This window comes from Diadema antillarum, unplaced genomic scaffold, assembly GCF_040938485.1.
Source record: "Diadema antillarum isolate AM-2024a unplaced genomic scaffold, OU_Dant_1.0 seq00000014_RagTag, whole genome shotgun sequence".
NCBI lineage: Eukaryota > Metazoa > Echinodermata > Echinoidea > Diadematoida > Diadematidae > Diadema > Diadema antillarum.
Window position 1 is genome coordinate 9,413 of NW_027271134.1, and position 144,179 is coordinate 153,591.

Genomic DNA, 144,179 nt, shown 5'->3' on the forward strand with positions numbered 1-144,179 from the left:
TGCAATACCATATGTTTTTCATATTACAAATCATTCTCCATAAAAAAGCTTAATTCTGTAGACTTAAAGTTTATTTTTCTCCCTGTTCATTTTGTCTGTCTGTCTGTGATAGTCTATCAGTCAATAAATTAACGCCATCTATATTGACTCCGAAAGTAAAAACGGTCTTTTCCTCCCCTCCCCCTCTATCTCTCTCTTTGTCTATCTATCTATCTACCTATCTCTCCCTCTCTTTGTATTCTTTTATTAGTGAATGAGTGAAAAGTGTATAACCTTTTAATGAAAGTTAGATTTCGGAAGTTGGTCCAGTGAATTTAGCAGCAGTCACAGGAAACTATCGGAACTGCTCTGAGTGATGCGCGGAAGCTCGCCGCGATTAAAGTGATACGGAACTCTCTTACATGCGCCGGGAACGATGATTAAGCCTTAGATTCCCAGACAGATACTGGCTGCAAGTCGAACAGTACACGCTGGGGGATAGCTCTCGGGAGCTGAGCGGTTAAGAATGTGCCCCGAATGTGTTGTACAAAACGGCGTGTGATATACCTGAATATAACCTGTGCAACGCAGTAATTAATAGCAAGCCTGTTTTATTGTTTCCACGATTCGACCTGTGCACTGGAACGTACAGGATACAATGCGCTTTTCCATAGAGTACACTCTGCAAAGACGTGGAAACGACTTGCTTTTAAGACGGGCAGAAAGAGGCATTGCAGTGCTGAACTAGTCTACTGGGTTTGGGGCGATAGAGCTACGCATTTAGTCCTATTCAAGTCAACAGCCAGCCAGATATAGTTCACAAGGTGAGGCATATCGAAAACAACGCATGATTTTATTCATTGTTCTTTTTCTAATAAACACTTCGATGCGTGATCATATATCTGTTCTATACATTATACTGTAAAAAGTTGTTATGGTTTATGTACAAGACAGTGATATTTAAAGCATTTTACGCTGACGACCTAAATATGATTCGTAGCCATCGATAATTGATTTTCTCAAACTTTCTGCGAGGAAAGCATCCGCAGGGGGAGACACGTAAAATTGCTGCATTCATGTGTTTTGTATTTTACGTCCAAGAGACAGAAATATGAATGGCAGATTATCGCAAGCACTGTTGTAAGAAAGTGATTTCTCATCTTTTCCTATGTCGTTAACCTTCATTGGTCTGCATTGTAACATTCCCCCTGTAGCGGTATTGCACTGATATCTGCATTCTGCGATTTGCCAAGAAAGCGAAACCACACATCAACAACTAAGAAAAATAATGATTGGCTGAATCACAGTATCCGTGTGTTTGTGTTTGTGTGTGTGTGTGTGTGTGTGTGTGTGTGTGTGTGCGTGTGATACTTCTGTTTGATAAACGTTAAAATAAGGGTTGGCACATTAATAAGTTATTACACACACGCACGTATATATACACACACAAACACACACATTTATTATGTATAATGGGTAATATCTAATGATAACATCAAATATAATAAGTATCGTAATGCGCTGCAATGATACTCGATCTTTGAATTTTTTTTTCTCTTGATGATACAGACTAGAGAGTTTGTTGCATACTGAGTATATGTCACAGGGCTCTGTTCATTTTAAGAGATGTAATTTTACTTTAACTTGATGGAGTTATATATCTATATGCCCATGCAACGCAGCACAATTTTGCGCCTAGTTTATATAGGCCTATAGATTGATGAAATCGAATGTAACTGAGTGACTGAAAAGTAACTTTTGATAGATGCCAATAATTGATCTGCTATCATATGAGATTCAAAGTCGACGTATTTTGTCAAGGGCTGCTCAAATAATAGTGTACTGAACTCAGTCTCATGTGTATATCTGTGTGCCCAATTTGTGCTGGTATGATCGCCGAAATGGCCGCTTTGCGTGTATATTATATAATGCGAATATGTCGTAATTACGGCATCCCCCAACCATTTGATATATATTGTCAAAAAATATTGTGTTTTCGTGAGACAATTATCGTAGCTTACTGATTTGCTCAATACACTTCATGTCGCAATGTTACAGAGCGTATATTGTCCACCGCTCTTGCCGACTACTATGTTTCATACACGCTGTATTTTTGGGATTCATCGGTGTTGAAAAGTTCTGGACTAAGAAAGATTTCAGGAAAGATGGGAGACACGTAAAAATATTTGCTCCTAGAAAAGTGATTGCGTTATCATGTAGAAAAGTGGAAGCTTCTTCTTTTCCTTTTTATGGAAAGTTGTGCCTCATTCCTGATTATACGCACTGAGTGCGAGTGCAAGTATGAGCACCATAGTGTGTGCACTGCCTGCCAGAAGGATTTCATTAAATAAATGAAAACAAGTGTACATCATTATTATGTACAAATCAGTGAAATCAGTGATTGGTCAAAAATTGAATCTAACAAAAGGAGAAAGTGCCAGCTCATCAGATCTGGGGAAATAACCAGCGCAACTGAATATTTTACGTAAGCACTCCATGAAATCACCGAGTACAGACGACTCCCGTTATGACAAAGTTCTCGGACAGGCAGTTATTTTTGTTATATCGAAATTTCGTTATAGCCGAACAAATAAACAATAAAAAAAATGTAGTGCTGAAAATGTCGAGGCCTGAATTTTCACTTTGTTATAATCTGAATTTCCTTCTAACCGTGTTCGTCATAACGGGAGTGCACTGTATTATATACGCAAGTTGGTACATGATAAGGCACAGTCGTAATAATAATAATAATAATAGTGATAATAATAATGATAATGATGATAATAATAATAACAACAATAATAATAATAATGACAATAAACATTGCTAATGCGCACTTTCTGACAATATGTCACAGTGTTGACGAATAGTGAAAATCCCCTCTATTTTCAACTTGACTTTGATGATTCGAGTAAGAAATAGATACAACTGTGCAAGTTTACAATCGTGTCAATAAACGAAAAAAAAAAAGGTGAGGGAGTACTTTTAAAGTTCACACATTATCCAAAATCGATAATATCCGACACACTCACATGAATTAAATGAGATGATGTCAAGACTCCGCATGTCTCCCATGCAGCAGTCGTTTGAACTCAAATGTTCACGACAAATGTTTTGACACGAAATATAAAAGGAATGAAACACACATTTTTATTGTCCGACTAAAATGTGACAAGTAAGCTATGTTAAGGGGAGTCGATCACAATAGATTGCTTAATTATTGAAAAGTCGAATGAGCAAAGAATCATTAGATGTTCATATCAATGGGAAAGTTGTTAACAACTTTGCTTCATAAATCTTTTTATATGATTGTGACCGATATTGCTGTTTCGCGATGTGTTTAACTTTGAGCTGCATAACATTGACATGATTGATATTAATGAAACTTTAATTGTTCAGTCTGCCTGCGAGATGAGCTATACATGCTTGACACAGAGTGGCATTTTCCTCTTAAAAACAAACGGAAGAAAACCAAAAGGCATTCTTTAACCTGCGTTACTAGGTACGTCAACTGTAAGGACGCCCTCATAGAATTGTCTTTCGTGACCTAGATAGCGTCAACACCGGATAAATTTGTGCAAGACGCTTCCTCTCCAAAAGAGGGAATCGAAACGAGGTGAGACACTGTTATCATTGCACCATAGCTAGTGTAGGCCCGTAACTAGGATATTTACAGGGAGGTTTTTTTTTTCGGGAGGGGGGTAAGAATTTTATATGCAATCTTCAGGAAATACACGAAATCAAGGGAACGATTATCGGGTGGCTGGTCGGGGGATCTTGTGTGTGTGTGTGTGGGGGGGGGGGGGGAGGGTCCCTTACTATCGGGACACGATGGAGTTCTGCATGTTAGAATTGAAATTCAACAATTTGGTGCTCAGTTTTGATCGACTAAAATGGAAAACATTAAGTGTAAAAAAAACAAACAGAAAACCCAAACAGAACTAAATTCTCTAATCATTGCTCGATTTTATAATTATTTTGATCGTATTACTTGAAAACTTGATATCTAAGCGAAGCCACCGAGAAAGAGGGGGGGGGGGGGTAATCCTGTCCCATACGAGGGAGCTTCTTTTTTTTTTTTTAGAATTGAACGACCTGGTCACATTTTGATGGGAATATTGAGAAAGTTTTCAATCATTCATTCATTCATTTAGATTAAGATTACAAAAAAAAAACCTGCTCACTGTAAGTCTTACTTGATACTGATGGTCTAATCATCCGACTTGTCACACCGAAAATATTGAGGCGTGGCGTTCAAATAATAAAATACCACGGCAATAATTTTGTTACGATCGAAATATACAATTTTACTTTTCTACTCTTGTACATAAAAATAATTTATTGAACATTTTTGGGCAGCTTAATGGAAGAAACATGAGGCCGTGACATGATCATCTCTATTTTATTTGGGACTCTTCGTATCATTTCGTGACACATTCGTAACTTCAAATATCTTTACTTTTTTAGTCAAAATTTCATATGTGATTTTGATGAAACGCTTGCCACTCTGTGCGTTGGATTTTACTCAATAAAGCTGAATGCAAATGACCAGCCAAAAACAAAATAAGTCTATGTATGGCTTGTGAGTAGTTTTTTTTTTTCCTAAGGATTAGTATCGTTAAAATAATAACCATTCCTGAAGATAAGTTTCAAATGTTTGGAAGCATAAGTGGAACTTGTAAAGTCTTGGATTGTAGACTAAAAAACGTCGTTGTCACACACAGCGATAACAGACCTCTGCTGTACATGGTGCGGTATGAATATGACAGGTGTGTGTGTATATGTGAGTAAGATCAGGCGCCAAGACAAAATGACTCGGCTTGATAGTCTCAACCGTGCCAAATTGACAACCGTAATGTGCCTGACTTACCCTTCCGATGCGATTGTTCAACCGCAGATTTTGCAATAAGCAAAGTGTAGATAATCATTCTTAAGTAAAGTCCTCGGCCACAAGAGCGATGGAACTGAGACTGAAGTCTGAAGTAACTTATTTCTACGTCTTGATTATATTGGCATTAATGTTAACTCTAGATGGTCCTTACCAGGGCATTTTTATATCATTATCATTATTATTATTCAAGTGTGTGTGTGTGAGTGGGTAGGGCTGGCTGCGGGCCGGGGTCAATGGTACCCCCCCCCCCCCCCCCGCCCCCCGTTTTGACGGGATGGATCTCCAGATTTCGGTTTTGTTTTGTTGGTGTTTTTTTAAAGAGTCAAAAGTGTGTGTGGGGGCGGTTGAAGAAGAGAAGATCATGAGAGTCGTATTCCTCTTATAGCAGTAGTGGGTACTCTGCGATAGACACGAAACATAGCAAGGCGATCGATGTTCTAACGAGAAACTGAGCAGGCTGCTTACCGATTTGGATGCTGGCACATCGGTAGGCGTGGCATGGTCCTGAGCGGGACGCGGGCCCGGCAGCTAGCGGGCCCACAGTGCTAGAGAATGTAGGCAGAAGTGTTGACCAATCTGCAGGGATACGCCTACCAGTTACAAACAATGCTGAATCATTTACTTGTTATATACTTTTTAGAAGGATATTAAAGCGACACAAAGTATACACAATATCATGCTGTCATGAATGCTATAATGCTTAAGTTTCCTGTGTCCCTTCATAATGACTTTAGGTAAAGTCGAGCGTTTTTGTCTTATTGTGTAACAAAATAAGATGCATCTTCTCTGACTGTAAAGTTAAAACATTTCCCGTTGATGTTTATACTCGAACATGAGATGACGCCTTTCTAGAATGTCACTGACAGAGACTAAAGGGTGTAATCAATACAACTCAGCTTTAATAATTTACAATAATCATTAGAATCTAGCAAGCCAATAATCGTGCGACTCCTCGAGCTCATTTAAACACAATATACCAGAACGTGATCTCAAAATATGCTCTGTGATAAGCTGCTTAATGTAAATGACTGCATTGAATTATGCTCATAACATTGCCTCAGTGTATGCAACAGATTATATAGGAGGCATTATTTTTGTTATGGTCTACCCAGCTCAACTAAAGATTGTGTCTGCTCATACACGAAAAGATCTGGAGGGAGGATGACCTAAACACAGTTTCTGACTTGGCTGAGACTAACCCAAGCAGACAGGAAGAAAAGGTCGACGTCTGGATCTTTTCCACCAGGCACCTGTCAGTCTTTACCCCTTCTCCCACGGCGACAGGTAACGAGCACAAAACGAAAGAAAACAAAACCCCTCCTCCTCAAAAATAACAACATTTTGGCTTTGCTCCCCTTTCTCACCTAATAAGCAGTGGGGTTGCCTGGAACCAGGAAGGTGATGATAATTCTTTGTTTGGCGGGAAAGTCAAGAAGGCGAGATTCGAGATCTCGTCTTCTCGATTTGTCGGGTCGAGTCAGGAAAAGACGAAATCGTCATATCTCGTCATCTCGGACCCGACCCTAGAAATCGAGAAAACGAGATCATGATTATGCAGGGATAAGATGTATTACTCACACGCTGTGTGTAAGAGCATAAACATAATATTGGCATTACTGATGTTGATTATTTTTTCTCTTTCTTTATTTTTGTTCACAGTGGTTCGACGTCTTACTACATGAGTGTCTCATTGAAATTTGCCCCTTGCTCAAGAATTGAAATGCGGTTACAAGGATCAACTCTGTCGAGCTAGAGTGAAATGATCAGCGGGGTCCAAGGAATCCACGCGGCTTTATGTTCATGGTACGTTCCAGAAAAGGTAAACATCGTATCGTGAGATGCCATGTCACACGTAGTGCCGGTCATGTAGTCATTTTTCACTTTCATTTTATACTGAAGTGCTCCTTACAACGCTTATATCGTGATTTTGAGGAGATGTTAGGATATACGATCAGCATATCATATACGTCATGTACTGTATACGTGTGTCACAGCCCAGCTTATGGTCTGTCTGACTGTGGCTCCAGTGAATCAACAGTCTACCACAGGTGTCGTGCTGTGATTGAAGCTAATCTCTGGGCTCGCTATCAGTTGTTTAGGTTGGCTGTGCTTTGCTGTGGACACTTTATGACAAGTGCTCTGTTATTTCATGTCTAATCAAATCTGTTCATATCCTTCCGTTTGTGCCTTTCTGTTGCAGAGTATCACTCGCCCGGAAGTGTCCATATCATGATCACTATCGACCCTGTGCACTTAGCTGAACGTCCCTCAATGCAACGTGAAACAATGAATGCATGCTTGCCATGACTGCAGGTTTATTCTACGCACAGAAAGAGAGGAAAAGTTAGAGTTATACTTGCGTGTATCTCCTAGCAACTGCCACGGAGGCATCACGGCATCACACTTAGTAGAGAGGCTTTTAGTGAGTTCGTAGAGGTTAGATTCACGTAGAATCGTCTAGCAGCCGCCAATCTTTCGTAGACGCCTGTCTGAGGAATGCAAGGTTGATCCTACACAAGCCCCCCGATGTGTTCTGGACAACCGGACCCAAGCAGGCCGGATGATGCGTGTCTCGTCTGACGGAAAACACACACGGCTAGCAACACGTACAGCACAAGTACGTGACGGGTCGTCTGCGAGGTGCCGCCTATTGTTTTAGCGGTCATTTCATGTCGGAAACCCCATAAATGTCGCACTGCCGAACTTGAGGTTTACTTCGAATCCTTGATGTATGATTGTTAACCAGCCAGAGCACGCTTTGGGATAAATTTACTGGAAATATGTTACTTGGACTCATGAACTGGTGTCTTTTAGCCATTTTATACAATCGAAGGCAGCCGCTGAGCACTCTGGCTATCTGCCTAACCTACAGTGCTGTCTGGCATCCGGATCAACGCTGTCATCGAGTTCTGGCCGCCCCATCATTGGGGGAGCTGTGGCGTAGCGACAGAGGTGCTGGTGGTGGTGATTATGGAGATGGAGTTCCGCAAATCCAAAGGGGTGTTCCGCTTTCCTACAATTCACGAGAGGTAAATTGTGTTTTGTTTTCTCACCACCAACAACTGCAACAATAACAATAATGAAAACAATAGTTCTATCTGAATTTTGTTTGGAAAACAAAACATAAACAATGAAATTCTTGCTTACTTACGTTACCCAGCAGAATAAAGATATAACATGAAAACATCCCAAAACTGCTGCAGAATGTTACACGGCTACACTTTGCCCACTACTCTCAAACACATGAAAATTATTGTTTTCATGCACCCTGTAGTTGATCGCCATATTTCCCGATCCCGTAATCTGCAGTCTGGATTCATGGAAGGCAAGGACCCCACGTGAGGTGCAAGAATGATAAAGGTTGAAGCGATGTGACCCAGGATTGACAGTAGACATGTTGTTAGATTCGTGTCTCATCTAAAGAGCCAGCAAAGTCGAGAGAATACCCAGCAGTCAAGCCTTAAAAAAAAACAGTTTATAATTTTGGTCTTTTCACCGTTATGACAGACACTTTTCAAGAGAAAAGATTGTCGAGTATTGATTTACTGTCTGTCCAATAAAACTTTTAAAATCAACTAGGAGTGTACTGGAAAGTGTGAATAAGCTAAATAGTTCGCAGAGTAGTGGCAAGTATAAATGAATATAATGAATCATGTTTACTATTATATAATGGGAAGGAAACAAAACTAACAATGTCTAATGAAACTGATCATAACATGGCTTTACACCACACACGCTCGCACACATACACAATGTATGGAAACGCACACGTCCACGTGTGTATGTTCTGTGTGAAATTTTAGTTTTGTTCACTCCGCTCGTATGATGGATTTATCTTTTATTGTGATTACGAAGAGATCGCCAGCACAATGTCGGAAAGGAAAGAATGACGTTACGTGAGAGACATTCGAGTAAAGCAGCGGGATGAATGAATCAGCTGTTGTTTAGCGGTAAAAGAAATTACATTGTAGTTTTTACTCACGAATGAATATCACTTCCCTGCTTTATCATGGTGACCAGTGTCACGTGAGCCACGCGACCGGAGTTGATTCTCAATGGGAATGATTTCAGGTAAGGGGTGTGTGGGGGGGGGGGGGGGGGAGGGGGTGCGACGAAACCACCGAATGCGAATGATTTACCCTCGCAAGCGATCAAGTCCCCCTTCCACACCAGATAACTTTTGCATATTTAGAAGAGAAATTCAATGATCTGGTGCACGATTTGGAAATGTTTCAATCATTTTAGGGACAATGTGAACGTGGTATCTGTCTTCACTGAGTGCACTGAAAATACATGGTCCGAAGGGGAGGGTATGAGAGAGGGTATTCCACTCGAGGAAATTTTTGTAAATAGTATGAGAAATAAAATTCAGCGATCTTCAATGCACACTTTCTTTTGAATATTTTGGAAATTTTCCAATCAAAAAATATAAGATATGAATATCCAGGGACAAAGTTGATAGCTAAATCCTGGCATCTGCCACATCTGTTCCGCATGTGCGTCTTTTACACAGTTTTCCAGTGAACTGAGTCTATTCAATGAAGATGGACCGAATATTTCCCATCACATTTTACCTTTTGAACAGGTTCGCTGATTCTAGATCCATCACAATGTTCACAAAATAGAAAAAACACGAATATTACAGTAGGTTTCTCATTGAGCTGCGGACTGCTTGGCGACCTGTTGGCGACTCCAGTCTCCATAGTCGCGGAGATGTATCTGCGACGTCTCCGCGACGTCTCCGCGACGTCTCCGCGACGTCTCCACGACGTCGAGAATGTAGCCGATTCTCCGAAGAGAATCGAATATGTTCGATTTTTTTTTTCGGAGACGCTTTCCACTCTCTAGCTGGTCGCGCACACGCATTGGCGACCTACTGGAAACGTCGCGGACACGTCTCCGTGACTGAGAGGACGTCTCGGAGACGTCGCGGCGACGACTCCGCGACTTCTGGACAAATTAATTATCAGCTGATTTGGAGACACTCTGAAGTCGCCGTGGATTCACCTTCTTGGTGCATGAGAGCGCAAGCGACTTTTTGATCTTTCAAGTCGTGGTGATAATGTCTCCTCCAGTTAGATACTCGCTTGAGCTTTGAAAATCGTGGGGAACGCCCCTCCTCCTCCCCCTCCCCCTCTCCCGCAATCGGGGGGGGGGGGGGGAGGGCAAGTAAATATTATATGATATGTGGCATAAGGCTTTCTCTGTTGAAATCTTCTCTGCCGCAGTGGTCTGATTATCAACATCGGCTTGCATATTGGAGACATGCCTGAGTTGAAGTCTTCAACGATTGTTTCATTACCATTGTTATGATTATTAATAAGATTATCTATGTAGGACATACATACAAAATATTTACGGACTATATGATAGATAGATAGGTTAGGTTCATTTCAATGTAGTAACTCCTTCATTAATAACGAATTATCAGAATTTTTGTGGCTAAATGATCAGCAGATCAAAACACTGATCAATGGTTAGATAGAACACAAATATAATAGGGCTACATGTATGATAGTGTGCATCGTCACGTTATTCACCGCAGTTTCGGTCCTCCTCTTATGTGTTTTCCTTCAATTTCCTTATCCTGACTTTCCTGAATTGCGCTGAATGCTTGCATCGATTTCTAGTAAATTTCCTCACACATACACTCACACTCACACACAAACACACACAAAAACACACAAACACACACAAACACACTCACAAACACACAAAATGATTGTTTTTATCATAATCATGACGGGAGTTGTCCTATACAGCGAGATGGAATACCTATAGACTTGTGTCATCGTGGTCTGTTCACAAGAAGTACAAAGTGACGTTTTCCTTCCCAAACTCACCATATGATTATCATAATGACAATAATATCTTATCCGCCATTTGTGTCCTCTGCAATATTCAACTGACAATAGCACTGTTTCCCCTGAGGGATCTGAACACTACCAGACCGTACTCAATTCTTACACCTGTCTGTCAATAAGGATTATGTGAGTAAAACTTCCTGTCCGTCCAAGGGATGTAGTTAGGGAGTATAGGGTAGAATCTAAATCCATATCAATGTTACAATCAATATTATAAATAATTTTGTTCTATGGAGGGTCATTCTAGATGCTTATGACATGACATGAATACACTAAAATAATTTAAAAAAAAGTAGTTGCTGTATTTTTATCCCCGTGAGCTTGCATGTGCTTACACAACTACATTTGACGAAGGTGTAGGCCTACATGTCAGAAATCAATTTGTTATGGGCTTGAATTAGTTCTATTCGTTGCAGATAACGAGAGGATGGCCTTTCCGTTTTTGTTTATTATTAGGTCTACTAACCGTATTCTTTCATTCCTTTTTTTTTTAGTTTATGCAATGGGATTGGATTTTTCATCTGAGAAAAAAAAAATCTGCGAGAAAAAAGGCAACAAGAACAAAAACGAACCAATGTATCTTCAGTGAACTGCAGCGTGATGTTCTTACTCTTAAAGCATGCAATGTCCCAAGCAATCGATCATGGCGTGGGTACTGTATACGGACATCCTGTATTATCTGCGAAGTGTGTTGATATGTGGCCACGTATTTCCTTCGCACTATGATAAAATATCTGGCGGACAAGACATTTTATAGATAAGTGTTATGCTGTGATGCGACGTGATTGTGTTGTTAGAGATCGAGGCACTGTGAGAAAAGGACTGGAGCAAGGCATGTCTCATGCGGGGTTCATGGCCTCATGCTTCCGTTGTTTCTCTATGTACTCGTCTCTTTACCAGATTGTTTCTATCACCACACTCCCGTTCCCTACAACTGTAGCACGAAGACGTTATGGAATGAACGTTAAGCTAATAGCTCCATGGTAATACGGATACAACCATCAGCTCTCTTGTATTTCGTACTACTGAAGGAAGATGTAGAATGCACGAAATGGGAGTCCAATAATCGTCTTCATAAACCAGGTATAAGAGACTCAAGAGTCCCTATCATATAGTTTCCCGTAAGATCCCACTAGTATCGACCCAGGAATAGCATTTGAATGAGGTGGACTAACACAGAAGTTGGTCTTTTTACCAATGAATAGGCCTAATCCAATCGTTATGAATCCATTATTCGAGTGTTCAATGAAATTAGATTAATCAATTTTCCATTAATCGTGTAAAAAAAAAGACTGATGAAAATTAAATGTTCTGCTATTAAAGTGTTAAAAAATAATGTTATCAATGGTTGAATAACTTTATGATCAGTTGAAACTGGGGTATGATTACTTTTTAAAGTTTAAACGCAATTATGCGCTTGAACGACGGGGATTTTATGTACAAACTATAATGGCAAGTTGTGAGGTGATGACATCATCAGTTCACCCATTTGCATATTCATATCGACTGCTCAAGAAGTCATTGTGAAAATAAGCGAGAATTCACAATTTCATAATTTCCCTAATCTTTATTCGATTTTGATCAAATTTTCGTCGTTATCACGTATGAAATTTCACTCATTCTTATAAGACTCAAGTGTTTGTTAATCCGAAAATGAAATTAGGTTCGGAATTGATCCGAAAACGACACAAGGTTATTCAGAATTTTCGGTAATCCGAAAGTGAAATAAGGTTTGTTATTCCGTCTTATATACGCTTTTAGAAAGGACGTTAGTATTGACTGTAGTTTTAACTGTATTGCAACAACGAAGATTTAGTGATTATTAAAGTTAGATGATTAGGTGGATTTTATTGTGTGACATGAACAGTGCATGTAAATTGCAGAATATAGAGCAATTCCACTCCATGGCTCTGATAAATAGACATAATAGAAAATGTATATCATATTACGTAAAACCGTTGATGAAGTGATTTGCATATTGGGCAAAACGCTATGGAGTTTCAAGTTCACGTTTACTAAATTTAGTGATAAATGTATGATTTTTTCATTGTTTATTGAACAGAATCACACGTGATTAATAACCCGGTACATAAATCATGACGTGTTACACAAGGCGGCGATATGAAATGTAAAAAGAAATAATGATAACCTTTTTAAGCATCAAATTCGAATCTCCACTTTCAAAAATATTTGTTTATTTAGCTCTCTTCTAGGCTGAATAGAAATCTAGATTCTTGTTAGGCTTTAGCTGAGATTTGAAGCCAATAACAACATAAATTTTGCTTCAAAGTTAGAAGTTGCAAATATAGATGTGATATTTCAATAGCAGAAATACGTAAACTGAAAAATTGTAGACGATGATGAAAATGCAATAGACGATGATGGCTGGCTATATACTTGTGTAGTTCCTCATATACCTCTGTAATGACTGTCTCAATTCTGTTTGTTGTGATGTTCGTTCATTCAACAACCACTTGTGGCGAAATAACACCATTTCTGTAGGCAGTCTTGCTTTTAATACATAACTCTTAATGACGTGGAGTTTACTTTGCAATCCTGATGTGGAGATACACGCAATACAAAGTTGACATGAAAGGATTGAAACGCATTCAGCGAAGAGAATCACGACCATTTTCTTGTCCATTGAGAGATTAGGCGGAAATACGGAGGGTGATGGAACCATGGACCTACTAGGTCCATGATGGAACACATGCGGAGACGGTTATGAACCTCCCACGTAGAAAATATTGGAAAGACAAACGTCAACAAACATCGTCTCGTACATTTTGCACTTTTGTCATTTTAGTTGAAGCCTGTGTCTGTAGCCTCATTTCAGAATCTTGACTTACACAAACTCTTATACGGTCGTGATGGTATTCCTCAAGCAAAAACGTTGGAAATTTACGTATACTGAAGGTCTGAGAGCAGAATGAAACTTTTCGAACTTTTTTTTTTGGAATTTTACATCATTGGTCAAAATTGATAACTCGAATGTATTACTATTCTCTGAGTCTGAGCGATGCTGACGGAGTCCTCTTTTTTTCTAGTTTTTGTTTCTAAATGCTCTTTAACGAGTAGGGGTAAAAATATAAAGTCTTTGAATAAGACTATTGTCGTCCTTGAGTGATGGCTGTGTGAGGACATCGTCGGGTGACGTCAATTACGTTTTACGAAGAGTGACACGTTGCTATCAAAAGGGAATGTCTCCTTGCTTGTGGAAGTAGTCTCATTTGTCAGACGTCCATTTCGCACGAAAAACGATGTTTATGTCACACACACACACACACACACACACACACATACATATCTATATAGGCCTATATCATATAAGTTCGGAGGTCAGATCACGGAGATGTATTGTAAAATATGCCACAAAGCAACGTATGCATTGTCACTACGTCAATGACAACGACAAAATAGCAATTCAGTTCAAGAAATTTAGTATAGTATCTCTAAAGCTGACAATGTGATAGTGGTAAAAAATCAGTATAGTCATGATAATTGGAGTGCTGCTAATGATTATGATAATATTGATAATACATCACATGATATTTGTATACATGATGCACGACTTCAATAATGCTCAAAGGGGGATCCCGACCACTTACACAGTAAGTGTTGTCTGAATAGAAAGAGTAAATTTTTACCAGCATAACCGGACTAAAAGTGAGGAACTTGTGAAATTTTAAAGATTCGCTAGTTTTTGCAGAACAATTGTCGAACATTTGATATGAATATGCAAATGAAATAGGTGATGAAGTCATCACCTTATAAATGTACAATTTTCCACCCATCGTGTACCAAAAGCGATTCAGTGGAATATAGAGACTGTGCATTTGGTACAAAATGTATGTCTCTGGTTTGGGTTCATTTTCTCACTAAAAGCATGGAGCTACAACTTACATAGTTGAGATGGGGATTCATATTTTAACTTTAGATAATTAGAAACCACTTATGAAATATGAAAGGACATACAATTCTAAGAAGAATTCAAAGTTCATTTTGTGAAAATCGGTTTTGAAGTGGCTGAGGAAACAAAGTAAAATAAACTGGTCCTAATGATAGGTAGGTCCCACGTTATATTACTATAAGAACCTCATTGTTTTTGGATATCTCATTCATTTCAAAACCAATTTTCATCAAATAGGATCTAAACTTTGAATTCCTCGTAGAAATGTATGCTCTTTCATAATGTCATAAGAGGTTCTCATTATCTCAAAAAAAAATTAAGTTGGAAACTTGAAGCCCCATCTCAACCAAAACCATACCGTTCCTTTTAAAGGGATGGTATTTTGGGCTTCATTCAAATACACGATACGACTCACTCTCTCTAAAGAAGGGCAAAAAGGTGAAGCTGTTACGTGGGAGAGCAAAAAGGACGCTAGAAATGCGTCGACGAAGGGCAAAGAGCTTCCTAATTAACCCTGCGTGAACTGCCACGCCTCTCCCTTTCTCTCTGTTCTTAGTACCTAAACGCGATGGATCCTAAAGCGGCACAAATAGCACACCTACAGATTGAGGCTTATGAAAACATCTCCTTGGCAATAACGTAAAGTCATGGTGTGTAATGTTTTAAAGGCTGCTGTAACAAAACAATCTTACTTAATATGACGTCATTGGTAATGACGTCATTCCTTCCGAACAATTGTCCAAGGCTTGATAAAAACAAGGAAAAAATGACGAAGTTCAGCGGAGTGTTTCGATACTTGTTCTTGGCCCATTCATCGATTCAGAATAGAATAGAGAGAAATCACTCACGGTCGAAGGAAAGAAGTCATTGAACTTTGACTAAAAATTGCATTTCGCCTGACGCTGCATGTCTATATATATAGGTCCACTCTGTTGGAACTTGATGTGTTGGAACGGGTGCACAAAATATATAATTATACAATTGTTTACAAAAAAAGAAGAAGAAGTGAATATGGTGCAAGGTCATGGTCTTAAATTACCAGTGACCACTTCTGTTAGCCATCAGATGGAACATGATATGTTGGAACGGGTGCACAAAATATATAATTATACAATTATTTACACACAAAAAAGTGAATATGGTGCAAGGTCAAGGTCTTAAATTTCCAGTGACCACTTCAGTCAGCCATGTACAATGTACAAATTATAATTGGTAGGTTAGAATTGAACGGAATTACTTGTATGAAAATGATGGTGGTGATATGTCGATGGACAAAGGTAAATTGTACTTTGGTTAAAAATTTCATCGCCATAACTTCAGCTGGTAATGTCCAATGGTGATATCATTAAAAAAATAAACCACTAGTAACTTGAAATAACAGGCGGTCAAGAATTCAAGGTCAAAAGTAATCAAATGTTACAGTTCTAAATCTATATTTCTAGCCATAACTTCCCCTGGAAAGTCCAGCGATAATGAATTTTGGTGTCATGGCTACAAATTATTTTAGAAATATAAACCCTTTGGCTATGCACAATCGTTTAAACGAAATCCTAGAGGTCAGTAATTGACTTTATATGAGCTTTACCAGAATGTACATAAGGCACATATTGTAAGCCTACTTTTTGGAGAATAAGGATGCGTGAGAAAACAAACGCAATATTTACAGTCGATGGCGCGCTGCAATCATTATGCTCAAATTTAAAAGTAAACGCATCTTGATCTTTGGCCGTTACAAAGGAACAGAATATGTCAGGATTATTAAAAACTCTTTGATTGGTCAAAAACAGGGGTGAAACAGATAACCATTTTGGCATATTTAGTAATAAATCGAAATAGTGAAGAAGTGAACCAAGGCAGTTTTCGATGTCGTAGTGTTACATCATTATCTATCCTCCGAAGATCATGCATTTGTCGTCAGACCGCTCACTGTCCTGGATGGAGAGATAAAAGTGTAGCTACTATCTTTTCATCGTGGTTGAACCCGATGCTTAGAATGAGGGTATGACTTCGTGAAATGCCAGTAAGTAATATAACCTGCATTCACATCATATGTGAGCACACTGTAATTGTTTTTTTTTCCATAGAGAGCCAGTGAGATTTAATTTCGTCATTGTGTGGAAAAGCCTTAGGTGACACTCAATCAAGTTCCATCTCATTTAGGATTGTACTTTATCTCTATCGGGTAATATGCAACGAAATGTTCAAGAAGCAAGATGTTACGTCAAGCGATAGCAATAATTGAAGTGATTTTTTTTTTGTGGTTGATCACGTCTTGTTTTTTCTTCACTTTGTCCTACTCATTTACAAATCATGTTTTCACTGCCGTTCTTGAATTTGTTGGTGAGTAGGTCATGGCTGATTAAGATCAAAAACTGCAAAGCATATATTAAGCGGTCAGGCAACAATGACCGACATATTATAGGTCTACGCCATGCATTGGAGATAACCCCTTGTTGTACAGGCCAACCATGTCTCATAGAATGTAAAAGCAATAATTTGAGGACAATATTTATATCAGGAGAGGCCAATGCACATTTCAGTCTTCTTGTGACAGTATAAGAATATAAAGGCCAACAATATATTAGAAGAAGTTCGCTCTTATGTGAGTATATGGCATGCCTGCCAATGTATACCGTCACACGACTTTGTAGTTGTCAGAAGAAAAATGTGCTGTGAAGCTAATGAAGTCATTGATACTAATGAAATTACTGGAATGCTAAATATTTTCAGTAGTAATGAGATCACTTCAGTTGAAAATTCTTACCGTCTATTATGCTAAGAATTTCCTGAATTGAAAGACTATTATTTTCATAGGGAAATTGAAGGGTCATTATAACGTTTGAAGTCGAAAGTGAATTTCCTTTTCAGTCTTTAAGTTAACTGTGATAAATGGGGTAAGATCAAACAAAATATAATGGTATCTTATTCATTCATCAAAATATGACATGCCATGATTTGAGTACATGCATGTCACATGGAGGCTTGTGAGATGATAATCATCTCTTCTAGTTTACAAAATTCGATAATGATGGATGAGACCGACCCAAACTATTCGGGAACATCTGAAACTTGAATATCGCGCGTCTTTCTTATTCTTTGTACACTTCTTCAGAAGCTCATGTTCGTTTGATTTCATTCCATTCTGTGCGTAGATGAGATGATATGCACTTAGGCCCCAAATCATTGTGTAACTGCTATCAAGTTCGGGGGGGGGGGCATTTCATGAAGCGTTTTGGTCGGATATTTTTCTGACAAACTGTTACAAGCTATCGAAATCCTTGCATCTGATTGGCTGAGAGCAAATTTGTCCGACAACTTTGTCGGACAAAATGCTCCACGAAATGACCCCCTGAAAATCGCCCGAAACCGAGAGCCCACACAAACGTGACAAACGTGGACATCACTTTCACGCACACTATACGCACTCACACACACGCACTCACACACTATATGCCACACATTGATACCATACACTTGCTTGATCTTGTCTGTTCGATGTGGAATGTAGCAGAGAATTTTGAAGCATTTATTGTACGCTTCAAAGGTCACAAAGAGGAGTGGTTTACCTGGAAAGGTTCAGATAGAAATTTCCTACGTTCAAAACTACAGGAAATTGCTATTTATGTGCATAATAATTATTGGTTAGATTACTAACTTATAATTTGAAGGTTCAATATGTGGGTTTTCCATGTGTAGATGGGGTTAGTAAGCTACAATCGAACATTTGTACTGCGCATCTCACTATTAATTAAAATGTAAACATGCCTGGAGTTTACTCCGCCATGTGATTAGTGGAAATTATTTTCTTAACATGACAATTTACCTAGAAAATTTAACGGCTGTATGTGTTATCTTTCCCTGTGGATTTTCTCCTTACTGAATATTGTCGTTACTATTGGTGAAGATTTAGAAAGAGTGGTTCAAGAAGATTATTTGTATACTAGTGTACAGAATTAAAAGAAAAAAACACCTGCAAATTATTTTGATTAAAACAATTTTCATCATCTTTGCACATGTCCTACTTTATGAAATAACGTGTCTCTTATGACTTAATTTTGAAAGCCACATTGTGAAAACGAAGGTCTGTGTGAGGTCATGCCTGTATGTAGGTAAAAAGCAGTGAGAAAGAAAGGTATAGTTAAGCAGTATTTCCGGGAAAGGACAAATAATGATTGGTAGTAGAAGAACGCATGAATCCTGTATGATCCTACCGATTTCAACCTTATTCCCTTACTTGAAATCGAGACTCCATCCACTTGACTATCTCTATAACTATTGAAGGAGTGCGCACCTGCGAAATCCATCTACGGTAGACGCACAGGTCTACGCAGTATACGGTATAGCGGGCGTGAAGTCGGCAGATTCCCCCTTGTCAGCCGCTCCGCGTCTTGTTGACGTATATGGACGATGTGTCGCTTCCGCTGGACGCTGGTTCACCCACAAAAAAAAAGTGCAGTTGCTTTTTGATAATATGACTTTCGCCCGTTCGTATCCCAAACTTGATCGCAGGCCAGAAAGAAGAAAAAAAGGAAGAAAAGGGAAAGTATTTTTAATACAGGGGGAAATGTGTCAAACGGACAAAGAGTTCACAATATAAAGTATGTAGGCCTATGTATTAAATGGGCATGTGATCAATATGATTCGACTATACCTGGTAACTCCGGTATAGGAGTTCTGTGCTGTTTACCACCTACCATTATTTTGTATCAAGTTTCCAATACTCATTTCTTCACGAAATTCTGCTATTCTTTCGTATACTAGAAGTTCCAAAAACAATATGCGTAGTTTGAATGGTAGCATAAACTTGCTGATACATTTTTGTAATTTACCAATGCAACAACAGTTGAGTGTCAGCTCGTTCTGATGTTGCTGGTTGGCGGAAAGCATCCACCAAACATGTTAACGCTTCTCTCTTTCACCTCCCTGGCGATATCAAAATGTTCAATCCAATGCAACAAGAATTGGGTTGCGGTCAGTCAAAATGGCATATTTGTGTAATAGCTTAAGTGACGAATATTCTGAGTCATTTACATACTGGAAAAAATAAAGGAGAAAGGGATAACTAGAAACTGAGGACTAATGGGTGATTGAAATACAGCAATATTGGACAAACTTGAAACAATGTGAAATGCAAGCCATTCCATGTCTAGGATGATCCTTACGAAAATAGTGTAAAATAAAGCGAATAGACGGGAGATAGGACACTCGTGGGATAGCTGAGTTGGAATGTTGATGTTTCAAAGACGTTCATGAAACAATGGTATCCTTAACAAACACATGAAGATGAACTGAAACAATAATGTCATCTCATTGATTTGTACGTTGGTTCTTAATTGTTCAGTTTGTCGATAGTTTGGCAACTGTAACCGTCTCCTTAATAATCATCATCGATGAGTTATTGCAACGCTAAATACTTTTGTGAGAAGGGCGTCGCTTTCACTCTGTGTTGTTTCTTTTCCAACGAGGCAATTTATCGAAAGGTTTGTATGCTGATCAGTGAGAGAATTACGCGATGACGGCATAGAGCTTTTGTGATTTATGTATTTGTATGCGATGATCACCAATGATGTCATAGCCATTCATCGCCATAGAAACTGGTTCTAAACAAACTTACCTATCTTAGTGTTTATGCGCTTACCTCGTTCCAACACAAGCCATAACAAAAGACTGTGACATCATCACTTTTGTTCTTTTGTCATAGTAACAAAACTGTGACGGCCTGTGCGAAGTAATCCTCTGTCTGGTATATAATAATGTCACGAATATAATTTGCACGCTAAACATACATTTCTATACATATCTTTCCTCATGTGTTCTTAACTTCTGACCAGCGGATCCGAAGCTCTTTTCGTATTTGCATATACCTCGCAGGCCCTGAGCGGATCCACTAATTCCGTAAGGGGGAGGGCACCTTTACAAAATTAAGGGGGGTGGGCACGCCCCTTCCCCCAATTTTCTTTTTATTAGCTCACCTGAGCCGAAGGCTCAAGGTGAGCTATTGCGATCGCTCTTCGTCCGGCGTCCGTCGTGCCGTCGTGCGTCGTCCGTCGTGGCGTCGTCCGTCGTGCGTCGTCCGTCGTCGTCGTCGTCGTGCGTAAACTTTTACATTTTCATCTTCTTCTTGAAAACCCAGCGACCGATTTTCACCGAACTTGGCAGGTAGCATCCCTAGGGGGTTGGGGATCTCAGTTTGTTAAAATGGGCACCATGCCCCACCTAGGGGACCCCCCAAAATTAAGGAATCTTTAAAAGTCTTCTTCTATAGAACCAGAAGTTATATAGCTAAGTTAATACTATGAGTTAGTACATTAATGACTGTAGTTCCAAGTTTGTTCATGGCAGATCCAGGGGTGCCCCCTTGGGGCGGGGGGGGGGGAGGGGGATGGGGAGGTCAAAATGGGGCCTTAATTGTACATTTTCATCTTCTTCTTGAAAACCTCTCGATGGATTTTCACCAAACTTGGCAGGTAGCATCCCTATGAGGTTAGGATCTCAATTTGTTAAAATGGGCACTATGTCCCACCCAGGAGGCCCCCAGGGGCCCCCCCAAATTAAGGTATCTTTTAAAATCTTCTTCTCTAGAACCAGAACTGGTAGAGCTAAGTTAATACTATGAGTTAGTAGCCTACATTAATGACTGTAGTTTCAAGTTTGTTCATGGAGGAATCAGGGGTGCCCCCCTTGGGACACAGGGGAGGAGGGTGGGGAGGGGTCCTAATGGGGCCTAAACTGTACATTTTCATCTTTTTCCTGAACCCCATGACCCATTTTCACCAAACTTGGCAGGTAGCATCCCTAGGGGTGTAGGATCTCAATTTGTTCAAATGGGCACCGTGTCCCACCTGGAGGGCCCCGGGGGACCCAAACCTCCCAATATTAAGGAATCTTTAAAAATCTTCCCTAGAATCAGAAGTGATCGAGCTAAGTTAATACTATGAGTTAGTACATTAATGACTAGTTTCAAGTTTGTTTGATAGCAGATCCAGGGGTGCCCCCCTTTGCGGGCAGGGAGGAGGGGTGGGGAGGTCCAAATTGGGGCCTAAATCGTACATTTTCATCTTCTTCTTGAAAACGTCATGATGGATGTTCACCAAACTTGGCAGGTAGCATCCCTTGGGGTTAGGATGTCAATTTCTTAAAATGGGCACCGTGCTCCTGCCCCCCCCCCCCATCCCCCCAAATTAAGGAATCTTTTTAAAAGTGTTCTTCTCTAGAATTAGAAGTGATAAAGCTAAAATTGATATTATGAGGGGGGGTCCGAATTTGGGCCCTACGTGTACATGTTCATCTTCTACTTGAGAATGCCTGGTCAAATTTTGGTAGAGCTGTGTGTGATTTAGATTAGTGACTGCGTGAAAGGTGAACTTGCGATACTCAGGTGAGCGCTAGACTCACGGGTCTCTTGTTTCAGAATCTTTTGTTTTGAAAAATACAAATATAAGGGAGGCGCGCCCGGTGCGCTCCCCCCTGGATCCGCCACTGCCTCGCGTTGGTTTTCGATATACCCAGCAAATTCGATAAGTAATGTCGTTATGTTCGTAACCGACATTCCAGTGAATGATGCAGGGCGTGATCTGTGATCTTTTTTCCCCCGCTGATAAATATCGTTTAAAGTGTGCGTCGGATATCCTAAGAACAGCAATGTTTAGGCAAGAAGAATGTTCATTATTTCCTGGAGGAGCTCTAAATCCTCTGTGACTGTTTTCTTTTGTGCGTGGTCGGATGCCATAGGACCTTCACCAATGAGGTGTTTCCGTCATTTCACTCCCACAAGTTTTCTTTTTGCAAGGGACAAAAATTTTGTGTATATGCCTGTTGTCATGACGACGCCTAGGTTGCTTCACAAGGCTCTATATGATATAAATCACTCACTGCAAAATTCTGTTTGTTTATTATTATTGTCATTCTCTGTAATGATGTCAGCTGGACACCCTTGGTGATATGGTAGTTGATGTTGTGTCAGGTTGGCATTGGAGAATTTTCTTCAAGAGTCACACATTTCAGTACACAATACTTCTACATACATGATTGTGACCGACCTTGTGCAGTATCTAACGAAGATTTGTGTAGTACATTTTAAAGAGCTTACTCATATTATTGATACTGCTAATCATAATGAGAGATATTGTGCTCAAAGCAGCTTCGTTGTCGTGCAACCAGCGATGTATAGCCTCTTTGAAATGTATCACAATCATCAACACACTGTGACACCAACGTTGAAGCATTACTAGGAGACATAATGGCAGAGGGCGTTACGTACCAGTGACGAAAAACAACAAACAAAAGCAAAGAAAAAAGAACATGTAAGGAGGGATGAAAATGACTAACAGCAGGGATGGGAAAGGGGGCTTCGAAAACATTGACAAATGCTCTTATTGCACTTTATAATCATTCACTTCCCCACAAAGAAGCACTTTAGTAGTTTCTTCGTGACCATGACATTGTGAGGCAGCTTCCAATCTCATATTATTCACCCCTCGACCATGGCTTCTGGTCGGCGCACACAGTGATCTCTCTCTCTCTCTCGAAAAAAAAAAACAAAAACCCAGACTAACAAAAAACAGACCGCCAATCTGAAAACACATTGGAATATAACGTTTTCTGCTTGTGACATGAGTAAGTTTTAGGAGTGCGGACGTAAACTATAATATACGACCGTATACACCTCGTGAATGGAAACATTTAGCTTTGTTTTGTCTCATATCAAAATTCTCTGCAAGTCCCATCTTTGGTGAACCCGAGTGTCGAAAGCACATCAATACCATACAGGGTATCCCTTTCTATGTCACTTCCTTTGACACGATCTCCTTTGTAGTTACAACAGAAGTTCCATCACGTATAGGTTATTGTAGCGCGTTACTGAAACTCATTCGAGAAACAGGGAGATCGGCTGCGTAGAAACTCGAAACATTTAAATTTTTTCTTTGATCAAGTGGCTTCGTTGTCTGCAAATATCATCTTAGCCAGTACGATGTGTAGAAGCATGGGTACAATCATAGACCTCAAAAAGTGTCAAGAATGGTCCTTGATATAATTATTGACGGGCTATATTTTTTGACCGTGTATTGGGGTATTGTTGCTCTAGCCAAGAGTGAAATGAAGAGAAGCTTTCGCAGCAGTTAATGGTTTGTTCTCATATAGTTGGGGATCTTTTTTGTTCTCACATAATTTGATATTCATTTTTATATGAACATCACTCAAAATGCATTACAATGTACTTATCAACCTTTCACTGCACTTTCACTTTCTTTTATGCATCGCAATACCCTCGACGCGTATCATCATACACAACAACCAATGTCACCATCAAACAATCCCCGCCATTATACCCTTATTTCGACTACCTACATACATACTATTGCCCTCGCTCTATCATCATCCCCAAAACGCGCCATCTTCACAACAATCAAACTTTATGACACTACTCCAATTCCACAACCGCAATCCGCCATTACACCAACCAACACCAATTCCTCAATCACCAACTTTCACACCCATCACAACCGTCCCCCTCCATCGACGTCACGGATACCATCATCGCAATGATCTGGTCGTCGCTGCCTCTCGTTACTGTCACCACCTGCTGATGTCGTCTTGTGACCGCCGCCATCTTCTCGGCTAATCGTGCACATCGTTTTCCCAGCCAGTACCTCAGGGTATCTTCCATTGGAGCGAGTACAGGGCGTGGTCGCCATGCACTGCCACATGTGGGACTGGGGTGGAAGGAAGACGGCGTGTTTGTCGTGACGAAAGGTAAGCCTCGTGAACCGTCTTTGAATGCAGTTTCCACAGCCAGAAGTCAGTGATCATGCAGGTAGTGGTCTTCTTAGCCAGAGAAGGGTAATCTTCCAATCCCACTATGAGTTGTCTATAGGAGTATCGGATACAAATTCGTTGTGAACTTTCTAAACCCCATTGTAAACTTTCGGGGTCTCCTTTCATAGATGATGATTTTGTTTCCATCAGCTGTATGGGCTGAATAATACTATAAATGAGGAAGAGAGCCCAAACGAACTACTTTGTACCATCTCTTCGCAATATTGTAAGACCATATATGTTTGTATGTATGTATATATGTATGTATATGCATGTATGTCAAGTTTAAGTTCAAGTTCATTTTTATTTTTATTTTTCTCCATCTCAACATAATAAAATGGACAATGTACATGTCTGTGTCTAGTGTGTGTATGGGCTGAATAATACTATAAATGAGGAAGAGAACCCAAACGAACTACTTTGTACCATCTCTTCGCAATATTGTAAGACCATATATGTTTGTATGTATGTATATATGTATGTATATGCATGTATGTCAAGTTTAAGTTCAAGTTCATTTTTATTTTTATTTTTCTCCATCTCAACATAATAAAATGGACAATGTACATGTCTGTATCTAGTGTGTGCTATCGTTCGGAATCAGTTCCTACTATCGTTAATGGTATCCATCCCTGGCAAGTTAACGTTGCAAATGTTTTCATGAAAAGGCTGTGAAATTTCGATCACGTATTAAGGTCCAAAACATATTGATGTTGGTCGATATAGTGACAGTTTCCCAGTAATAATAGCTTTTACTGTTGCAGAGGATATGAAGTTAGTGCGGATCTATGCCAAGGACGACCACAAGAATACAGGCTTTGTCGCATACAGGTGAGAAGTTAGGAGCCATGACGGGTGCACGTCACGAGTTTGACACCTAAATATCATACAGCCCACGAGTTATACAGCCCACGAGTCATACAGCCCATGAGTTGGGCGAAGCAAACAAGGCCCATGAGACCGACTTATTTATTAGGCGCCATGTTGTAAATGCTGATGAACTCGTGGGCTGTTTTTACCTAGTTTCGACCTCATGGGCCTTAGTTCGCCTGGTGTCGAACTCGTGGGCTGTGTGACTCGTGAACCTTTTTTTTTTTCAATGTCGAACCAATGGGCTGTATGACTCGTGGTGTCGGTCTCGTGGAATGACCCCGCCGTGACGCGTCTCGCTCACTTCACGTGAGCATCATGTGATATGAGATAAAGCATTGGATGAAACTCGTTGCGTCATTATGCTAGCACTTGGATTCCCTTAAACCTGCTATGCCCCTATTTTTTCAGACATTTGGTTTAAGCAGTTCAGAAAACTTCTCAAAATTTGTTTCCTGCTTGATATGGGGAGGGCCGCGAAATGTTTTGTGTGTGTGTGTGTGTGTGTGTGTGTGTGTGTGTGTGTGGTGTATGGGGGTGGTATTTGCTCGTGTTTGGGTGGGTAAAGGGAGAATGTTCCCTCCCTCCCTCCCCCACCCCCGCACCCCTTTCGATTGGAAGTCATGTGTTCGTGTGTTTATGGGATGGGGGGGGGGGGGGGGCTGCGATCACTATGGATCAGTATCTTGTCTCAGTTCGTGTCATCACGGGGTGATACCTGATATTTATCTGTCATCCTTTAAACGCTGCTCTTTAACATCTGTGTGTTTAGGCGCAACTTTAAACATTAGTCATTCTCTATCACTGTTGGTTTTCTGCTTATTCTGACGATCATGACCAATCTGTGTATAAGAGTTCATGGTCACCTCCCGTATGTTCCAACTACCAAGGGACGTTAAAATCATTCCTCCAATCCCGGGGTACATAGACACGTTGTTGGCGTCTACTTGTCGATATATCCGCCTTTGTATGAGGCAGTGTGGAGTAATCGAACAGCATCACTAGAAGTCAAGACCTGGGCACGTGCTCGCTCTGACAGTGTTTATAGAGCTGCTTGATATGTGCCTTTCTTTAAACACACTCAAACGCACACACACACACACACACACACTGGCAAAAAAAACAACAACAACCCCAAACTACAGCAAACAAGCACATACAGTCATGCGTCTTGCTCATAAGTTGAAGCGTCATAACTTGAAATTGTATGGAATTATCATGGTTTCTGCTAAGAACATCAGAGTAAAGAAGTTAGAAATGATAATTATGTCGCAAAAAGCTGATGATGATAGTATTTTCCAGTGACCTATTCAGATATTTCTTTGCAAGCTCTTATTACACCTGGTGAAATGAACACTCGTCCAGAAAAATTAGATTCAATAACGTGCTAATACAACCATGGCCCAAAGTGTGTTTTGCGCCATAATTGTACAAGTCATATTTTCCAGTAAAGCGAAATTTTCAATTCCCTTGTCATGTAGCTGCCTGTAGAAGAGCTACGGCTTTACCATCATGTACATTATTGCACTTGTGACTTTCACGTTTGTGGACATTCAACATAGGCAACCTATACATATTTCTGTGCTTCTCTGTTCTGTTACTGACATCTCAGAATTGTCCATATTCGACTGCCTTTGGATATCGTGCCTCTAGATGTCAAGAAATCGCACCACCGGGCCACACGTGGAGACCGTACTATCCTTCAGAACGTGAGTTCACCTATACGTAGGATTTACAATAATACAAAAGTCATGTCATTCTGATGATTTGAATGTTACCACATGATGTCTTTGGAGAAAAACGATATTAGAATCAAAAGGATTTGTGTGTGTGTGTGTGTGTGTGTGTGTGTGTGTGTGTGTGTGTGTGTGTGGAGTTAAATTTAGTTTGGCTCGTTTATTTAATCACTGTACAAAAAAAAAAGAAGAGTTATGCTGTCAGGGTAAGCTGTTTTCCTGCAAGACCGTAAAATGATAACGTAATTAACAAAAATACAACACAGAAATCATTCAATTAAGAGGATATAACTTCGAACATGTAAATAATCAATACAAACGAAAACGAAAACAGCGAAAGAAAAAAAAAGTTGGCCTATGCCTTTAAGTACTGCCGATAGATAAAAGTGCCAAACAACATAAGGGACACCTGACATGGCTGAGAGACGGTAATTACTGACAGTGTGGAATGAAAATTTGATGTTTGATTATAATCAGGTCGAATGATTTAAAAAGGAAATGTGCAAACTAGCTTTTTAGAATGCGCTAGGTAATGTTATCTTATTTCACTGGCAAGCCAAGAGGCAGAAGATGATCAGTTATTTTACACTCAATGTGATGTGACATCGGGAAGAACTGTGCGGAGAGAAATTTTTGTTTTCCGCTTTGTTGTGTCAACTTTCGTCTACATTTTTAGAGCTTTCCTATATTTAGGCCTACGAAAATGTAGAAAACGTGATCAATGAGATCTGTGCATGCCTCCCAGTTTAGGAAACCTATTTCCCCGAACTTTTGCAGGAGAAGGCTACGGGCCATGTACTTTGGCGTGCTACAACGAGGCTAATCGGGGCGAGGTGCGGGTGATGGAACATGATGTGCCGCTGGGAACCCGCTGTGTCAGGTTCAACATGGGCGTTCCGGAAACGGGGGTCTGTATCAATGGCGCGTGTTGGGTGAGTTATGTATTTGCATTTACTCAACTTCTCATTAGCGTAATGAAACGTTTTCAGATGTTCTACGCTAGTAATGTGTCGTAAAAGCATTCACATTAACAAGACCCGCAGTAAAACGGAAACAAGCAAACAAACGATAAACAGATGTACATGGGCTGTCCATGACAACCCTAAAAACTTTGCCTAAGGTTTACAAGATAGAACCACCACCCAGCAGCAATTAATCCGAGTGACGAACAAATTTCACAGATTGAGTCAGACTTAAAAGAGGTTGATGAAATGTTGTCTCATCACAAAGTATAGCTTGGTCAAGCATATCTTTGTTCTTTTGACCTACTCTGACCACAGAAGACAATTACCCATGACTGCGCCCGAAGTAGTTGGCATGCGCTGTCAGATGATAGAAAACCCACAGAGCTCCCTTGAATACATGAATTGTATAAACAGACATCACGTAATAGGTTGTACCATAAAACAATGGCCTCCGTCCTTGACAGTCTCGTAAGAGATAAGATACAAGAAAAACGTTATGTATTTCTAAATTTGTAACCTATCAATACAAATTTAGGAAGACTCTGCACCTCAACACATGCCAAAGCACTTTTATCATATGCAGTTTGTAGATTAGTTCAACGTACAATAGTACATTACGCAAACCTCATATCTCATGCATAAATTAGTAAGTTTATCACATTCATCCGTCTGTTGAGTAAAACACATTTTGTCAAGAAAGATTGTGCTCGATCTTTCAAATTTGCCTTGAGTCTTCCTGTGCAGTGTGTATAAAACTGTAAGTAATGTGATAGACGTTTTCAGGGAAGCTTGTATAATCTTTCTTCGAATATGAAAATGAAAATCGAAATGTATACATTTTCATCGTCTATCAAACTTATGCGAAACCAAGTTTTGTGAGTCTTGTAATTATTGTACATGTAGGCCTATATAATATTTGAAAGTGTACGGCGATATTATCTCTCATAACTCCAATCAGCATTACTTACATCATTACTGTAGAGCTAGGTTTGCATTTCGGTGATATTACTAGCTTTGCTGTTGAGTATAAGCTAGTATTCACAGATATAAGACATGTTATAATGAAATGATATAACTGCATTTCTCCCTTGATAGATTTATTAATATATTCATTTTACCATCTCATACTTTGTGGTTGTCTTTATAAACCAGAGCATTGGGTGCGATGGTTACCTCAACTCGACCAAGTCCACGGATGGGTGTGGTGTCTGCGGAGGAGACGGGACCACCTGTTCTCGGCTCTTTGATCAAATCATCGTGGAGAATCTACAAGTAGGTAAGCCTTTCCTACTTGTCTATTGAAAAGCAAACTTTTGATAGATCTATTCTCTACCAGACGCCTTACCTCTCTACTTCGGTGCCACACTGTGGCACACTGTGGAGAAAATGTGTCTACGGCCTTCATTTCAGAGACTTTGCTATACTTCGGGAATTTAAAAGGACTTTTGTTCGTGATAACATTGAAAGAATATAAGTTTTACACTGGAATGGGATAGTTTAGATCTTTGAGCTTATTCGATGAACAAAGAAAAATATAAACGAACACCTTTGGTACAGAGGCAAATACGAGTATGACAAGTTTTATATCGATCTTGGGTTATACTCGCGCAATGATACTGAATGTGATGTTTTCGTGAGCTATTTTCGTTATGGATTTACTGGTCATTAACAGTGTGCTCAAGGCGCACAGTATGACTCTAATGTTGTTCAATTGGATGTTATATACGTGTATATACAATTGTTTATCATAATAGTGTATTGGTCACATGATCATATTCTGGGTTTGCCTTTATGAGTTGAGGAGGTAATACACAAGGTTTTTAGGCAGAAATAGTCATGTGAGTGCGAGGACAGACAAACTTTGGATATTCCTAATATTTACGACGATATCTTCGACGTTAGGAAGGAAATAGCCAAGAGTGCACAGAGAAGACATGACCTTGGAACATGAAATGTCACGTGAGACAGAGGAAACGGGTCATGATCTCCACTGTCTGGTATACCACATCATGAGTGTCTCTTCAGAGTAAAGATGCCCACCCATCCAAGGCGTGTTCGTACCCTTCAGACATTAGTTAGGTATCCAAGACTGAAACGATTTATTGTCATTATACATGATGTATGTTGTACTGTACAGTGATTGACATCCTTTCTGAGAGTCTATATCTGTTTATTCCTACAGGCTACACAGATGTACTGCAGATACCCCCAGGAGCCACGAATATTGCCATATCTGAAACGTACAGTATCCGGAATTATCTAGGTTCGTTCTTCCAAAGCTCGAGTAGTGTGCACTTACATATCAATTACACATTAATATCACATATCGTGTCATGAATGACTAGTTATGGTGGTATTTTATGTTATCATTTAAAATGATTGTGAATTTTCTGATTTCCATGTGGCTTATGACATCTGTCTTTGGGCTGTATGTGAAAGCGAATTCCACATTAATCGTAATTAAGTACCGTGCATAATCGAGTAAATCCTTGCCAGTACCCTTTGAGTGGTGGAAAATAAGCACGCAAATGACGCTTTGATGATATAGTGTATGTGACTTGACTATAATGATAATGATAAGGCCTTCTTTACCCAGGGTAGCCTCTTCAGTGTTGGCAATGCTCTATATCCAGAGCGCCCTGCCATTATTATTACCGTAGAGTTGCCAGGTATCTATTTGTACACCTGAGTCGAGAGGGACGGGGTGGGTAAAAACATCTTGTCCAAGGAAGTAAGCACCGGGCGGGAATCTAACTCGGGTCCTCCGATTGTGAGTCGGGAATCTTAGCCACTATGCCAAAGCACCCCACTATATAGAAAGAAACTGAATATGCAATCTGGAGTTAATCGATGTACTCGATCTGACGTGAATGGAACAAACTTTACAGACACATGCGGGCGCCACAATTTGGTAAACCGCTTTCTATCCTGTGAGGCGATGCCACGTCTTGATGATATAACCCCTGTCGTGGGGATTCCTACCGCAACGCGTAGTCAACGACACTATTACCTGAATGTGGTCGGTGTCGGTCCCAAGATTGTGGCTCCCACTTGATCTTCAATTTGACGCATGATGAGCTAGGGATATATAGTTGAGGTCAGAAGATCTGGGTGCTATCTTCACCTGGCAAGTCACGTTGCTGGCCATGCTTACTGGTGATACATTTTATAAGGCCATGGACACGGTTACACTTCCCCAAGCGACAAAGTGCTTATCTTCTTGAATTAACTAAAATTTTGATGTCTTGCGTTCGACTATGACTGTCATCACCATACAGTTTCGTATATGAGTGATTAAATATAAGTAAAGGCAGTGTTCGTTTTATGAATGCAGAGGAGTGAGAGCAGATGTTAAAGCTTTGCATTAAAGCCAAACTTACACGTGCAGATGACATCTAATGAAATGTTATCACAAAATGGGTGTTTGTTTATTTGTTCTTTTAGTATCAATATCCTTTTCTTTTACGCGTCGAGTTTTGTATAATATTATTTCCAAGATGTTTGGTATGAGATCAGTCTGGGTATGTCAGCAGTTTACTTTTTAATGTTCTTTAAAGTATTCTTTAAGATTGTTTTTAATGCCAAAATGAAGCCTCATCTCCTGTTGTATCCTGTTTGGCGTAGCACTCTCCACTTTGAATGGGGAATACTTGCTCAATGGGCACTGGACCGTACACAGCGAAGTTCCGTACAGTTTTTGGGCGCTGGGTTCGCGGATTCGCTACCACCGCCAGACTCTTTTCAACGCTCAGCGGCAGCAGTGGGATGACGTAGAAACCATTAGTTTGAAAGGACCAACGAATGACACACTCCTTGTACAGGTGAGTGCTGACCGGGGTGCTGACACGTATTAAAATCAGTTCTTCCCTGGCAGGGTCCTACCAATACGTGATCTGGATGTGCATCTCCTTAGCCTTCGGAGCGGAACACATAAAAGGAACAACTAATACAAATGTCTATTGGCTGATCTTACCCGGAACTGGTATCATACCTGTAGCTCTCTTTGTACGCGAAAGTCGTTTAAATCTCATGTGATTGCGATTGTATAGCATCAGTATGATTGATTGGTCGTACAACTGTTATTTTCATTTCGAATTCCTTTCCATCTCACTTCCATCATTTCTTTAATTCGGAGCTCTTACTGTACACATTATAAATCAAATGTTCACCAAAGCACGAGCGTATGTTTGATCATTTTGTATAAGTATGGCAATGTAAGCTATGTTACAGCACTGAGCTAAAACTTGGAATTAGTTTTGAAACATAAAGCAAGCACCGATTTAAATGCACAAGGAACTAACTTGCATAGTTCGTAACACTTTTTATTTATTTAACTTTTCGTTCCACTTTCAGATTCTAAACTTCGTATACGATGCCAATACCACAGTACGATACGAGTATGTCATTCCTTTGGAGGTATCGACGGCAGCCCCGGGCCCTGTTTCTCGAGAACCAACATTCAATCACCCAACTGTGAGTGAGTTGTTATTTTCTACTGAAAATCCTGTGGAATCATTAGACGAACAGGGAAACGTGGAAACTCGGAAACAGCACACAAGTAATATAACCTACGCAAGTCTAAAAGGAGATAGATTTTCAGGGACCAATAAGATGGACCACAGACCAGATGTTATGGATGAACCGCTGACGTGGCACGTGCAAGATTCAATTCAAAATAGGACACAGTATTCGATGAGAAATGCATCGAATAGTCTTGGTGATGAAAGCGATCACTCAAGAATCCCTGCCAGTGCAGGTCTTCTTGAGGCAGTGAACGCCTCGCGGGGCGTGGATGAACACTCCTCACAGAATGAAGATAGGACACACACACTACACCGGGACGAAGGGAACTCTCGAGGCTTTGACTACGACAAGTATAGTGCGCGCAGACCAAACAACAGTCGAGACGCTAATAGCACAAGTAACAACAGAGTACCAGATCAGGTCTGGGGTAATTCCCCGGGAATGCAAGGTGGAGGATGGCCAATGGGATGGGCAGAGGTAGCCGCCTTGGAGACCACAGGTAACGATCGTATCTTCGAGGAGGAGGACCTTGATCTGTCGTCCCTGACTCACCCTGTCGGGAGGGATGAAGCTACAGATAGACGGAGCGAGGAACGAGTTGGTAAACACGGTGGCACACTTTATTTGACACTTCTCAGATATTCTCCTTATGAGAATGAGAAGGACGTAACTTATTAGCGTCATATTATTGTCATATAGAGGCACGGCAGACAATTTGACTGAAGATAGATCAGTTATAATCACTACATTTGTTCTAAACTCTTTTGGACGGAAAATATTTCCAAAAAGATTCTCAAATCCTTTCTTATGACGAGGTGTGTTAAAATGTTCTTTTCTTCAAGTTGTAATGGCAATTGTATGGCACAATCTTTAGATTGGGTAATGTTTTACACTTCAGATGGCTTTACCCATTACCCATACCCAATTAATTGTATTGTTTTGATATGAGATCTCAACTGTGGTTCAAATCATGGTAGGACATAATTTCTCCTTCATTCCCAAATTATATCAGGAACTGCCGAAGTAGAAGGTCTTCAGTATGGTCCGCCGTATCGGACGGACGGCTCCCGGCGGCAATCCGATACGGACCGAACCGTGATCGAAGTAACGACCCTCCAGACGTCCACAGAGGAGCTAGACATATACTTGGGCGACATTGACGATCCCATCGTAAATCCACACGAAGGCGACAACAAGATTGATTTCGAATCGGAGGGTCCTGATGACATCGACGATGATTCTGAATCAGACTACGAAAGAGATTTTTACTCGTCCGAAATCGATAATGAAGTGAGATACACCACGAAGCCTCAGTCTGGTCGCCGCGTCACTGAGCGAGTCCGCATAACGACGTCTACCACCACCACCACCACCACGGAGCTCATGACCACCATGATCACCGCCAGTGAGACTGCCGTGATGACATCATTAGCACCTACAACAACAGCTGACGTCACCAGTGAAATGATGACGACAGCGATGACGACAGAAATGACGACTGAGATGGCGACGACGACAACACCCCCTCCAGAGTTCTTTTGGAGGATCACCGACACTATGCCGTGTAGTGCCACCTGCACAAGAGGTAGGTATCATCCGCCAGATCTAGAAAGTAATCGCACATCCTCATCTTCTCCTCGGATTAGTTCAATACCATGAAAAGTAGGACACCATGAATGGTACGACACCAAAAAGAGTGAATACCACTGGTAGTGCGACACCATGGATAGTGCACGCAGACTTGTAGGAAGGCTCACGGGAAGGTGTATAGTTGGCTTTGCGGTAATGTCTTGTAGATCTAATAATAATTGTTTTGTTTTATGTAGCTTTTAAAGTTGCAATATCAACAGATGTCCATGTATTCCGCGTTCACATCCTACATGCTTACGTCAAAATCAGAAATTTTGACTACAGAGCATGGTCAAATTGGAAGTTTCAATAGATGAACAAACATCTAAAGTACAAAAAATCTACTAAGGATCAGATTCTCTTCTTCGGTCTGGATTGGCTTTCATTTTTTTTATTTTATGGTTAATCAATATAGTATTCATGAGGCATTTATCAGCCCCATTAAAGAACTCCTGAAAGCGCCTGTCAGCAAGTTGATTTTGCTGGTAGGATTACCAAAAGTGCTTACATAGATACCCTCGTTGTGAATAACTCAAAGGGGAATTTAGAGGAAGGGCATTGTCAATAATTTAAGAGTGATTAATGATTTATAGTACTTTACCATTCCTTGCTGACCGTAGATACATGATGAAAACGGCAGTCACGAATTCTATTTCAATTGTTGAACAGGTATCATCAGGAACTACGCGTACTGTGTTGACGTGGATGAAGAACAGGTCGTAGATACAATGTGTGATCCAGACACTAAACCTGACGTTATTGCCAAAGAGTGCTCTGGGCGACCGTGTGAACCAAGGTGAGGAGGCCAAAGGTCACGTGCCATGTTTTAAGCTTGATCTCTAACATTCGGCGGAACATCTGCCAACTTTAAGTTGACCCTGCCATAATAGAGATAACCACAGGTGTTGACCGATCTGTACCACTTCTTTATCTTTGCTGTGTCTTAGATGGGAGGTTGGTACGTGGAGTAATTGTGTAGGGGACTGTAAAGCCAGTTTCCGCTTCCGGACAGTGCACTGCTGGCTGATGATGGGACAGGGTCTGGACACATCAGTGCCCAATGAGCGTTGTAACCAGACGAACAAACCCAACGTCACCACGCCTTGTGACGAACAGATCTGCGGCCCTCAATGGGTCGTCTCCGACTGGTCACAGGTATCAAAATCTTTATCAGAATGATTTCTATCAGTAGCTTGTCATCATACAGAAATTGTGTCCAGATTTTGATGAATAAAGAGCTTCATATCATGTTTACCCAAATTTAAAGAATATTGAGGGAATTACTAAGTTCGGATGGATTGTATATCGTGACAAAGTCTTTATTCTCTCATACTCTATACACGATCTGAAATATGCAGCTGTTGAAATGTGCTCTGTGGGAAACTGGAAATTCATCGTAGATTTTAGAATAACGTTTTAGATTAATGACGCATTTGAAATAGTCTTGAGAGTAATTAAATATGCCTTCTCCATCATGAACTATGTTTCAGTGTTCGACACCCTGCGGTCAAGGGCAGGAAACCCGACAAGTTACATGTTCTGAAACAAGTGGCTGTGACATGTCCCAGCGACCAGCTCGATCGAGAACGTGCAACAAAGGAGAGTGTTCGTGGTCCATGTCGTCATGGAGTCGGGTAAGCACTGTAGTCACGACGTCGACAAATATTAAGTGTGTCTGCACTCAATAATAACGCATATGCCTTCTACTTATAGTAAAAGAAGTACACTGCATGAGAAAGAACAGTAATGACCATGTATAAATCAGTGTTATGGTGTGTGTGAAATAATGGGTAGATATTTGTAGATTTGATAGCTGCAAAATACAGGCTGGTATTCAACTCATGGGACAATTTTTTCAACATTTTCCTTTATACAACTGTATTTAAATTGATTGAATACATTTTATATTGATTAAAACTAAACGGTGAGCTATCATTATGTTTCGTAGCTTTATTTGCAAGTTTAATTATTCATTACTTTATTCTTTTCAACAGTAGAGATCACTGAAGAAGTTTGCTTGCTCGTCTTCAGTTATGAATACAGAAATTTGCAAATACTAGTAGGCATGCACTGGGGAGCACATGCATCCGCGGAGACAGCTCATTTGTTCCATGTGGTCATTCAACTAATGAAATCCATCGGAATAATTTATTGATCAAGACAGACGGTTTCCGAATGACCATCAGAAACCAGTCACTATTGGTCCCATGGCCCATTTCTGACTTTTCATAAAGATTTTGTTCCAATCGGTTTCCATGTGTATGTACGATGTTAAAAAACAAACAACAAACAAATCAAAAACAGAGGAACAAAAATGTAACAGTAACAAATGCCGGCAAAAGTCTAGAGTCCTTAAAGAGGTAATAGTAACCATGTGCGATTATCCCATGAGTTCTACGGCATTCTCGGTCACTTCAGAAAACAAGTAAACCTAAATACTAGTACTGTATATGGCGTCAGCCCAAATACTATTTCGAAGATCTGGTGATCCAAGTAAGAAACACATGCGTGAATCCCGACTGTGTTTCTTAGCTCATTTCCGACATTTCCTGTAGTCCTTTATGTCGCCTAAATCCTTCTTCAAATGTGACATAAATTTATAATAGACAGACCATCAAACCAACAATTTTATGCCTACAACCCAAGCTTTATTGGTGACGTTAACAATTAGAGATGATACTACTTTCATGAGCTTGACTTTAACAAAAATGACATGATAAAATACATAATGAATGTGTAATGAGTGTATGTCATCACAAATACTGCAGCGAGGAATGTCAGAGGAATGAACAAGGCAAAGTCAGAGCAAAATAGGAAGAGGAAGAAGTCTTTTTCTCCTTTCAGTCAAGACAAGTAAAAGTAATAGCCTTTTACTTGCTGAGTGGGATTAAATCATTACAACTTGTACTCTTTTCATGTTACGATCGAGTCCAATCTTTCTATGTAAAACGCTCTACAGATTATGTTCCTTCTGTGACCATTGATATGCCATACGTTATAAAGGAAACTGAAACGGAAAAATTCGATCATAATCAGACATTCCAATGGGTCATAGTAACTGTTGTCGCATACCTCCATTATTCTTTAGTGTCCTAGGGCATGCGGCATACAAGCTCGCAGTGTACTCTGTGTGGCCGAGAGTACCAACGCAGTCATGGAGGACCGGGACTGCAGGATAAGCGACAAGCCACTGACTCGTCAGCTGTGCGGTGGGAATTCTTGCCAACCTCACTGGGTGCCGCAGGCGTGGCAGCAGGTGAGACAACCAGTTGACGTTTTGACCTTTTAATTGGTTACACGTAGCCATCCCACTATAATTACTGGTTCACATTCTTCTGGTAACTCATTGACATCCCTCTGCTTACCCTCTGACATTCTTCAGGTTACCCTTCCACATCCCTCTCGTTACCATTTGACATTATTCTCGTTACCTTTTAACTTTCTTCTTGTTACCTTGGACAGCCCTCTGGTCACCCGACAACATTGCTGTGGTCACCCCTTGACATTCCTCTGGTTACCCTTTGACATCCCTGTGGTTACCCCTTGACATCCCTCTTGTTACCCTTCGACATTTCTCTGGTTACCCTTCGACATCCTCTTTCAACCCTTCGACAGCCCTCTCATTACCCTTGACGTCCCTCTCGCTACCATCTGACAAAGTCCGTCTCGTTACCCTCTAATATTTCTATTGTTCCATTTGACATCCCTCGGGTTACCCTTTGATTTCCCTTTGGTAAAACGTTGGCATCTCTCTGGTTACCCTACAACATCCCTCTGGGAACCCTTCAGCATTGCTCTGTTTACCCCTTGATGTTCCTGTTGTTACCCTTTGATTTCCCTTTGGTAAATGTTGACATCCGTGGCCCTCTGGTCAATCTACAACATCCCCCTGTTCACCCTTCAACATCGCTCTGGTTGCCCTTTGACATTCCTCTTGTTACCCTTTGACATCCCTCTGGTTACCCTTTGACCTTTTTCTAATAACCATTTGCTATATCTCTGGTTTCAAATGATACGCGTTATTAAAGAATTCGTAAAGAAGGCTTATTGAACTGCGGAATCAATCACTGTTCCAAATCACTGCGTCGTTTGTAATTAATGATAAAACGATTCATTCTACTTATCATTGTCTGATGTAAGTTCGTTTTTACATGTGGCATAATTTGAATAGAATGTTAATGATATCGGTCAAAGTCGGTGCAGTTCAAATTCGTCTATATTTTGTATTTGATGGATGTAGGATTCAAAATGTGTTATTCTGGTATCGATAGTTACATCAACGTATTGTAAGAAAGTCTAATAACAGTGTTATCCAACCCGCATGGTACCTTGCAGTGCGAGGGAGACTGTCGCAGTGCCTTTCGACGAAGAGACATCATCTGCGCAGGTATCAACGGTGATAATCGGATGACAGTCTACCCGAACTCGCACTGCGTCCACAAGCCGCAGCCCGTGACTCAGGCCAGGTGTATGAAGGCTAGCTGCCCACAGCGCAGGGCACCCGATTGGGTGTCGTACAGTTGGAAACCTGTAAGTCCTCGTTTCTCCTTGGAAGCATGCCAGTGCCGTACAGGCAAGATGCCTTCTCTATACAGGATCCCACTGGTGCAAACTTAGGGGTGTACAGTGGCATGTAATGGTAGTGTTGACCCTGGGAATGAAATTGGAGGTTGATTTTTTTTTTTCTGGAAATTTAACGATGCTTCCATGAAATGTATCAACGATTATTTCCAGAGCTACCAAGTCTCACGCATTGTGAGTGAGACTCAAGCATTTAGGGTCTGTCTCACGATCTCACGCATGACACCCATTTTTCTCACGCATTGGGAGCATAGTTTAAATGATTAAAGTGAGAGTTGCAATTGAAGGCATATTTCCCTCTTGTCTTTCAAAATAAGTAAAAATAAGTCACTTAAGTATGCACCAGCTTGTGAAAAGCTCCCTACCATGGGAGGGCGGACACACCCTCCCCTCGCTCAGTCGCTTCGCTCCCTCGCTCACTCACATGCGTGCGCACCGAGATGCTGAGTCATGAAAATCTCACTCATAAAAAATTTTTGAACTTGACATCTATGTTATTTCTCATGTTACTGGTAATTGTTGTTTTATCAGTATGAAACGTAGCCCGTCTGTAAGTAGAACACTTGAAATTCTTATATGTGTAAACTCGCAATGCCATTCAGCTTTCTTATACAACAGCGCTGTTGTAATAACCTATCCAGACCATAAACATCAGAACACTTTTGCCCACTGCAACTTGCAATGATACCTATGAGTCTGAACGTGAGCGACGTGTAATTAAATGTGTCCTGACTGCTGCGTTATATGTTAAACATTAGTCACCAATGACATATTTTGTCCCTGTTTTCTACTCCATGATTGCTTGCCTGATGAGATTGTTACTATTCATAATGTTGGACACAGGGACATCCATGTTATTTAACCCTTTCTGTGTCAGTGAATCAAATGTGCACAAATTTTACACACTATTATCTATAGACAAGTAATGAGTGTGGTGCACAGAGGGTTAAAACGGGTCATTGATGAACAGACGGTTGACAGTCCTCTGACATCTCAACCCATTCTTCTCCAGTTTCATTAAAGAACACCATGGACTGTCATGGAATACAAGACATAGTGGCTTTGGAATTTTCTCATGACATCATTAATACTTGTCGTTATTTGACCTCTTTACTAAAATACTCTATGTATTTGTTGCAAAATTAGCATCGTTCAACATTTTAGCAGTCCATTTCTTTTGTTAAACTAAATTATTATTCAGCAAATGGGAAGATTATATTTTATCTGTATTCAAAAGTCAATCAAAACATTAAATCACCGATAGGAAGTGAAGTAAAGGATCATGAAACAATTGTACAAAAACTATTGAGTTTTTAAAAAGTCCCTAAGAATACATACAACTTATTACTGGGATCGCACACTCCTGACAAAAGATATGCCTACTGGGATGATTGTTTATTGATACCGGTGACCATTAATTGGGAAAAAGTTCATAGAACAATTTTTTTTTATACCGTTGGTACTAAATTGAGATCATTGTATTTTAAGATTTTTCATAAAGCTATTGCACTAAATGATTTCCTTTTTAAGATTAAATCTAAGGATTCACCTAATTGTGTTTTTTTGAGATAAAAGTTAGGAAACAATGGTCCACTTATTTTGTGAGTGTGAAAAGGTTATTCCTATTTGTCTAGCCCTCCTTTCCAAAATTTTCCAAAATGATGTTCAAATAAATGTCACTAATTGTGAAAAAAACATGTTTGGAATTTAAACTGATAAATTCATTTCATATCTGTTTTTACTTTTGAAGTATCATATTTATATTTGTAAATTTAAGAATAATTTCCCAAGTTATGCTTTATTTAAAGTTTTTGTGAAAAAACAACAGGACCTAAAATATTTGATAGCCAAGAAAAGTTACCTGCACACTTGAAAAAATGGCGATTTGATATATAATTTTTTCCCTTACTGTCAACATATCATAAGATCATTAAAATATAATTGTTTTATTTTATGATTCAAATAAAATAATTCGTTCAAAAAAGAGAAGTAAAGGAAAATCAGAAATGGTGTGATGCATTTGATATATCTTTGTCAAATGATATAGTGTTCTGTGACCTGTGGAACGGGCTTACAAAGCCGGACAGTGCAGTGCCTGGTCAGTGGACGGCTCAGTGACCGCTGTGACCTTCGCACTAGACCCCCGTCACAGAGAGAATGCAGCAGACCAGCCTGTACGTCCCAGGGCATTACTAATCTCGGTGAGTTTGGATTGGTACTGGACTACTAGAAATTTCGCCCATTTATTTAAAGCAGATAAGGGTATATGATAGAATGTGGAGGTGGGGGAATCAGTGCCATCGACTAATATGATTTTGCTGGTAATCATTAAAAATACACAACTTATCTTCAATCGTGGTGCATTCTGAGCTGAAATATACAGCGCACTTATTGTCGCGGTCTCTTGTTATCCTTCTAAAACAAAGAAATTACTTTGCTAAAAGAGCCATTCTCAACAAGTTCGATCATTCAAGTTCCTTCTTCATTTTAAACCCACCATTTTGAATATGTTTAATCTTCATTGCGATAGCTCCCAATCATTTGGTTGGTCCCAGTCCTTTCTATACAATATTCAAATCATTTGCCAGAGGGTGGCTGCAATGCGTTAAGCCAGAATATTTGCAGTTAAGCCATTTGATTTTTATTATTTAGCAGATGGCAAGTGTGTGTTTGTGTTTGTGACAGGAGTACTGGCACAATAAGTATTAGGTTTGACATTCCCATGGGCCTACCCATGATCAACTCACTTCACTCTCATTTTTTGTAAACAGAACAAAGAAAAAGGAACAATGTAAACATAAACTTATTAAGACTGAAAGAGTAATAAAACAATCGACTTAACAAGGACATTATTATCTCGGAGTATTGATATTCGGTTGTAATGCTATAATACACTGTAAGTTAATCTGTGCCAATCAGGAAATTCCAATTTCACGTCAGACAAACAATTTTTAGCGTCATAGTTTTGTTTGTTAGTGATGCTCCTCTCGTGTAATATCTTGACTGCAGTTAAGATAACATCGTGTAACTCAAAAACCTCCCATTATTATCAATTCCCGTCACCACGCCTCATTGATAAAGTTGGAGTGGAGACGAGAAAATGCGAAGAAGTTATTATTGGTTCAAAAATAGAACGGGTCATTATATACCACCCGTTCTAATCTTAAAACAAAGTCTATTTTACAATCCAAAACTGTTTGAAATGTTATAAAGCATATTATTCCCTCTGTGTTTAAGATTGATCTTTTATATTTTCTACAGGAATTATAATACTGCACGCTTTTCTATGACATGGCAACTTCAAAGTCTGTATTTTCAAAACTGTTATGACAGTGCACACAACATGACATGAAATGATTGTGACGTAGACCATAAGTACTCCATGCAATCCTCGTACGACCAACCTCTCTTGTCTTATCCTCTTATTAGGTCCTTCTAACCAAAGTTGCCAAGACAACAGGACGGCTGACTGTAATCTTATCGTACAGGCGGACTTGTGCCGCTTTTCGAGGTACAGTCAGACTTGTTGCAGATCGTGTCGGAACATCGCCGGCCGATCGGGAGCGAGGGGTCGAAAATGATGGTCGCCGTCGTCCTTATGAAATTCGCTCTTTTTGAGAAAGATCTAGAAGCTGACAATGAACACATGGCTTGGCTGAAAATTTGCTATACCTATACCGTCAAACTCGATTTATCAGTCGTTAACGTTTTTCTGCATATATTATGTGCCGAAGGAGTTAAGTATGCATTTAGGGGAATGACATTTTATCTACGAAGTAACCGTGTGATGACCGCAGAAGATGATTATTTTAATTCTACATTTCCGTAATCAGTATGACGTCTCCGTCAAAAAGCAAATGAAGCATACCTAGTGTGCACCCAAAGCTCTAGTTGCGGGTGTGATGCTATGTGTATGGAAATGCATGAGGAATGAATTGAATGTCCCACCTGAACCGAAAGAGAAGGCCGTGACCCACACGGCTCATCTGATGTCACTACCCATGAGAGACAAACATCCATCACTGTGAGTCTCCATGTTAGCGCTAGACCCAGTCATACCTCCATTGAACTCCGACAGTCATTTAAGTGATGGCGCCATTTCACATAACTCTCTTCGTCTGACGTGCCTCCGTGTCTCGCCATGTAATTCAGCCATGCTGTTGGTTGCTTCCAAATAACAACAGACTTAGCAGTATTTACAACTTGATAGCATTTTATGTCCGCGTCAAGTCGTATTGTAATTTCTAAGAAACCTGCCAAATTCGCATGTGGGTCTGTATTACATGCTCATGTTCAGTAGCTGGACTCTTTGTATATAAAGAACTGGCGAAGGTAATGTCATGGAGATGTTTTACAACAGAAAGCAAACCGATCTATTTAATTTGAATAGTATGAAGTGAATGCTAACCATGTAAGTTATTTATCTACCTGTAAAATGATTATCATACTCGTTTAAATAACCATTTATTACTATGGGACCAGAATTTTCCAAGAGGCTGCATATATATGATAATATTCTTATTCTGAGTATATTTCATATTGTGATGTAGAAGATCACAATACGTATCGTGTGTGACATGACCATAATAATGTGACATTAATGAACGAATAGGTATGTGTACTGATACAGTGTTTGACGTGCCTGTCAGCACGCAATTTTGTCACAGTGGACCTGCGCAGAATGCACCGTATCAGATGAGTTGGCTTGACGCTGTGTTTTTAAGGTGCAGACATGGCAGAGGTAATCACGGTTACGATTGTGTTTGGAGAATTCAAGTAGGATTCGACATTGTGTTCATTTTGGTAAATTAAGTAGAATCAGATGAACATGTGAAAAGAAAGTATACTAAGTTCCATCAAGATGACACTTGGATTATGTGTTGTAAAACTTTTCACGTGATCGTGATGCAGATCGCAACCACACATGCTGTAGAGTTGATGACGTCATCACCTCAGAACTCTCCTGAAGGTTTGCGTACAATATATAGATATCGTGTTTTCATAATGTAGCTGCAACGACCTATTTCGCCCTTTAAGTCATCTATGGCAAGTTAGGCCTACTACTAACTTCGATAGTTTGATGCCAAGGGTGCAACTTGCGTTTGATTTTATGTCTAAAGCAGGGTATGTAGTGAAGATTTATGTCGATGTCAATGGGAGGCCTATACGGGGATGGCGTCATTATTGTTCCCCGCTCTACCTTGCACATCAACTATGTTAAAATATGGCATTAGAAATTCCAGATCTCCTATGTTTCAGATCCGATTTTGATGGAACCTTGACCATTCTGTTCGTTTGATTTTATTATTAAAGGGGTATTCCAGACGATTTATATAATTTCACATCATGTAGTATAATACATACATCGATAATGGCTTGTATAGATTTTAATTGTGGAATTTATTATCGTCCTTTCGCAGATAAACCAATACTCTGAAAAATAAAAGATGATACTAGTGCACTGAACAAGGATGATGATATAGGGTTCACACATTCCAGTAATGTGGCAATGTAATTCTTTTACAATACCACTTACTTAGCAAGTTCACCTGTGTAGAATGTGTGCATGCTTTTTTCTTTAGTGTTGCTTCCTTGAGCACCCAATCATGCATTCCTATATGAAATTTCTATGTCATCATCCTTGTTCATTGCGATTTGTTATGAAATTTGAAAACATTCTTATTCCTCATCCCAATCATTATAAATTCCAAAACTCTGTACCCAGTACATGTCTTACTAATTTATAGTTGTTTAAATGCAAAAGTCTAAAAATAATCCAGAGGTCTCCTCAAGTGTAAAAGCGCCCGTTGATTTCGGCAACCTGTATCAAGAAGCAGGCATGAAAAGGCCACGAGCCCCCCATAAAGAGGGATGAAACACTGGCTTGTCATGGATACCAAAATTGTTGTATTTGACTGTTAGGAGATGGGAGAACTATAGTCTGTGCTGCAGTAACGGAAGTGGTTCGCGTGAACAAAGATGCTGTAATGGTACAGACAACGATTATCTATCGCCAGCTTTTGTCCATTGCCATGGAGCTAATGGTTCCTAGATTGTCCATTGCTATGGATCTAATGGTACTTGGATACATCACGTGCATCGAGGTATGATGGACGCGATGTGTGGTAGTGTGTGGCATCGTCTTCATAATAAGTTCGATATTTGTTTGTGCAAAGAGAGGATTTAAAGATGAGCGGGAATAGTCACTGCTTGTTGAAGACATCAAAAGAGGCATGGTTGGCGGTAAGGTCATTCAAAGCTCAGCTTTCTGTTATTTTCCTTTCATAATAATCCAGCTTTCCTTTATGTATAGATGATATAGCATCAGAATTCATATTGACCTCATAGCTATTATAGCTTAGATGAATGACTTACAATCTTCATCTTTTATGTGAACGTTAAGGGCATGTGTGTGTCACTTTGGACTAATACCCTCAAATTATTCTAATGTAAACGTTTTATTGGAATTAAAGTACGATGCGTCTCCATATTCAAATCGACTTAAATGATGCGTCATATTAAACGAACAACGTTTCATTTAATGGTACATAAAATAAGAAAGTAATTGGATATCAAATTCTTATATTTTCAGGATACATGGATATGGGTCCTGACCACATATTCAATTGAAGATGTTGGGTGATGTCAAAACCTTACATTGGGCTTCCACAGACTTAAGCATCGAATTTCAATACTTTTTCCAAAGTAAAACCATTGCAAAAAGGGGTAAGCAAGGTTATTGTAATACTGCACAAATAAATAAATAAATAAATGTGCAATTCCATCCTATAGATAAAGAGGCCCTAGTAGATAGAATCAAATAAAACAAAATATGACAAGAATGGATTACATGTATTTGGGGGGGTCAAATCATTGCAGTGGTCTGCAGACATCGATTATTCTTTTATGAATTATCGTCATATAATACCTGAATGTGGTTGTGTTTGGTCAAACATATGAGACACAATGCAAACATTTAAAAATAACATAATAAGTGAAACGCCCACCATTATTTTGGTTTGACGTTATTTAAGTCAAAATGGATGCACAGTCATTAAATCTTCAAAAGTGTAGTGATATGTTCTCAACCTAAATCGTCGTTATACATGATAATGAATGAAGCCTGTTGTTCAGTATCTGCCCACAGATTTCTACAGACGGCTAGTAATGATATCTGTATCATTACGTCATGTAATACACACCCACACCCACACTCCGTTCGTCTCCGTCACCCTCTTTCACTCTCTCAATGTATGCTCTCTTAAAGTATCATCCAACTAATGTCTCTTTCTCAGTTACATTCTCGCCAGTCATCCCTCCTCCTTACAGCTATCTGTTTTGCACGTGTGCCGACCTTAAGTAGAAGATTTTGCTTAAAGTTCATGTGTCCCTTTTGCAACCCTGAAAATTAGTTTCCATTCATAATTTGGTATATTGTACAGGTAGGTAATTCAAACATTTCTTCAGAATAATAAAACTGGAAACTTCTTTATGATGGAGGGGGGAAACAATACTAACATTTCTAGTGTTTTTTCGGACCCCCCCCCCCCTAAAAAAAAAAATTAACGTTATTCTCGCTACAAAAGGTGAGCGTCTTGTTGAGTGGCATGGGGCAAGAATATATATACATGAAGCCTTTGAGGTTTTTTTACGTTAAGATTTCATACACGATGTTTCGGAGACATAATTCTTCAACCATGCACAATTTCGTGACGTTTTGCAAAAGGGACATACGACCTAAAAGAATGGCAGTCTTCTTCATTCTTTTTCCGTACAAAGCAGGAGAAACGAGAATCGTGTACAATAGCATGGAAAGTGTCACAGACCTCTATTTGCCGTAAGGTATCCCATCATGCCACTCGACACATTCAATACATGAAAGGAGGAAGCGAGGGAAATCAGTGCATCGAATTCAAGCAGAATTTATATGTGATGTTTACTTGACCATTGTGTAATTACAGAGTCAATCATTCTTTAGCTATGGTACAGGCAAGTGAGTAACGTCTTTTGGTGATGTTCTGATGACTAACACGTCTAATGCAAAAAGTACTGAGAATCAAGAGAATGATGTACGATCAAACTATTGCAGTAAACTCAACATTAGATTTTGCCTATCAGTCTAAAACAAAGATGCAACACTGAAAGAATGATTGCGAATAAACTATGCACAAAGTGATTTTTTTCCCGATAAAACATTTACAGGTAACTTTTTTATCGTTAGAAAATGTACTGACAACTTTTTACCGTTGTATTGCAACATGAAAAGAACAGATATCTATATAGAGAAAATTACTTGTCATGGCATATGCTTATTGGTATATAATTTTTTTATATGTTTGTAATACTTTTATTGTACATAGATGTATCTTTTCTTATCGATAAACATATCAGATATAATTAATGTCAAGTTTGATATCAATTTATTAAAAAGATGTAATTTTCCTAGGAAAGCCAACTGAACAAGTTTTGTAGCACTACGCCTTTTTGAAATAAAGAAAGCTGCAGAAACTAATCATAGTCTTACGTGCATACTTACAAATTTGTTATAAATCCATATCATCCTTATGAGAGACTTTGTCCAAAAGGCAATGTTCAGCGAATGGAATATATACACGAGTCTTATAATAAAGAGCAACTTTTGTTTTGAGTTTTCTTTCACGAAGCCTTTGACAAAATCAAAACTATCCATCCATTGGGAAAAGGCACTGGTCCATCAGCTTACTGTTCATATCTGGGATGTCACACTGCTTTGTATACATGTAGGCCTAAAACTAATAACTGCATGCTGATATGTTCGTCCACATTACACTTGTAAGGCAGTTAGTATTATTCAGTCTAGGAAACTCACCAATACATGTATTGAGACTGCATTGTCGACATATTAACTTCTTGCCCATCGAGTCTTCATCATGCGTTTTAGTATCTTGATCCGCAAAATTCAATATTTTGGCACATATCAAATATCTAATATTTTGTCCAACCACAATAAAGTGTAATGCCTTTCTAGGTTATTGCTAAAAATCACGTGCCTGCGCGATATAAATTCATGAGTAAATGAATCATTTTGATACTTTATATATTAATGAATACGTTCATTTTCCCTTTTCCGAAGATACCTGTAAGCTGCTAATTAGTTCTTATATCTTCCAGTAAGCGTCTTTTCTATGAATGAATGAGATGAAAGTGAGCTCTGCGGGCTGACTGAATTTCTGATGCTGATAGTTTGAACATGATTAGCCAATTCACTACCAAACCTCAATACTGTTACATGCATATTAGTAATACGTTGAAGTGGCGTCAGGCAAATGTACAAAAATATCACATTAAGGCATGTTCAGAGTGTATGTCAGTTTCATTCAATTCATCACACCTCAACGAAATCGAGCAAACTTATATATTACGTAACACTTTTCTTATCGATTAGTACAGTATCAGAAAGAATATAGGATGAGGTACTTTATCTGCTATCAGCACACTGTTGAAAAACTTTGCTTTGAGGATTTTATGCTAATAGAGAACCGGAAAAATTAGTGAAATAGCTTTGCCTACAATAACACGTAAAGACACTGCAGCCTATTCACTGCTATAACACGTAGCAATCTGTAATCGTATGTCCATCGTTTATTTTTACTCGTATTGAATAGCTGATATTCTATGGCCTATTATTATGCGAACTTGAGAATTCTTTGGGGTTTTCTGAGTATTCCCCCGAGAATTCAGTATCTGTAATATCTTTGATTTTAAGACCAACCTGTACAGAAGCTCTTGTTTTATTGGACTGACTGCTCTGACATCCCTACGAGTTGAGGTGCACTCTATGCACAAGCTTTATAATTGTAATGCTCTGTTTGACCTAATCATTTATCACTGTTGTTTGTTAAAATTGACTTGAAGTCAATTAGAATTCAATATGCCATACACACGTTTCCTCTTTACAATAACTTTAGACTGAAGATTATGGAAATAATTATGAATATGAAATCACGCAATTACGGAATCTTGTGAAAAATCGACGTTAGCTTTAAGTGCTCGCCCATTGCTACTCCACTGAGTTAACTTGGCCTAAAACTCGCCATTTTGATTATCCCACCCTCTCTGGCGCTCAGTGTATAGTGATATACCTCCATTCCACCTGTACGCACCGTACACGTTCCACGCAGTATACACCAAGGCATTACTATATTGTGCAGTCAATCGGTCCACGGTAGGAAAGTGATGCAAGGAGAGTCAGTGTCTAGCGACAGATTCGGTTGCTATGCCAACGTGGCTAGCCGATTCTCGCCTTCATTTGATAGCGCATGTAATAAATAATGGAGGTCGAGCGAGAGGGTAAGGATGGCTGGTCGAACACGGCCACTGACGGTTGAATATATTGTGGCTATACGTACGACAGCAATGCGTTGTAGTGTGCATGCTGGGGCGTGAGACTGAGTTACATACAAGCATTAATGACCGACTATCCGGCGATAGTATTTGATGCCTCCCTCAGGAAATGGCTTGCGGATTATTCCTGGGTCCCCCATCAGACGTGATCTGGCTCCTCTTGGCTCTCTCTGCGTCCCCTTGACACTGGGAAACTTGGGAGCTTGATCAGCAAGATGTGAAGTGAGCTGTAATGAATAACACACAAAAATTACAATAAAAACAAACGTAGGCCCTGGATGGATTCACAACTGCAATCATGTCTCACGTGTCAATCAGATTATTTTACCCGTGGTATTTCATAATATAAAAGTAAAATTATATAGCAAAAGAATTTCGAAAGTGTGGAGCACATTCCCCAAATCAGATGATGCGACATTTTACAAAACAAATCAAATTCAAAAGGCCAGTTATTTTGGGGAGCCACATTTTGTAATGACCTCTTTTAATACGAAATATAACTCCAACTGGACACAAGCCGTAAATACCTTTATTACCTTGGAACAGGAGATACTATAGTAACTTGCATGCTTGAAGGGACATACAGTGTATTCACATGACCAGCATTTTCCCTCAACATTGGTACAGTAATATCAGACGTGATAAGAGAGGAAATATGCATACACACAGCCGATATCATGGAGAAGGTTTGTCGGTGTACTCTCTTTATCAAACCATGGTTGTTTACACAACTTAAACATGATCATGGTTTTTGTTTATTTTGTTTGTTTTTAGTGATGGTTTGTAGAGTTGCTAAATTATCTGCGAGAAAATACGATTAAAGGTGATATTTTACGGGAAAAATTAATGACATGTGAACATTATCTGGCGTCTACTTTTCGTAGTGGTTGTGCCCACATGTTGTGAAAATATGTGTGATTATTTTCTTTACGTCACACTCATGCATTCTAAGTTCGATTTTTATACAATTACATTTATATACTACTTTTGTGGTTGATTGATTTCATTCAAGTCCCTACAATATTTAAGTCAATCTGAGAAACGTATTAACAGCGCACAGACCGGGGCTTGAAGTGATATGATGTGAGGTATGTAAGTGTATGGTTGACTGGTGATAACATAACATTTATTTTGTAGATACGGTTACTTTTTGGTACATAAGACCAATACACATGGTATACTACGTAGAACCGTAAGCATAACTCATATAGCAATTCACCGACGTTTGAAACCGCGTGAATCACGTAACAAGGAAAGATGATCCATCAATTGCCAATTCACACCTATACACACACACAAACACACACACACACACACACACACACACACACACACACACACACATACACACACCCTCACACAAACACACACACACACACACCCTCTCCTATAGTGTCTCTCTTTCCTCTTTTTTTTCCTCTTTCTATATCCTTCTAATTTTCTCTTTTTCTATGTTTCAAGCCACCCCCTCCTGTCAAAAACAGTCGACCCGATACCAATCCAGACTAATCGTTTGTGATAGCTCCTCGTATTAGGTCAGTGTGTTGACCTCTACATGTTTTCGAATCTCAACTTCCTTTATTTTCGCCTCGCCTGGAATGAAATGCCTCAAATTGTGACAGGCTGGCATTCTCCCAATAATACAACCTCACACCAGTCAGCACATTTCATCGTTGCCGTCAAAAATTCTCGAATCGGAGGAAAGAATCTCCTTTTCTACTATTTGAAGTATGATACATCCTCCCAATATCTGTGAAGTTTTAACCTTCGTACCTGTTAAAGGGATGGTATAGCTGTATAGTTTTGGTTGAGATAGGGTATTCAGGTTTTAATCTGTTGCGAGATAATTAGGAACCACTTATATGAAATATGCAAAAGCATACATTTCTCAGAGGAATCGAAAGTTTATTTTAAAAAAAAATCACTTTTGAAATGACTGAGATATCCAAAAACAAAGATGCCCAAATAAAAGGTGGTTGGGTCTCACCTTTTAATAGGACCACTTTGTTTTACTTTATTTTTTTTTTTGGATATCTCACCATTTCAAAACCGATTTTCATCAAATAAACTCTTAATTCCTCTTAGAATAATTCTAAATTGTATGCTTGTTAATATTTCATATAAATGGTCTTATGATTGTTTCTCAAAAAGTTTATATCTGAATGCTCATCTCAACCAAAACTATACCATCCCTTCAACCACAACCATCAATGGCACAATGCAAATCTCATGGCCACTGACAACATTACAGCACAGCGCAGATTCGCAAATCCACTGTTTGCCGTTTTACCTGAAGAGAACTTAGTACACACGGGATAATAATATTATCGACTCCATTCCCCTCCTATAAATGGGCCACTCCAGATCTACATTAGTTCGACATGAGAGATGACAATTTCTTATATCTCTTGTGAATGTAACATATTGACTTGCCATATAGAGTAGTGTATTCAGTATTAACAGAGAGGTGTCTGACTACCCTGGTGATGAAATGGCTTGCCTCAAGGCATTCAGTGATGAGAGTCAAACAAGATTGTGTGGAAAGGATGATAATATGGCGGACAATAGATATGGGTGCAGCCATTAGACAGAGAATTTCAGTGCGTATAATTGACTTGAAAATTGACTCAAGTATACCAGCTAATGACTTGGGAACGTGGTATCATAGAGACGCACATTTTACTGAAAACGTGAAAAAATGGATTTTTAATATTCGTTTTTGATAATGTCTCCAGCCCCCTTCAGGGTGGAGGCATACAAATCAACACAACGAAGCCGTCAATGTTCTCTTTTATAAGGCTGCATCATTTGTGTAAGTTCGAGGGAGTGTGTGCGTGTGGCGGAATCTAATATACTCTGCGGTGGAAATGACAAATTTAATTAAGGAAAAAAGACAGATAATAGAGAAACACAATGTATAGACATAACTAGACTGGTATGGAAAGAGATATGTTATTCATAATGAGTGAATATGACAGCATCCAAGGGGCTTCGTGTCTTGCAATGGTATCAAACGGTGTGCCTGGTTTGTCGTTCGATCGATCACTAGTGAGGTATCGCTGATCGATCGAACGAATTCGTTAACAAGACCAACAGAATGATTTACGCCACGGGAATAAGGAAGGGCTTGATCAGAACATTCATGGACCGTTTCGTTGCGAAATGTTGGTTTTCGGTATACCAGTACCCTGAGCTCAATCATAAGCGAGCCGAAAGTGTATATAAACCTGTTGCCCGGTTTGGTGGGCAATGTTCACAAACATTATTGTACTCACTGAATTGTGATACACATTGCAAACCCTGGGACAAAAGCTTGCCACACACGCCAAATGACTATTGAATCAAAGTATGGAGTAGAAGAAAAACCAGGTTGATGACGAAATTACCAAGCCATCCGTGATGCTTTAACCATAAATCTATAAGACAGACTGTTTTGTCGTACGTAGTATCACAGCGTCATTCTTAGTAAGACAACAACAACGAGTTATCTCATGAGGCACATCAATTTTTTTTTTCTGTTTGACGTAACGCGATAAATGCCTCCACAGGTATAAATGCATCTTACAGATGGGTGGGTACCTTTAAGACTGTGTGTTTCGCTGGGATGTGAATGTGGATAAAGCTGTCATTTTGTCATCTCATACTAACTTTCGATCGAATGATGTGATCAGTAATCAATCAATGTAACGTGCTCAATTTTCTTCCATGTCGTTTATACTGCTAACACTACAAATACCACCGATGAAGTAAATGTATTATAGTGCCACGCCAGTGGGATGAATTAAGTCAAGGAATGCGGAAGGACAATGGAAAAAGAGTAAAATAAGCTTGGAAGGTGATGAAAGAAATGGGGAAATACTAACTCTCCCAAGGACTGTATCATGGTTTGGTGAATACCGACATAACTCGCACAGAAAACCCAGTCGCCAGTGTTTGGTTAAAGGTGTATGTCTGCTCTTTGTTCCTTTTTTCTATATAAATAGACACAGTTTATGTAACTTACTCTTCGTGTTGTTTGGTAAGAACAGCGTTTCATGATTTAGAGCATAGCACATGTAGGGGAGACTAAAAGGCATTTTATGCACTTAATGAGGAATGCTTCTGTGCAATGCCCCGAGAAAACAAGACGAATGTTTTGAAATGATTGAAGAGTACAAAGACTTAGTGTCAGCAGACGCCCTGACCTTACAAATGCATAAAGAAATGTCATGTTGTCATACAAAGTCACATTTCTACTTATTTTGCTCATTAATTTATATTATTCAGGTGAGCCTATATATTTCCCAAAAGTCATTAAGCAAACAAAAACTAATACTGCGAATAAAAGTATCACACTCATATATAATATATAGCATTTTGCTTGACATCATGACGATATCATCTTCATCTTTCAGCACATAACTCAATCATTTAGTTTCAGAAAATCGAAATAAAACAAAACTGTGAACGAAGTACAGAGCATGAATTAAAAAAAACCTGTTGATTTCCTTCGTTATCTCTGGAGGTTTTTTTTTTTTCAAAAAGTGACGTCATTTACTTTAATAGTACAGGATGTGATCAAACAAGCTGGTTTACCAGAGATGCGCATGGTAATGTAGATGTTTGTGAAACTTGAAACATCGCATCAAAGTTGCCTTTAACTATTTCACAATAGGACCCCGTAAGGGCAAGACAATTTAAGGTTTCGAAAACGACTAAGATTCGTAATTAAAACAAAATTTACTCTCAACCTTGTTTGCACAAAAGCCACACCTAATTTTCACGAAGTTTAACGTACGTATAAATTTGCTGTTTGTCGTTACATTCCACACCTGTAAATGCAATGACCTTATATCCCCCTAACATTTACCTGTGCCAATACTACCAAGATCGACAAGGAATGCCAAGGTGAAATACGGCGAAGTTCTGGTTGATTTGGTAAATTCCTCCAATAATCTTTCCTATACCTTACGACTGGACACCGTCATCTGTCTGCCTATAGAATATCCATAAAACACGAGCAAAGATTGAAGCAAGGTGTTTGCATAGAGACCACAAATAAAACACACTGAATAATTCGTGGAATTACGGAATTAGGCGCATTCCCGAAATCTTTGGTTGCGAGCTGTCAGAGTTGTGCGCATTTGTGGCTAACAACCAAGTGTGATGTTACACGGGGATCTAAGTTTACATATTAAATCTAAGTATGATCATAATACAGAAAAGGAAGACTTCACAATCGCGCGAATACAGAGAAGACCTATAAAAATACACGATCGCACACGACTGTGTCTAAATAGGCTATCACATTGTTTCATGCAAAGACCTAACTGACCTCTCCTAACAAAACACAAATAATCCGCACTTGATCTTCGTGGCTGGAAATCAATAAAAACTTTTGACTTTTCACCGATATGGGATGAATCATACTCTTTTGACAAACCGAATGAGCAATGCAAAGTGACTAAAAAACATTGAAAGAATGCAACATAAAGATGTCACAGCGATAAAAGGAAGTTGTATATAATGGTTGATGATATACGAAAGGAGCACATACACACACCAGTAAATATACACCCATCACCACTGTGCTCTACCACTGATTTGACTCACGCCCTGTCCATTAATTAGATTAATATGCCTTGAACCTGATGGCGCCAAGAGCATTCTCTTCTGGATATTCTTGGCATTGGTTCAGATAAATGCAACTGTAACATTTGCTTAGGACATTTGTTTACTTACAAGAGAGGTTTGATATTTCATAAGCATTTCTTTTTCCCTTTTATGTACATACGGTCTTCTTTGCCCTTTACTTTAATACTTAGATGTGTATCTTCTCATGATGATAAAACGTAGTCTTTCAAAGAGAACATGATACTCACGTGCCTTCAGCAAACATATCATGCGGTTATTTCTCTGCGATACCTGACATATGTTTGGTTTATCTGATCTTTTTTTGCACATTCGATCGATATTGCGGCATGTATTGAAAGTGTTCAGAGGCGTTGTAATTATACATAATTATCTCCAATATTGTTACATTTTTGATCAGTCATTACATATAAATTTGTGGGGGGGGGGGTTTTAATCAAATTATTCCAACATACTTTGAAAACATCTATTTGAGAAAGACTACTGTAACCACTTTGCAGCCCAACATTCCAGTCTTCTTGAGAGAGAGTTAATCATTAACTATCGAAGGCAAACAGTATGGTGGTTCTATCCTTCGCAGCACAGGTTATCTACACATTCCATACAGCACTGATCATGGGTTGTGCTGACTACGCTCAGTGTCACGTATACGGAGGTATACATCGCTGAGTCATTACCTAGCAATGCAGAAGAACAGATCTAGTAACATGGCGTAAAACTGCCGCAATAATGTTATCGTGACTACGCCATATAAGTAGTACTTTATACACTCATGTTAAACATACTGTACCTCGTTTATTAACCAGGGAGATCGAAGAAAGATCTCTTTTCCTACACACTTGATTCAATCACGGGGTATATACGTGGTATATGATTACTCAATTCGGTTAATGGAAAACGGTGGTACACTATACCTACCGCAAAGATAATACCTCTTTCAATAGTTACCCCCCCCCAAAAAAAAAAAAATAAATAAATAAATAAATAAATAAATAAAAAAATTATCAGTCTGATCTCATGAATTCGCCTGGAAACTGTTGTGATGCTTTAGTTCATAGAACATGCCTGTGTATACATATAAAATCATACAAGCTGAAGCTTTAATTCTTAATTGTAGAGAAACGTTGATATCATCAATAGGCCTATACTCTCTACCAGATATACAGATTTAGGCCCTACTTTTTCTCATACCCGAAGGTATTCGAAAGCAGAAACATCGTACACTGTAGACTTTCAATACAAAGTAAACACGAACCCTGAGACATTATTAAGTAATTACTTAAATATTCAAAGAATAAATATCTAGATAAACGTTCAAAATAAAATCATACAATTTGATTTCAACAGGTTATTCACGCCATTAGATTAAAAAAAATGAACAAAGCATTTCCCCCTATAACCACAAAAGTAGAGGCTTGCTAGAATTCTGTTGTCCATACATTATTGCACGCGACAGTGCATCTTTGATTCAGTTCGTTTGTGATGCAATAATATAATGAATACACTGTACAGTGTATTTCATCCTTGTGTGACTCACCACGTATAGACGCAGTGGGCGAAGACATCTCCACCCACACACACTACTCTCGCACACACGGCAGTCAACAAACATCTACACAGATCGAACATACGACCAAAAAGTCCATATAGCAGAGCTCTGGTGGCATACGGCAGCCCTCTCAACCTTTGACTTGCTATAAAGCGTAATGCAGTCCGACACCAGAAAGATTATTCGACAGATGTGAATATTAATGTGCACCTGTCAAGTTACGCCTAATACATGTATTAAAGCGACACAATACGGAGTTCACTGCGCTGTGCAGCAGTATTACAAACATTAGAATGAAATGCGCTGTGCGCGCCAGCTAGGACACCAGGCGAATCATATGCATTTAGCATTATCATCTCTTTTATACTTAAAATGTTATCCTTCATTGTAATTCGCAAAGGGTAAGAGTCTAGCACATTGACTTAATACAATTTTTCAAGTATGAGATATGGGCTTCTACAAGTGCAAAAGGTAGTAGGAACAATAGATTTGATACCCGAAGTAGGCCCATATCACAGACACTCACGATTTATGAAATACCAATTCGTGAAATGATACGCCTGGCAGTTATAATTTCATCGAAGTAAAATGACCAAACCCATACGAACTTAGGTGTTTTGACGCTGCCAGATGGCAGTATATCACTAAATCTTGTCGAAATATTTAATGTGTATGGAACTTATCTAACCCCTTGCTGGCCAGAAAACTAATATACAGCGTTCAAGTGTCAGCGCAATAATTTAACTAATGATTTGAGATGTTCTCTTAAATGTGAAGAATAATATGTTCAACGTTAGCACTACTTCTTCGGCTGTATTTAACAATGCTTTTAAAATCATACTGACCAATGGTTGCGAATTTCGTTTGCCAAAGTAAAAAGCGTCCTTCGTAGAATTCAGATAAAACATTCTCAACACCTTCTCCTTGAAGCATACCTCCTTGAATTCAGAGATATTTTCGACACGTTTTTTTTTTTTAGCATACTTTCTAGATTTCAGAGACATTCTCTCTACATTCTCTATAAAGCACAGTGTAGATTCAGAGATATCATCGACGTAGATGGTGGAATACTTGTATGATTGAGTTAAGAGATAATTATGTTTGATACAGGCCTCTTATGGCTAATCTGCTGTCGTGACAGTAGCATATAAGAGTGAGCTTTATTTTTCGAAGAAAAAAAAGAAGAAGTAGAAACGCAGAAAGAATATCGGAGACTTCGGCCCTAATGCTAAGGAGTCTCGGTGTGAAACAAACTCAGGACCAATGAAACCAGTTAGGATTTATAGCTGCAGTAGATTTAGAAGGATGTCAGCGTGTTGTCAGTGAGTTTGATGAATGTTGTCTGAATTACTGAGATAACACTTTTAGGCCTATGTGGCAAGGCCTGAGAGTTTAATTGATAACGTGATTTTGTAGTTTTGTAGTTGTTACTATATTTCTTGGATTTCATTATGTTGCTCAATGTTTTCAAATGGACATTTAAACGTCATAATTCTGAACAAGAGTTGCCACTAGAAATGGTTTTGAACATTAATACATTGTAGTTATAGAGTATGTGAAGCAGATAACTTAGTAGAGAAATCATTAACTACAAAACTCTGACTGCATGAATTGTGAATTTGATTGTGTGACCACTTAATAATATAAATTCAGTAGTAAAATCTGACTTACATTCAGTGGGCGTTGTCAGTATAGTCATGACGTCTTGGCGACTTCAGATACACAGGGAACAGACTGGGTACGGATTGGTGATGACGATGACCAGTCCATTGGTAGAAGTATGATGCTGGTTGCCATGGAAACACCTCTGAACACCTTACAGCCTTCATCCTGGAGGATTGAGCTCACAGCAGACACTCCTCTATAAAACGCGGCAACGGCTAGTTTGTTTCCGCGTATCAAGTAAAATCATTCACCAACCCCAGCAGGCTATTTTCTCGAATATTACAGGTTAGGTTATAGTTTTTTTGTTTTTTTTTCGCAGACGTGTTGATTCAAGATAGTCAATATCAGTCCGTCAGAGAACCACGAAACAAATAACACTTCCCTGTAGCTCATCAATGTGCGATCACATGTATCAACTCGCGTGCTCCTACGAACCAAGTTCTTTATCTTCGAATATCGATGCTATGCGATCCACTCAGTCTGGTGACGCTTCACATTAGCACATCCCCGTGTGTTATACCCTATGCTCAAACTTTTTCTAGTAACGCTTTAGATCGTCCTCATCTCGGCATTTTTCCAGTTCACAGTTCTCCAAATCACGGCGGATCACAAAATTGTATAGTCTACGATGTGTTACAAAGAAGTACGCAATAAAAAGTCAAGTTGTCATGAATCCTGCAGGCAGTTACTTTAGTCGAATTCACGAGGTTTGTGAATGAGTGGGCCATAAAATGGTCGCCTGATGGACTTAGGCAGTCCTTGGACAAGACAGCGATGAGCATTTTTATGTTTTTATGGAGAAGAATGGTTATACAACTATCATAACAAACATTAATTGCACTATAAGCCACGTGATGGTCCTGAATTATCATTTGAATGAATGTCCAAATAGGGCTTCCTGAAAACATTCTGGTTTTATAAATTTCTACAAATTTGGCCATTAGTGCGAGACTTTGCACTTACGAGATATGAATAAATTTCATCTCATGATTTGCACATACGTACTACAGTTTCAAGCAGGGTGGCTTGCTACAGTCAATGTGATTACACGGAACCATTACAGACAGTGTAGATTAGTGATGAATAAGCGTGCCGACATGTTGCTATGCGTTGCCATGCGTTGCTAAGCGCTGTTAATGGTAATGATATTTTGGCTTGTCGTCGCCTGTTCGCTATATACTGAACAAGCAATTTTTGTTGGCCACTTTTTAATCAGACTTGTAGTTTTCTCTCATTTTGAATCTCAGGAGAGCGGCAAATATGATCTCCAAAAGCGCAAATATCCATTCAGACTGGAACCACACTGACATTCTTCTTGAAGTTTGTTACAGCGTATGGTTAACGTAGGATGAATATTTTTCCCCCTGTGAAAAGGATATCACAGTTAATATGAAGAATTGAACGCGTCCTTTGAGTGTCGTGCTGCGTGTAGCAAGGCAATTCTCTCCTACGCAGAATATGCAACCGTCTCACTCGTCTATCGCACGTACTCATAGTTCAAGCTCAGTGCCGATGAATTTTCAAAGCTGAAGCAAATCAACAGTTTTCAGTTGATGCAAAGAACAAACACGACTAACCTATATAAACTTCTAGTAGTGTGAAAGACGCATAGTCCGAATACATCACAATATTTCTCACAGTTGTCTCCAACAAATTTTTGCAAATATATACAATCAAAGTTCTTGTTGGATAAAGAAAAGGGTCCTTCAATAAGGAGATAAAAAATGAACAAAAAAAAAAAACAGTTCCACGGTCACAACACATTCACCGTAGTATAAAAAACCTATTTCTCCTGTCATGTCCGAATATGGAGTAGACTATAAAACACTGGCACCATGTTGGATCGCCCATCCTGCTATAAACGCTGCTGTCGATTTTTAATCCCACTCGTGACTTTAAACGGTCATTTCAAGCAGGGTAACACTGTCGACTGCTCTCTCTAACTTCTCCATCTCGGCATCGAGATCGACAGCCGAGTCGATAGTTTCAAGGATCTCGGGGTTCTCTGCCCACTCAATTGTGTCCTGGTCTGTGTCTGGTATGATGAGGCACATGAAAGTCTTTCCCGTATTGCCGTCACGTGGATAGATGGTAACTGGAGAGATGTGTTGATGTTCATCCACCCATCGACAGAGTTTGTCATAAACGACTGGAAATTGGTGCCTGAGACTAACTCCGCGATGGCGCAGCTCACGCTGAATGTGCACGAAACACACCTGCCTTGCCTTTTTATCCAGACCACCCTCTGACGGAATTCCAGGCGGTGCTGTCAGAATGAGGGTTTCGCGGTCGCTAGGGGTATTGACCTCGCTCCCGGGGCCATGTAGGTCGAAGAGCCGAACTTTGGCACACTTTCGAAGCACGATGCCAGGTTTCCGCGGCAACGGTCGAGTGGGCGTGTCCTGGCAGGCTACAATTGACACGTTGAGGACAAACTTGACCTCCGGGTCGTAGTTCAAGCAAGTCTGTTGTAGAGAGTTGTAGCGGCCTTCTCCCGATTCATCCAGGTCTTGGACTGACAGAAAATCAGGCCACGAGCTCAGCTGGTCTAAACCTTTGGTGATGTACCTGAACAGAGGAAGAAAGTTAATGTGCGGAGGTATATTGAGTACATTTTGTACATAATACATAGAAAACTAGAGAATCGTATCTGATTTATTACTCTCTGTGGTTAATGCCATTAATGGGTGACCATTACCTGCGAGGATTTTTCTAATCTCCTCTTGGCAGCTAAATACGTGTATGTGTTCATGAAAGATAACGCCTACAATACATTCCAATACAGTACATGATTATGTTTATGTATTATGACAAATGCTTTCTTCCCTCACCTGTAAGCCTCCTCGACATTGGAGAAGCTGAGCATCACTGATCCCCGTCCCCTTCTGGCGAAACCCTGGCGGGCGATCCTCGACAAACCCTCCTGGAGAACCTCGTTGTAACGGCTATGGTAGATAACATGCTTGCACAAGCTGTTCACTCGTCCATACAGACATTTTTTCTTGTGGCGATTCCAGTGAGACTTGCGACAGTCACGTGAGCAGTAGTAGGTGTAACAATTATGACAGGTCTTGTAGGATTTGCGCGCCTCGTGCAGACTTCTTACTTTGCTGCACCGTTTGTAGCTACACTTTACCATGATGACCTGAAAATTAAATGAAAATGATTCAATAAGTGTGAGTAGAATATTATACACCTGAAATAATCGATGAGACTATGGACAGCTTATTGGTAGCACTTTTGTCTTTGTTCCGTCACGGAATATTCTACGAAGTTATAGACTTGCTTTGATATAGGACCTACTCTGTCTGAGCATGCAGTGCAAGTTTGACGTTCAGTTTTGTTGTTTTGTGTTTTTATGACTTCTTGTCATTATCGGTAAGAAGTTTGCTGAATATGATTGATTACGGAAAGGTGACAACTCAATTGAGGAAAATCCTTATGGAATCAATATGTAAACTATGCATTCCAAATATTCAAGCATGCAAAATGTTCTGTCTTTCAACTATGAAGAATCTGAATCTTCTTTGGGAATATAAAAATATATGTAAAATAAATCAACGAATAGACCAAGATCCTTTTGGACAATTCATCTAAGATAATGTGAGTGCAAATAAATATCCTTGATAGTGAAAAGCAGCGTCAAGAACAAAATAGAAATTAGTCATGTAAAAAAAGGAGTGACGACACATTAATATGAAAAAAGGTCTTTGGAAATACCAAACTTGGTGAATTTGAAATATTTTGTCAATAATATTGAATCTTTGATAAATGTCGTATTATTCATCTAATTTCGCATAATGTCAGTCAATGTATGTGATTGTTAACTCTGTAAACCACTTGTTGTTGTGGTCAACTTTCCATTGCAGCCCGCAGACGTATGACAACAATAAATAAACAGTGCAACGCTTGATTAAGATTGATCATAATGTGGAAACGTTCCTAATGAGCTATGCAACAGGTCATCGATTTAACTGTGATCAGGTTGTAACATATCTAATGACAAGAACAGAAAAATATTCCTATACATTAAATTTCCCATAAAGCAATAATCAAAACGTAAACAAACACCATTCTATCGCTAAGTGTAATTCTGTGTTCGTCATTTGCTCATTGATTACATGCGTGCGAAAGTTGTTCTCCGAAACCATAATGCAGTAGTATCGTTCCAAATATGCATTTCTGACAACTTTGGAAAAGTTCGACGGCATTTTAAAAGAGCTAGTTCAAGATGAGTTACACACTCTTAAAACATCCGAGTCAGAACTGACCCGGAACTGGGTCCGTTGGGGTCATACACCGTTCCGGGTCAAAAATGACTTCGAATTTGGTCATGAAGACCCCGAATGGGGTCACCCTGACCCAATTCATGACTCTGAATGGGTCATATCTGACCCCATTCCTTGTCATTTCTGACCCGGAACGGTGTATGACCCCAACGGACCCAGTTCCGGGTCAGTTCTGACTCAGATGTTTTAAGAGTGCACAACCGAAAGATTACGTGACATCCAATCAAAAACAGAACCTTGAAACCCATTTTTAAGGTCGGACAAAAGTAATAAATTTGAGTGAGAGAAATCTAGAAGCCGCTCTGGGATTGACAGTAACTCGGCCTCGCGTAAAAGCAAACAATGGGAATACCTCAAAGGATGCCAGTTACGTGTAATATTCCTCCTATTGAATGCGTCGCTATCAGTTTCCTTGACAAAAATATCATCTTGAGTTGTTTGAAAAATGCTTTTGGGATAGCGAAGTGGTCAATAATTGTATATCTTTTTAGTTGAAATCTTGACCGTTAGGAGAGAAAAAACAAAAACAAAAGGAAAACTAATCATCAGGAATGAAACATACATTCCTGAATATAATGATATATCGTCTATTATTTGAACAAGATTGAGAGTGAGATTGCATTATTTTTTTCAAACTGTGGATAACTTCAAGAAAAGACTTTTTAGACTCGTCTCACGCTATGGGCGAACAATAACTTTACATAGCCCTCGTTCATATACATTTTCTGTCTAACCATTTGAAAAAGGAAGTCGCGTGGAAATATCTTTGCGAGGCTGAGCGGGTGCTTATAACATTTGCATATTGTCTTGTTCGGTACAAAGCAGGAACCATCAATGTTGTTTTTTTAACGATTGAATGAAGGTCAAGAAATCAGGAAAAGATATGAATTTTATTGCGCTGGACAGCAGTCGGTGGGTCCCACTATGAGAGAGAAATGTTCATGTCTTTTCAACGAGCAACACCAATCAATGCCAATTGAGAATACCGACTAAGATAAAAATAAGCACATGATACAGAAAGTGCGTCTCTACATTCTAGAATTAAGCAAGTTTCATTGATAGTATACAGTTGTACATACAGGTACTTATTTCAAAGCATGCAAACTTACATTCTTGAAGAGACGGGGTAAATTATGGGAAAACTGACGAGTTTCAGAGCGTAAACAGCAGAAATATCTAAATAGTTAAAATTGTGAGGGTATACTACGGTAATGTATCAGATGTTACATTGGTAAGAGGTAACAGCGAATTGATATTGAGAAAACAAATTGTTTCTAGATTTGTGACTGCTCCCATTGCAAAATAGATAAACTTTGTGTTTTTTGGGTACCGATTGACACAGAAAACCCCAAATAGCGTCGAGTGCACATAAAGTCCCTGGTAAAGAACGGGTTAAAAGTTGCTTCAATTTTGTCGTGATGACTGAAATGGATTCAGTGTCGGTAGTACGTGGTATGACAAACAGGCAAATTGATATGTTGGACACATTCACCTGTACACATTCAGTGTGACTACAAATTCAACAGAAACTAAATTAGTTATCAAGATATTAACATTCGGTTCACTGATTTATCTGTGTATCCAGGTACACTGAACAGGTCGGAGACAATCAATTTCATGTAAAAGCATCAGAATAGAGAGTTAGAACAAATGACAGTCATAAAAAAAAATACAGCGAAAGAGAGTGGGTGAGAGAGAAAAAAAATAACAATGAAATCCATCTGTTTGAAAACTATTTGAAAGAGACATTTAACATGTACATCCATAAAGGAGAAGCTAGATGAAACTCACAGGTATGAGCATCGATATGACCAGTGTCATCAGATGTCAATAATGATGAAAATGAGGGAAAGGCAAAACAGAGTCGCAGGAGTGTGTACAATTTGTCATTTCATGCACAATATATAGACAAAACCCTGTACAGATTTCGTAAGATTTCAGCGACACTTTGACAAAGGACACAGCTACTGGTTGATGTACACATTTTGTTTTGTCGAGGAAGAAAGAATGGAAAAGAAACACTTTTATGATCACAAAACAAGTACTTTGATTGAAATAGCGACGGTCACAGAATTACATTTTTACTATCAAAACTTACTCGATCTTGGCAGAATAAACACTTAATGTCTCCTATGGAAAGGGAGAAATTGCCGAGGAAGACAAGGGACGATTAAATGATGTTAAAAAAAAAGATGTTGTGTGAACTCATAGTCGCAACGAAATGAGTATGGCCACAGTAATCAAACTTGCCTGACTATAAGGAAAAGGTTTACCATCGCTTGTTCTAAAGTTTTTAAGGAATCAGGATAGCAACCACCAATAGTAATATTGTCGCCTATAATGCGTAGACTACTATGATACACGAGAATTTGAATGACCTCAACTGCATTACTCCTGTACACTGTATGATATAAAAATCCTCATTCAATGTGCAAGGAAAATCATTTAGGAGATAACATGTTACATTTCATGGCGAGTGTTTAATGCGGTCTAAACTGTCTATCTTTTCAAGATAAAGATAAGAAGATAACATAAACGAGATTGATGTCTTACAGCTGAAATAGTTCAAACTATATGGTGCAGTCAAATGACTATACTCTCCACTGTCTATACTATTAAAATGAATTTGTTTCTCGAGACATACATTCATCTGTACCCTGGCATCTCTACCTTTTACCTCACCAAAAATGTCATAAAAGCTCTGAGAAGACAACTTGTGTGAGACACTGGGCTCTCTCTCTCTCTCTTATTCAAATGTAGTAAAATAGTAAAGAAAAAATACATACATACATACATACTTGTATATTATATCATACTATATTATGTATATTATATCAGTAATCACGATCAGTCAAGTCGACAAAATATAGCGTGTGGTTTCCGATGGGTTGTCTGAATATACGATAGACCATTATTCAAATTTTAGATAACTGTTGACTTCCAAATTTCTAAGCAGTGGCCTAAGCAAGTCCCCTGAGGTTCATATCTAATGTTTTGCTGCATTTTTGGAGGTCTGTAAAAGGTATCCCCTACCTTTAAATCATACTATAACCAGGGAGGTTTCCTCTCACCTCCCTGCTATAACCCTTTCCCCTCAGCTTAACAAGGAAAGGTAGATGTTGATCTATACAGACCGTGGTCCTTTGAATGACCAACAAACACTTCCCACGACCTCAATGCATGGACAGTACAAAGAAGTAATCGTATTTGCAAGTAGCCGCCCTGAAAACGACTGAGAACGATTGTTTGTACCGGCTGGAATTTGAGACTTGTTTTTTCTCTTCTTTTTTGTCATTGTGTATCTCTGCGTAAATAGGTATAGATGCCTACTATAGTTCCTACCGTGGGTAAAACACACCGATAAGGCTGCGTTCACATAGAAGTATACTATTCGGGTATTCGGGCTCGTTTTTCGAGGGCACGCGAATAGCTTGAATCGAACGATAGGATTTCCTCACACCGGTTCACATAGGAGGGCACTATTCGAAAGTACCGAACACCTGCGAAAAGTATAGCAAAGTGGGAATCGAGCTTGTTCGATTTTCTTGCAGCGTATACCGTCCCTCGTTTATGAAATTATGACAATTTTGGTCTGGATTTGCCCGTTATCAAAAATAAGCATGTAGACTGCCATTCTGATGCAGTTTAGAAATTGTTAATAAGATTTGCTGCGATGTAGGAGGAAGAAATCCTCACTACATGGGATGGTGAGTTGACGGTGCGGGTGATGGTGTATTCGGTGCTCGAATAGCGAATACCGAATAGCGAATAGCGAATACCGAATACCGAATACTTCTATGTGAACGCAGCCTAAAGGTAGCCTGAGCAGCGGAATAGCGGAAGAACGCTATAGGGGGCTTTGATATCACGTGGGTCTCGAGTAATGGCACCAGGTACGCGCTGATACTGAAAGCGCTGTGGGAAATGCAATATAGTGAGCTTCATTTCTACACTCGGAGCATTTTCCCGTCAGTTTGGATTTGTTTTCTTGTCTGAATTATAGCGAACTACAGTTTTAACAATCATATAATAAATGAAGTCAACTATCTACTTGTGAACTCAAGCCCCGATTGCTTGATCGCTGTTTGAGCAGTACCGCCGATACTCACGATGATGATAACACCACAAAAAGAAAAAAAGAGCTGAAGACAACATGGTCATGCTTCTTAGGAATGTACCAAATCATCCCAAATAGAGAGGACACCCGCTATAAGATATTAGATAAGCTTAGCACTACGTGCATTCTATACATGAATACATGTAACATCATGATAGAAAATATCAATAACATAAAATCAAAGTTGGCAAGAATTTCTTCCCCTTAACCCTAATCAGGCTGGGCTTTTTTGGCTATGCTATATCTGGGGGGGCGGATTCCGCCCCCCCCCCCCCCCTTCAGATCTCGCCTATGGAACGCGCGATCGCGCCGAAAATCGGCACATGCGACGCCCGCGACGTATTCTATCAAACTGTATGGTTACTTTCTCCAAAAAATTGTTCTTATATTTTATATTAATTAATTATTGTAATTTATGCATAAAATCAGTTTTGGGCTCTAAATCACTTATTAATGCTCCAATTAAGCTAATTTCTTTTTTAAAATGTTTCTTGTATCATTCTTCTGAGACATAGGATAAAAAAAAATCTGTATCGAAATTAATTTCTTATGTATTTTATTGTTTTTTTGAATTTCTTATGTATTTCTTTGTTTTTTGACCTTTTGTTTTTGTTTGTTTTTTGGCCAAAATTTGTCACAGACATTTTTCGAAGCATTATTATGCTAAAATGAATTAATTTCAGCCATTCTAAGTGAAGATATGGAATTCTATGTGAATTAATTGAAAAAACACAATTTGCATTGGATTTGTACACAAAATCACGTTTTGGAGCAATTTTGGGGTTGACAAATTTTTTTTTCGAACGGGCGTCGCGTCAAAACGGTACGCGCGGGCGCAACAATTTGGGTCTCAAAAGTTGCGCGATACTTAAAAGAAAAAAGTCATGAAACATCGCGGCGGGAGCTTATCGCATTGCGAAGATATTGCGCGAAACGTCGAGGGGGGGGGGGCGGATTCCGCCCCCCCCCCCCCCCTAGCCTGATTAGGGTTAAAGATTTGAACTTTATGTTTCTTAGTGTGTGTGTGTGTGTGTGTGTGTGTGCGCGTGTCTGTGAAAGATGGACCATTGATTGTTGCATGAAAGTTTGTATGTAGGTTGACTTTTTGTTGCTTTTTTGAGAGGGGAGTGTTCACTATCTCTTGTAAAATTAAATCATCATTGTCAATCAATCTAAGATAACAATAGGTTGTCAGTTTTATGAAAGTTCTAAGCTGTTGTTATGTATCTAGGTTATCATGTGACTTTTGGTAACTGTGCAATCTAAATTCCAGGATATTGCTGAACATGTGTGATGCACATTTTGACTGCATCGTAAGTTCTTTGGTATTGTTTTGTTAACTTGCTTTGTAAGTTTTTGACTATTTGTTACTGCTATGCAAAAATGTTGGAAGAACTCACCTCTTCGGAAATGTCTGAAAGTCCTTCTCGACTCCTGGTAATGTTCCGTCTCTCGCCGTCTTGCCCGTCGTCGATGATAATGGACTTCAAAACTCGCCTTCCTTCCACCGTGGTCGTTTGACTGGTCAGTTTCTTCTCTCTGGCCTGGACCTCGTCTTGCGATATGACAGTCTCTAGCGAACTATCACTCTCGCTAACTGATTGGTCAGGCGTGCTCGACATCGACATCGACGAAGCATCCATGTAAGACGAGTATTCCGTGAAGGAACTGCTGGGGGATCGACTGGTGTTCAGACCAAGCAAGCTGTCCACTATCTCCTCCATGGTGACAGATGGTGGCTGGACACCACCTAAGTAGCGGGCGTCATGCAGATTTTGGAAACTCGAAGAGGCAGGTTGATCCCAGTATGGCGAAAATGCACCGATGTCATGGCGACTCCGGTGAGGACCACTGTCCTCGGTAGTGTCAGTTACAGTTATATGAGGATGTGCCGTAGGAAGACTGCTATTTGGTTGAGAATGACCGAAGCGATTGATGGTTGTTAGAGTCGATTGAGCATTATTGTGATGACCAAAGTCATTTCTTTCTTGTATTTCGTCCGAAGATGACTTTGGTGTCCACGATATGGGATAAGACGGCTCATAGGAAGTCCCATTTGTGTTGTTGTTATTCATGTTGTAATAGTTGTAAGTCGTGGATTCATCATCACCATGGTAACCAGAGTAATCGTTGTGAGAATTGACGCCGTAGTTATCTACGGGCGAGCTAGCAGGGCTGTTCAATTTTGCCTGAGTGTGATGTGAGGTCCCCCAGCTTTCGTCAGGAGGCGCGGCTGGTTGCGTGTCATGCTGCTGAGTGTCCAAAGAGGATACATAAAACATGGCAGATCCACTAACACGTTCGTTTCTTTTCACAGTGTACTGGTACATATCGTCTTCTCCTACTGACCGACTTCTCTCTCTTTCTTCTGCTCTCGTTTCTTCCGTATACTCCTCTGGACGTGAGTCAACGACTGCTTCGCTTGAGATATGTTGGGGCTGCTGTGCAAAGACAGGTAGTGCGTTTTCACTGGAACGAACATCTTTGTGAATTTCATCACCGACACTGTATGAAAGATCTCTCCGAAGAGGTTCACTGAACGCGGCTGTTATTGGAGTGAAGCCCGGTGTGGGTTCTGTTGTATCAATAGGGAGCTCAGAAAAAGACCAAGCCGAGTAGGCAGGGGTGGGCGATGATAAACTTGGAGATGGGGAGAAACCTGTGCGGAGACGCGCCTCTCTCACAAAAGACATTCTTGTCGAGCTGGAAAGCGATAACGGAACCGCAAGAGGACGCTGACCAGTTGGTGTAGGTGGGCCGCTCATGATTTGTCGTGGTTTGTAATTTCGATATGCAGGGAGACTCCTTACATCACCGCTCATTATTTGCTTGAAATGGGACGATTTACGATACCATTTAGGCAACTCCATTCGCTTGAGAGTTTCACGCATTCGAGCTAGTTGCTGCGCTATGACCCCACCGGAACTCGTTCTCCAGTCTGTCTGCGAATTCAGATCGTCGTCGCCTTCATCAAGCCAAGGGCCTGGAGTACGTGAACGTCTGTCTTTCTTTGCACCTGTGTCGAATGGAACGGTCAACTCAGTAGTGATGCTGTCAGTATCTGATTCATGACCTAGTGCTGAGTGCCTATGCTCTGCGTTATTCAGCTCTTCGTCCCCTATCACCGGTTTATGACCTTTGTTTGTTCCGGATACATTATCGTCACCCGAGTCTCCTTGTGCAGAAGACTGTTTACGAAATTCACTACCTGATCCACCAGCGAGAATATCAGCAATCACATCTAGATTGTCCGCGGCGCTCAGTGACAGCCGTGGTTTGGGAATAGGAGCTGATCTATGCTCTCTCATTACAACGCGTTCTTCATCTGGTGAGCAAACTGATTCATGTTTGTTTTCCGCCTGACTAAATATTTCGGTTGGCTGCTTGGAAATGGCGGCATTCTCCTTGCCTCGAACAGTCTCCTCGGTTACAAGTTCATCGATACGTTCGCTATCAGTGATCACAGCCACGTTGACAGTTTTCCAGTCTGCTAGGGAGTCATCGATGAAGATTTCGTCACCGTCACCAGCTGACCACCGACGTCCGCGTACACTGATGTTAACAGGCTGCTCTTTATCACTCCCCTTACTTTGCAATGCTTCGTCTTCTGAATTTTGATTGAGTTTGTTTGTAAGTTCTCTGTTATCGGTTGGGCAAAGTCCAGTGTCTCTTAACTGGGAAGTAGCGTCACGTAGTAACGGCGCATGCGTAGAAGCATCTGTAAGGACAGATGTCTTATTTTCTGTGGACGAAATAACTGGACTTTCAGAGTTTGTTTCACAAGGTAATGGGGCACGCAAAGTATATTGCAAAGAGACATTGTGGGATGAAATTGGAGAAGTTTCGAGTTCATTGCCCTTTCCAGTCACTTCCTCCGCAGGCAACTCATGCAGCGACACTGGTGGTTTGACTTTGGTAGGAGATTGTTGTCGCTTGGTGAGGAAGTCTTGGTAAGAATTCAAGAAGTCATGAGCTCCAAACTCCTTGGGAGGAGTAGGCGACCTTAATGAGTCTGGCTGTGCTTCATTCTCCTCACCGTAGGCTTCATATGCATCCAGGAGTTCGTCGTCACTTTGTACAATCTCGGCTCTCTTAATGAAACTGCTCTTCCTTTCCAAAGGAGAAACTACTTCGTCACTTCCCTCATCGTCATCGCTATCCTCGCCGATGTCCATCTCCTTTTCATTATCATTTCTATCATCTTCGCTGTCACTTTCTGGGTCTGTGCTGGTAGTGTCACCTTTGCTGTCAGAATCCTCGCATTGATCTTCTTCCATGACAACTGGGCTAGTCACTTTGTTACTTTCTTCTCGATTAGTGGGATTTCGACTAACTGGCGATGAATGAGAAATCACGCTGGTATCGATGATTGGTCTGTCTTCCAGACTTTGATATGCGCTTACTGTACTTCTCTGGGGAGATACATTCTCTGCAGGTGTCTCAGTGGTGTCAACAAATTGAGTCTGGATGGGTAGTTGACGATACTGACGAGTGGACCAATCAAAGGGAGGCTCATTATCAAATGTGTATTTTTGTTCTCTTATTTCAACTGGCGGCTCAGGTCGAGATTGCTCATATATGGTACTTCGTTCGTAATTCAGCCCAAACTGGGGACCGTTCTCACTTCCTGACACCTCGGGCTGTGAAGACTTTTCTGAGGAGGCTTCGCCGCACTCTACAACTCGAACTGGTTCGTCAGCAGGGGATAATGGATCGTTTACGGGTTTTGCTGTGATTTCAGATTCGAAGCCAGACTCAATTTCATGTTCAACATGGATTTGCTCTTCAGGAGGAGTAGTAGTGCCTTCGTTGTCATGGTGACTAATATTTGATGGTTCCTCACTTCTACCCCATAGGCCGATCATAAACGATCTTCCGACCGTCTTCCCGAGAACGGGAGGATTTTCTGCCGAAGATGAAATCGTATCTCCTTCACTTTGTACTTTTCTTTGGACATCGACGCTTTTATCATGATTTGCATTGTCAATTTTGGCCTCAGTTGCCAAACTTCTCCGATGAAAGCTGTATTGTCCGTTCTGTGTGTTGCCTGTGTTCCCAAAATGACGACTAGCGTCAATTATTTCAGTTTGAAGTGGTTGGTAGGCATTTCGCGCCTGCCATGAAAAGTTAATAGATGCTGCCGCTTCATCAACTGATTTTTCTCTCGACGTAGCCTCTTTTCCTGTCTGGGGTAATTCAAGTAAGTATTCTCTTTCAAAGTAAAGCGGTACGTCATCGCTCCTTAAAGTCTTGTCTTCAACGATCGTGTCATCACTATCTGTTTTCCCCGTGTTATCACTAGACTGTTGTTCGGTGTCTGCCTCCGTCCATTTCCTTCCCCATGTTCGAGGTTCTTCCTCAAGCTGCACTATTTTCACCGGACTATCGCTGGGTATAGCATCACGTGTTTCATCTTTTCTTCCATTTTCTTTATAGTTATCTGATGATTTGCTATAACGAGCTTTGTCTTGCGTGAGTGATCGATCTCCATCATTTATAAGCATAGTATCACCAATGGTGTTTTTATTGGCCAACTCGGCGTCCTCGGAAAACCCATCCCCACCAGGCCATCCATGGGTTGCTTGTATAGACGATGGCATTGGTATGCTGCTATCTTGGTATGTCCTTGGGTCAAATACTGCCGGTTGTTGTGAAGCAAAGGGCATGTCTTTGAGTTTGGCTTCGTGAACTGGTGTGCCGATATATGGTGCTTCAAGGACCTGCACAGCTGGACTCTGACCATTCACACTGCTGAATGTCGTCTCCACGGGGATGTCACCACTCTCATCTTCGAAAGAGGAGCCTTCATCTTGAACGAAAACATACTGTGCATTGCCGCGCTGAGGCTGAATTGAAATTTCACCAACTATCTTAACTTCCTTGATGCTTTCAGTTGTATTTTCCGTTTCGACGTCGTCATCGTCATCATCACTGTCATTTCTACCTTCCTCACTATCGTCCTCGTGTTCCTCTGTCAGACCTCTCTGATAATCATCTCCATCACTGGTATATGACAGTGTTCCCGTGACTGTACTATGTTCTCGTGAGTATCCCGTTTCAGATTCTTCAGGAATAGTTTCAAGTGTTGGATAAACAGGCAGCTCATCGTCATCGTCATAACATTTATTGTCAGGTGGCTGTGGCATAGCTTGCATTAGCATGATTTGTGGTGAAATGGATTGCTGAGGTTCAACATCTTTTGGCTTACTTGGTTCGTCCTCGTCTGAATATGCAGCAGATTCACTGGTGTGGTGAGTTTGCTCACTCATGTTATGATGGAATCCAGGATAGGTGCCATCGCTGTTTGGAGGTGATTGTATATATTCACGGTATAGGTGATCCGGTCCTGCTGGTTCGGCATCAAAATGGACCCGAGGTCGAGCCATTTCCATGTTTATAAATTTAGAGGTAATCCCGCTGTACTGCCCGCTTACATGTGGTAGGTCACGTGTACTATCAATGGGTGGAGCAATGTCATCACGATGATGTATGTCGTATTGAGATGCTGGTTCATGCTGAATTTCAACAGACACAGGATTCGAAATTTCAGTCTGAGTATTGAAACTTGCCGGTCTTTCAGGAGGAGATCCCACGGCAACGTCTGATGTTTTCGTAGACTCCACGCTAGGCGATGTTTGAATTGATATGGACTGAGGATGAGGCTTAGGTGATGTTTCATACAGTATAAGATCAAAATCAACTTGAGAGCTGAAATCTCGATCGGGGATCGTCTGAACAGCTGTCTCCGTCATCACAGCTGGGAAATCATTATCTGTAACCTGCACAGCGAGATCTGAATCTGAACGAGTTTGAGCATATGCTGTAGACAATGTTGGTGGGAACAAGAGTGATGGTGGAGGTGCCGGTAGATCCGATATATCATCTGTCATTGGTGTTGAATCTCCATCACTCAGCATCATCTTTCTAACTGGGATGTAGTCAGTGACTGGTTCAGGTAAATTCTCCGTCAGTTCGTGCCCTGATTCAAGTGAGGTATGGAGTGACTCTCTTGTAGGTTCTGATTTCTGTTCTTGCAATTGTTCCAATGCATGTTGATGTGTCACTTGGTATTGGTGTTGTGTATTTGCTATCGGCTCCTCCACTTGTTCAGGTGTCTGTGTGGTCATCTGCTTCGATACATGGTTCTGCTTCTGTTCAGGGACCTGCTCAGATATTTCTTCAGAAACATGTTTCGGCACCGTGTCAGATATCTGGTTTGATGTTTGTATAGGAAAGTGCTCCTGTATTTCTTCCGAAATCCGGTTTGATGTTTGGTCAGATGACTGCGCAGATTTCACCACTGTCTCTACATCAGGTTCAGTCGGGAGTAAAGTAGGCTTTTTCATCTCAATTTCCATGGTAGTGAAAGGCGCCTGTTTTAATCGTTTCTCGCTGAGACGAAAGCCAGCTTCAGATGAACCTCGGTCGTCGTCCCCATGCGCCCTGCCCTTCCTCACTTTGGGTTCCTGGTCGAGTTGAATGATAGACAACATACTCTTCTCATCATCGCTATCATGGAAGAAAGACTCGCTATCACTGCTCTGAGGGATGGGCGATGGTTCGGGTAAATCATCAACATCCATGCGTCCACTTACAGTGAAATATGCGTGGTGATGGGATTGGCTAGTCTGATTTGGATAAATATTTTCCTCCTCGTGGTGTACATGACCTGTTAATTGATGATGTATACGTAGACGCTCACGCAATGCCACCTCATCCTCCTCCAACCTCCTCTGCATTTTTGCTTGTTGTTGTTTTTGTTGTTCCTGCTCTTGTTGCTGACGGCGAACGCGAGCGGCGGCTGCTATCTGAAGAATATCGACGTCATCGGGTGTGTCTAAGGCTAGACTCCTTTGTGAATCATTCAATTCCGAGTCAACACCTAATGCTGTTTCTTTAAATACAGTCCTAGGTTTGGGAACAGGGGGTTTCCGTTGTCGCTCTGTTGATGGTTCATGCAGTGTTCCATCCTCTTCCTGCAATCCCGTGTGCTGACGTTCCTGTTGCTGTTGTAGTATATGACGCTCCGCCTGTTGTTGTGGTATTGCATGCACTGTTTCTTGGTATGATGGTGGTTGCATCTGCAGCTGTAATTGCGGCTGTACTAAATCTTCCTGTTTGCTAATTTGTTGCTCCTGTTGTTCTATCTGTTGTGATGGGCGCAATAGTTTCGGCGAATGCTGAAGTTGCTGCAAAGATTTTCGCATGGCTTGAGGTGAATGTTGTTGTTGCTGCTGTTGATGTTGCTGTTGTTGTTGTTGTTGTGGACGTCGTCTTGCTTCTCCCCTCTCTTGCCCATGTTGGGTCACAATTTTCCCGTCATTGGCAAGTCTTTGTGCACGCCTCCCCTGAATTTTTGATTGTTTGGAAGCAGCTGAGGCAAGTGCTGATTCTTGTCGAACAACTTTCAAGCCACGTTCACGTTGAAGTTCTTCGTCCGGCTCCCAGTAGAAACAGGTCTCCTTCATCGTGACATGTGGACCTTGTTTGTTATTGCCACGCCCCAAGCCACCACTGCTATCGCTGCTTTTGGACGAAGAATACACATCCTCCTGATTTGATTGAATTCTTTGACGGTTTTGAAGGGAAGATGTATCGGCACTCCGCGGTTTAGCCTGAGTGGGTGGCTGCAACAAATCTTGTCCTGAGTTGTACATTGGTGGCGTTTGTCTACCAGTTGTTTGTTGTGATGTGGCATTGGACATAGTACCTCGATGGCCACGATGATCTCCTGCATGTCGCTGATTGTGTGGTTCCTGTTGTACTCTAATTACAGGATTTTCCCTTGGTATGGAAGCATACGAAGGATCAGGCCCTGGGCGAATCGCGGGTTGTTTTTGATAATGTTTCCGCTGCTGTTGCTGAGCTACGTCACTGTGTGGCGGGGGTGGTCTTGCGTGTTGCTGGTCTCTAATGTCCCTCACAGCATAAGGTGATTCGAGGTGCGGCTGCACTCTCATCCTATCAGGTTGACCTGCCTGGCCAGTTCGAGGACCTCTGTGAGGTACAGGTGGTGGTGGTCCACCAACACTCGCAGCTTGTTGCTGGTGGGGCATGTATTGCCGCTGCCCATGTCTCAATTGTGTTTGTTGTGGTGGATGTTGCCGATTTACTGCTACTTGTTTCTCCCCGGAATGTTGCCCTTTGTGTCCATGATGAGGGCCAGAAGAAGAATCAAATTTAGTTGCCTTTGGCTGCTTTGTTGGTTTCTCTTGTGGCGGTGCTTGGTGCGGTGCTGTACCCCTTGGGTTTTCAACAGGATGCCGTAATTGAGTAAGAATGGGTCTATTTGGTAGCCGAGGGGGAGGCTCATGTTCACTGTGGAGCGTGTCATCCGATGCTATCGAGACTATGCTTGATGTGTCATGTAAAACAGGCGGTTGGAAATGAGGAACGTTCCCCCCTTGATTTATGCCCCTCTCTTGTCGGAGATTATAGATTAGTTGTTGTTCTTCCGGGGTCAAGCCTTGGATTGATGGTGCCTGTAAGGACACTGTGGATGCTAAACTCTGCCTTGACACTGCTGGGGAAGGACCAAGCATGGCTCCCGATTGAGTTGGTGGTACCCCACCCCCTCCTTGCCTCACGTGATGTCGACCATCAAGCTGAGTTAAGAGCGGTCTCGGTTCTTTATAATGCATCTCATCTGTCCCCACTCTTTCTCTGAATTGATGACTTCCATTACGATTCAAACTACCATGATGACTTTCACCGGCATACCTTGGGTGTGCATTACTACCATTTCCTCTCCCGTACATTCCTCGGGATACATTTGCATATATTGTTTGCCCATCAATCTCCGTCTGCTGCTGAGTAAAGGGTGCACTATTTGTTACTTGCATGCGAGTATTCTCTGCGATATATAGTTTATCAATTCCATCTTGTGGTCGCCTTTTAATCGTCGTCTGAGTTTTATCCGGTCTGGGTTGAATATTTTTTAGAATACTTTTGGGAACAGGGGCATTTGGATCATCCTCTACCACAGCTACGTGAACAGCCTTACGCTTCTTCTTTGTGTCCTTACCTTCTCGCCTCCGAGCATCCGCGAGATCGTGTTTCCGCTGTGCCTCCGCTGATCGCACGATCACAACTCGTTTTTGCTGCTTAGGTCCAAATAGCGACGCCATTGCACTCGATTCCAAACTTATTTCTTCAGTAACATCACAATCATGCAAGTTTTGTAAATCCACACATTCGCGATCAACGCTTACATATCCAGTAATTCCTTTTGGATCCGAACAGAGAGCTGACGCCTTGCAATCTTGTTTCAAAACGCACGAAATATGGCCGTTGGTTGCTTCGAGTGCCGTCACGACAGAGTCTCTATTGACATAATTTGTAAGAGGCGAAGACTGTGCACTTTGTACCGTGCAGCCCAACGCCTGGTCCGTGTTATTGTTCGCGACAGCGGTCACATTGGGACGGTCTATTGTTGACTGTTCGTACAAGCATAACGGCTGCCGGTGCAAACTATATGTGGTTTCTCTATTGTCACAATTGACATAAAAATCGCTCGACAATGGCAAGATTTGCGTGCTACCCTTAGGTTCTTTGCTCACGATTGAGTACTTCCCGTCCTTGCCGAACACAGCGAAGTATCGAGCGTTGGTGATGATGTGGTTTCGTCGTGATCGCGAAGGTAGCGAAGACTCGGCATCTAATGGCAAAACGCCGGCTGAGGTGATGCGCTCAAATTTCAGCTGCAAAGGTTGTTTTTGTTGACATCGTCTGTGTGCAAGGCGAGGCGAACTCTCCGCGCTACTGAGAGGTTCCACCTCCTCCGCGATGCTCTCGAGGAAGAATGGCCATAGTCGAGCTCGCTTTCCTACTCCGACTAGCCCTGGGATCGATTTTCCTCTCAGCTGCTTTAAATTGTCAATATTTGCACAGAGGTCTCTGTAGTCTTCGTGCTCAATGATGGCCCTGTATTCCTGAATGGCCTGCATACTACATACTTTATTCCTGTTCCCATCTCCACGTAAATAATCCTTCTGTTCGCTCTTTCATAATATCTAAGTGATAAACCTCTTCAAATCACCATCTACCCTCATACTAGAGACGATCATACAATCAACACAATGCTGGTATGGATGCGAGGAGAGACTTTCCCCCTCATCGCCATCTGCTCTAACCGAGCGTCGCTATTGGTCGACAGGCTTCTTTCTGCATCGATTGCCTCTCTTCTGATTATCATAATGCACGATGTCATCAATATACTGCGGAGTGCATTGCAATCCTGAAATTTCATCCATGTAATATGTGTGATGTACACAAATAAATGAGCTGACGAGATAGCCTGACCTGACTAATTATCATTTACAATGCATTATTCTAATGAACGACACGCATCAGCCCTCTTCCCCTCTTCTGTCGATTTTACAATATCACTTTCTGTCAGATTATTCCAATTTGTTTAATGTAGCATAAAAGCCGAAGACAATGACATCCACTTTAAATGTTAGAATACCAAAATTGTGACATTTTTTTTTGCCGGTTCGTCGTTAGCAAAATATTTTGCATTATACATGATACATAGCTCACTCAAGAAAAAAAAGAATAAAGTGTTCGTATATATACCTTTGTATCTTTTCGTGTCTTCTTCACAAGGTAGGACTAGTCCGACTCAAGGGCTTTGCAGAACTAATTTGATAATTTGTGAGTAGATTGATAGTATCATCATGGAAAATTTTATCTCAGAACTTATTCACTTTGCTCTTAGGTCTACCATCCGGAGCATAATCAACTGATTGAAGATTTTTTGGCAGCCCGATAGACAATATATTTTCTATACAGCGTGAACATTTGCCTGTGAAAAAGTATTCCATCATAACAACCATTTATATCCTCGCGCACTTGTCTATAATTCTCATTTGTCAAACTATTATCGACCAGATCAGGGGCCCGTTTCATAAAACTTGTCATTAGTGACAACTGCCACATTTATATAACAAATTTGCTCTCAGCCAATCAGATGCAAGGATTTCACTAGCTTGTCACATCTATGACAACTTGTCACTGATGACAAGTTTTATGAAACGGGCCCCTGGTCACTCTCGTCAGTATCTAAAGAGTAGTTTCACACTATGCCCGTCTTTACCTCAACACAAACCAATTAAGCAGACTAAAATAACGGTAGAAGCTTTGGCACACCCGGATGAAAACTAAGAAAATTTTGAATATTCACATGCTTTCACCTATATTAAACAGTGAAATTTGGCGTAGCTATTTATGTAAATAAGCTAAGGTGATGAGAGTAAATATCATTGACTAACCACTCTTCCACGGATATGAGAGCAAAAATTTTAATAAAAACAATTGACCGACTCAGTACAACTAATTTTCGTTTGAAGTTACTTTCGGGTTTAATACTAGTATTGAATGGAACGCAACGAATGTTTTATGGTCGGATGCAATTTTTCCATGTGATTTCAAGGCAAGAATGGATATCTAGTGAAGATGTGCATGCATTTCATAAAGAGACTTGTCAAAACGTGACATACTTCTTCTTATATGCATAATCATGTGGATGCTATATGACATAACTATTTCTGAGGCGTGAAACTAAAATACTATAACTAGTTTTTCTCCTTGGTCTCATTCTTTATGAAACCTCTGAATCTGATTATTTGGGTTTATTCTACAAACCCCAAACTCAACACAATGTGGAATTGCACCTGAATGAATTTAACACACTCAGGCATTGACACTCAAGCCTGTAGTTAATTTGGAAGTAAACGACAAAAGAATAAGATTTGATATGGCAGACATTTGTCAAGAAGACACTGACGAGAGAAACATTTCAGTGGACCCAATGAATTGAACAGATCGTATCCTTTCCTTAGATTGAAAGAGAAGGAGATGAGATAATACTTATGCTTACTTCGTTAGATAATGTTAAGTGTTAAAGGCTAAGTAAGGTGTTAAACATAAACTATTTGGCTTTCAATTCGGTTATGTGATAGCATTGTGGTGAATGCGTCAATTGCTCTGCATGTGCGCATGTGTTACACAACCCAGTAGTGGGCACCCCTCTGGAGCCGATAGGTAGGCCGCAAATTATGAGGGCGCTATTCCACTTCGAAGCAAAGACTTTATGTACACATTATGCTCAATACAATGAATGGTAGGATTTGAAGTACAAAAGCAGATGCCTCCAATTTCTAAATCAAGCCCTAATTCTTCTTTCGTGGTTGCCACTGCAGCAGTAGGGCCTATGCAGTGAAAATACATAAGAGTTCTCACTCTGTTTCAGCGTTATTTCTCGTGTACATATTGCTCAGATGTACTCTGAATGTAACTTGTGTACTATGATATAACTCACATGGTGACAATTTTGTACATAGCTGGTATACTAAATTACATACACAAGTATCTTACATACACCTGTCTACCTGCAACTCGATGTTTTATATGCAGCTTGCAGCACTGCCCCTAGAAGGCCGTATTGTTAATTCTTATGTCTCTCCCTTTTTATCTGTATAGGAGTTGGACGCTTGGACCCTATCTTAGTCATGAACTTGACTTCCCAAGCACACAACAAAGACCCCTTTTAAATCGTGTAGTCCCCTATTGTTTGAACCCAACTTCTGCTGGTGGCCTTGGCGTGGGAACTAAGTTACTTTTTGCAATATCTTTGGCTTGGAAAGCCAGCCAGAAAGCCAAGCTGGTCAGTATGTTCATCGAACGCCAGCGTGATAAGATCACCAGGCTCGAATCTCGTACTTTTCGAAATTCGTCATATCCATGCAAATTAGACAGTTCAAAGCCTCCAATTGTATGATTTTTATCTACTGCCCTATTGTCCTGTCTTTCTACTGTACATCTTCGATTCGTCTTCTGTGCTTCGACAGATGTACGACTTATGTTGAACTACTTCGGGAGTGATGAACGCAATAAATGATTCGTTTTGCGAACTTTGCTCCATAGACAAGTAGGACAGTAACTCTGTTGAGTGAATGTCTTTTGGAGTGTTTTGTCTTTATTCGAACTCGACCGAAACTCCTCACCAAGCGAATCAAGTTAAATGAGGTAGCCAAAGTGGTCGCTTTGTTAAATGCCAGAATCCATCTATTCGATGGTTGCCCTGTGTAGGTCCTAATTAAATATCTGTACTTAGGCCCAATGCCAACAAAATTTTCATTCCCCATCCAGCATAGGCGAAAGAACAGCTACCCCCCCCCCCCCCTCCTTGCAAAGCCTCCAAATGTGCCTGTTTATCACAATATTCGATGGTAGTCACTGATCTCTAGGCCCTACATCTCTTTAAAAAAAAATGTAATCCAACTTTGGAATGCTGCTACCAGTATTTTATAATTGTCAGCTATGGAGAGCGCAATGTTGGGTGTGAGGAAATGGGAACTCTTCCTCTTTCCATCCCATTGATATCTAATTATGTTGATAATTGTCATGCATTACTGAGCAAATGAACTTTAAAGACAACAATGACAAATTGCACTTTTTCCAAGTTTGCGTGTTATTGCGAATAATGCATGTCTCACTGCATGGATGAGATCTGTCAATGAAAGTGGTTTTTGGCAACTTTCATTGACAAATCTCATACATGCAGCGAGACATGCATTATTCCTTCACAATAACTTGCAAACTTGGAAAAAGTGCAATTTGTCATTGTTGTCTTTAAAGTTCATGTGCTCAGTCATGCATGACAGTTGTCAACACAATTAGATATCAGTGGAAAGAGGAAGAGTTCCTTTCCTCACAATCAACATTGTGACCCTCATAGCCGACAATCAAGAAACAGTAGCCCTCCAAAGTTGGATTACCTTTTTTATACGCTCTGTATGTATGCATGTATATGTATATATATATATATATATATATATATATATATATATATATATACATATATATACATATACATATATATATATATATATATATATAAATACATGTATATTATATATATATATATACATATACTTTCACTTTCATGACTTTTTCTATTGTTTTGTTTATATATTCATATGTTAGTCAATTAAGCTTTATATCTATTTTATATTCCCCTGTGAGGGGTTCCTGATTTGCAAGGAAAGCTATTTTGTGGATCCCTTTATTTCCATCAAAATTATAAACTTGTACTAAAGTTTATAACTACATTGTACCAATTATATGTATTTGATTTTCAGATCGTTTGGTTGGTTTTTGCATATCATTCTTTTATAAATGCCTGTGAGAAAAAAAAAATTGTTGCTGATGGAAATGAAATAAATCTAAAATCCATTATTTTCAATTGAAGATTTGGGATATCAGATGGCAGATAATGCCCAATACATGATTTACAAAAAAAAAAAAAAAAACAAACAAACAAACAAACAAACAAACAAATAATGTATGAGCTCACTTGACTGTCTCAATTGAGCTCAAAATGACATGTGTATCTGATATCACAGTTGATATAATTATGCACAACACAATGTACTGACTTATGACTCAGGGAAACTAGAAATACCAAAACAATTTTTATTCAAATAATGTACAGTGTACAAGCACAATACTTCCAGCTCACAACTACCTTCCCCTGTAACTATTTGCCTTCTTTACACTCCTCCTTTATGTTACTTCCCTCTCCTCTTTCTGGTGTCTTCTTTCTCCAAACAGCAGTCCTTTCAAGAACTTCTTGAGTACACATGGTGTCACCACAGACCTCTCTACCTCATACAACCCTTCTCAATGCGTGACTTCAGTAACTCAGAGACTCCAACCCAAAGCACCTTCTGATCTGGAGATTCTCCCGTCTGAAACCCCTAGCAAACGGGAGACTCCAACTCCAACTGAAGCGCTTAGTTCCTAGGGTTCTACATGCTCTCTTGTGCTATCTAAGGCTTATTTTTTCAACACACGATAGGAATAAGTAAGAAATCCTTTCCAATGGGAGACAAAGAGCCAGGGCGGGAGAAGTTAAATCTCAAACAGGAGAACGGGAGATTTTGCAAAAATGGGTTTTCGGCGGGAGATCTCCCGTCGAAAACGGGAGAGTTGGAGTCTCTGGTAACTTCAAAACTGCACGCACTGAAAAGAACATAAGTCTCATCAAAAGTAATTTGCACAGCCATGAGAAAGCAAGATATTAGATTTTTAAAAACAAACAAACAAAATTTTGCACTAAATGCCTGCATTCAAATGAGATGTATTGCAGAAAAGTTGATATTTCCTTTCTTTAGGTCTCTGGAACATTCAATGGCAACTTTACAGTTACAAAGCCTAAATGTGATAGGCAGATTTGTGTACAGCTCAAACTTTCACAAATTTTGTGAGGAGCAAAGATTCACAAAAGCACTGAATGTCAGTGGTACTTGACACAATTTTCATGCTGGAAGAAGGCTGTTGCCTCTATCTGAATTCATGCTGCCAATGTTTCAGGTTTTACAGTAAGCTGATCTGATCTGTTTTTTTCACCATGATTAGTTCTTCTAAGTAAATCTTCAGTAAGCATTGACATATACATGTATCTGCTACATGATACATAGAATAACTTTAAGGATGAATTAAACAGACTGTGGACTCGGTAACACACCATCTTTTTTTTTTTCTTGTAATTGTCATCATTGTTGCCAGGGAATAATTTTCCAACTCAAATTTGATTAGCAATTTCAGCTGATGAATAATATTTTAAATGGTATTTTGTACACTTCTATGGAAGAAAACAGCTACACAAAAGTTAGTTTGGGTAGCAGTAGTATAAGAATGCAGAGCGAATTGCAATGCAATACCAGGAAAATCATTCCCTGGTTGCATATGATTTCATCTACCACACATGTTTATAGGTATGTATCTTGGGTGTAATTAACTTTTCACCTCCTTTCTTTCTTTCTTTTTTTGTTGTACAAATGTATTCTTCAAATTACCACTGTTGAACAATTTGTTGCAATAATATGCATGCATAATATATACTGCATGAACACGCAGGAAAGCAAATTAATGAGCATTTGCTGGGCTGTAATAAGTTCACAGTGCACAGCATATCGTCCCCACAGTTGATCACTATGCAACCGCTCAGGAACAGACACAATGTACCAGCAGCTGTATTTGTAAGCATTTCTACTATTTAATTTTTTTTAAAGGTACGGTCAAGATTAAATGTATATAAACATTAAGTTAACTGAGACTGGCAATGTGCCTTCAGTGATTGTCTTTGCTGCTTCCCCTTTAATGACAGCTGAGCATGTACAAGCTCATCAGTTGAGAGCACCTTTTAAAGGCATAATTTACCATTTGCAGATGAAACAAACACCCAGCATTAGTGCTTTAAGATAGTTCTAAAAGGTGAGTCAGGAATAGAAACAACCACTGTAAAAATTTGAATCTGTATAATCGATGTTAAATGCAAAAAATTTGAACAATAGTTATAATAAGAGTGTTTCCAAACTAAACCGTCTGCAGTTACGGTTAAATGAAAAGAAAATACTGACATCTCCTTATATTGTAGGCTTTATTGCAAAATTTTATATTGTAGGATGTTTTGTGACACAACAGACCTGCACATATCTGCATCAAATGTGATATCGTGAACATTTTTGAAATCATCGCTCCCAAAGGTAAACAGGACCTTTAACATTAATATAAGATATAACACCATTTGCTGCAGAGCTCTTGACCGTAGATATGAGACAATGCACCAGAGCCATATATCATACAACTTCAGGACTGCTTTGACCTCATACGTAATAACATGCTGTTTTCAGCAGCAATCGTGTTTCTTATATGGTTCGATTGGTAAACTCAGCATGCATGTAGCTGTCATCAACAACATGGCACTGCTTGTTGTTGTAGAGTCATGCACTTCACCTTCCCCCATGTTCGTCAGTAGCCCTCATTGGAATAGCTTATCTTTGAATAGTGTGGAAATCTCTTTTTTAGGATCTCGACGGTGATTCTGTGATCAGCTTGTCCGAAGCCCTGTGGAAGGAAACAAATACAAGAACTTTACAACCACCATTGAACATACAGTTTGTACATTACCACACTTGACTGCTTGTCTAATCCATCCCCAGATAGAATTTAGTGTTACATCCATAAACATCATGTAATCATGAGTAATCTTGCTTTTCATCATAAGTGATGGTATAATATTTCACTGCAATTGCTCTACTGAAATCATTAGGGTTCCTCTAGAGAATAAAGTCCAGGTTAGTTAATATTTGTAATACTTCATGCAATATCTTTTTCCCCTCTGTGTTTAAAAAATATAGTAAACAGAAAATATGTTGGGGATGCACTGCTTCCTTTCAAAACAATGGAGATGTAGACATTACTAAAAATGGAACCAGAATGCTTTGATGTTTGCAGGCAACTGTATTATGTACATATTTTGATGTGATTTTTCAATAGGTACTGATTACAAGGTCTGGCGCACATGTAAATAGACAACAATCACTGTGGTTCAACTGCGCATTTCCCCGTCACCTGTCCAGCAGCATCACTGCCTGGTTGTGATTGCTTTCTTCTTTTCTAAGTTCTATGTGCTGTCATTGTATTCCTCTTAGCTTTGCGAGATATATCAATGTTATTGACATTCCACCTGTGCTTAAAATGATATCTTTAATTGCTATTTCTTTGTTAGATCGTAACACTGTTATTGATTCAATCTCTACTATGGTTACAGTAGTTTCTTCTACTAGGATATTAGTAGAGAAGCTAGTTGAGTCAACCTCAATTTGTTTTCAACAGTGTCTGGTGAACAAACCTGTGAGGCAAATGAAGAGTTGCCATCATTACTTCTAAAGCTAATACTACTGTGATGTACAGCTGAATTCTTATGCAAAAAAAAAAAAAAAAAAAATACAACACAAAAAACAATTGTTTTGACCATGTAAAGTAGCCCGAGGTATGACATTATTTGATAAAGTGCATGGGTGTATGTAAGGGGGGGTCGGGAGGGTCGTACGACCCCCCCAAATTTTCAAAAGGTCCACTTTTTGTATAAAAGACATTTTTGTTTTTTGAGGGCTTTTTACTCTATATAGGCCTACAACAGGGAAAAAAAGTGACCGGTGTTCCAGCAAATTGTCAAAAACCTCGTAAATTTCGTAACTTAGTTTTAATATGCCATAATTTACCTTATTTCTAAGCCGCACTGCCATGCCGAAAAAGTCACTTTTGTATGCACCAAATGGCCCCATTTTAAGATACAAAATTCAAAAACTCCCTACCGTGGGAGGGGGGACACCCCCCTCCCACACCCTCCCCCCACTCGGTCGCTCCGCTCCCTCGCAAAGGCAAAGGTCCAAAAATTTTGATTACGACCCCCCCAGAAAAAATCCTGGATACACCCCTGAAGTGTCAGGTGTGATGTACAAAAATAACGTTCAGTCCTTATTTCCTCTGCAAACCAATATGTAGCGTAGCTAGACAGCTACAAACTTACCATGGAATAACCATAGACCAGAATGGTCTTAGCTGCATTATTGTGTTCAATTCTCCCTCCACCTGGACAGCTACAGGTAATACCTCCTTTTTCCAGGGCAGGGGTGACTTCATCAAATATGTCCGCTGTGTGAGAAAGATCTTAGATAATTAGCTTTAGACTGGAATTTGAAATACTATTCAATATTGATCTTTGACAGTTTGAGAGTCAAGAGTGTATTGCATCATATTCTGTCTGGGATGATGTAACTTGAGTGAAATACAGTACACAATTACACACAATCACATTTAAATTTTGTTTCCTAGCTAGACTAAGAAATCGTTATATCACTGACACTGACATTGTCAGTGAAAGATAATATGCTTCTGCATGCTTGTATGTTGTAATGTATGAACATTAAATCTATTTTCATGTGTTCACTTTACTAGTTTAGACTAATTTTTCTTAGCATGTGAATACCAGGTAATTGAATTCACCACACATACTAATTACAGCTGAATTCTTGTATCATATGAATGCTAACATGCAAGACATCTGACTCTGAGAATTTACAACTGACACACACACAGTTACAGACTTAACACTGACTACGACCAGCGCCGCAGTCTCCGGGGCTAAGCAGCCCCATACGCATAGCGTAATGGGGCTGCTGGTCGTAGTTTCAATAGACTTACATATTCGGCTATCCTAAGTATGCTAATTGTAATAATTTGTTGGACAAAGGATGCTCAAGATTGCTTGCGGATGCTCTCAGTATGATTAATAATAAGTACGGGTTCCCTGAACTGTACAAACTATACATAACTGGCCCAGGCCAGTCGCTGTAGTTAAGTGTAAGTGGTAACGACAGGCTGTATTCGCACAGCGTATTTACACCAACAACAGCGTCTGATCTGGTCGGGCTAGGGTTCCCTTACATCTTACCGTGATAACCACATCGCCCGTATCCTCGCACGATGTACTTTTTCTTGTCTCCTGATTTGAGCTGAATCAAAATGTACTTGAACTTTCCTGATTGATCAATATCTACGTCGTCAACACTTTCCAGTACCGACATGATTATGCGTTTCTTGTCCTCTCTCGCTACTACGTACTAGGTACTACACAAGTTGCTCTAAACGTCTGCAAAGGAGGTGATATATCTCCAGCTGTCGACAGCTTCTATACTCTTTGATCACAACGTGCAACAATGTGTACGGGACTAAGGAATTATTCTATAGCAGACCAGTGTGCGTGCCAAGCATGGCTTGACGGAGATAGCCTCCGTAAAAGGCCCTCCGCAAAAGAGGAACAAACAGAGGGTCGATACCACCTGTGTTCATTACTACCCGCCGCCAACGACAGCCAGCTGTATATAGGCAGCTGTCTAGAGACAGCGCGAAGGCCTTTGAAAAAACTAGGGAGTATAGAATCCTACTCTTTGATTCTAAATGTACAAAACTAAAAACAAAGTCACCGCAGGATTGAGTGACGTGGGAGAATGATGCGAAGTCTGCATACTGGTTGTAGAAGCGACCTACATACATTGTAGATAGAAATGATTCACGTCAGCCATGACTGGCAAAGAAGATAGGAGAGCTCAAATGACCCTCAAATTAGAAGTCACTACCACTTTTTTTTCATGCCACTGTCTTTTCAGAAATGAAAAGTAAAAAAAAAAAAAAAAATTCGTTATTCAATTACAATTTAGGTCCTACTGTAGAAATGGGAAACATCGGTTTGAATTCTGGGGCCCGTTGCCATCCAATGGTAACTACCATGGCAACAATACTCAACAGCCAATCAAAATCAAGACTACAATGGCAACAATACTCAACAGCCAATTAAAATCAAGAATTCCATGGAAGTTACCATTGGATGGCAAAGTTACAATTGCGGTAACTTTGCCATCCAGTGGTAACTACCATGGTAACAATACTCAGCAGCCAATCAAAATCAAGAATTCCATGGAAGTTACCATTGGATGGCAAAGAGACCATAGTAACTTTTATGCAACGGGCCCCTGATTTGTTGATCTACTAAAATTCCGCGGGTTACTTCGCTGAGTCTTACTCACTGCGCCCCTTCTCCCACGAATACATATGTGAATGCCTGCAATTAAAGGGGAAATCCCGTCCAAATATAAGTTAATCTGATAAGAAAGAGTAAATTACTAGGCCTGCAACTGTAACGGTATATTTTTGATCGAAATCGGACGAAAAATAAGGAAGTTATGACATTTTGAAGTTTCGCTATTTTGGGGGAAACAGTTCTTTAACAGTCCATTTATATACAAGTTAATGGCAAAGTGAGCACTATATAGTTTATACATAAAATTTTGAAATTTCCCATTTTCATTTTCATTCAAACGCAATTATGCCCGAGGCTCAAATCCTCGTATATCTAACTGATCACTATTCTGAAGTTATTCAACCAGGAATAACATCATGTTTCAGACTTCAACGACAGAAACATTGAATTATCGTCATTTTTTTTTTGTATATACAATCAATGGAAAATCGTAAGGGTATGACATGGTTAGCTCACTCATTTGCATATTCATATTCACTGTACAAGAACTGTTTTGCAGAAATATGCAAAACTTCAAAATATCATAACTTCGGTATTTTTCATCTGATTTCAGTCGTAATAACATTTTTACAGTTGAATTCTTAAGATTTTACTGGGGTTTTTTTATCAGACTAACTTATATTTGGACTGGATTTCCTTTAATGTGTAAAACAACTATGATATTCATGGGTAAAGTTGCTTACAAAATAGAGCGAACGTAAAATACAACTACATTATCAGAGTGCTTGTGTTTCATTTCCGCTGATTGAGAACTCTCAAAAGCACTTAATTAGACGGAATGTTTATGTTAATCAACTCGTATTTCTCTCATACTTATATCATACTTTGTTCCCTTTACACTAAATGGTTGCATCAATCACAAACGTAAGCCGAAATAAAGCACAATGAACCCAACCGTATATATCGCGCCATTTTTTCCCCTTAAAATATTATTGTTACATGGGGCGTCATCGTGAGTTCGCGTAGTAGGGCCCCGTTTTATCAAAAGATACAATCGATTATAAATTCCATTGCCACACAGGCTGCCATAGACTTATGATAGCAATCAACTATATAATCAATTATAACTCTTCATAAAACAGGGCCCAGGTCTACTAAAGTTCCATTGGATGAAAACGCCTTTAAAACTATAAACTTATTATAACACAGAAAAGCAACGATGTCTGAAAAGCAGACCAGCAATGATTTTCACAAGTGCGATTGAGTTCAGCAATGTTGTTCACAGTCAAGAGGTTATGGAACTCCCTGTTTATTTTTAGCAATTTTTGCTATCCGGAAATCCCGCAGATAGCCCGCACATGACAGTACCTAGCACGTATCTCACCCGTAGTCGCCCGGAAGTGCGCACGCAAATCCTTTTTACCCACATCCATGTTTAGGCCCTGTCATGGGCCTACTGCCTTTCCGGGCAAGCTACGCGGGCTTGTTGCGTGTGGGGATTTTCCAGCATACCGGACAATGTTATTTCTGAGGGCGGACAAGGATTTGGGCGAGTTTTGCATGATAGTACAGTACTTGCTGGACGCGTGCTACAGTTCTACGATACTTGCGGTTATTCTGTGTGACCTGCGTGTCAGGCGCGTGGGGGCTGACAACTCAGTGCAGGAATAATTCCTCTGAAGGAATATTAATTTGGTAGAGGTCCAGGAGAATGTCTTGATCCTGGCCGCAGCCGACTCTCAGCTAACCAGCAGAAAGGCCCAGTATCTGACCCTCAACATGCAAGCGGGTTAACTGCCTGTGAATTGCGGCAACTATAAGGCCTACTGGTCTCCTGGTGTTCTGTGTGGACCTCTGCTGGCAATCCCTGTGAGTCACCCGGAAAAAGTTTTGAGCAAGCTCAAAATTCAGACTGCGGGTAAATTGGACTTGCGTGCGTAACTACGGGCGACTACGTGCCAGGTATACCTACTGTCACTGTGCAGGCCATCTGCGGGAACCTCCGGGTAGCAAAAATTATTCCCCGCAAGTCACAAGCAAGGCTTGCCGGAAAGGTGCAGATATCCACGCAGAACACCAGTAGAAGGGCCGTATAGGAAGATGCGTTCCCAAGTCCGATTTACCCGCGGCCAAATTTTGAGCACGACCAAAACTTTTTTTTTTTTTTTTCGGATGAGTCGCGGGGATTGACCGCAGAGGTCCATGCAGAACAAGTCACAGGCAGTTGACCCGCTTGAAGTACGTAAAAAGTTGCCCGTGGATCGATGCTTAGGCGCCGGAAGCGCGTGTCATCTGCGGTTATTCTACGAGCATAATACGGGTGTTTTGTTTGTTTGTTGTTTGGCAAGGAACGATGTCGAAACTGCCAATATCCGTGTAGCTGGTAAGTTCTGCGGGCGTGGAGCGAACTATACGAGCAAATTGCGTGCATGCTGAGGGTTAGATACTGCCTTTCTGCTGGTTAGTTGAGAGTCGACTGCGGCCAAGATGACATTCGATGGGACTTCAGCCATATCAAATTCCTTCAGAGGGATTATTTCACCCAGTTGACACTCGGGTCACACGGAATGCACGCAAGTAGAACGTAATTAGCAAGGGTCCAACAGGTAAGACGCATGCAAAACTCGCCCAAATCTTTGTGTGCCCGCAAAAATTGTCCTACGTGCTGGAAAATCCCCACTCGCAACAAGCCCGCGTAGTTTGCCCAGAAAGGTGTGACAGGTGTGACGCGTGTTACTTACCTGCTACTTGCGTGTATTCCGTGTAACCTGCGTGAGAGCTTCGACACAGATCCGTTTTCAGTTTACGAGCGACATATACGGGGAGTGTGAAGTACCTGCGTGGGAGTTGCCTGCGAGGTGCTGCTAAGGGCCTCCTAGCTTATACCAGTTTTCTGCGTGTACTTCTGCAGGCAAACCTCCTCGACTCACCCTGAACAAATTTTGAGCATGCTCACAAGGCCTTGTCACACCGTGTCTGAGGACGCCTTGTGGGTTGACTTGCGGGGAAAATATTTTGTTTGTTTGTTTGTTTGCTTTTATTTCTGCATTCAATCAGATGCAATTTGAATGCAAACTTCAAAAAGTACAAAGACAAAGAATAACAAGTGCAGTGAAATAAATCGATAACAGTACATAAATAGATTCACATAGGTGATTGCATTGAGCAACGTAGATACACAGAAACATAAAATAAAATATACAGTATTTTTCAGTAAACAACAGAGATAATTGAATGCAGGAGACCACCATCATAAGCGATTAAGCTTGAAATGGATGGAGGCCTCATAAAATGACTATCCAACGACATAACTCTCTTGGAGGAAGGTGATCAGGTGAGTGCAGTGCAGTTGCAGGTGAGAGTGCAAGATGCAGTTGTAGGAAGAAAATTGAGATTGACAATAAGATGACAATCTATACTATAAATATTTGTTAGCTCAATTGGTTTGGAGAATATAATTGTATCAAATATCGTTTAAGTGAAGCTTTCAAAGAATAAATACTTGAACAAGACTTTATATTATCCGGGAGATTATTCCAAATATCCGGACCCGAATGTCTTATAGATTTGTGTGTCACTAATAATTTGGGATTCAAAAGGTGGAAATTTCTACATATACGAGTAGGGTACGAATGGACAGAAGTATTGAACCTAAACATGTTATCAAACGATGATGGAAGTTGATGATGTATATATTTGAACATAATTACTGCTACTTGAATAATATTCAAATCAAAAACCTTCAATGTTTTAAGCTCATGAAATAAAGAATCTGTATGAGCCAGAAAATGCGATCCTGTACAAATACGTATAACTTTCTTTTGTAATTTAAATATAGAATTTATTTTGGTAGAGCCGCAAGTACCCCATACAACATTGCAATAACTTATATATGGGAGAATTAAGGAATTATATAATAGAAATAAAGTTGAACGAGGAAGAAAGAACTTCAGCTTGGAAATTATCCCTATATTTCTAGAAATACACGTTGTAACATAATGTAAATGCTCATTCCAAGTCAAACTTTCATCTATATATACTCCTAGAAATTTTGAATTCATTTTCTTTTCTAATGGGATATCATCAATGTTAATATGTATCAACGTATCTTCATTATGAGAATGAAGTTTGAAATGAATAAAATGAGTCTTTTTTATATTCAAAGAAAGTTTGTTAGACTTAAACCAATTTGATACTTTACTAATTTCAATATTTAAAGTGTCATTTAAAATCTTAAGATCTTTATGAGAATAAAATATATTCGTATCATCAGCAAATAGAACAAAAGAGAGAAGAGAGGATGTATTTATGATATCATTAACATAAAGAAGGAATAATAATGGGCCTAGAATTGAGCCTTGAGGAACACCACATTTAATTAAAAGGGGGTCAGATTCACAACCATTAAAAATAACATATTGTCTTCTATTAGCTAGATAATCTTTAAGCCATAAAAGTGCTTGTCCTCGAATACCGTAATGACTAAGTTTGGTGAGTAAAATAGAATGATCAAGAGTATCGAATGCTTTACTCAAATTGCAAAATATACCTGCAACATGTTCTTTGTTTGCAAAAGCACTCGTAATTTTGTCATAAATTTGTATTAGTGCTAAATCAGTTGAATAATTTTTTCTGAAACCATATTGATTGGGAATAAGTAAATCATACTTATTAATAAATTTAAGAAGTCTATTATAAACAATTTTTTTCTAAGATTTTGGATATACTAGGCAATAAAGAAATAGGACGATAATTGCTAATTTCATGAGGATCATCTTTTTTATGTACAGGATTAACTTTCGCTATTTTCAGCAGGTCAGGGAAAATACCTTGTGATAAAGAAAGATTAAATATATAACTTAACGGTTCTGCGAGTGGATAAACTATTTCTTTCAATAACATCATACTTATTTTATCAGAACCACAAGATTTAGAGCTATTTAAAGATTTAGTGATACTAATGATTTCACTGGGACTTGTTGGGTAAAAATAAATAGACTCTTGATTTTGGTCAAAAAGATAATCTGTAAAATGAGCAGAAGTATTGCTAATTTTAGTAGCAAGTTCCGGACCGATATTGACGAAAAATGAGTTAAATGAATTAGCATACATATTAGGATCATTTATTTTAATACCGTTTAATGTGATATCATCCGTTGGCGGAGAATCAGGCTTTTTACCTAGGACCTCTTTAATAATTTTCCATGTTGCATTAATATTCGAAGAAACCTTTTTCATTGTATCAGAAAAATATAATCTGCGGGATAAACGAATCAATTTTGTCAATTTATTTCGATAAACTTTATACATATTCAAATTAGATTCAGTTGGGTTACGAATATGTAACTTATACAAAAAATTACGAGTGTTTATGGATTTCAAAATACCTTCTGTAATCCAAGGATTTCTTGGTTTATTTCGGTTACTTTTTATTCTGCATAAAGGAATATTATTTTCATAATAATACAACAATTTATCATTAAAACATTTATATACCAAATTAACATTGTTAATACTATAAATATCTGTCCATTCCTCTAAACATAAATTCTGTTTCAATAATTCCACATTACGTTTTGACTCTTTATAGTACCATATTTTATCATGTAATTTATTACGACCCACTTTACATTCACAAATTGAAAATATTGGTAAATGATCAGAAACTTCAGAACATAATATACCCCCCATAATTGTATTATTATACACATTCGAAAATATATTATCAATCTGAGTTGACGAGTGTGGATTTATCCTGGTGGGTTTATTGATAATCGACATAAAACCGTATGAATACATTAAATGCATAAAATTAAGGGAATTATTGTTATCGGATGTAGGGGAAAAGTTAATGTTGAAATCACCAAAAATAAAAACATGTTTGCTTTCATTACCTATCTTATGGAGATATAAATCCAATTCATCACAAAATAATTCACAATTCAGATCAGGAGGTCGATAAATTAAACCTATAATAACGTTTTTAGAGATTGGGTTCTCAATTTCAATAAATAACGTTTCTGCATATCTTAACGTGATTTCAGAACGGATTTTGAACTGTAAATTTTGCGCAATATAAAACGCAACACCGCCACCCCTTTTTCCTTGACGATCAGCCCTAACTAATTTATGATTGGGTAAATTAAAGATATCTGGGGAGTTTTTATGTAACCAAGTTTCACTTATTCCAATAACAGAAAATTCAAAATTGTTTAAAGAGTGCAAAAGATTTTCCAAATATTCAAAATTTTTATTCAAACTCCTAGAGTTTATATGAAGAAGTGAAATATTATCTGAACTATACGATACAATATCATTGAATTCAAGGGGTGTGTAATATTTACTGTCGCGCATAGGCATAATGTCAGCAGGAATATCGGGGGTATTCACATGTGACGACGCCATTCCGTAATACAGAGATGTAAATTACCGGAGATTTGAGAGACAACAACTGCATAGGTGCTAATGTGCATTTTGCAAGTGCATACTACTGTGCAGGTGTGTGTGCAAAGTGCAAATGTGTGTGGGGTTTCAATATACAATACAAAATTTGGTACAATTAGACCCATCTTGGTCACACTTACAATAATTACTAGTACGCAATTACAACAGATCACCAGGGGATAGCCGGACCACTCAGTATAAAGGTGTTGTGTTTTAAAACACGTACAGACAGAGAATTCAAGGACCGTGACACTTGCCCATTTAAAGTTCAGGGAGACTTTCCCGTATACAGGGGGGGGGGGGGGGGAGGGGAGTAAAGGGGAGTAAACAGTAAAGGTACATTTCTTGCAACATCTGTATTGGCTATTGAATGTGGGACTTTTAACCATGCACCCATTAACACACGTATCAGAAAAAAAAACAGTACAAATACTGAATGGAAATCAGGGTGTTAATAGCAACCCGTTTAACATGCGTCAAACGCAGGTGCTACTTGCAGTGGCTTAATTACCATTGGAGATCAGTCGGCCGTGGCGCGAAAAAGCAGCCACGCCTCGTGTCGACACACAACATGTGAACGATTATACATTCATGGAAACTGCTTACTGTACATGTATAATACGGACGTCTTATCAATGGGTTCGGAGTTTCAACAGGTGATTCGTAGAACAAAGGGATTTTTTTTTTTCCGGACAGTTCACAGGAGGATAAATATCTGCCAAAGCAGTGAGGGATGTGCTGTACTAAAAATAATAATAATAATAATACAAAATCGGAGTTCAATACCAAAAAGTGTGGGAGGTTTAAAAGAACCATCTACCAGTTATAAATTAAAAGAGATTAGTGACTTTCTTTAAAAATTTAAAGTTATGGGTTCAAAAACATTTTGAAACTATGAAGTGAAATATGTGGGTAGAAATGTCTGGCTTCAATCTATACGTGAAAAAATGAGGTACTATAAACTGTCACCATACTGTGGAGAATGACCAGGTGGTGGATGAGCATAACCTTGCAAAATTGAACCGTGTATCCCTAAAATGATGACCGAAAAAGGTTTTCTTTTTTTCCCGTTAAACTTTTTTGATAACCGCCATCAAAAAAGAAAAAAAATATATATATATATATGTACATATGAATGTATATAATAGGAAATAAAAATGGTTGAAACAAACCATGGTTCTATCATTCATTACACACAGCGTTGGGAGTCACAGTGGATCAACAAGGAGGACAGATAGCGGAGGCGTGGAGGGGAAACCTCGCCCTGACATTGGTTTACGCACAAGACACGTAATTAACAACACATATATTTGTAGTGATGTTACAAGGTACAATTGAGTTCTACGGTTAAATATCGAAAAAGGAAAAATGTATGGAAGCTTAGTTGACAATTGGTTGACTTTAGATGTTCTTGCTCAATAACAATAAGTTGTAAGAAAAAGGAAAACTGTCAACCAAAGAGCTCCGGATGGGAATGTGCTTTGACATTCCCATTCCCAGTAATGGTGGACTTGGCAATTGAAGGCAACCATTTTCAATCAAAGATTACGTAACTTTTTTACGAGTCAAAGGCGATGCTCGTCAATAAATCCAACAGGGCAAATAAAATCTTCCTGTATGGTAGCTTTTTAATGGTTCCTGGAAGGTAGTGACAAACATACATTCTTTTCATGGCTAATGTGTTAAATTATTATTTTTTCTTTATTTGTTATTTTTTTTAACTCAACCAACGCCATTGTGCCTTACATGATCCTTAGCCACAATAAAACCAATACAAGTTGATCATGGGAGTCAAAGTGTCGAAGTATTTGACCCCTCCATACGAACAGGAAAAATGGCTCAAAAGACCGATATAAAATATTAGATATAATTTTTGCCGTGGTGAGGAAGGGGAGCCACGCCCTGTGTCTATATTTTAGACGTGTGTGGACAACTGTAAAGACTACACATTTGTTTGTTTTTTTATATATAATTATGGTTACGTTGCAGAAATAACTGAATAAAATCATTGGTTGACACAAATTCATTATACAAATTCATTACAAACTTTAGAGTTCCTTTATATGAAAACCAAAGGACCGTGGCCCTTGTCCAGTTAGGGAGGGGAGGGGGGGGGGGGAGTAAAGGGGGAGTGAAGGTACATTTCTTGCAATCTCTGTATTGACTATCAAATACGAGACTTTTAACCATGTACTCAGTACCCATTAAAAGACACGTCGAAGAAAAAAATACTGTACAAATATTGAATGGAAATCAGGGTGTACAAACAGGAACCCGTTCAACATGCGTCAGACACAGGTGCCACTTGCAGTGGCTTGATTAACATACAGAGATATAAGTAGGTCGTGGTGTGAAAGAGTAGCCACGCTCAGTATCTACACTAAACATGTGAACGATTACACATTCTTGCAAAATTCTGATAGTACACATGCATAGAATAAGAACGTTACGTCAGTGGGAACACCTCTGACTTTCACAAAGATGATTTGCAAAACAAAATAATTTTGTTGGGCAAGTACAGGGATAAATGCCTGCCAAAGCAGTGCAGGGGATACTATACTGAGAAAATCGAGGTTCAATAACAGGAAGTATGGAGGTTTGTAAAAACCGTTTGCCAGTTATCAGTAAACTTCAAATTGATTAGTAACTTTCATTCAGAAAGTTGGAGATATGGGTTCAAAAAAGTTTTGAAACTTAAAGGGAAACAGGCAGGTGCACCCAGAGCTCCTCGCAGTGGGCCCGCACCTGACAGAAGGCTACCTAGCATGTAGGGCTACCTAGCATGTAGTTGCTTGGAGGTGCACACTCAAGTCCGATTTACCCGCAGCCAAGTTTTGAGGATGACCAAAACTTTTTCCGGGTGAGTCCCGGGGATTGCCCGCAGAGAGGTCCACGCAGAACACCAGTAGGAGGCCCGTAGTTGCCGCATATCACAGGTAGTTGACCCGTTCAAGTATACGTAAAGTTGCCCGTGGATCTATGGGCCTAATGATATGCGCCGGAAGCGCGTGTCATCTGCGGGCATTCTACGAGCATAACACAGATGTTTTATTGGCGATTAGGAACGGTGTCGAAACTGCAAATATCCGTGTAGATGGTCATGCTGCGGGCGTGGAGTGGGTTATACGAGCAAATTGCTTGCATGCTGAGGGTCAGTTACTGCCTTTCTGCTGGTTAGTTGAGAGTCGGCTGCGGCCAAGATAATGAGATTCTGTGGGACTTCTGTCATATCAAATTCCTTAAGAGCCCCAGCTTGTCTTCTATCATTTTTGAGCCATTAAAAGGGATTTTTTCCACCGATTGAAGCTGTAAATCTATCAAACTGGTCTTACAGTAAAAATAAAAAAAAGTCGCGCAGTTTTGTCCCCAAAGTCATGATTTTCCATGTTTTTGTGAAAATGTGTCTGGTACGTTGTGATAGCAAATTATGTTCGCCTTCAAAAGGAATATACTTTAGTTGCCAAAAAAAAAAAGGGGGGGGGGCCTATTCAAGAGTAAAAGTATGATACACTGTTAGGCTATACTTATAAGAAATGACATGATCAAACTAATAGAAGGGGGCATTTAACCAGTGTGACCCCTTTTCATGGAATTACCCACATGGCTCTAGTATCAACGAATTTCATTTCTGTCATTCTAAAATCTTAATTATACAAAATATTACGGGAGACATAATGTAGGCCTATTCCACACGTGTTACATAAAATGATTAGGGCCTATATAAATACAAATACAATACTGATGGTATAATTATTCTCTACGATAAGTAAACCATTGCTTGTAGCATATCATTTTACCCCAAAACAATGCACACTTTCAGTCTATATAGTCTTAATTTCGGGATCAATGCAATTTACGTTTTGCACAGTGTTTCTACCTGTTTCGGCATTTTATTCAGAGGGTTTATGAGATTGATCAAAGACGACGAGTATTCGTGTAGTGCCCTGCCCTGTACCAGCATCGGGTCTACGCTGTACGTCACGAACCGCTTGATGGCGGTATGTATTGCACAATGTGTTTATGTGGCTTTTTGCTTGCATGCATTTGTCATGCTGGCATTACCCTACCTCAGTATCCTGCTGCATTTCATTGTGTCTGATATGCGATTTACTGATCGAATAGGGAGAATCAAGTAGTGCACCCTATGTTCTTACAATGCCCAGTATTATAGGTGATATATCATGAGTTCGACAAGTGGCGCCTTTACACTCAGCAGCTGTGCCAAAACCTGGCATACGATTATTCCGTATGTTCCCAAATCAGTGGTCTTCTTAGACGGTCCTCTCGCCGAGGCGCTGCACTGGACGGCAGGTGCAGCCTCGCTGTTTCAAGCTGGGGCTCTCAATATCAAAGAATTTTCATCATTTGAGGTACAAGATGTAGGCCCAATGTGTGCGACGTGCAATGAATCCTTAGAAAAGATATGGCTGATATTAATGATGTTGTACGTAACTGACTTATAGTAATGCCTAATGGTATGTCTTGATCTTGTGTTTGAAGCGAAAAACTGACCCAGCAAATGTCATTACTAATATACAGTAAATTTACTATAAATGAGAAGTTTTTCGCGGAATTAGACATAAAATATGTACTTGTCGGTCAAGTAGGGTGGTATAAATGCCGAACCCCATCCATGGCGCGGCGCTCCGTTGCATGTACAGTTGAGTTTTTGCGTGAATGCTTTACAACTTCCAAGTGACTGTAAGTGTTTTCACAATTTCACTCAGAATCTCCTCATCATGCCTCTGTTTTTGTGTTGATACAATTTAGGGGCCTATGTTTATTATTTTATCAAGGAATGCGTGTTCCAAGACTATCTCTCGAGAGTGAATTATCTTTATCAAAATAGAATTAACTCCATCAAATGAAATTGTGAATGCTATATGTACATCATGTAATAAACATATTTGATGGTGGCAGAAAATAACTGTCTTTATGTGCCATGGTGGAAACCCCTACCTTGTGTACCACATTATTCTAAGATACCAACATAGTCATGCTTTGAGAAAACATTCTGTTTTTCAAATCTATGACTTCTATACAGATTTCTGTTAAGCTGGACATGTAGTGAGCTAAGAAAAGTTGTAGAGAAAATGCTAAGCTTTGCTTTGATGAAAATTGTATGACAAATCGATGATTGATTTTCTTTGAAATGACCAGTAGCTACATTACTGTAAAGGTACGACTTTTGCAGACAAAATAGTGACAGAAACATAGAGTTTACACGCAAATCTATGAAGGAACACTGCTTGATAGTCAATCACCACATAAAATGCAAGAGCGAGATGAACAGAAGTGCTAGAAAAGCTTTCATTGTACTGTGGCATTTGGCGATTTATCGATTGGTTTGGGCGGGTTTGTGGGTTTGAGCAGAATATGCGAAGTTGGCACGCCATCGACGGAGTCGGACATGCGAACATGGCACAAAATAAGTTAAGCAGATTTTTGACTGTTATAGTCTCTTGGTCAATGGTTGTTATTTCATATATGGCAGAGTTGTTCCAAAGAGGAGAAAAAAGGTGTCTTCATCATCAGTGGACAGATATGCTCCACCAAGCAAGAGATTCTGGAGGACATCATCAAGGCCAGCCACTTCCAACACTGTACACTGATCACATCTCTGCCTGAGTCACTCCACCAGCACCTGACAGAGGATGGGGTGTCTGGGGCTGGGGAGGGGAATGACTTCTCTCATTTCCGTGACATCGAAAGTAGAATGCGAGGATGGATGCGACACAAGGTATCTATATAAGAAAGAGTTTACGGCTTTGACGTTATGTCAGTGTAATAACTGTCATGCCATTTTATTACATTTCACAATGAACATGCAGCAGAGTGAATTTCAGCTGCTCTCTCTCTCTCTCTCTCTCCAGATCTATCTCCCACACCTTCAAGATATCTTATGAGATCAATGCAAAGAAAGCTGTCTGCCATACAATTGCCCAGTTCAATTTAGTTTGATTCAAACGTAAATTGTTTTGAATAGACATAAGCTTCTTTTCAAAGTTATTTAAAGAATATGCCTTTCTGTAGATTTTGATCGCCTGTACACAAAATGCTCAATAGCTACTAAATTCCTCTGTGAATGTGAATTCCGTTTATTCTTGATAGTTAAAAAAAAACCCAAAACATGCTTTTTAAGGTTACTGGTAAAAACATTTTGTCAGGAGTTTGATGCAAGGTCATGTAAAAGTATCTTCTTGGGAAAAAACACATACTTACACTCAAAGCATTATTGTGACAGGTTTTGATTTGATAGATTTTCAAATCATAACTCAACAGAAATTCTATCTTGTATTTAATCATTGAACTGTTTTATTTTATGCCATCATCTATATCACATCCAGTCAACCATCTATGAAACCGATGTGGTACATGTTCCTCTCTCAGTGGCCTGTGTGTCGCCAACCTTATTCTTCTTACCATCGTTCACCAGTCTCTTCCCCCTTCTGGATACAGACATGCCTGTCATCAAAGCACATCAAGAAAACTTGGTAGTGATGTTATTTTGATGACCTTAGCTTGTAATATATTTTTGTGTTTGTTGGTTGACTTCACTGAGCTAATTTACAACATTTAGTAACAGTATGTGAATTGCAAGTGCATCTCGTAATGATGGGGAAAAGTGATCACCATACTTTCCTATTCATTAAATGAAATATCAAATATCAAGTGAAATGTCAGTTAACCATACACTCCTCAATTAGAGAGGTAATTCTCATGCGTGTTTGTGCACTACAGAGGGTGTGATTTTTTGAAGGGAACAGGTTACATATCGTCGCTGGGGTGACAAGACCTTGTATCTGCAATTTTGGTGATTAAGACTCTTTTGCATTAATGATCAGATAATCATTTAAGTGATGTCCTGTAAAAATCCTAGCTGTCTTACCCCAAAAATGAAGCCACCACAGCATATCAAAAGAATGTCTATCCCATTGGATACAGTGCTTTTGCTGCCATGTTTGTTTTTTTGTTTTTTTGTTTTTTTTTTGACTCTCCTGAACATTTGACATTTTGCAGATACGAGGTCTTGTCGTGTGTTAGAATAATGGAATAGCTTCTTGATTATCTCAATAAGATGTGTAAATCAAAGCAAACTGTGTTTGTCAATGTGTCTTAGATTTCAGACTGTTTAAATTGCACTATTTGACTATTTCATCTGCACATTATGCAATATCCTGAAATGTGCTGTGCAGAAGCATCAGAAACTTTTCCAGCAGATTAAAACCTTGTTTTTACTTGTGATAAAATCACTCAAATTCATATTCCATTAATATTTCCACCTTAAAAAAAAATTAAAAAAAGAAAAAAGATTACCTGAGAGAAGAGTAAAGTTCATCAGGGACTAACCAGACCTAGCAACAGCCAATGATGCAGCATAACATTATAATTGGATTTACACAAAATGTGCTGGTATTTAAATGCATATTATCACCTGGGAAAATAATTGTTAGCCAGGTTGTCTGGATAACACACATATGAATTAGCATGGTGATCTGTTTAAAACGTGTATGCTGCACTGATTCTCTATCACAGTGTCCTAGGGGACTGGCCCAACTCCTTTCTTATACTTATATTGAATAACATATCTGCTAAATGTATTACAGTGTAACTACACACTTCTGTTAGGAGACGCTCAAAGGGGTTGTTGTAACTTTACTATGTGATTATAACGGCAAAATTTGTGTCCACAAGAGCAGTCTTTGTGTATGTTGTAGTAGTAGGGGTAAAAAGATGCTATTTTGGAGCATATTAGGTGGTAGATCAAAAGTCAAGAGGCTAAGAAGTTAGGATATCAAGTCACTTTTCCATTAGAATTTCAAGGCATAGTTTTGTCCTTGTGGCTTTACTGTATTTTGAGGGATATTTTCATCATGAAAATTGTGCTCATATGCAGAAATGAACTGCATGATCACATGTACAATGGAGATGATTCACAGCACATTTGTCACCTCATTATTTCCTTGTACAATGCTTTCTGTGGACTTTCTGTCTTGTAATTGTCAATTTAGAGCATTTGAAACAAGTAGCTATTTGCAAAGAGAAGCCTTCAAGGTTGAATGATTTGCATTTGTACTTGCACTAGATTCAATTTCGAAATTCTTGGACAAGAAGATATTCAATATTATTTTCTCATTATTGTTCTTGTCAGGAATATATCAATGTAAATGACAAAAATGCCTTTTAGGCAGAACTAAAATGGGAGTGGGGCAAGTATGGTATATACTGTAACTTTTCACATATTATTTGATATTCTGGAAAAGTTGTATATAGGCCTATGTAGCTTCATTTTAACTATTTCTGTAGACTGATGAAATATGTTGATGTTTGCATTATGATTGATGTCTAATCCCTGTCAATGTAGGTAGAAAGAAAGTCCCCTGAGAGCCTGACAGATGTTGACATTGGCATTCTTCCAACTGAGCTCCAGGATGATCTGAAGGTTGGTGTAATATCTATATTCAACAGATCACTGTGTGTAGTCCATATGAGATGAATCACGTTGTGTTCTTTCTGTATAATCATATTCTTGATGGAGTTTTCTTTTATTCTTGCAGGAGGATGTATAAGCTTAAGAAACACTTCAAATTCAGGTGATCGGTGGAACAATGTTGTAGACAATGAAATTCCAACAGTTAGAGGCAGATATGACTTCTGCAGATTATGTTGTTCTAAGCCTATGTCTTATAAAATTTACGCTTACATTGTTCAAAGCATGCACATCAATGATGATGATGTATCATCAGATATCTTCTTAGATAGTATGTCATATATTTGGTAAAGTTGCTACTGGCTTGAGACGAGAGACAAAAAGGCACAAAGATAGATTTTCGTGTTATAAGCTTGATAATTGTACACATCCTTTATGGATATGTGTGTTTCTTTTCATGAGATGAACTGTCTACCTTGGTTAATGAGTCCCATCTACCAAAGTATGGGCATGAGAATTCAGACTTCAGACTATCCCTATTATAATTAACTCCTCTTCTCTGGCACAGCATTTGACCTTCCTCCTCCAATACAAAGAGGTTCGAGGACCCTTTGTCAGCATATTAAAGGCATGGTTTAACAATGTTTGCAGCTTGGCTGATATGACCTACAAGGGCCTACTTATCTTTATGCCCCCTAAGTCTCTTATATTGTGTAATTTTGAAGCTTTGAAAAGTAAAGTTTGACATGACACACTTATTGTTTCAAAACAGTCAAATCTGTAAAAGACTTGATTTACCATAATCAATCTTTCTCTTCTTTTTTTTATCCAGGCAATAGTACTGAGATAGACTATTTCATTGGCATGGTGGCTGTTATCACTGGTATCTTGAGAGTGACAGCATAATTCTGAATTCGGTTGATTGTGTTTGAGTATGGCTCAGACTTTCTTGTACTAGTCATTTAGCTAAAGTTTGAATTTCTTTCTCTTTGAGTTGCTGTAATATTACACAGTGTCTCTGATAGAATGAAGTCTAATGAACTACAAGCTCATCAGGAAATTGTCATCAGAACTCAAAGCAAAGTTGTTTTATAGATGAAGGAGAATTATTATGTTGAAAGTGTATTTCACGATTATGTGTGCTATACAGATGTTGATATCTACTTTGAGCTGTCTATGTGAGACACTTGATATCAATGAAGACATCTACTGCTTGGGGCCCACCAGCAGGATAATTGCTACAGAGCTAGCCCACCTCACGTCAGCACGTAACAGGAGGAAAGTAAGCCATTCATTTGAAACTCTTTCTCATAGTATAGATTCTACCATTTCTCAAATTTACCATATTTTCATATATTACTACATCATAGCACACATAGTAGTACATATGCCATTTACTGACTGTTGTTAGTACGTACTCCTTGATTCATAACCAGATAGGTTATCCCTCGTTCTTGAAGTGCATATGCAGCATACATTTCAGCTTGTCTGTTTGTCTTTCTGTCTGTCTGTTTGCATATTTGCCCTCTAAGCTCACTATCACACTTAAAGAAAATTCATACAGATTTTGTACGTAATTGGCCTTGCCTAGGTATGCTTCTTCAGGTATAGATGCATTGACTGCATTTTTGGCAAAATCCGACATGATCAATAGTTACAATAGTGATGACGTACGAGGCTGAAAGCATCTCAGTGAACTATGGGCTGTAGTAGAATTGCTGTTAGTCTCTAATCTGTAACAAGCCATATCAGCTGTATCTCACTGATATCTACCAAGGACATCAAAGCATGTAACAAGAATACAGAGCACAAGAAATGTATGCATGCAGTCAATCATGGTCCTGTAACAGCACTTGTTCCTACTTGGTGTTTCGTTTTGCAGTGGTTATGGGGGAGATTGCATTCTCAAAGCACTTATGAAATTATATCTTCACAAATCCAACTCTTGTTACATTTGTTTCCACTGACATCTAGGCAGCAACAAAGCGAGCCAGTATATTGTTTTTAGACCGTACCTTAGACTTGGTGGGACCCACTAGTCATGGCAGGGAGTCACTGGCAGATAAGATTATGGCTGTTTTACCTGCCCTCAATGGACACTCTTGTGATGTAGCTGTTGACATGTCGGACTTGTGTTCCAATGGAAGGTAAAGTGACATGATTTGCCATTCAGTGAGTAGTACAGTGATTAAGTATTGTACTAGGAATATACATATAATATATACCAATATGCAGAATATTGTATGAAGGAAATTTCATTTTGGGCAATGAAAAAAAAGGAAAAATGGGATCTAAACAGATCAATTTATGCCTGAAGTAAACATAAAGCAGAAGACTCACATATCTTTGCCAAAGTTAGATCACAGAGATTATTTGTTTTTATTGTGAAAATTCTTTGAATAAACAAACTTACTATGCCCAGTGTAAAGGGAAGTAAAGCAGGGGTTGTGTAAACTTCAAATTTTCATGTATAATTATATCAACTTTATACAAGAGTCAATTCTGACTAATAATGAACCCATTCACAAACAAAGCTGTGCCACACTAATTCTAGACCCACATGTGATGTGATGTGAAATGTGCCTTTGAATGTGTGTGAATTGATTATATTTAAAACTTCAAATGATGAAGAGTTTCCTATTATCTCACATAGCCAGCTGGTAACACATGCTCTCATTGTAAAATTGTATAGCAACAACAACAAAATCAAGCCTAGACTTGAGTATTCTGGAGTTGTGCTCAATCAATAGTAAAATATGATTTGAATTTCAATGAGCTGTGCATAAGAGTAAGCTAATGAGGGAAATTATGAAGACATCTCCATATTTCAATGACTCTTTTATGAAATTATTGTGAAATGCATTTGCTGTATATTTTGCAGTGTTTCGTTTATCATCTCTCCGGTGGGAAAGTGCATACTTTCCCCTTGAAAAGGGATTCTGCTGTAAGAGTATAAAAATGTACTCTTTCTCATTCCGTCAATATGTTTCTTAATTGCAAATTCAGCCACATGTAAAATTGTCTCACAATTTTGTATTCGCAAACTGTTTGTTCTCTTTAGTAACTCTCTAATTCCTGTTCTGTTTGATTATGCCGACTTGACTTATGACTAGGTCTCTGTACAGATGTTTCCCGGGCTGATCGCATGAAGGGACTACAAAATATTCGTTGTGAAAGACTGTTTTAATTCAAGCAGGTGTCTACAGTGTGTTGTAATAAAAATCAATGAAAATAATGTCAAAAGAGGTGTAGCAGACCACACATCTGTTTTTGAACATCAAAAAAATGATTTCTGAAAAAACAAGAAGAGTACATTCATGGTTTGTCATTTTCTGTTTCATAGCAAGTACAACCCTCTAGTCTTGGCTCCAGGCTGTCTGGCCCATCCTCACCATCAACCTTCTGTGGATCTTTTAAAGGCACTCATTACAGCAAAACAAAAGGTGCTTGCTGAAGTCCAGAAATGGTGTAGTATCTCCTGCTTGCAACATAGTTTATGTATTTTTCTTTGTAAACTTTCTTGGTAAGTGTAATGTTTTGGTAGTATATCTTGATGAAACAAAGAGGAAGTGGACTGCACAAAAAGAGTGGATGTTAGTTCACACAGTGCGATCATATCATAGCCAATCATAGCCATGCCAATAATATTTCTGTGGCCTCTGTTTTAAAGCAACACAAATACCGTAGAAGTCTTCCTGAACCTGGTGATCCACTTAAATCAAAGTGACAATGGGATTAAATAGGATTGCCCTTAAGGGAAAAGAGAAAATTAGCAAAGATCTATTGAGAAGGCATTGAGATCATATTGCATGCATTGTCTGTTTGTGAGACACTGAACTGATCATGCATACATTACTGTGAAGCAACCCAAACTACATTGAAGGGTAGAAGCGCATGCGAATGCATGCATTTTAAAAAATCCACAAACAAACTGACAACAAAATGAACGAAGTTTTTGTGTGACCTAGGCACAATATCTTGATATAAACTCTATCCTGGTGGGAACTCTTTTTGGAACTCTTTTGAAATTGTTTGGATTGAATAAATCGTCAGGATGATGATATGAAAATAAACCTCTAATGCTGCTACGATGTAAGCTTTCTTGAGAAGGAAGCACATGATACCAAAACAGAATTTCACAAGAGGTTTGACAAGATGCTTCTCATACAAATGAATTCACTGTAATGTGAAATTTTTTAAAAAAGGGAAAATTTTCATTGAGACTACAAGAATTCATTTAAAATGTATCTGTGTTTACAAGTTAAATTATTAGTTTTAGAGATGACTATACCAATGTTTTTGCAGCCTGATTCAGCTACTTCATTAAATAATCAGACCATACTCTTTTGTATGTGTGTGTGTGTATGCGTGTGTGCAGGAAAGTCTGATGGATGTAAATCGCAGGGTTGTTGAAACAATAACAAGGGAAAGACTGCCCTTTGACCCAGCAGCAGCCAAGATAGGTCGAATCAATGCAGGCTCATTGAGGGCACACCTTCAGCTCTTCAAGTGAGTGTCAGTTTCAGTGACAAAAGATTTTTGTTTTGCTTTTGATTATATTTACTCAATATTTTGCCCTCAATAGAATTTGAAGATGTATATATCTTTTTTTCATTCTTTGTTTTAATCATGAATTCAGTATCACTTTAATTGTGCTTTAACTCTGATTTGTCAGGTATGATATTGTTTATGAGATTAAAGAATATTTTTAATAAAGCTTGCTGATGGTCTGGTGTGATGTAAATTAGTTATTTTGTCTTTTATCCCTGTTTTGAGTGATGAAGACAAACTATAGGCTGGTGTCTAAAACAACTTGGTGTCATATTGTATGCAGAATTATACTAATTATACTAAAATGGACATTTTTGCAGTATGGAAATTTTTTTTTGTGCATTTTATGATACCAGAAACTAGCACAAAAATTAAAGCGAGCGCATATTTTTGCTCGTTCAATGTACCACTATGTAGTGTCTTTACTCTGTGGAATTAAAAACACTAGAAATTCTTACTCGGCAGAGCACGAAAAATTACTCGCCCGAAAATATCTACTGTAACAGTAAAAGTCTTGTCTGAAGTATATGGTGTCTATTATAAGTGCAGTTGCAGAGAGAAAAACGAGAGAAATGAAATTTGATTTTGACTTGTTTTTGTCCGATTAGAGGAAGCTCTTCTGCATTCAGGAATTCTAGCCCACTGCTGCAGCTTGGATTAGCATGTGTGCACACCCTCACCAGTCCTACCCTCTCTCGCTGGGATGACCTACACACCAGTGAGAAACTCATGCTGCAGAGTTTGGGAGAAGGGAATGGTAGATCCATTGCCAGTCTCCTCTTAGACCTTCTTCAGAATCCAACCAAGCAGACAAGGTGGGTGGTGAGAATCCATTTAACCCTGACGTACCTACAAGTTTCTTGCGTGGTCAGCCTCTACTCACTGGAGAAACATTAAAAAAAATTTGGTTGTTGTATGGCGCGAGACAAATATCCTGCATACTTGGTAATTATAGAAATTAACTTCAGGGTACCGCCAGCATGCAAGTGCCTCTCAAATGGCCCTGTTTCAGATGCATTTTTTATGGGATTGCTTGATGCCAAAATTGGATCCGGTCTGGACTGCATCTCTTGTCAGGCCAACACACAAACAGCATACGTACACACTTATGAGAGACTTCATGAAATGGATATGAAAGTTTCTCATAGCTACGTATCAGCATCTTTGGCCATTCTGAGATTTATGTAAAGACTTTTATGTGATGACTTCATGAAACAGAGCCCAGGTTGAGTTGGGGAGAAGCACTGCGGGTGCTGTAGAGCTTGCTGGAAACTCCACCCAGGTCATGTCTTTCATCCAGGGGTATTTCCTATATGTGCGTTTGTGTGTTGGAAGGGAATTTGTCTTTCATTATTTCTGTTAACAAGAACCTAACTTGATTCTTTTGTTTTGTTTTTATACCTGAGAGCTACACAATAATGATGTTGGTGATTATGACAATATCTGATGCCTTGGCTTGTAGGAGCTTCACTTTTGTCCTTTTGTTGCGTAAGTGTGGAAGCTGCACCCCAAACTAACAAAAGTGTTCTTTTGCTTTATCTGTGTATAGGGGCTACACACTAGAGGAAGCAGTCCTTCTTATACTTCACGGTTACTCTTTGGTAGGAGATGAAGGAAACGGGAGCTTAGAAAAGGAAAGACAACTGCAGAAATTTGTCAGCCAGATGCTAACTCATGCCCCAGACAACTCGGAGTTACTAAGACTACTTGGTAAGACAATTTAGGAAGGATATAAGAAAGGTGACATACTCTAAACAGGAAGTACCGGTAGACAGACACATTAAAGGACAAGTTCACCTTCATAAACATAAGGATTTAGAGAATGCAACAATATTAGTTGAACACATCAGTGAAAGTTTGAGGAAAATTGGACAATCAATGCAAAAGTTATGAATTTTTAAAATTTTTGTGTTGGAACCGCTGGATGAGGAGACTACTACAGCTTGTGAGTCATATGCGTACAACAGTATAAAGAAAATGTAAAAGAAAATTCAACATATTTTCACTTTTTTCGCATAATAAAAGAGCTCTTGACTTGCCTCTTTCTAAAGGCAGGGGGAATAATATTACCCATAACATTTGTCGGTAACGAGTCAGGGGAATATGTACTTTTTTAAAAGATGGCATTTTGTGAAATTCTCTTTATATTTTCCTTATATTGTTGTACGCATGTGACATCTAAGTTATTCATACACTGCAGTAGTCTTCTCATCCAGCGGTTACTGCACAAAAACTTCAAAAATTCATAACTTTTGAACGGATTGTCTGATTTTCCTCAAACTTTCAATGATGTGTTCTACTAATATTGCTACATTCTCTCAATCCTTATGTTTATGAAGGTGAACTTGTCCTTTAACTTAAGGTTAATGGATAGAAAGGTAGAATATAATCAGGCGGATGTAATGATCAGAAGTTGGGTGTACGGGCAGTGAGATACGGAATATATAGATACATGTAGTTGGATATGCAGGAATGTATAACGAATAAGTGGGTACTTTAGTTAGATACATCAGTAGATTGATAGGATCTCTAGATAGAGACAGGTAGATAGATTGGTAGATTAATATTCAAGATGTTCAAGTTTTAAATGTATTTGTGGCCAGCAGACAAATTCATACATACATACATACATACATACATACATACATACATTCATACATAATTATGTAGGCAAATGGATGTGCTGATGGGTCTGTATATGGATAGATAGATGAGCATATGTTATGGGTGAAATTAAGGAGATATATATTAGGTAGGTAGATGGATTAAGAGATGGTAATAGCAATGAAAGATATGTAGATATGTAGACATGTGTAGAAATGGAAGTTTATGTGTAATAATGAAGCTGTAGGCGAAAAGTCATGTACAGAAGATGAAAAGGGACATGAAGGATTTTTTTTTTAAAGATTTAAAGCGGTCATGAAAGATTTCATACAGTAAATGGAGAAGGCTGTTCAAAGTGATGATAGGATGAAAGGTCAAGTTAAAGTTTATTTTTTCTTTGTTGTGTATATGGCATCAAATTTCAAAGAAGAAAAGCAAGCATAACAACTGGATAGTGGATATGATGTTGGGGAATTAGGTTTAAGACTTTCTAGTCAAATTTATTCTGTTTTCTTTCCTGCAAACTGGATTAAGTTGGTGAAAACCGGTCTGAGGCTTCTTCACAGAGGGCAGCAAAGGAGATCCTTCTGAAGGCAAAGTCCATCTCAAGAGCACGACGTCATCTCCAGAAATTTGAGTAAGTTTTTGATGTGTGAGTATATATTACCACTGGATTTATTACCACTGGACTTATTACTGCCCAAAATAGTCATGTAATAGATATTGACTGACTTACAATAAAATGGTCCAAAACAGTTTCTTCACATACCTTAAAAAGTAGGTGAACACTTAACGCCCTGAAATGCAAGGGCTGCAGAACCTTGTGTGTGTGTGTGTGTGTGTGTGTGTGGTAGCTGTGGGGTCAAGGGTCAATAGAAACCCCCATTGGTGGTATTGTGTAACTTAGTTTCACAGTGTTGAAGTAAAGTTGATCTTTGATCTGCTTTAGGATATCCTAGTTACATTAGTAACTAATATTAAATGTCATGAGAAGGCACCTGTATTTGATAACCCGTTGAGGACGGGCTGATTTTGCTACAACACGCATTTCCCATAGACACCTGCCTGAGTATACTTGGGACGAGTATTCAACAGGTTAATGATAGACAAATGGTCCATCATGCCATTCCTAATGGAGGCACTCTCTATGCTTTGTCTTTCCAGTGACCTGCTGCAGCCTGGTTCATTGTCTCAGCCAGCCTCCTTCACTCCATTGGTTAAACAGGTCATGGAAGCCATCTTTGACCCAGCCAAGCCAGATCTTGTTGACATTGAGTACAAATCCAGTGGATTCCGGGATCTTCTCAAGACAGGCTTCAGGTTAGGTCATTTTATCTAGCTACAGACCCTTTTAAACACCGTTCATTTAAGAACAAGAGTATTTTCATCTGAATATCATCAGCTTTTATATAAAATACTGCAAATTACAATTATCATCTCTGCATCTGGTAGTACAGGTAAATTGTATTGTGTGTAAATACCATTACAGATATTTAAAAAAAAATAGGACATAAGAAGTGATTTGAAGAGGCAATATGTCTACTTTCAATAGCTGAAAATTTCAACTTTTTTAGCATCACAGGTGACTCCCATTATGATGAATTCTTTTAGAGCATCAGCTTTCTTGTGCTATTTCAAAATTTTGTTATACTGAAGCAAATTTTTGCACCATGGACTTAAATGTTAATGATTTTGAGACCTGAATTTTTGCTTTGTTGTAATGGAATTTCCTCTTAAATGTGTTTGTGTAACAGGAACACTCTGTACTTATATTTGAAGTCAGGTTTTATGTGGAGAATGAGCTGTGATGTATGATTACCTTGTACTTTTAATTGCATAATTGCAGATTATTCATGAATGTAGGGAAACCCCGCCCTAGCGATCACAACCTCCTTCTGGTCTTCATGGTGGGTGGAGTCACTTGCTCTGAGGTGAAACTAATCAAGGACTCTGTCTCATCACTGTCACCTAACACTGAGGTAAGTTTAAAGCCAAGGGAAATGCGTTACATTTCTGCAGTCCAGAAATCATAGACTTCTTCTGGTTTCAATGCTAGAGCTGATTGAATGAGATGACAAAAACTATGGAAATTTACTTTTTGTTTTGATACAGATATGTCTAAAATGCTGAATTCTATTTTGTATATGCAGTTTACTCCAATCTTGGTTTTTAACTTGTAAATGCATAATCTGACATTTCCTTTGTTTCACGTGATGAATCATTAGGTTTTGCAAACCATTTCATTAGATGACATGATGAAAGGATGTTTATTAGTTGCTGTAAAAGATTTTAAACAGAGGACAATTTGTGTCAGAGGGTCAACATCAAACAGGATACCGGTATGTTTTACACACACCATCACACAAAGAAATTCCTGAATGAAAATAGGTGCATATAATTGTAACATGTAAACGTTTAAGTGATGTAGTGTTTGTGAATTTTTCCATGTTCTTTGATCTAAATCCAGGTCATTGTAGGGTCGACTCGAGTCTTGCGAGAGCCTGATGTATTGGGACACGTGTTTGGACAGACTTCTCTTTCATTCTAATCATTGCCAGCCATGACAGAACCCCTGTTGCCATGACAGTCACATCCATGTGATAGTCTTCAGCCTGGAAGTGTATTGCTCACATAGCTTACAAGCTGAATTAAACTATGACTGCAATATTTGATATTATGGAGAACTTTATGACCTACTGCTGACATTTTGAAGAACAAAATGCTCTTCATTTTCCGTTGTGTTAGATACATTCATAGTGGTATTCAGTGGACTGCAGACCTGAGCCACATTTCATAAAAAAGTTGATATGATAGCAACTTTTCTGGAATTGCTGTTGTCATGATAATGACAAAAATCCAGCTCTCTGATTGGCTGTTGCTATGGGAAGTTACCATTCCAGCAAGAGTTGCTATCCTAACATCTCTTGAAATGAGGCCCAGAAGTCTGTCATAATGTCTCTCTCAAGAGGTCATACACAAGAGATCTTGCATCTCCCAGACATATTTTATTTTCTATAAGAGGAGTATATAGGTTCGAAGAAACTTTCATATCATGGCTATAAAGATACATGGACAGCTGTATTTTAACAAGATTATTTCTCATGGGCCCACTAGACTTTGTTTTCCAGAAACAAATTTTGCAGTAAACAGTCTCTCTTAATTACCCCCACCCTGTATGGTGCCAGGGACAATGTCCTCAGGTTGTCCATAAGCCCCAAATTTTGTTTTGAAAACATAATTCAAAGCAAATCATTTTTGTGAATTTCCCTGAAGCTCAACTCTGGTACATTACATGAAGTGGAGATGTGCTGACTAGAATTTTGGCAAACTCCTTCATGGTAACATATGAAAAGTTAGTTACTATCATTTAAAAATTATATTTTCTGCCCATAACTTTGTGTCTCTTCAAAGTGAAGACGTAGTTCCCATATGCCTGCAGAACTGTTGATTTTTGCTCGTAAATCTACACACACCCCTTAGAAATGTGTGAAATAGCGCTGTAATGTCATGACTTCGGTTGGGTAATGACAAAAATGTAAAATATTAGCCAAAAAGAGTTTGCCGGTAGTACATGTATGACAGTCTCAGGGCATTCCCGATGGTTGTTACTACATGATTTTTTGCAATCATTGATAATTGACAAATTGGGCAACAGTGATATTCACTGATTTCCTTGGCTATGACTCGCAGGGAGCTTGCTTGGGCATGCTCAATCATCACATGGCATTCTACCTACCCACAATGCTGAGTGGGGAGAGCTCTTCTGGAATTGAAGTTTGATGTATGTACATTGTACTACAATTGAAATTGTTCTGCAATTGTGATTTCATAATACTACGTAACAACTCATCATCCTGGCAAATCGTATCACCCAAGTAAGTTTTAGGTATACCCTTTTGAATGTAGTGCAACAAATTACAAATGGTGGAAGATGAATTTTAAGTCCTTCTGGGACCTATGTTTTCACTTTAAATTCTTTTTGAAATATGAGTCTATGGATGAGCCCTGTTTTACTGTTGAGTTATGTTATCAGTACACAGACATTGTGGTTGGCATAGTATCTCTTGTTTGTGTTTTGTTTTGTTTTGTCCACTTCTGTTACATTAGAACAACATGTTACAATGTGACAATGCCCTTCCACTATTCAAGAAATAAAAGACCTCAGAGCTTTCCTCTTATTGATGTGGAATGGTTGTCATGACACTTTCATGGTCCCCCAAATCATAGTGTCAGATGGATTTGACTCAGTCGTTAGCATGTCTGCCGCCAGATCCAAGGGCCCCAGGTTTGATTCCATAGTCAAACTGAGCAACGTTGTGTGTAATCATATCATCCCCTCTAGTAAAAGACAAAACACCCTGTCCCTCAGATAAGACATGAAATGGAGGGCCTGTGTGTGAGAGAGTCACAACTTAAGCATGTAAAAGTTTGTGCTTCATCTTGTTCATTGCAAAGGGCAGATTGCATACCCCACTGAAGTGGTCCCGCCTTACACCCAACTAGACCCCATGGAAGACCAGCTAGGGCAACTCAAGTAGGCTATCCAACCATCTTCTCAGATGTCGTCAAGCAAAATTTGGACCGAAAATCTCTTGCTAAGAATTTAGTCTGCATTTCATTGAGAAATTAATAGTAAATAATTATTTGATGGACCACAGTAAGTATGAGTACTCATCTTGATGGGTCTTTTGTGCAGAAGGCAATGTTGTCTAGCAGCCTATTTGATCTGCATTCTGTGTCTTTACATACTAAGACCAATGCATATTGGTTAGCAGAGCTTTTGAAGGGTTGCTAACACTTTCTTCCACTGTAAAGAAACTGATTTACTACTGTTGCAGTCAACAGGGTAAGTAAAAGAGTTATGCCACTCACTCTCTTCACTTACTTGCATTTTTGTGAAAAGGGGACAATTTTTAAAAATTGAAAATGAGATATACAGCTATACATGTATTAGAGAAAGAGAAGAGAAATATGTAATTGGTATTTTACAGTTTGTATTGTGTTTAAATGTAGGTATATTGTACATGTATAGTAAATGCTGAGTGAATATCAGAATAAATGAAATGTGACTTGACATTGTGCACTACTCGACTTACACTACTTCTTATTCACAGTTTAAATCAGTCCTGCATCAAACGTCACATAAATGTCACACTAAACATAATTTGTTATGTGTGTGTGTGTGTGTGTGTGTATATATATATATATGTATATATAAGCATCAAAGACAAAATTGAAACCAAGTTCATGCTGTAATCACCAACACTTTATTTCAACACACAAAATTTTGAGCGATTCGCTCTTTCTCTAGTGTTTCTTGCGAATCGCTCAAAAAATTGTGTGCCGAAATGAACTTATGGTGATTACAGCATGAACTTGGCTTCAGTTTTTTTTTGTTGATGTTGTTATTACACCAACACGTGGACAACTTACTCTCTCTCTCTCTCTCTCTCTCTCTCTATATATATATATATATATACATGTGTATATATATATATATATATATATATATACATGTATATATATATATATATATATATATATACATGTATATATATACACTGTATGTACACAAAATTAAGAAATAAACTGGTAATGCATTTTTGGCCAATAAAGAATGAGTTTATTCGACTCAAATTTTCAGCGGCCTCTGCCTTCTTCAGGAGTCTTGACAATGACGGTATCAAAACAAAGCAAAACATTGTTTTGATACCGTCATTGTCAAGACTCCTGAAGAAGGCAGAGGCCGCTGAAAATTTGAGTCGAATGAACTCATGCTTTATTGGCCAAAAATGCATTACCAGTTTATTTCTTCATTTCTTCGTGGAGCCAGTACGTGAATTCTCAACAAGTTTTATATATATATATATATATATATATATATATATATATATATATATATATATATATATACATGTATATATGTCTATATGCACGCACATGTAGGATGCTGTGTGGTGTGAAATGTGTGTTTTTCTGTGGTCCAAATCCTGTCATCACCCTACTTTTCCCTATCATCTCCATGGATGCAGGATCTATCATTTACTCCTTCATTGAGTAGAGATTTACATTGAAAAAAAAGTGCCTCGGTGCTGAAGGGCCTTCCAACTTATTTGCTATAGTTACTGAAGTTTGTTATCTCACATTGGTCTTTTCAAAGTTGTATACTGAAGAATTAAAAATCCTCAATATTGTGACTAGAAATATAAAGTAGACATGTGGCAGATACCATTGGATATCAATAAAATGTTCATGATCATACCATGCCTTAGAACTATGATGATGAATGTTTTTTGTTCAAGAAACAAACGTTGAGAGCATGAGATCATGAGATCATTGAATCAGTAATGCATATTTATTGCAATGATAAGGAGGAATGAGGGAGATGAAAGGGGATGGAGTTGAGAAAAATGAGTGTTCTTTTGCCGTCAGTCAGTTCCAAGCAGAAATGACAACTTGAAGGTAAAGGAATACACCCTTTTCCTCAACTTTCCACTCCCAAGCAGAACAACTTTAAGGTGATGGAAGAGAAAAGATGAGTGGAAAGGTAGGAAAAAGGAGGTTTGTTCGTTTGTTTGTTTGGTTGTTGTTGTTGTTGGATTTGTTTTGTTTTGATTCTGAGTTTGCTGTAATTTCGAAAGGAGCAATTTGATGGAAATGAAGAGAATAGATGAGTGGAACATTGAGAAAAGGAGTTTTCTTTTGCGCAAGTGGTGTATAGTGTGGCGCGGAACTAATGTCTTGAATGAGATGAAAGAGGATATAGAGTGCACGGAAACTGGAGAAAAAGGAACGGGATACTCGAAATTGTGGTGCATGTTAGTTTAGAGCGGAACGACATTAACAAAAATGTACGCATAAAGTTAAGAAAAGGGGTGGTTTTCTGTTTGTTTTTTGTTTTGTTTTGCTTGGTGTTTTTTTTTGCCGTAACTTATATATGTATTTGACTGAAACTGTTTGAAGGAGTTGACAGAGGGTCGACCAGTGAAAATCACAAAAAAGTGTGTATTTTCTGTAATTTTGCAAAAACTCGAAGGAGATGAAAGAGGATAGATAAGTGCAAAACATTACGAAAGGATATATTTTGAGATACGTAGTTTCGAACGGAACTACAGGAACGAAATGAAATAAATTAGAGGCGCAGAAAGCCAACGAAAAGTGGTTTTCTTTTGCTGTTCTTACCAGAACTACATTGAAGGAGATTAAAAAGAATATTGTATAAGAGTAGAAAGCTGAGGAGAAAGGAGTATTCTTTTTTCTGTAAATTAGTGGAACTACGTAAAGGGGGTGAAAGATGATAGAATCTGATGAGTAGAAAGTTTAGGGAGGAAAGTATTCTTTTGCCGTATAAATCAGTTCCGAGCGGAACTTGATTGTAATGAAGGAAACGAAAGAGGATATATAGCTAAATGTAGACTTCAGAAAAAAAAGAAGAAGATTCTTTTGCAGATTTCATATAGAAGATAGAAGAAGAAAAGAGAAATTAAAGAAAATAAAGGAATAGAAAGTTGAGGGTTCCTGAATATCAGTTCAAAGGGGAACTATATACCTGGAGGACATGAAAGAATGTAAAGAGGGGTATAGAAAGTTGAGAAAATGGGACATTCTTTGCATGTCGTAAATTTGTTTCGACTGGAACTGCTTACAATAATTGAACAGATGAAAGAGGGTCATTAATAGATCATTGGAAAGTTCCCGTGGAAACCTTAATAAAGACACTAGTGGTATCATTTTGCTGTAAATCAGTTCCGAATGAAACTATCGATATATTTTAAGGAACCCAGAGAGAATGTGAAGGATATAAGAGAAGATAGATGAGTTGAAACTAGAGGAAAGTGGTATTCTCGTGCTGTAAATTAGTTCGCGATCGAGGAACTAACAACTTATTATGGAAATAAATTGATAGCGGAAAGTTGAGGGAAAAAAAGACTAAATTTTCCTATAAATCAGTTCCTAGTGGAACTAACACCGCGCAGGAAATGAAAGATGTGCAGACTAAAAATGTAGAAATATACGAGTATTTATTATTCATTTATTACTTTTTTTGTAACTGTATTTTATGTCGAACAGTTTGGAGCGGAACTAGTGAGGAAAGTTGAGAAAAATGGAGGTATTCTGAATTGCTGTAAATTAGTTTAGAGCGGAACTATTATGTTTGAAGGAAATGGAATGACGATGCACACAAGCATCACAAAGGAAAGGGTGGAATTATTTAGGTGATACTTCCAAATTCGACTAGGAAATGACGTTAAAAGGGGATATAGATGAGAGGAAACTGAAGAAAGAATAGTATTCTCTATCAGTATACCCTGTAGGGCCTAAGTCAATTCCGAGCAGATCTGTAGACCTAAATAGTAGGCCCGTTAAGGGGTAATAAGTGGAAAAATCTTGAATTCAAGCAGTTTAATTAGGAAGTATGAATGGAAAGTTAAAAAGAGATATTCTTTCGCTGTGTTTCCAAACTACGTATGAAGTAGATTTCAATTTCAATTTCAATTTTATTTTCATATTTCTCGATGGAAAATACATAATAATATAACAAAAAATGATAATACATGATGTCCAGCTTGCGAAGAAAAAAATATGGTCCGTATAGTACATAGTATTAAAGTATGAAAGTGGAACATGGAAAGTTTTCACAGAAAAATCATATTATATTTAATATAATATTACAGTCAGGCAGGAGAATACACAATACATAACACAACAGCTGGATAGACAAACAAATAAACCCGAAAATATTGATATCATTAATGTTATTAATGATACTTATGATAACATGGAGAGTTTATATAGCGCTTATTACCAAAATGTTTCTAGGCACTTTACAATCAACAGATAAACAAACATAGGCTTATAAAACGACTCCAAGTAATAATCCTCAATTACGTAATCATCGGTTCTGTTGGGGTTCTGTTCTAGCTAAATGAATGGGTTTTTTTTTTAAACTCATCATGATCATCATGCATGATCACTACACTATTGTGATAATCACCATCATTTATAGTTGTGAGTGCGATAATCATTGTTATCATCAGCAACAAAACCTGATTGTTTATATCCCAAACGATATGGATCATCAACAATTTAATAAACTCATTTGAAGTGGGAAGAGTCTTTCTCAGAATGGCGACGGGCCAAGAGACATTAATCATATCAGCTACATTTTATGTAGGAGAACTTTCTTGTTTCTTTGTTTGGTTATTCTCGGTTTAATTGTTGCTCATCGTATGAGTAAACTCCACTTGCCTTCCACTTCACAGGAAACACAATGGTTTAGAATCCCATTTGTTGCAGCTTCATGTCTGCCCTCGGCCAACTTCAAACAGGAAACTTGACACGAATCTGTAGTTTCATTCATCGTCAACGCCAGAATATTTTAGATCCCTCCTCGAGATACCTTGCTGTTTTGCACTTGAGTAATTAAACTCTTTTGGTCGTACTATAGACTATACTGTAGCATTCGTCAATTACAAACATTACTCCTGCTTGCTTGAATAATCAAAGTCAAGGGAAGACATTTTTCTGAACACTAAATCAAACTTTACTGAGAGGCTGAGCCTAGGGTTCCATTTATCTCGAAGGACGATAGCGGATCAGCGAGCAATTTCGTAATCGATTATGATTGAAGAGAGTTCGTCAAACGCAAAGATGGCTGCACAGACACCGGGTATCCAGCAGTTGCTGCAGGCAGAGAAGAGAGCAGCAGAGCGAGTTGCTGAGGCGAGAAAACGTAAGATTAAATCACAAACTATATCGTATAATACTGATGTCAGTGTAGATATTGTAAAATTGCAAATCATGTAATTTGTAAAACTAACAGTGTTGTCCTCTTGTAATCGTAAGGTGGTGCTGCGTAGTCTGGTAGCATAGGCACACTGTGTGCCCGCTGTGTGCTGTGCATGGTGCGGATCGGGTTGTCCATCGTGCATGTGAATGCGAAGAGACATCCTAAAGCCCTGCGTGTCATGTGATTATGATCATGTGAATAGAGTCGACCGTGACTTCCCATAACTATACTATAGTATAGTCTAGTCATAGAAGTCTATATTAGTAGTAATTTATCCATCGTCTAACTGTTGTAGCGGCGTTTGGCACCCAAATTTCTCAGTTCAGAAGGCTGTTGTTAACATACAGTAGTTGTAGTCTATAGAGGTTCTAAACTGTGTAATGATGTATATTTAGCCACAATAAATATTCTGTAGCAATAATCTCTCTTAAGTTACAGACTCGACCTCAGTAGATCGACTAACAACTGGTTAGACAGTATGATGGGGGGTTGTGTACCCAGACACTTAAGAAGTTGAGATTGAATTACAACTGTAGATGAATTTTTCACATTGCCATTCTCAATAAAAATATTTCAATATGCAGTGATGAGGTTCTGAAAATGATACTTAACAGTTCTTCCAAAGCAAAGCGAACAAAATCAATTTTTGTCGTAATTAGAGAACTTACCTGAAACCCTTGCAAATATATTTTGAACGTTGTACTGTAGCCAGCCAGTGTGTATTGTCTATGGGAATGGATTAACACTGAAGTTTGTCGTTTCTGACTCAAACACGTGCACAAGTTTCACATCGCGTGTGTTATAGAATATTGCGCGCTTCTTCTGGTTGACAAATCATGGAACAAATCGCCGAATTCTGCTTTAGAGAAGTTACCTCAAAAATTGGTATAAAATATTCATTCAAAAGCCATTGTATTTCATGCTTATTTTATGGTATTTTATTCTGTTTGTGGAAGTAAAGTTTTAGTCCTACAACAACTTGTCCGGTCTGACCATGTACAGTATGGTCATACTACCCAGTACAGTAGACTACATGCCATGGTAGGCATCATATTGAATTGAATTGAATTGAATTTATTCATTTCATTTCCATTTTACATTGCATTGTTGTTTAGGGTACATATTGACACATAATATTACAGTAATATATCAGCATGAATTGACACAATATAGGGTACTTATACAAACAGAAATGGGGTGACTCAACTAAAAGCATAGCTTGTAAAATTTGTAGGTCACCATGATGAGTAATATTCATAATTATGTACAGAGTAATTGAGAATATAACATACATACAGACTCCTGAAACATATTTACATAACTTGTATATTTACATCTTAAAGGTAGTAAACGTGAATGAGAAAGAGAGGGAGAGAAGGAGAGAAATAGAGAAATAGAGGAAATAAAGTGAGAACCGAAGGGGGAGAGAGGGGGAAGAAAAGAAAGAAAGAGAAAAAATAAACAGTGGAATTAAAATGAACAGGAATTCCACATGAATAATATACTGTAAAAGTGGAAATTTTCGCGGTGTTCAAATTTTCGCGCATTTCGCGCAACCAGAAACTAGCGCGAAAATAAAAGCACGCGAATATTTTTGCTTGCCAAATGTGCCTGTGTGTGATGTCTTGATTCCGCGGAATTAAAAACACGCGGAACTCTTCCGACCCGGCCAAGCGTGAAAAATTAGTCACGCGAAAATATCCACTTTTACAGTACCATGTAAAAGTTGATATACAAAGATTACCTTATAGGGTAAAAGTGTCCAGATATCTGGTACAGTGAAACCCCGTTATAACGAGGTCCGTGGGACCGGCGATATTACCTCGTTATAACCGGTACCTCGTTATAACCGTACGCATCAAAAACAAAGGAAAACATAAGCACGACTTCATATACCCATCAATCAAACTTAAGAATATCCTTTGCGTTGTTATTACACATTTATGGACCATTATTATTGAGAGAATAAAGGGAAATTATTTGTGAATTGATTAAAAAAAAGCCAGGAAAAGTAAGGGTTGAAATGCGTTCATTTATTTTTCATCAGAAAATTTCTTCGCATAATAGTTGCACATTATGTTCTTGAAAAGAAAGCCTGCTCGGCATGATCACATCTACACCTTTCTCTTCCTCTTGTATTGAACCAATTTGAATGAATTATATATATATTTTTTTCGTTTGTGAAATACAGTGTAAAATGACAATGAACAAAATCAGATTGTATAAAATGCGTTTGTTAAGTTTTTCTTAACACCAGCGCAAATAGAGTAACATACATGCGTTGTTTACCGTAACTTGTGAAGTATTTTACGCTGTTGTTGTCAGCGGGAATGCGATGATTTCGTGAATCATTTCGGCTGTAATCCTATACAATATATGATCGTTGGGCCTCGAAGGGATTAAAACTGCGTTCTTTATTTTCTTCCGAAAATCTCTTCGCGTTCTGTACATCCGTTCTTGAAAAAATATGCGACAGGGTTCTATTTGGAAGGTTGTGATCCTTTTCACGCAAATCTGTACCTCATGGACTATTTTGAGAGAAAGAAAAATCTTCACTGTGAAATCCAGTGTTAAATAATGATGAACAAACTCAGATCTATTCAAACTGTTAAATGCGTTTTTTTTTCTTTCTTTCTGAACACCGACTCAATTACGTAGATAAACATGCGTTAATCAACTACACGTATTTTACGCTACTGTCACGCATCGGGATTGCGATGATTTCATTAATTATTTCGGCTTTAATCATACACACTCAAATTTACTAGCCAGCAAAAAACAAAAAACAAAAACTGGAAGTCGGAACTAAAAAAGGAAAGAATAATGATGAGCTGCAAACGCATTCCAATTTTCCATTTTTGGCAACAAGTGTCGCTACATGAAAAGTTTCGAATGCGATTTTTTTTCCGTTGCCGTGTGGTCTGACCTAATATCACGCACGCGTTTCATTCGATAAAGAAAATCTATGATTTCAGTAAATGATTTACGCACCGGAAGATATTTCTGTGTCTTATCGCGTGGTTTAGAAGAAAACATGGAAGGAACGGTACTTTCCAAAGCGGGAAAGAGACGTGGATAGCGTGAATTCGGTCTTCAATGTTTCGTTTGTCGCGTGTTTGAAAGCGGCAAATCAAGAAATGTTTTTCGTTGTGGTGTGGTCTGACCTACTATCGCGCACGCGTATCTTTTGTTAAAGAAAATCGAATGATTTTATTATATAACTTAGTAGAAACATCGAAAGACATTTCTCTGTCTTATCGCGTGGTTTAGAAGAAAACATGGAAGGAACGGTACTTTCAAAACGGAAAAGAGACATGGATAGCGTGAATTCAGTTTTAAATGTTTCGTTTGTCGCGTGTTTGAAAGCGGCAAGTCGAGAAATGTTTTTCGTTGCGGTGTGGTCTGACCTACTATTGCGCACGCGTATCTTTTGATAAAGAAAATCGAACGATTTTATTATATAACTTAGTAGGAACATCGAAAGCTGTGTCTTATCGCGTGGTTTAGAAGAAAACCTGGAAGGAACGGTACTTTTCAAAACGGGAAAGAGACATGGATAGCGTGAATTCAGTTTTCAATGTTCCGTTTGTCGCGTGTTTGAAAGCGGAAAGTCAAGAAATGGAACCTCGCTATATCCGATCAAATTGCTTATGTTTTTCTTTATCATGATGTTCCGAAAATGTCCTCGTTATAACCGGAATCTCGTTATAACCGAACTCGTTATAACCGATTCGTTCTGCCATAGGTTTACACGCAAAGGAAAACGGGACCGACGCGATCACCTCGTTATAAGCGGTTCCTCGTTATAACCGAACTCGTTATAACGTGGTTTCACTGTATAGGACTATAAAGGCTAGTTACATCGTAACAATTACATATCTACTCAGAAGACTTAGTTTTAATTTGTATTTGAATGTTTTGAGGCTTGTGGTTTGTTGAAGAGAATAGGCTAAAGAATTCCAATATTTTGGTTCAGCGAAAGCAAGTGTATTGTGTGTAAAGTTGGTTCTAATGGATGGCAGGATGATGTATTATGATGTACAGTGTAGTACTACTAATACTGTAGATCTCCATATCACTAACTTGTTAGGCCTGATCAAGGAGTTTGAGGTGACTACATCCACTGGCACTGATTGGTATTTCACCATGAATTACAATCAATCTAGTCTGCTAACTTGTAAATGTAATTAACGAAGTTGGGTAAATATACACTCTAGACTCTAGATCGGCAAAACTACATGAATTTCTGGGTTGACTTCCATATTTCCCTTCCTAAGTAAGTCATATCCACGTCCACCATGAAAATGAGATGGAACATTAATGAGACAGAGATGAGAGAGATGTGTAAAAAACCACACCAGGGCTCGACCTCCCATGCCAAAATTCGACCGCACGCAAAAGCATAAGTGTAGGTTTGACATGTAGTCAGCTGTCAAATTTTGGACGGTGTAATGTTAATGGTCGAATTATGGGCGGTGTGCTTTAATTACTGAACAATAAGCATAGAAATAAGAATACGGATGGGAGAGCGATAGGATTACTCTAGGTTAGAATTTTCCTATAAAATCATGAAAAAATTATAGCAGTATTATCTAATTGTGGGAGAACTACTGTAATTATCCAGAAATACTTGCATGCATGAAACTTTCATGAATTTTGCAAGGAGCCAGGATTAGCAAAAACATATTGTAAAATGCATGCAAAAGGTTTCTTATACACGATGCACTGGATGCCAGTGGCAATTTACGAAAGTTTCATGCTCTGTAAAAAGGCTTTTGGCTCCAATGCACAAAGTTTCATGTCGTGAATATGTCTGGTATCTTTTCTCCCCTCAATCAAGGGAAATTACGTAATTTTTCTCTCGAGTGTTAGAGCTGTACATGTACAGTGTACTTCTTTGTCATTCCATCAATGTGCATCTAGAATAAGTTTCTGCAAATTTAACCACTCTTGAACTTATCTTTACAATTCCAATTTTCAACTTCAAAATAAATAGTACAATTTGTACACTTGTATAAATGCCATGTACATTGTACATTGTCTACACAACTACTTTATATGCAGCTTCTTTGTCTTTGCACATGGTTTACATATTTGTACCAAAATTGCATGCTGTGATTTTATTACTCTCTGCTTCCCTCCTTTGCCATTTGTTTACACGAAAGTGTTTGTCCATGGGAGAGCATCCCAAAGAAGTTTATATGACTGTGGGAGAACATTACTAGTGTGAGGATTGTGAAGCTAAATGTACTGTAAATGTCCATATTTTTGCACAATTATTTTTTGGCGCTGAGCGGCTCAAAAAAACATATTCACGGGTTCATTTGTACTACATGATTGTCAACCCATTTAAAATGTGCAGAGAAAATTATGAAGATATTTTTGTGGGTTTTAGAATACGCACTAGCCAAAAATAGCGCGAAAATTGATGCACCACGAAAATTTGTGCGTTTACAGTAGTACATATCTGTGTAATTTGCCACTGTGTTTATTTCATTTCTTTCTTTGCAACAGGAAAGGCAAGGAGATTAAAACAAGCCAAAGAAGAAGCGCAAGAAGAAATTGAGGCTTACAGGAAAGAAAGAGAAGCCAAATTTCAAGAAATTCAGCAGAAGGTAATTTATTCTTAATTTATTCCATGCACAATTATTGACACGCTATTCCAAGCATGTTGCAAGAATAATTGTAGGTACACATCATCATCACAATTATTTCATAATTCCTTTGGCAAAACATCCAAATATATGCTCAAAGTCATTAAAGCTTTTTTTTTTTTTACATTTGTCATGCAATTAAAAGAGAGCAGCCCTAGAGCAGTGTATGACTCTAAACAAGTGTCATTCAGTACTCCATAAGGCTTTAAAAAGTATCCCATCTAAAACACATGTCATGGTAGGTAATGAGTGTAGCTTTTACAGTTTTCACGTCTTTCTCAGTTTTACAGGAATACGATACATTGCAGGAAGTTCCCACAGGATATTGCATGAATCAAAACAGAGCACTGAAGTCAACTGTCTCCAATCGCAAAAGAAAATACACTGTAAAAACATTTGTTCTCTGATTCAGATTATTATGAATGATACTTTACTGCCCTATTCATCAGACTGTGTTCCCTGTTCAGATACACCAAATCGTACTTAAAAAAAAAAAAAAATCCATACAATCAAATTTTACCAGTACTTTGTAGAGGTCTAATGCACACACACTCTGACAGTTTGACTTGATGGATTATATTCTTGAGGTACACATACATGTAATACTAAGTATATGTTAGTATACTACAATATGAGATCACACTCAGACTTTGTGGAACAAACTGAACTTTGTTCTCACAGATTCAGTTGTGAAGGCTATAAACACTCATCTTTACTTTTGATTTTGTTTTGTTGACCACAAGGTAAATTGCAGTTTGTTTGTTTGTTTGTTTTTTGTTTTTATTTCTGCAAATGTAGTTTAAAAGCAATGGTTTGTCTAGATTCCCATAAACACTTGTAATTTTGATTTCTCTTTATTAGTAAAAAAAAACAACAAACAAACAAACAAACCCTGAAATCAATAAAAGGAAAGTCTTACATATTTGGATGATGGCCTCAGAGGGAGTGTGCATGCGTTATACAGAATTAATGACATCCATATTAATATCATCAATTTATCATAATTAAAAAACTGAAAGAAAGCAAGTACACATAGTGTCACACATGTATGCAAGTACGTACTTATCAAATACTTATCCACCTCTCATAAGGTCTCATACAATGTAATATGGTATTGTACGAAACATTTTGCAGACTTTCAAATGCCTAAATATACTGTACAGTAGGTAGATGACGTACAGTAGTTGTCAGACAATTCAACTCTGGGCAATCAGTGTGATAATATGTGTGATATTTCTGTGTCCATCAGGTGCTAGGCTTTTTTAAATGATTGATGTATGACTGAATATTAAAGATACAGTATGAATGCAGATAAACTACAAGCAGAAATATCATATCATCTGCAGTTCATCTCAATATTAAAAGATGGGAGAGAAAAGGTTGCCATCAATCCAGTCTTCTCTTACTTAACATGTGTACTGATTTTACACTCTACAAGTTGGTATGTGTATGTACATTGTATATATGATCCTATTAAATTTTGTTCTATTTCTTCAGTTTGCTGTCTGTGCATCTTTTACTCATGTATTTTGTGTTGCAGATGTTTTCACAACAATTGTATTCAAAATGTTCCACATACTTTGTCTTTGAAATTATTTTGATTTAAATGCGTCTTTCTTTGGTTTTTTTCTTGGTACAGTATTTAGGATCCAAGGGAGACCAAGCAAGAGAAATTGAGATCCAAACAGCGGCCAAGATCCAGGAACTGAACCAGAGAGTAGGCCAGACAAGGGAGCAAGTCCTGAAAGAATTGTTTGGACTGGTTTTCGAGATCAAACCTGAGCTTCATGAAAACCTTCAGTTGTGATTGATATAACCTCATATAAAGGCAATATTTAGATATATAGTGGTGTTAACTTTGTTTTAGAACGGATTACTGTTATTGGAGAGTCCTGGAATCCCCTTCCCCTCTATGAATGAATGGAGTCAAAATATGTGGAATGTTCAAGTTGTATATTTTGCAGACCTGTTTGGCTTCAACATGATGCCTGTGGTCCAAGGTTTTGATGGGTAGAAGAATGTTGCATTATTTGGAAAATGGCTAAACAATTATTTGTTTGGGTAGCACTATCCTGTAAAAGCTGACATGCTTGTGTTAATGGATTATGAGAGTGTGTTTACAGCCTGTGCAGTCAGTAAAACAAAAATGTTATGAATACAAGTCATGCTAGTTCCTCATTCTAACTCTTAACATTAATTCTTTATGTCTTAGAGACTTAATGATGGCCAAGTCATATAACACTCAAAACAATGATCATGAGAGAAGCTACTCTCAACAGATAAGTCTGCAAGACACTCTGCTTCACACTGTATATGGGAATGAAAAATACATAAATTCTAAACAAATGTTGCATATATGATCAGTGTGGTAGAGATAGTCTGATAATTAATCAGTTTGAAATTATCAAATGTGTAAGGTTGTCAGCTGTCAATATGTTTAAATCTGCATTATACGTCCTACCCAAAGATAATGACTCTTAACTGAGTTCCTGAGTTTCTCTTGGGTTTTTAGCATTCATAGGCAAACAAAGATCAACTCCAACCTTTGCAGTTTTATAGATAAATTTTGATGTATAATTAACATGTTTTTGTTCTATCATATGCGATGAGCAGTTGAATTGATAAGTTTCACTTTGATAGTACAGTGCCAGGTTTCTAATGTCGGTACAGTATTTGTATGGATGTGCAATTACAGTGTAGTCTCCATAACTTTACATGTGGAACTGATTGCCTCTATTCTTTGTTTCAAATCAGTTTGTTACATAATGACATATATTGAATATCTGGCTCTTGATCAGTACTCAAAGGGGTGTAATAAAGTCAGGTAATAGTATTGAGATACTGTCCATGTAATAGCAAAGCATATGTTTGGATATTGATACATAATATAGCTACATAAAGAGTTTCTGTGTCATCATGTACACTGTGCAGAGCAGTTTACCTAAAACGTAGTGACAGTTTACCTAATGCAATAGTTGTTTAGAATTCATGGTATGTTGGTATTGCTCTGCTGAATTCTGATCAAAACAGAACTTGGTTCTCCTATTGAGCATCGTTAATAGAGTGCATCAATAAACTGTGTTTTGCCCAGCAGGGGCAATGTGGTAAGAATCTTTGACTCTTAACCCAAGGTCTCAATTTGAAATCCTGCCAAGTGTCCAAGTCCTCGAGCAAGATGCTTTACCCACAATGTCCCATTCCATCATGGTGTATAAATGGGTAACTGAGAGTGCTGGGGTATTAATAATAATGGCAGGCCCTTCAAGTAGAGCAATTCTAATACTGAGAAGGCTGCCCTGGGTAAATGTGGCCATATTGATATGTCTGTCGGAGAATCGTAATGAAGTGAAATGTGGGATTAGAATCCCAGTAAACAAATCTTGTCGAGACACATAACAGGCTAGCTTGCAGAAATCAGCAAAAAAATGAATATACTGTTGAAATACATTAATTACAATTGGTGATTATGAGTATTCAACAGTAACACTAGTTTTGCTTTCAAAACGAGTTCTTGTCAAAGAGAGAACATTGACTTTTTGCATCCAATTCACCTGTCTGAATTTTTGACCATGATTTTTAAAGAAACTTGTGTTGTGCTCATATTAAAGTGATCACTCATGCTTATCAGTCTGTCCTGCAAATCATGTGACACTCTCTTACCTGTATGTTACTGAAATGCTGTAGCCATTTGAAGGAAATGAGTAGTGCACACTCATAATATTATGACAAATCTCAATGGAATCGAACTGCTGCTCTCATACCTATCGATGGAAAGAGTTGTATGTTCTGAGAAAGTAAGTGGAACGAAGTTGAAAATGTCATGATGGTTTCTACGAGATTTCTGGGAGGGTTGCATGTTTCCATGTGTACTGGGATTTACCAATGGCTTAACCCTTTGAAAATGAGCTTATTTCCTATAGACACCTGCCTGAGTATACTCGGAATTATGAATGAATGGGTTACACACCTGCATAAGAAGTTACATGCAGACTGTATTTCTAGTTACTTGGCTGTTTTGCTTAATAAGGTGCTGTGGTTTTTTGTTTTGTTTTTTTTTTTCTGCAGGGGTTTGCATATGTTTCCATGAGCACTGGTGATGGACAGAGTATTAAAATACTGGGTAGATGCATTAGGTATCTTTATGGCCAAATGTCCAAGGTTTAGTGATGTTTCGTGCAGATTGGACATTTTTGTTTGCCCCTTATATTGTTTCCGTAGTTACATGTATGGTGTCATGATTTTATGAGAAAGTTGCTACAAATATAGTGTTATAAGTTCAACAAACCCATTGTATGTAAAGAGTTATCAACATAAGCAAATAAAGAGAAAAAAAATACACAAATCAAGTTTTTATGAATGCTTTGATATTACTGGTAGTGTGTGGCATGTATTTCTAGCTCATGATCTGAGAAACAAAATACCAAATGTGTTCAGCTGAGACTGTGTGCAACATGTCTACATGAAGGGCCCACAATGTTCTCACCTGTGTGTAAAACATCAAAGGAAGTGACATTTCTTGCGATATAAGGGCCATTATTTGATAGTGTTTTACCTATTTGTCTAGCGAGTAGTCAGTTCATCTACTTATTCATTCTCATTTTCAACAATTCAACAAAACATGTCATTAATAAAATGATACAGTATACATGTACCTATTCTAATACTTCAAATTATTTACAGTCTGTACTTGTATAATCACAAAATACAGTGTAAAATTAAGTTGTAAAGCAAACATGCATGGTATTTGCGTAATGTTGAAGATTTAAGATGCTATATGTGTAGACATGATGATGCGATTATATCATACTAAATACTCGGGTACATGTATCTCTATCATTTTGCGGTGCCATACATGCCTATGTACCCTCCCATTTATCTACACATACATACATTCGACGCAAATACAGTGGAAACTTGATATAAAGAGATCTGATATAACAAAATGCCTGATACAAATACACCTATTACACACTAATTTCACCGGTCCCACTGAATTCATATCCTTTGTTTTGTATTGTTTATGGACTCCTGATATTACAAAATATCTGATATAAAGAACAAGTCTTGGTCCCAAGGATCTTGTTATACTGAGTTTCCACTGTATAATAAACTAATTTCTCTGATCCCAATGAATTTCCTTTGTTTTGTATTGTTTATGGACTCCTGATATTACAAAATATCTGATATAAAGAACAAGTCGTCTTGGTCCCAAGGATCTTGCTATACTGAGTTTCCACTGTACAACCCTTTTGCTTATTTTTCATGGATCTATTAACAATCAGCTATCCTTCTGAGAAAGCTCTGTTTTTGCATTTCACCATGCTGTTTTCTATGTTCAATCAGTGCTAAAGATGGTACACTGTATGTCATAGAACATCATTATTTCTGTGCAGCTGCCTGTCCACAAGTTTTGCTACGGAAGTGGCTTCATTTGAAGAAAATATGGCACTAATATGACATCATAGGTCTACTCTATGACCAGCTCACGATGGGAAGCAAAAAGATAATCATGTATTAATTGTGTAATATGAGGGATAGAGGGAAGGGGGGGGGGGGGGAGGGGTGGCAATCAGCCCAATTCTGTCTTAATACTACTGCAGAGCTACCAAGTCTCACGCATTCTGCGTGAGACTCAAGCATTTTTTAGGGGCCATCTCACGATCTCACGCATGGCACCCATTTTTCTCACGCACCGGGCGAAGTCTGCAACTTGGGCCTATAATAATGAGCATAGCTCAAAAGATTAAAGTGATAGTTGCAATTGAAGGTATATTTCCCTTTTGTCTTTCAAAATAAGTAAAAAATTGTCACTTAAGTATGCACCTGATCGCACCAGTAAGAAATAAAAATTGAAAAAGCTCCCTTCCGTGGGACGCCACAAGGGGAAAAAACCCCTCCCACACCCTCGCTCGCGCGCACATTCGCATGCCGAGATGCCGAGTCATGAAAATCTCACTCATAATTTTTTTTTAACTTGGCATCCCTGACTACTGATGTGGTCAATCTCCCTCTACAGGACAAATCTGGAACCCTTGGAAACTCCTGGGGTTCAATGGTTTGGAAGTTGCCTGTTTGTTATTGTTGTTGTTGTCAGACTGATTGATTGTACAATATTTTGGTATTCTATGTATTTATAAACTGCTTGGACTATTTGTAGCAAAAATGAGGTGACATGACATTTGCTTGTGCGACAGTTGCTCCGGTCTTATTTTCTCCAAGGACATAGGATTGTAGGGTTAGGGTTGTGATAGGGTTTTTGGTTTACGATACTATAGAGTAGTTTGACATGAGGATTTATAGGATTAGGATTAGGAGTATATTTGTGGGTAGAATTTGTGTTTGAATTAGCTGGCAGAGGCAGATATTTCACAGGAGCAATTGACGCAGGAGCAAATATGCCATATAATGAATGTGTGTGTGCGGGGGTGGGGGGGGGGGGCTGCACCACATGCGTTCCATGCCTCATTGTGTTGGATAACATAATGCACATAATTTTATGTGCTCACTTGAAAGTTTGTGTTTTGTGGTTGTTTTTGTTTTTGTTTAGTTAAATCCATGTTTGTATATAGGGCCTACCAACATGCATACTCTGCTGCATCACGATAAACACAAGCATTATTGATACAATGTACAGTGGCAGATCCAGAGGGGGCGCACCGGGTGCGAGCCCCTCTGTATTTTTTGTTAAAACAAAGGAAATAAAAAGAAAACAACATTTGGGGGTGCGTGCACCCCCCCCCCCCCTTAATTTTGTAAAGGTGCCTCCCCTTTACGGAATACTCAGTAGTAGGGCCTACTACTAGTATCCGTATGTACAGACACGTACACTTCAATAAGCCGATGAAAAGATCGCAGATCAGTCTTGTAAATGGGCGTGTCACAAGCCTAAGAGCTCTGCTGCCATCTCGTGTTGTACTAGATACGTTCACAAACTCGCAATACAAACAGCGCACCACGAGCATGTACTGTACATAGAAAGTTTTCTCAGAACTCTTCGCTGCTGCCATCCAAGCACTGATGAGCTAACAAAAGGGGCCAGTGTGCCACGCGTGTTGCAGTCCGCTGTGTTTACGTTGTTCATTGAAGAAGCAAAGTCGGATGAATGAAAGGCCCACGGCACGGTCCATACCTAGGAAGCAGCTCTGTGTGGACATCGTGTGATTTTGTGGAGATACTGTCTGCGGAATAACTTATTTCATTGATAATGCTGTCGGAGGTGGGATAGAATTCAACTTTGTACATGGAGAGCAAAGGGAAGGGAGTGAAGGTAGGATGCAGTAGCCTAGTACTACACAGTACACTACTAGTAGTAAGAAGATTATTGTTTTGTTTTCTTTTTCGCCCTGGCTATTCTACAGTATGTACAATTGTAGTTCATGTTGGCCAGACCAACAAACTGCAGTTTGTTTTATTGGCTCGAACAACCACTTTGCAGCTGCAGTTGACATTCAACGCTAGATGTCAAATTGTGTGTGAACCTAGGCCTAGCAAAAACTAGACAGAAAGATCCGTCTGTCCGGAGGACTCTTTTGTATTTTACCATTAACGCTGTCCTCCGTAGACAAATACGGAGGGGATCCGTGAAGCCAGACGCAGTCTCCGCGGAACATTCCCCGACGGACAGATACAGACCGATCTTTCGGTCAAAGCAAAAACTAGTCGAGGGTTGTTTCATTCTAGACTCTACTACTCTCTAGAGTAGAGTAGATACTAGATAGCTCGGAGAGTTGTAACGGTTACAAAGCATTAAAAGCATTAAACTTGATGTTGGAAAGTCAATCATTCCAACATCAAGTTTACAGTAAGTTTACTTGAGTTGTACCGGTAGTTGTAAAGAAAAGGCTTTTAAAACACACACACAACACACACACACAAGTGACATTCTGTTATTTCTGTTTTGTTCTCTGCTTTGTTTTTCTTTTTCTCTTTCTTTCATCACTTTTCATTTATAATGAATGAATGAAAGAATGAAAATAGGGAAGTAAATGCACAAATCAAATGTCAAACCAGTGATTCTGTATTAAAATATTGTACTAGTATATAGTAGTGACTGAAGTATTTACTATTAATACTAAATTAAATAGTCAGGTAGGACCTATCCTATTACCGAACAGTATCCTATTACCGAACATGTACATTATCAATGGAAGCCCACTCATATACGCATTCATTGCACTACGTGCTGTTATCTCACAAGGAAAGCCAGTGCAGAAAATTGCCTAACTGCAGCAAAAAACTTTAAGGACAAATTTACCTCATATTTTAGTTATACTAGACTATAATCGCTAAAATTTCGATGTTTGTTATTCTGCACTAATAACATTGACCGAAAATACAATGAATAAATTTCCCCATACAGAGGGCGCACGTTCGGTAATACACTATGATTTGCTTCGGTAAAGAGAGACGACTTTTGTGGAAGGGTTATTTGAAATACGGATTTTGTTTAGTGCGTGGTGTAGTTTTCAAGTAATACCATTACAGCTACACTCATCAGCATTTCAATTATCTACTAGGAGATCTTTAGCTGAATTGATGCATACTGTTGCCCATTTTGAGAAATTAAATGAAAATCGTTCGGTAAAAGGATACACCCCCATACATGATGCCTACGATGTAGGCGCGATAGGTCCTACTGACCCTTTGTAATCTTTTTCAGAAGACTAAAACTTTATACCATACATGCAGACCCTTCGAATATCAAGAAATATGTCCTGGGCCGTGTTGCATAAAAAGATGTAGAGATCTAATCAAACATGTAAATCAGGTATTGGCCAATCAGAATTGAGTATTCAGATACTTGTACATGGTATGTTTGATCTCAACTTTTATGCAACAGTGCCCTGTCCTCCTCCATCCTATATTTTGAAAGAGCTTTAACTTAATTTGCCCTTCATTTATGTTACTCTTTTCTGGGATTTTTTATGAATTTCATCTGAAACAAAAAGTGGGCCTACAATGTATGGAAGAATATTGTCATTGTACTACATGCTGTATGATTGCTATTTTTTTTTTTTTTAAAGCAAAATGTATAGTCTATTTGTATTTAGGGCCTACATTACTTTCTAAACTCAGCTCGGTGAATACAGTCCACTTCCTGAATGCTGCAATGCTACCATACAGAGCATAAATTCGTAAAACAACTGGTACAAACAATTGTGTACACAATTGAGGTCATGGTAATATCCTTTTAGATCTAATCCTTAACATGCTGTGTTTGTGTAGTTTAGATATCAATACAAAGCATTAAAGCAATAGGTTGATTCAACTGAAATGTTGCTGACACAGTGCTAGTCTGAATTAAGTTTCCATTCATATTGTTTAATGCAAAGAGTGAACTTCAATTAAAACTTCAGTGTGATATTATTAAATATTAGGCCAGGTAGTAGAAATACAGTACTTACTGTATGTCAAATTTCAATTTTAATGATATCTATAGACCATTCTGCATTGTAATGTAGGATCTTTAAGATAATGCCAGATTGAATTAAAATTATGCATGATTCTTCTATTTCCACAAATTAATGTGCAGGGCTAGCACAGTGTATGCGTAGCAGGGAAGTGCAAAGAAACCTCCCTGTGTGCAGATAGGTCTTCATCATAAAAGCATTTTTTTTCCCTTTTCCTTTCCACACTGTATGACACATGAATAGCATAGAGCTGTCATTGGTTTATATTGGATCTATTGTAAAATTTATCTACAAGTGGAGAGTGCTGTGTTTGTATAGCTGTTCTCAAAAGATGGAACTGTTTGGTTGGATTCCATTTACAGTACAGGTATATACACCTCTCACGTTTGGACATCGACGAGACAATGACACTGAGGAAAGGTTTCCTTTCAGATGGCAATCCAATCAGAGCCAGAACCTGGTAAATGTGTAGTTTGTGATAGTCTCCACTCCAAACAACTTTACTGGACAGTGATGTCCTTGGATGAGGTGTTCTCAGTACATAGTGTACACTGTGTGTGTTGTGTGTAGACGTGTGTGTTGATCTTCTTCAACCTGAGCAGTTGCAGGCACTGATTCTGGCTGAACATGTTTATGATGATATAATTATAAATGTCATCTTGTTGCAAGATGAAACAGTTTGAAGGACTTAAACTTGACAGATTATTTGCTAACATGTACAAGCTGTACATTTATACTGTAATTGCCACTTCAAAGGACTTTTTATCACAGATGTCAAAGATCTTCTGATAATCGTTTTAATGATTTATGGTTGTTTAAAAAAAATAGGATTTTTTTCTTTCTTTAAAGATTTTGTCAGTATTATATTATTGGTACCACTCTGCAGTAAAATGTACTGCACCTTCATGTAGAATACATTATAATGCAGATTATATTAGCTTCATATGTAAAGCTTCATGCTTGTTTCCAAAATATGATATGTCCATTATAAATACAATGGGCGATCTCACCTTTTTACTTGTTTTTGCACCTAGCATTAGAACTACAGATAGATAATACGTACAACTTTGGTTCAATTTGTGATTGAAAGCCATGTCTCCTGGAGTTGAGTCTAAAGTCATGTTACTATTCTGTAGATGGTTGTTATGCCAAATCAAACCACTACACAGTGTAGTTCATTGTGATTCAACCAAGGTACAGGCAACTGTGGAACCAACTGAATTTAATTTCACACATGCTGAATGAATAGCAATGAAACAGACAACAGACACTACCATTGTGCCCTGCCTTTAGTGTGCTCTCATATCTATTGTACAAAGATCCATTTTCATGAATTGTTCAGAGTCCCCCCCCCCCCCCCCCCCATTCCTTTCACATATATTGGGGTGGGGGAACAACAAATGAGATGAAAACATGCTCAGATTGAATTTTTCCCTTTGCACTTCAAAAGAAAAACCAAAAACAACAAGAGCACAACACAGTTTTCTACACCCATTTAAAGGCAGCAGTCACAGCTTTGGATGTGTGTCAAGTTTAAGGGTGGGATTTCACGGAGCACGCGAACGATTTGCGCAAGACGCGAATGACAAAATCCAGCATTCGGAAAAGTTTTTCTCCGAATATTTTCTGACAATGAAGCCGAAAACTATTCTTGCGCGATTTGTGCGAAGTTTCCACGACGTACATGTGCGAATGTCGTGTGTATCATTGCTTAAGTACAGCATGTTACGTACACGAAGAATACGCGACGGAAATGCGAACAACGAAAAATTTTCAGTAATCATGGGAGAAAATGTACCCAAGGAGAGGTGGAAGCTGTCTTGAGTTGAATTTTTTTCTTTCCTCTATTTCTCCTTTCTTTTTCTCTCATTTTTCTATTGTGTGCCAGCCTACATTTTTTCCTAGGACGTATCTCCACTAGTAAAGCATATGATCTTTTTTTTTTGCAGTTCCTCCAACACATAATCTCTGTACTTCAAATGAAATTTTACATACTTTAGATTAATTTTAACTGTATTCTGCGATTTTTTTTGTATATCAAACATTTCTTTCTCTTTGATAGTCTTTAATTTCTTTTGTTACTATAGTTGTTAATAATTGTTTGATGTTTAGGTGTATGCTACGATTGTTATTTGTAGAAAACGTATAGGTCATACATCCCCAAACGTGCGCTAAACGTTCGCGAGAATGTCTCAAAAGGTACGCGAACAGTTTGCGATTACGTCGTAGAATGATCGGAAAAACTTCGCAGATTTTGCGTAACATACGCGAAACATACGCGAGACATTCTCCAAAGTTTCGGAGTCTGTTTGGGGTTTCACGAACATTTTGCGGACATCGCGCGTGTCTTGCGAAGGTCTTGCGCATTTGACGAGGCTTTAAAGACACTTTCGAGAACAATTCACGAGCAAATCACGACCAAGTGTGCGGAAAAGGTTCGCAGAAAATTTCAAACTTTTTTGAAATCATCGCCGAAGTGAAAACGACATTCGCGAACAATTGACGACGCTTCCGAACCCTCACGTTCGTTTGGCGATCTTTTGCAGACCAAAATGCGAATGCTAGATTTTGCCATTCGCGACCTTCGCAAATCGTTCGCGTGCTCCGTGAAATCCCACCCTTAGATTGTCAAGGACATTTGTTCAAGTGGCAAATGGAAGTAGTTTCCTTCAAATTCCCCTAATTTGTGTTTCTTTCTTTGAACTGTTCTCTAGTAAACTCTTAGATAATAATATCTCATTTATGGATACTACATTACAATTATTTATATATTTTAGCAAAATCATTGTAACAGTGAATGTCTTTACAGTATCTGCTCAAGACATGACTTGATACCGCAGGCTACTGTAAGTTCATCTCAGTCCTTGACATACAATTCACTGTTTGGTACAATTTTTGTAAATTAGCAGTGTACCATCCTTAAGATGTTTTTATTGCTGAATTAAGGTTACCCTCTGAGTGTTGAGGCATGTACAATATACAATTTGTCATTCTACAGTGATAGATAGGGGCCATACCCTGTCATTATAAACTTGTCAACCTGGCTCTTACCATCATGAGTACCTCTTGACTTCTTTGAATGGTACTCGGTTGTGTATCATGAACAAACAAAGGGATTTGTTCTGCATCATAGTTCAACTATCTGCTACCTAATCTTGTTGCGTACATTGTTACAGTCTCGTAAAGTATTCGGGCAGCGTCATTCCAAACCCCTGTGTTAAGCTGAATGAAGTGAAGCTGACGTATTTGATTTATGACAGAGGATAGGGATTTTTTTGTTTTGTTTTGTTTGTTTCATTTTCCATCTGAGAAGATGCCTAGATTGCCCATGTTCAGCTGAAGTAACATCTGTACAGCTGGTCTTCCTTTGGGTCCAGATGGATGTGAGGCGGGCCACTTCAGCAGGTTATGCACCCTGCTCTTTGTCATGGATGAATGAAGCGGGATCTTTTACATGTACAATGTATGAGTGGGACCTCCATTTTATGTCCTATGTGAGGGACAAAGCATTTTGCATTGTACTAGAGGCATGTGGAGAAGTACAGTATCACAGAAATGGTCATTTTTCGGAAATAAGGTCATTTCAAAAGGTATCCTCAAAAATTATGAGCCTCACAGCAATTGTTCTGTGTAATTTTCAAATACAGTACTGCTTACTCATTGTATTGTATTTTAGACATTTCTGTGTACATCCAGGACCTAATGGAAATTTGAGAACATTTTCATTCCATAAATGTTTGCTAGTACAAATGACTTGCAGTTTAATTGGACATGGAAAAATTAAAGTTTGGTATGATAGGGATCCCCTAGAAAAAAAGAAAAAAGAAAAGAAAAATGGCAAAAGTTATATTTCACAGTTTCTTAGTATGAAAGAAAATATCACATGATGTGTTGACAGACAGGAAATGTTATGACCAGAAACTGTATGATAATTAATGATAAATCTAGATCACTTTGAAGACTAAAATATTCCATACATCACCTGCATACACCTGTACACACGTGACTCCTCTTTCAAAATTGCAAGGTGATTGCAGCACGTGGTTTCAATCACACTTCCTCTTACATTGTACCTAGGTACATTTTGTAGTTCCTTTGGATTTTTTTTCTTTCTTTTGTAAACAAGGCTTGGGCAAGTTTCACTTCATTTTCCAAGTTCACATGATTTGGACTAATAGGATGTTGCATTTCAAAGCAATTACATCAGGATATCAACGGTTATTTGCACTACTCTGTACTACATGTCAATTACCTGAACAAGGCAGGGAAGTCCTTTCATTTAAAACACAATGTGTGCTTTTACAGAGTAGAGCAAAAAATAGACCATTTGTACAAGAAGCAAGAGATATCAGAACAATGTATAAATTATTGTATGATAGGGTTTCACAAAGTGGAAAGGCTTTCTTGTTTCAAATGTTTAATTAGGGACTCATCCTCAAAGGGTTAACAAAGCTTACGAAAAAGATGAAATTACAACTGTACAAGGAAAAGAATTGTCAAAGACATGTACTTTATCAATAGAAGCAGTGTAATTGTTAGTTTTATGGAAGATTGCTCACCAGGTATTTGTCAACGAGGTCAATAAAAACTGGAGCAGCTAAGTCCTTCTGTGCCATTGTATGCGACAATGTACAGTACCTGGTATATCATACATGACTTCCCACATACAGGGCTTGACAAACTGGGATTCCAACAAGCTTGCTCAGCTAAATGCCCAAAATCTACAAAGTGGACAGTGGTGCTTAGTACCGGTATTCCTTTCTATATTTGCAGTTTTGTTTTGTTAGCTTCTTCTTTAGACCAAGTTACTGTCAAGATACGTATTAATTCTCATTTCAGCGGTAATCACGCGAAAATGGCATTTGACGCAAATCTGTGTGTTATTTCTGTTCAAGAAATAGGAATCCTTTGGGTATCAGTCTGCAATTAAGTGCTCTCTTCTGATACACACACACACACACACACACACACACACACACACACCATACATTGTACAGGTAAGGCAAAGATACGGATATTGATGTCAGAGATCTTGACATTGTACAATGTACTGTATGTACAGTTTACTTGTTTGTCTTGGGCCTGAAGGCAATTTCAAGGGACTGTACAGTACTGGTTGAGATGGGGATTCATGTTTTGAACATTCCTAAGTGAGATAATGAGAAACCTCTTATGAATATGAAAGAGCATGTAATTTTAAGGATTCAATGTTTATTTGATGAAAATTGGTTTTCAAATGGCTGAGATATCAAAAAAAGGCGTGGCCTGTCGCCTTTTATTAGGATCTCTTTGTTTCACCTTGTTTTTGGATATCTCAGCCATTTCAAAACCGATTTTTATCAAATAAACTTTTGATACCCCTTAGAATTGCATGCTCTTTGACATCTCATAGAATGGTTTCTGAATATCTCGCAAAACGTTAAAAGCTAAATCCTCATCTCAACCAGAACTGTACACACCCTTTAAGACAAAGAGATAAGACAAGAGATGGGAGACAAAACAGTGAGTTATTGTTAACACCAGGTCCAGATATAAAAATTTTAAAAGCTCTTGTACTTATGGTATCTCTTGCTGGACTGTAAATCTGATGAATATGTAAATAGGTCGTAACTGAATGTGTTGTTCTTGTTGTGGGTTTGATTTTTGTTCTTTCTTTTTTTCATTTTCTCATAACTGAGGTTATGAGAATGTCAGAGATGATTTCTGTGCAGAAGTTATCCCTTATTTTAGTCTGTCAACCTGAGTCTACCTGAGTTTTGTCAGATCAGCAACAACTTATCCCAAAAGCACATTCCTAATGTTAATGTACAATAGAGTGCTCTTACTGTATATCAGCACAGCAGACACTGTAACATAACTTGTTTCTACTTGTAGTCTTTGGGGCAAGAAATGGTCTTTGTGTATTTGGGTCTTATCATCATCTATAGGAGGAAATACACATTGCAGTTTCTAAATACCAGTGTGCAGAGAGCATTGTTCCAGTGAAAGTAACTCTCTGCTGATCAAAGCTTTTAGCTGACCGAATGAGCTCATAGACTTCATGTTTGGTGGCTTGTTTCTTTTTAAAGTAAATCCAAATTCTTTGCTTCCCTGTTTACTACAGTGTGCTTCTGAAAACCAAAAAAGGCCTTTACGACATGGCAGTATACATAGATTTCTGGTGGTATTTGTGTGTGTGTACGTGTGTGTGTGTATGTGTGTGTGTGTGTCTGAACAAGGAGGTTTTACAGCAACACTGTAGTTCACAACATTTTATACACAATGCTTCAGAGCAAGATACCTGTGATTAAATTTGAATCTACATGTAACTTGCCTGTTCTTTTTGGGTAACAAATTACTTTTCTAAAGTCATCCTTTTACCAAGACATTCAAGCCATTTAGTCCAGGCTAGGCTCCATAGAAAGTGCATCTAACCTTGTTTTTTGATATATACAATGTTTTTTGATGGTTTCTTGTCAATTCGAGGGTGCTGATTCCAAATCCGATTGATGCCACTCGCGTAACCTTGAGCATTTTCGGCAAAACGCAAAAATCCAAAATGGCCGCCAGATATGCTAATTTAGCCATGATAATCCCAGTTATGTCAATTTTATGACAAATTATTCCATCAAAGTTTTTTTAAATATTTGTTCCTTGAGTAATTCTACTTGCACATGCAAGAAATTGTTCATTTGAAGAGGTATATTTAGTATTTTAAGCTTATTTTCAATTCAAAATGGCCGCCACTCCTATACTCATGTACTATATGAATGGCAAAAAATATCCATAGAAATAGAAGACGAATTTTCAGTCACATACCTACGCTTTTTATCAAGTTTTGCATGTGCAATGCAAATCTGATGAGTGCCACTAGCAAAGCGAGCAAACCAACAAGCAAACAAATAGAAAGTTTATTGTTTTTAGGATTATTATATTCTTCTTAATACAAAACTTCAAGATAGATGCCACTCATATACCCCTGCACAATATGAACGGCAAAGCGTGTGAAATAAACAAATTTTCTTTTTTTTTTCTGTCACTCAGGTACACTGTTTACCAATTTGTGTGCTGATTATAAATCAGAAGGTTGTTACTAACAAAGGCTGCTTTATTTTTTGATGCAAACATCCTAATTTGCTACCTCAATCTGAATTTTTCCCTAGGTATTTGGAAAAATCCACCAAAACTTGAATTGACGCCAACATCAAGATCGTTTATCAGGAATTATTAGATATGAACATTTGATACTTACTTGCCTTGAGATGTTCAACATCAAAGTATTCATTCTGATTTACTGAATTAAAAGGCTGAATCCTAGTTGATGACACAAATGAAATTTCCAATTTACTGTCCTGTTCTACATTATCTAAAAGCGATATTATACAAACTTTTCAGTCCCCTCATCCGAGAAAGAACATGAGGCAGGGGAAAGTGGAAAAAGGGACCACCTCACTTCCTGTTGTCAAATCTCTGAAATGAAAACAATGCCCCAAAGTTTTTAATGTTAACCTAGATGAATTATAATAGATGAATTTTACCACCGTTTTTTTCGGAGTGAATGTGTTTGAGTATAGGCCTATGATGTCGAGGGAGACTCTGAGATCTGTACAGTGCTGCCTCATTCTGAAAGCAGTGTTATAACAACTTCACACTGCTTGTCTTTAATCTTCAGCATTTGCAGATTCAGGATTGCTCTCGGTAACCAGACCAGCTGTGTTAGGACTCTGAATGATGGCCTCCTTAATAATGGCTGTAAACTAACTCCACTAGAGGTCTTTTTAACATATTATGTGGTGACATTACATTCACTTCACGTAGGAAGTTTGCAGATGATCTTGCCTTTACGTCTCATAGAAAGTCCTTGGATGACATGAGCCGAGTACTGACCCATCTCAAGACAATAGTGGAGTACTTCATCTTCTGGAGACTTTGCCCCAACCTTTATTAGATTATCATCAGACCCATGCCTTCCATCTTTGTTGCCAACGCTATGTTCAAGGTAGCCCTCTGTGGCAAGCCTTCCAAGCATATAGGCTAAGGAAGTCCACCCTCCTTCACTGGCACTCGATCACTCTCCCTCACACTGGAAGGAAAGGATGGCAAGTGTCACCAGTGCCGTCAACGCATACCCTGACCTTCCAAACAATTTAGCATGGGGGGGGGGGGGGGGGCATTTCATGAAGCGTTTTGTCTGAAAAATTAGCTTATAACAGTTTGTCAAAAAGAAAAGATCTGACAAAACACTTCATGAAATGCCCCCTTGAACAACCTGCCATCAATGCGCCTGAAATCCCACAAGCCTAGATTTCCCTACAACTGTAACTTGAAAGCTTTGACCCCAAAACAGGTTGGTGCAGATGCTGGTCTGATGTCATCTCTGATACCACCCAAGTTACCTACAACACTGTCTCTGACCTGGCAACAAAGCCACAGGGCTTCAACGGGTGGTGATAAAGCAAGTCTTCATGTCTTCATCCTGTTTCTATGGCAAATAATCGCCCTCTGACCCCTGAGGAAGTGCTGAACATCACCAGATGTGGTTGCAATTAAAACAATTGCAGGACTAATATGCATCTTTAGCCTGAGAATTCTGCAAATTTGGGGCTGATGTCGCCTGCTGCTAAACATACAATCAAAGGGTTCTGTAAAGACAATAAAAATGAGCGTTTTAGTTTTAAGACAAGACTGAATGAGATCATGATGTCAAAGTGTATATTACCAACACCTTGGAACTGTGAGAGAACTGAAAGAGGTACCTCACATTGCTCCTTGGTTGATGTTTAATGAACGGTTTGTACGGTATTGCATTAGGACAGTTTCGTTTATATGCCTTCAACAGTTTTTGTTGTTGTTTTAATTCAAGAAGAAAATCAGGTTTGCTCGATAATATCAAGGCGGCACTTCTAAATTAAATCATATCAAAGTGATGGAGGTTATGATCCATTTCAAACTCGCCTCAGGACTGCTCCCTCCTCCTCCCCCCCCCCCCCCCCCCCCTCAACTCCTTGCTGAAAAAAAATCTACAATGTAAAGGGTTTTAAGCTGTGTCATTAATGTCTGATGTGTTTTTGTCTGCAACCATGTATCTCTGCACTTATTGTATAGGATTTTTCTGTACTTTGTTAATATGGTTTTAGGGGAATGCATAATACAATTGTACAAGCTTTGCTTTCTAGCTTCCCCTCCATTTTCAACATTATTTGATAAATACCATGTATCTAGGCTCCTTAATATATTATGTTAGTATTACATTTTTATATTCAACCGGCATGTAGAATATGATGGTGTATTGATTCCTTGCGAGACGTTTAGTGAACTTATATATTGTTGAGACTTTTGTTGAGACAAAATGAAATATATAAGAAATTGTGTTCAACATCGTAAGGTTTATGAATATTAAATGCTCATATATTTAGGCCCCCTATATATTGTAAGTGACACCCAACATATTGCACATGCAACACTTTATGATAGCGTAGGTACGGGGCTGGAAATACAGTAAATTTGTTCTATATTTCCATGCATA

The 144,179-nt window shown here is 38.8% G+C and overlaps 5 protein-coding genes across 7 annotated transcripts; 3 read left to right on the forward strand and 2 right to left on the reverse strand.

Moving 5' to 3' along the window:
- The first annotated feature begins 674 nt into the window (after positions 1-674).
- On the forward strand, positions 675-42,352 carry LOC139725054 (ADAMTS-like protein 2). Of its 3 annotated transcripts, none has more exons than XM_071636141.1 (19): positions 675-803; positions 6,530-6,673; positions 7,071-7,899; positions 24,288-24,397; positions 25,225-25,291; positions 26,943-27,039; positions 27,844-27,998; positions 29,184-29,307; positions 30,214-30,294; positions 31,656-31,852; positions 32,385-33,156; positions 33,568-34,140; positions 34,854-34,980; positions 35,132-35,339; positions 35,675-35,818; positions 37,273-37,440; positions 38,520-38,714; positions 40,813-40,966; positions 42,195-42,352. In XM_071636141.1, the coding sequence occupies exons 3-19, from the start codon at positions 7,651-7,653 to the stop codon at positions 42,344-42,346; spliced, it is 3,573 nt and encodes a 1,190-aa protein (XP_071492242.1). In that variant the 5' UTR covers positions 675-803; positions 6,530-6,673; positions 7,071-7,650; the 3' UTR covers positions 42,347-42,352. The 3 variants fall into 3 exon arrangements, with proteins under 3 accessions (XP_071492242.1, XP_071492243.1, XP_071492244.1); XM_071636142.1 differs by lacking the exon at positions 675-803 and adding an exon at positions 6,084-6,154; XM_071636143.1 differs by lacking the exons at positions 675-803; positions 6,530-6,673 and having other exon boundaries at positions 7,064-7,899.
- Positions 42,353-47,138: 4,786 nt separating this feature from the next.
- Positions 47,139-77,345, reverse strand: LOC139725064 (uncharacterized). Its single transcript, XM_071636153.1, has 4 exons — positions 67,800-77,345; positions 60,825-61,138; positions 58,000-60,561; positions 47,139-49,375 (listed from the first exon to the last, which is right to left on the reverse strand). The coding sequence occupies exons 1-3, from the start codon at positions 77,343-77,345 to the stop codon at positions 59,889-59,891; spliced, it is 10,533 nt and encodes a 3,510-aa protein (XP_071492254.1). The 3' UTR covers positions 47,139-49,375; positions 58,000-59,888.
- Positions 77,346-83,950: 6,605 nt separating this feature from the next.
- On the reverse strand, positions 83,951-86,986 carry LOC139725056 (14 kDa phosphohistidine phosphatase-like). Its single transcript, XM_071636144.1, has 3 exons — positions 86,705-86,986; positions 85,781-85,905; positions 83,951-84,312 (listed from the first exon to the last, which is right to left on the reverse strand). Exons 1-3 carry the CDS (start codon positions 86,835-86,837, stop codon positions 84,217-84,219), a joined length of 354 nt encoding a protein of 117 aa, XP_071492245.1. The 5' UTR covers positions 86,838-86,986; the 3' UTR covers positions 83,951-84,216.
- An 11,295-nt stretch (positions 86,987-98,281) lies between these two features.
- LOC139725057 (sec1 family domain-containing protein 2-like) lies at positions 98,282-114,879 on the forward strand. Its single transcript, XM_071636145.1, has 14 exons — positions 98,282-98,604; positions 99,729-99,974; positions 100,582-100,728; positions 102,600-102,677; positions 103,816-103,947; positions 104,640-104,812; positions 106,009-106,108; positions 107,044-107,174; positions 107,825-108,031; positions 108,766-108,926; positions 110,355-110,457; positions 110,985-111,140; positions 111,667-111,799; positions 112,288-114,879. The coding sequence occupies exons 1-14, from the start codon at positions 98,416-98,418 to the stop codon at positions 112,366-112,368; spliced, it is 2,037 nt and encodes a 678-aa protein (XP_071492246.1). The 5' UTR covers positions 98,282-98,415; the 3' UTR covers positions 112,369-114,879.
- A 4,562-nt stretch (positions 114,880-119,441) lies between these two features.
- On the forward strand, positions 119,442-129,600 carry LOC139725065 (V-type proton ATPase subunit G-like). The gene is made up of 3 exons (XM_071636154.1): positions 119,442-119,553; positions 125,125-125,225; positions 126,904-129,600. The coding sequence occupies exons 1-3, from the start codon at positions 119,442-119,444 to the stop codon at positions 127,069-127,071; spliced, it is 381 nt and encodes a 126-aa protein (XP_071492255.1). The 3' UTR covers positions 127,072-129,600.
- Positions 129,601-144,179: the final 14,579 nt, after the last annotated feature.

Excerpts from the sequence above, each read along its gene's own strand:
- LOC139725054 (XM_071636141.1), top strand. The coding sequence starts at position 7,651 with ATGTTACTTGGACTCATGAACTGGTGTCTTTTAGCCATTTTATACAAT. Across the intron at positions 34,141-34,853 it reads TAGTGCCACCTGCACAAGAG|GTATCATCAGGAACTACGCG; the intron begins GTAGGTATCATC and ends ATTGTTGAACAG. Across the intron at positions 35,340-35,674 it reads TCGTCTCCGACTGGTCACAG|TGTTCGACACCCTGCGGTCA; the intron begins GTATCAAAATCT and ends ACTATGTTTCAG.
- LOC139725056 (XM_071636144.1), bottom strand. The coding sequence starts at position 86,837 with ATGTCGGTACTGGAAAGTGTTGACGACGTAGATATTGATCAATCAGGA. Across the intron at positions 85,906-86,704 it reads CGGGCGATGTGGTTATCACG|CGGACATATTTGATGAAGTC; the intron begins GTAAGATGTAAG and ends TTTCTCACACAG. Across the intron at positions 84,313-85,780 it reads TGGTCTATGGTTATTCCATG|GGCTTCGGACAAGCTGATCA; the intron begins GTAAGTTTGTAG and ends TTCCTTCCACAG.
- LOC139725057 (XM_071636145.1), top strand. The coding sequence starts at position 98,416 with ATGAGTTCGACAAGTGGCGCCTTTACACTCAGCAGCTGTGCCAAAACC. Across the intron at positions 99,975-100,581 it reads GAGGATGGATGCGACACAAG|TCAACCATCTATGAAACCGA; the intron begins GTATCTATATAA and ends TATCACATCCAG. Across the intron at positions 111,141-111,666 it reads CTTCTCAAGACAGGCTTCAG|ATTATTCATGAATGTAGGGA; the intron begins GTTAGGTCATTT and ends GCATAATTGCAG.
- LOC139725064 (XM_071636153.1), bottom strand. The coding sequence starts at position 77,345 with ATGCAGGCCATTCAGGAATACAGGGCCATCATTGAGCACGAAGACTAC. Across the intron at positions 61,139-67,799 it reads TTTCAGACATTTCCGAAGAG|GTCATCATGGTAAAGTGTAG; the intron begins GTGAGTTCTTCC and ends TTTAATTTTCAG. Across the intron at positions 60,562-60,824 it reads AATGTCGAGGAGGCTTACAG|GTACATCACCAAAGGTTTAG; the intron begins GTGAGGGAAGAA and ends TCCTCTGTTCAG.
- LOC139725065 (XM_071636154.1), top strand. The coding sequence starts at position 119,442 with ATGATTGAAGAGAGTTCGTCAAACGCAAAGATGGCTGCACAGACACCG. Across the intron at positions 119,554-125,124 it reads AGTTGCTGAGGCGAGAAAAC|GAAAGGCAAGGAGATTAAAA; the intron begins GTAAGATTAAAT and ends TCTTTGCAACAG. Across the intron at positions 125,226-126,903 it reads TTCAAGAAATTCAGCAGAAG|TATTTAGGATCCAAGGGAGA; the intron begins GTAATTTATTCT and ends TTCTTGGTACAG.